Below are 144,179 nucleotides of genomic sequence, written 5' to 3' on the forward strand. Positions count from 1 at the left end.
AACGCTCCATACAGAATAATGGACCCCATATAACGCTCCATACAGAATACTGGTCCCCATAAAACGCTCCATACAGAATAATGAACCCCATAAAACGCTCCATACAGAATAATGAACCCCATATAACGCTCCATACAGAATAATGAACCCCATATAACGCTCCATACAGAATACTGGTCCCCATAAAACGCTCCATACAGAATAATGAACCCCATAAAACGCTCCATACAGAATAATGAACCCCATATAACGCTCCATACAGAATAATGAACCCCATATAACGCTCCATACAGAATACTGGTCCCCATAAAACGCTCCATACAGAATAATGAACCCCATAAAACGCTCCATACAGAATAATGAACCCCATATAACGCTCCATACAGAATACTAGTCCCCATATAACGCTCCATACAGAATAATGGACCCCATATAACGCTCCATACAGAATACTGGTCCCCATAAAACGCTCCATATAGAATAATGAACCCCATAAAACGCTCCATACAGAATAATGAACCCCATAAAACGCTCCATACAGAATAATGAACCCCATATAACGCTCCATACAGAATAATGAACCCCATATAACGCTCCATACAGAATAATGAACCCCATAAAACGCTCCATACAGAATAATGAACCCAATAAAACGCTCCATACAGAATAATGAACCCCATATAACGCTCCATACAGAATACTGGTCCCCATATAACGCTCCATACAGAATAATGGACCCCATATAACGCTCCATACAGAATACTGGTCCCCATAAAACGCTCCATACAGAATAATGAACCCCATAAAACGCTCCATACAGAATAATGAACCCCATATAACGCTCCATACAGAATAATGAACCCCATATAACGCTCCATACAGAATACTGGTCCCCATAAAACGCTCCATACAGAATAATGAACCCCATAAAACGCTCCATACAGAATAATGAACCCCATATAACGCTCCATACAGAATAATGAACCCCATATAACGCTCCATACAGAATACTGGTCCCCATATAACGCTCCATACAGAATAATGGACCCCATATAACGCTCCATACAGAATAATGAACCCCATAAAACGCTCCATACAGAATAATGGACCCCATATAACGCTCCATACAGAATAATGAACCCCATATAACGCTCCATACAGAATAATGAACCCCATAAAACGCTCCATACAGAATAATGAACCCCATAAAACGCTCCATACAGAATAATGAACCCCATATAACGCTCCATACAGAATAATGAACCCCATATAACGCTCCATACAGAATACTGGTCCCCATATAACGCTCCATACAGAATAATGGACCCCATATAACTCTCCATACAGAATACTGGTCCCCATAAAACGCTCCATACAGAATAATGAACCCCATAAAACGCTCCATACAGAATAATGAACCAAATATAACGCTCCATACAGAATAATGAACCCCATATAACGCTCCATACAGAATACTGGTCCCCATAAAACGCTCCATACAGAATAATGAACCCCATAAAACGCTCCATACAGAATAATGAACCCCATATAACGCTCCATACAGAATAATGAACCCCATATAACGCTCCATACAGAATACTGGTCCCCATATAACGCTCCATACAGAATAATGGACCCCATATAACGCTCCATACAGAATAATGAACCCCATAAAACGCTCCATACAGAATAATGGACCCCATATAACGCTCCATACAGAATAATGGACCCCATAAAACGCTCCATACAGAATAATGAACCCCATATAACGCTCCATACAGAATAATGAACCCCATAAAACGCTCCATACAGAATAATGGACCCCATATAACGCTCCATACAGAATAATGGACCCCATAAAACGCTCCATACAGAATAATGAACCCCATATAACGCTCCATACAGAATACTGGTCCCCATATAACGCTCCATACAGAATAATGAACCCCATAAAACGCTCCATACAGAATAATGGACCCCATATAACGCTCCATACAGAATAATGAACCCCATATAACGCTCCATACAGAATAATGAACCCCATAAAACGCTCCATACAGAATAATGAACCCCATATAACGCTCCATACAGAATAATGAACCCCATATAACGCTCCATACAGAATAATGAACCCCATATAACGCTCCATACAGAATAATGAACCCCATAAAACGCTCCATACAGAATAATGAACCCCATATAACGCTCCATACAGAATAATGAACCCCATATAACGCTCCATACAGAATACTGGTCCCCATATAACGCTCCATACAGAATAATGGACCCCATATAACGCTCCATACAGAATACTGGTCCCCATAAAACGCTCCATACAGAATAATGAACCCCATAAAACGCTCCATACAGAATAATGAACCCCATATAACGCTCCATACAGAATAATGGACCCCATATAACGCTCCATACAGAATACTGGTCCCCATATAACGCTCCATACAGAATAATGGACCCCATAAAACGCTCCATACAGAATAATGAACCCCATAAAACGCTCCATACAGAATAATGAACCCCATATAACGCTCCATACAGAATAATGAACCCCATATAACGCTCCATACAGAATACTGGTCCCCATAAAACGCTCCATACAGAATAATGAACCCCATAAAACGCTCCATACAGAATAATGAACCCCATATAACGCTCCATACAGAATAATGGACCCCATATAACGCTCCATACAGAATAATGAACCCCATATAACGCTCCATACAGAATAATGAACCCCATATAACGCTCCATACAGAATAATGAACCCCATATAACGCTCCGTACAGAATAATGAACCCCATATAACGCTCCATACAGAATACTGGTCCCCATATAACGCTCCATACAGAATAATGAACCCCATAAAACGCTCCATACAGAATAATGAACCCCATAAAACGCTCCATACAGAATAATGAACCCCATATAACGCTCCATACAGAATAATGAACCCCATAAAACGCTCCATACAGAATAATGAACCCCATAAAACGCTCCATACAGAATAATGAACCCCATAAAACGCTCCATACAGAATAATGAACCCCATATAACGCTCCATACAGAATAATGAACCCCATATAACGCTCCATACAGAATACTGGTCCCCATATAACGCTCCATACAGAATAATGGACCCCATATAACGCTCCATACAGAATACTGGTCCCCATAAAACGCTCCATACAGAATAATGAACCCCATAAAACGCTCCATACAGAATAATGAACCCCATATAACGCTCCATACAGAATAATGGACCCCATATAACGCTCCATACAGAATACTGGTCCCCATATAACGCTCCATACAGAATAATGGACCTCATAAAACGCTCCATACAGAATAATGAACCCCATAAAACGCTTCATACAGAATAATGAACCCCATATAACGCTCCATACAGAATAATGAACCCCATATAACGCTCCATTCAGAATACTGGTCCCCATATAACGCTCCATACAGAATAATGGACCCCATATAACGCTCCATACAGAATACTGGTCCCCATAAAACGCTCCATACAGAATAATGAAGCCCATAAAACGCTCCATACAGAATAATGAACCCCATATAACGCTCCATACAGAATAATGGACCCCATATAACGCTCCATACAGAATAATGAACCCCATATAACGCTCCATACAGAATAATGAACCCCATATAACGCTCCATACAGAATAATGAACCCCATATAACGCTCCATACAGAATAATGAACCCCATATAACGCTCCATACAGAATACTGGTCCCCATATAACGCTCCATACAGAATAATGAACCCCATAAAACGCTCCATACAGAATAATGAACCCCATAAAACGCTCCATACAGAATAATGAACCCCATATAACGCTCCATACAGAATAATGAACCCCATATAACGCTCCATACAGAATACTGGTCCCCATATAACGCTCCATACAGAATAATGGACCCCATATAACGCTCCATACAGAATACTGGTCCCCATAAAACGCTCCATACAGAATAATGAACCCCATAAAACGCTCCATACAGAATAATGAACCCCATATAACGCTCCATACAGAATAATGAACCCCATATAACGCTCCATACAGAATACTGGTCCCCATAAAAAGCTCCATACAGAATAATGAACCCCATAAAACGCTCCATACAGAATAATGAACCCCATATAACGCTCCATACAGAATAATGAACCCCATATAACGCTCCATACAGAATACTGGTCCCCATAAAACGCTCCATACAGAATAATGAACCCCATAAAACGCTCCATACAGAATAATGAACCCCATATAACGCTCCATACAGAATACTAGTCCCCATATAACGCTCCATACAGAATAATGGACCCCATATAACGCTCCATACAGAATACTGGTCCCCATAAAACGCTCCATATAGAATAATGAACCCCATAAAACGCTCCATACAGAATAATGAACCCCATAAAACGCTCCATACAGAATAATGAACCCCATATAACGCTCCATACAGAATAATGAACCCCATATAACGCTCCATACAGAATAATGAACCCCATAAAACGCTCCATACAGAATAATGAACCCAATAAAACGCTCCATACAGAATAATGAACCCCATATAACGCTCCATACAGAATACTGGTCCCCATATAACGCTCCATACAGAATAATGGACCCCATATAACGCTCCATACAGAATACTGGTCCCCATAAAACGCTCCATACAGAATAATGAACCCCATAAAACGCTCCATACAGAATAATGAACCCCATATAACGCTCCATACAGAATAATGAACCCCATATAACGCTCCATACAGAATACTGGTCCCCATAAAACGCTCCATACAGAATAATGAACCCCATAAAACGCTCCATACAGAATAATGAACCCCATATAACGCTCCATACAGAATAATGAACCCCATATAACGCTCCATACAGAATACTGGTCCCCATATAACGCTCCATACAGAATAATGGACCCCATATAACGCTCCATACAGAATAATGAACCCCATAAAACGCTCCATACAGAATAATGGACCCCATATAACGCTCCATACAGAATAATGAACCCCATATAACGCTCCATACAGAATAATGAACCCCATAAAACGCTCCATACAGAATAATGAACCCCATAAAACGCTCCATACAGAATAATGAACCCCATATAACGCTCCATACAGAATAATGAACCCCATATAACGCTCCATACAGAATACTGGTCCCCATATAACGCTCCATACAGAATAATGGACCCCATATAACTCTCCATACAGAATACTGGTCCCCATAAAACGCTCCATACAGAATAATGGACCCCATATAACGCTCCATACAGAATAATGAACCCCATAAAACGCTCCATACAGAATAATGAACCCCATATAACGCTCCATACAGAATAATGGACCCCATATAACGCTCCATACAGAATAATGAACCCCATAAAACGCTCCATACAGAATAATGAACCCCATATAACGCTCCATACAGAATACTGGTCCCCATATAACGCTCCATACAGAATAATGGACCCCATATAACTCTCCATACAGAATACTGGTCCCCATAAAACGCTCCATACAGAATAATGGACCCCATATAACGCTCCATACAGAATAATGAACCCCATAAAACGCTCCATACAGAATAATGAACCCCATATAACGCTCCATACAGAATAATGGACCCCATATAACGCTCCATACAGAATACTGGTCCCCATATAACGCTCCATACAGAATAATGGACCCCATATAACGCTCCATACAGAATACTGGTCCCCATAAAACGCTCCATACAGAATAATGAAGCCCATAAAACGCTCCATACAGAATAATGAACCCCATATAACGCTCCATACAGAATAATGGACCCCATATAACGCTCCATACAGAATAATGAACCCCATATAACGCTCCATACAGAATAATGAACCCCATATAACGCTCCATACAGAATAATGAACCCCATATAACGCTCCATACAGAATAATGAACCCCATATAACGCTCCATACAGAATACTGGTCCCCATATAACGCTCCATACAGAATAATGAACCCCATAAAACGCTCCATACAGAATAATGAACCCCATAAAACGCTCCATACAGAATAATGAACCCCATATAACGCTCCATACAGAATAATGAACCCCATATAACGCTCCATACAGAATACTGGTCCCCATATAACGCTCCATACAGAATAATGGACCCCATATAACGCTCCATACAGAATACTGGTCCCCATAAAACGCTCCATACAGAATAATGAACCCCATAAAACGCTCCATACAGAATAATGAACCCCATATAACGCTCCATACAGAATAATGAACCCCATATAACGCTCCATACAGAATACTGGTCCCCATAAAACGCTCCATACAGAATAATGAACCCCATAAAACGCTCCATACAGAATAATGAACCCCATATAACGCTCCATACAGAATAATGAACCCCATATAACGCTCCATACAGAATACTGGTCCCCATAAAACGCTCCATACAGAATAATGAACCCCATAAAACGCTCCATACAGAATAATGAACCCCATATAACGCTCCATACAGAATACTAGTCCCCATATAACGCTCCATACAGAATAATGGACCCCATATAACGCTCCATACAGAATACTGGTCCCCATAAAACGCTCCATATAGAATAATGAACCCCATAAAACGCTCCATACAGAATAATGAACCCCATAAAACGCTCCATACAGAATAATGAACCCCATATAACGCTCCATACAGAATAATGAACCCCATATAACGCTCCATACAGAATAATGAACCCCATAAAACGCTCCATACAGAATAATGAACCCAATAAAACGCTCCATACAGAATAATGAACCCCATATAACGCTCCATACAGAATACTGGTCCCCATATAACGCTCCATACAGAATAATGGACCCCATATAACGCTCCATACAGAATACTGGTCCCCATAAAACGCTCCATACAGAATAATGAACCCCATAAAACGCTCCATACAGAATAATGAACCCCATATAACGCTCCATACAGAATAATGAACCCCATATAACGCTCCATACAGAATACTGGTCCCCATAAAACGCTCCATACAGAATAATGAACCCCATAAAACGCTCCATACAGAATAATGAACCCCATATAACGCTCCATACAGAATAATGAACCCCATATAACGCTCCATACAGAATACTGGTCCCCATATAACGCTCCATACAGAATAATGGACCCCATATAACGCTCCATACAGAATAATGAACCCCATAAAACGCTCCATACAGAATAATGGACCCCATATAACGCTCCATACAGAATAATGAACCCCATATAACGCTCCATACAGAATAATGAACCCCATAAAACGCTCCATACAGAATAATGAACCCCATAAAACGCTCCATACAGAATAATGAACCCCATATAACGCTCCATACAGAATAATGAACCCCATATAACGCTCCATACAGAATACTGGTCCCCATATAACGCTCCATACAGAATAATGGACCCCATATAACTCTCCATACAGAATACTGGTCCCCATAAAACGCTCCATACAGAATAATGAACCCCATAAAACGCTCCATACAGAATAATGAACCAAATATAACGCTCCATACAGAATAATGAACCCCATATAACGCTCCATACAGAATACTGGTCCCCATAAAACGCTCCATACAGAATAATGAACCCCATAAAACGCTCCATACAGAATAATGAACCCCATATAACGCTCCATACAGAATAATGAACCCCATATAACGCTCCATACAGAATACTGGTCCCCATATAACGCTCCATACAGAATAATGGACCCCATATAACGCTCCATACAGAATAATGAACCCCATAAAACGCTCCATACAGAATAATGGACCCCATATAACGCTCCATACAGAATAATGAACCCCATAAAACGCTCCATACAGAATAATGGACCCCATATAACGCTCCATACAGAATAATGAACCCCATAAAACGCTCCATACAGAATAATGGACCCCATATAACGCTCCATACAGAATTATGAACCCCATATAAAGCTCCATACAGAATAATGGACCCCATATAACGCTCCATACAGAATAATGAACCCCATAAAACGCTCCATACAGAATAATGGACCCCATATAACGCTCCATACAGAATAATGAACCCCATATAAAGCTCCATACAGAATAATGGACCCCATATAACGCTCCATACAGAATAATGAACCCCATAAAACGCTCCATACAGAATAATGGACCCCATATAACGCTCCATACAGAATAATGAACCCCATATAAAGCTCCATACAGAATAATGGACCCCATATAACGCTCCATACAGAATAATGAACCCCATAAAACGCTCCATACAGAATAATGGACCCCATATAACGCTCCATACAGAATAATGAACCCCATATAACGCTCCATACAGAATAATGAACCCCATAAAACGCTCCATACAGAATAATGGACCCCATATAACGCTCCATACAGAATAATGGACCCCATATAAAGCTCCATACAGAATAATGGACCCCATATAACGCTCCATACAGAATAATGGACCCCATATAACGCTCCATACAGAATAATGGACCCCATAAAACGCTCCATACAGAATAATGGACCCCATATAACGCTCCATACAGAATAATGAACCCCATATAAAGCTCCATACAGAATAATGGACCCCATATAACGCTCCATACAGAATTATGAACCCCATAAAACGCTCCATACAGAATAATGGACCCCATATAACGCTCCATACAGAATAATGAACCCCATATAAAGCTCCATACAGAATAATGGACCCCATATAACGCTCCATACAGAATAATGAACCCCATAAAACGCTCCATACAGAATAATGGACCCCATATAACGCTCCATACAGAATAATGAACCCCATATAAAGCTCCATACAGAATAATGAACCCCATATAACGCTCCATACAGAATAATGAACCGCATAAAACGCTCCATACAGAATAATGGACCCCATATAACGCTCCATACAGAATAATGAACCCCATAAAATGCTCCATACAGAATAATGGACCCCATATAACGCTCCATACAGAATAATGGACCCCATATAACGCTCCATACAGAATAATGGACCCCATATAACGCTCCATACAGAATAATGAACCCCATATAACGCTCCATACAGAATAATGAACCCCATAAAACGCTCCATACAGAATAATGGACCCCATGTAACGCTCCATACAGAATAATGAACCCCATATAACACTCCATACAGAATAATGAACCCCATATAACGCTCCATACAGAATAATGAACCCCATAAAACGCTCCATACAGAATAATGGACCCCATATAACGCTCCATACAGAATAATGAACCCCATATAACGCTCCATACAGAATAATGAACCCCATATAACGCTCCATACAGGATACTGGTTCCCATATAACGCTTCATACAGTATACTGGCCCCCATATAACGCTCCATACAGGATACTGGTCCCCATATAACGCTCCATACAGGATACTGGTCCCCATATAATGCTCCATACAGGATACTGGTCCCCATATAACGCTCCATACAGGATACTGGCCCTCATAAAACGTTCCATACAGGATACTGGCCCCCATAAAATGCTTCATACAGGATACTAGTCCCCATATAACGCTCCATACAGGATACTGGTCCCCATATAAGGCTCCATACAGGATAATGGACCCCTTATAACGCTCCATACAGGATACTGGTCCCCATATAACGCTCCATGCAGGATACTGGTCCACATATAAGGCTCCATACAGGATATTGGTCCCCATATATCGCTCCATACTGGATACTGGCCCCCATATAAGGCTCCATATAGGATACTGGTCTCCATATAATGCTCCATACAGAATACTGGCCCCCATATAATGCTCCATACAGGATACTGGCCCCCATATAACGCTCCATACAGGATACTGGCCTCCATATAACGCTCCATACAGAATACTGGCCCCCACATAATGCCCTATGCAGGATGTCACTCCCCCCATATAATGCTCCATGCAGAATGTCACCTCTCCCCCCATATAATTCCCCATGCAGAATGTCACCTCTCCACCAATATAATGTCCTATGCAGGAGGTCACCTCTCCCCCTCCATATAATGCCCCATGCAGGATGTCACCTGTCCCCCCATATAATGTCCTATGCAGGAGGTGACCTATCCCCCCCATATAATGCACCATGCAGGATGTCACTTGTTCCCCCCCATATAATGCCCCATGCAGGATGTGACTTGTCCCCCCCATATAATGCCCCATGCCACCATACATATATATATAAAAAAAATCAAATACTCACCTCTCCTCACCTGCTGCCATTGCTCGAGACTCTTCAGCTCCGCCGGCGTCTTCCCGCTCTGCACTGTGATGGATCAGGAGAGAGCATGGTGTAAAGACGTCACCGCGCCCTCTGACCTGAGACGTCGCAGTGCAGCAGTCGGGGAAGAGACCAGAGCTGCTGCTGAAGCACGGGGAGAGGAAAGTATTGGGCCCTGAGCAAGTGGGGGTGAGTGGCGGGCGCTGGCACCGGCACTACACCGCTCACAGGTCCCATAGCGCACAGGGGTGCCCGACGGTGAGTGGGCCCCCCTGTCTGCTCAGGGCCCCAGCACTTGCCCGGGTGCGCTGGGTTCTGACGCCGGGCCTGCATATAGTTACTTTTCTCAAGCTCCACACAAGTGCACCGTGACTTTTATTATTCCCGCCTTCTTTGGCTTCTCTTATTGTACTCTAGTATTTATTTTTATTTATTTATTTATTTATTTTATTCACTTATATAGCACCATTAATTCCGCAGAGCTTTACAGACATTATCGACACTTTCCCCATCGGAGCTCACAATCTAAATTCCCTATCAGTATGTCTTTGGAGTATAGGAAGAAACCGGAGAATCCGGCGGAAACCCATGAGAATACGGGGAAAACATACAAACTCAGTATCACATACAGTATATGGATATATAAAATAGGATTCTGAGAAATGTATCTCTTTGTTTTGCAATTTTTCCTTAACGGGGCTCTCCGGGAATAGAAAAAAATAAATAAAGGGAATCTTAATAAATACATTTATAAATACCTTTAATTAGCAATTTTAGCTCATTTTTGTTTAGGGAGGTAAACATTAAAGAATTAATATGGTCACTGTCTTGTTACACAGAAAGAAACCTGTCCTAGAATATTAGCACAGAAACTTGTGAGCATGTGCCGTAAGAATATTCCTGATATGACTTAGAGATAACCTATAACAGTGTGAGCAGACTTTTCATACCTTAATAGCCCTGGTATCTCCAGCATTAGATCATATAGACAGGGTAGACATCAGTGTGAGCCGCCTCTTCTTATTTAAGCACTCCTTGTACCTCCAGCATAATATCAGATAGACATGGTGAACAGCAGTGTGAAGAGCCTCTTCTTACTTCAGCACTCCTGGCATCTCCAGTGTTAGATCAGATAGATAGAGTAGACAGCACTGTGAGCAGTCTCTTCTTACTTCAGCACTCCTAGTATCTCCAGTATTAGATCAGATACACAAGGTGGACAGCAGTGTGAGCAGCCTCTTCTTACCTCAGCACCCCTGGTATCTCTAGTATTAGATTAGTTAGACAGGTGTACAGCAGTGTGAGCAGCCTCTTCTTACCTCTGCACCCCTGGTATCTCTAGTATTAGATCAGATACACATAGTGGACTGCAGTGTGAGCAGCCTCTTCTTACCTCAGCACCCCTGGTATCTCCAGTATTAACTCAGAAAGACATGGTGAACAGCAGTGTGAGCAGCCTCTTCTTACCTCTGCACCCCTGGTTTCTCTAGTATTAGATCAATTAGACAGATGTACAGCAGTGTGAGCAGCCTCTTCTTACCTCAGCACCCATGGTATATCCAGTATTAGCTCAGAAACACATGGTGTACAGCAGTGTGAGCAGCTTCTTCTTACCTCAGGACCTCTGTTATCTCCAGTATTAGATCAATTAGACAGGTGGACAGCAGTGTGAGCAGCCTCATCTTACCACTGCACCCCTGGTATCTCCATTACTAGGGTGGACAGCAGTGTGAGCAGCTTCTTCTTACCCCAGAACCCCTGGCATCGCCAATATTAGATCATCGGATCAAACGGATACCTATGAAATATGTGCTCACTCATCACCTTTTTCCGATGTGGTTGAAACCTAGCCCACGTTAGTCAATGAAAAAACTGGGTAGGTGGGATTTCAAGTACATGAGTGAGTTTTGGTTGCATCCGCTGCCTAAAACGGTCAGTTTACCGCCAGTGAGAGCTATATAGTGACTATGTGGCTGTCACTGGGGTGTCTTTGGTTCGGGTTGGTTGGGTGGCTGCGTCATTATATAGCAATGTGCACTCACAAGCAGAAGATGAGTTTGCTATAAGAAATCCCAATATAAAAAACCGCTTTTATATTTTACGGACTCTAAAACTTTATTTATTTTCAGCCTTAGCTAATAACTGGAACTTTTTTTTTTTTTATAAAATAAGTATATAACACCAGAGCTGGAGAAAGGACTGCATAGAGGAATAATAAGTAATGGACCATTAATGATTAATAACATCAAATCTATAAATACACAAGTTTATAAAATTATAAAAAGAAGTCTACATGCCGCCCAGAGGATCGGGGAGCATCGTGCTTATTTATTTATTTTTTTTCAATAATTTATTTTCCGCTGTTACACTTGGCAATCAATAATTTCAGTAATAGCTGGTATGGGTCTACTGAATTGTGGTGAGGGGTGATGGAGAGCCGCTCCGAAGAAGGTGGCCAGCAAGTAACTAGGACCCAATGCAAACCCTGAAACAAGGCCTCCCAAAATAATAGTGCTGATGCCCTCATATGAAGCACAGACATTTCCCTGGGCATTTACACATGGGTCCCATCAGCCTCCTGCTTCTATATTGGTGCCACGAATGATTGACATGGTTATGACCATGACTCAGTCTAATTATTGTATTTTTAGTTAGCCATTGTATAGTGTGGCGCCCCTGAGGGTTCAGTCGCCACAGGGTTACTGCACCTCACCCAGAGGTGTGGTATCTCCTTCTCTCAGGTAAGGATGGAGTACTGCCCGGGACCACAACACCAGCACCCATCACTACACTACTCCAGGCCGGCTGGAAGGGCAAGATGCACTCTGATTTGCTGCCCCGTCCCTGGCTGGAGAAGGGAGAACCAAAGAGATTGGGTACCATGTAGTGCGTGTGGGTGGAGGACGTAGTTCAGGGGAGCACTTTAGAAAAACACATAAAAAGAGAAGCCATCTTAGATCAGTGAGTAGTCTTTTGTAAGTGGAAGAGGAGTAGGAGGGGAGCAGAGTCTCGTCAGGAGCTCTGCTCCAGAGTGGGGCCTAGCCAGGAAGGCCCAGGAGGGGAGCAGAGGAGAAGGCTTCATTAAGGAAAGGGATCCCAGGGGTATGGAAGGAGCAGGAAGCCACCCGTACGCCTGAATCTGCCAAGCGTCAGAGGGATCGGGCCGCAAGAGGGGAACCAGTCCCCGGACTGGCCGAGTACTTCACGTCTCAGCCAGAAAACCGGAGGCTTCTGCACTTCCAGGGTGCAGTCGCCGTACTCTCACACCTAAGTCACCGAAAAGGGCACCAAGTAGGTCCGGGAACTCCAAGTTGTCCAGAGGGATCACGGAGTACCCGTTCGAGACTTTACTGGAAGGAGCAGGGCAGGAGGGAGAAGACCCAGCGCGGGAAGTCGGTCTAGAGAGGAACACACAAAAGCGGGGTCCCGTCAAGCGCTCCTGATATACCTGAGGAAGTGCTGAACCCCTGTCTGGCATACGCAGTGTGACGCGAGAGGCTGACACCCGTACAGTGTACCTGAGGAACTTGAACAGAACTGTGAGTAAACTCGGATGACAGGACTCCACTGCCTCCGTCAGTTATTTCCTCTGCGCCATCTCTCCTGCACTACAAGCCCCATCATCACCACCTACCATTCTACACTGCCCTGGGGCCCGCTCCACCTGTGGGGAGCCACTCCAACCCAGCTGCCCTATCAAGCGCCCCAGAGGTCTGAAGCAGCGCTGGTACCTATTACCAGAATCCACAGGTGGCGTCACGAACTTTATAAAAACACTATAAATCCCCTATAAATAACCCCTTTTATTGACCGCCCTGGGTCACGGACCGGGTCATCGCCACTGTGACATCATCCCCCAGCATTTATTGTCCCGGCACCGGGTACCCCACGGCCCAGGGGGCGCGTCAATAGCACTGTTAGATTATGCATTGAGAACTGCATAGTGATAATATGTGAACAATGTCCGTTACTATTTATTTGTGCCTGTATTTTGATAATATGTGAGCACTGTATTGTAGTATTTATTTGAGCACTGTATGGTCATAACATGTGAGAACTGTAAAGTGGTAGTTATTTGGGCATTTCATAGTGATAATATGTGAGCACTGTATGACAGTATTTATTTGAGCAATCTATTGTGCTATCTTGAGAACACTATATAGCCGTATTTATTTTGGCTCTGAGTGGCACTGTTATTTTGTTGCTAAAGAATGGCACTCTTATGTGGGCACCATCCTTTATACCTTGTATAATGTAGCACTGTATAATATCTTATTTGTATATAAATTGTTGGCGGGGGAGCTAAGAGAATAAGCCTCACACGGTACCGTGCCTCCTTAGTCAGGTCGTGACCCAAGTGCAACCTTTTTCTCTGCACCCCATGTATTGCATGCCTGCTTATAGACCAACGTATTCTGCACCACGTATCACTCTCATCTTCCCTGCGGAGGTCACACTAGAATCTCAGATAATTGCACAGTGTGTGCCCTTATGGGCAGGGGCGTACTGGCCCACCGTATGATCTGGAAAACCCCCGGTGGGCTCCGATGGCCATGCCCCTAAGCCCCGCCCCCACACCCACTGGGCCCTGTACAGAGAACAGAGGACCCTCCGGTTCGCTAATCAGATAGGCAGCACTGCCGATATAATTAGTGATGGGCCCTCTGCAGCAGCACAGCAAGGAGACCGGTCTCCCTGCTCTGCCTGCTGCCACAGTGCCCCTCTGCCGCCTCTGCCGGCGCGTGCGCAGGAGGTCAGTCTCAGGGCGATGACGTCATCGGGCGATCACGTCATCGCCCTGGGACTGCTTCCTGTGCGCGCTGTGGAGGACGGATCCGCCGTTGCCCTAGGCAGCGGCTGCAGGCCTGCAGCTCATCTCGACGCGTGAGTATGAAAAGCAGGGGCCGGGAGGGGAGGAAGGGATAGGGGGGAGGGGTGACTGAGAGGACCCCTGGCCGAGGCTGGCAGTAAATGCTACTGGGCAATGGGCATGATTATCATCATGCCCATTGCCCAGCCTGTCCTGCTGCCAACCTCTCGTTACTGTTACTATGCCTAGCAGCATGTACTACCACCAGTGGTTGGCAGAACATGCTGGGTGGGCATGAAAGTACCAAGGAGGCTGGCAGGACATACTAAGCATGAATCGGGCTATGGGCGGAGGAGAGCGGTGCCAGCGCCCGCCCTTCTCCCCCGCTTGCTCAGGGCCCAGCAGCCGGATACTTACCTCTCCTCCTGCCTCCGCAGATCCGCTGTATTTCTGCTCTGCGCTCCCTGTGACATATCAGGTCAGAGGGTGCGGTGACGTCTTTCCACCGCGCCCTCCCCTGAGCCATCACAGGCAGCGCAGAGCGGGAAGACGCCGGCGACGCTGGAGTACGGACCTGAGCAGCGGCAGCAGGTAAGGAGGAGTGAGGTGAGTATTTGATTATTATTTTTTTTAATGTATGGAGGCATGGGGCATTATATGGGGGGGGGGGGGTGATATCCTGCATGGGGCATTATATGGGGGAGTGACATCCTGCATGGGGCATTATATGGGGGAGGGGTGACATCCAGCATGGGGCATTATATGGGGGGGGTGACATCCTGCATGTGGCATTATATGGGGGGTGACATCCTGCATGTGGCATTATATGGGGGGTGACATCCTGCATGGGGCATTTTAAAGAGGGGGGTGCCATCCTGCATTGGGCATTTTAAAGAGAGGGGGGTGATATCCTGCATGGGGCATTATAAAGAGGGGGGGTGACATCCTGCATGGGGCATTATATGGGGGTGACATCCTGCATGGGGCATTATATTGGGGAGGTGACATCCTGCATGGGGCATTATATGGAGGGGGTTGACATCCTGCGGCGCTGGAGTCCAGACCTGAGCAGCGGCAACAGGTGAGGAGGAGTGAGGTGAGTATTCGATTATTTATTTAATGTATGGAGGCATGGGGCATTATATGGGTGGGGTGGTGATATCCTGCATGGGGCATTATATGGGGGAGTGACATCCTGCATGGAGCATTATATGGGGGGTGACATCCAGCATGGGGCATTATATGGGGGGGTGACATCCTGCATGGGGCATTATATGGGGGCGGTGACATCCTGCATGGGGCATTTTAAAGAGAAGGGTGACATCCTGCATTGGGCATTATAAAAGGGGGGTGTGACAAACTGCATGGGGCATTTTAAAGAGAGGGGGGGTGATATCCTGCATGGGGCATTATATGGGGGGTGACATCCTGCATGGGGCATTATATGGGGGGTGACATCCTGCATGGGGCGTTATATGGGGAGGTGACATCCTGCATGGGGCATTATATGGAGGGGGGTGACATCCTGCATGGGGCATTATATGGGGGAGGTGACATCCTGCATGGGGCATTATATGGGGGAGGTGACATCCTGCATGGGGCATTATATGGAGGGTGGTGACATCCTGCATGGGGCATTATAAGGGGGGGAACAGCCTGCATAGGGCATTGTGTGGGGGGAACAGCCTGCATGGAGCTTTATATGGGGCCAGTATCCTGTACAGAGCATTTTATGGGGGCCAGTATTCTGTATGGAGCGTTATATGGGGTCAGTATTCTGTAAGGAGCATTATATGGGTCCAGTATTCTGTATGGAGCATTTTTTGGGGGCCAGTATACTGTGTGGAGCGTTATATGGGGACCAGTATCCTGTATGGAGCGTTATATGGGGGCCAGTATTCTGTACAGAGCATTTTATGGGGGCCAGTATTCTGTATGGAGCATTATATGGGGACCAATATCCTGTATGGAGCGTTATATGGGGACCAGTATTCTGTATGGAGCGCTATATGGGGACCAGTATCCTGTATGGAGCACTTTTTGGAGGCCAGTATACTGTGTGGAGCGATTCGCCGGTTTCTGAGCTATTATATAATTTACAATAGATATCACTCATGTAATATAAGAAGTGAAATCTTTGCATTGTACTATACTTATATTTCTCTGCGGTATCTGTGCATCATGAATCGTGGTATGTGTTAAAGGGGCCCACTGAGACTCTTTCTCCCAGGGCCCAGAAAAACCTGGAGCCGGCCCTTTGTGGTACTATCATGCTAGTACTACTACCACCAGTGGCTGGCTGGCAGGACATGCCATGTGAGCTTGAATGATAGTACCACAGAGGCTGGCAGTACATACTGGGCAATGGGCATAATAATACCACAAAGGCTGGGAGGACATACTGGGCAATGGGCATGATAGTACCACCAGTAGACTGACTTGGCGGTCTCCAGGGCTCCGTCTCCCCTTCTCGCTGCTGTTAGGCTGGGTTAACATTGCGTTTATACTGTGCGTTACAACGGATCCGTTGTAAATCAGTGCAGACGCAGTGTACTGTAGACTTGCATTGCAAAAATAGGCATGTGTTTGAAAGTATGCATTATTTGCAACGCACAGGAAAACATGGTCGGCGGCTGGAGGCCAGCTGAGCACTTCTCTGACAACTGTGTTCTAGTGTCATTCTGTGCCTGCTCATCTCTGTCAGCAGGGGTATTTGTCTGATGGCAAAGATGTAGCAGAGCTGGAGACAGAAGATCCGTGGATTACGTCAGAGCGAGGATTTTGTTTTTTATTAAAGATGGAGTCCCTACATGTGTTTTTTTCTGTTTACTAGAAATTCATGGTGGCCATGTCTAGTTTGGCGTGACGCCATGAATTTCAGGCTTAGTGCCAGCTGATAATACAAAGCTGGTACTAACCCCATTATTACCCAGCGTGCCACCCCCACCAGGGCCGCTGGAAGAGCCGGATAAAGCGCAGGGAAATGGTGCTATGATGAATGCGCCAATTCCAGGGGTGGCTGCGGGCTGCCGTCTTCAGCGTGGGGGGCCCAGAATGCTTGGGCCTTACCATGCTGAGAATCCCAGCCCCCAGCTGCCTGGTTTTTACCAGGCTGGCGATCAAAATATGGCGGGAACCCACGTATTTTTTTTTTAATTATTTTTTTAAATAATTTAAAAAAACATTGGGCTTTCCTGACTTTTGATCGCCAGGCAGCTGGAGATGGCAGCCCGTAGCTGTCTGCTTTATCTGCGCTGAGAATCAAAAATTCTGCGGAGCGCTGTCATTTTTGTTTTATTATTTATTTATTTTCACACTTCTATATGTGTGACAGTCCCAACAGCTAATCACAGACGCTGACACTGAGAATGGGCGTCTGTGATTGGCTGCTTGAGTAACCTGAAAGCAGCCCATACATAGTACCATACTAGAATGTATGGGCTGATTGTAGATTACTCAAACAGCCAATCACAGACGCCCATCCTCTTTGACAGCATCTGTGATTGGCTGTTGGGTCTGTGACATATAGAAGTGTGAAAAGAAATCATTTTTAAAAACGGTGTAGCGCTCTGCAGAATTTTTGATTCTCACCGCAGATAAAGCGGACAGCTACGTACTGCCACCCCCAGCTGCCTGGCTTTACCTTGGCTGCCGATCAAAAGACAGAGAAGCCGAATATTTGTTTTAAACTTATTTAAAATATTTTTTTTTTAGAAAAAGGTGTGTGCTCCTGCCATATGTTGATCGCCAGCCAGATAAAACAAAGGAGCTGGGGGCTGGGATTCTCAGCATGGTAAGGCCCAAGTGTTCTTGGCCCCCCACACTGAAAATCGCAGCCCGCAGCCACCCCTGAAAATTTCCAGGCGCTTTACCTGGCTCTTCCAGCGGCCCTGGTGGTGAGTGGCACCCTGGGTAATAATAGTGTTAGTACCAGGCCAGCTTTGTATTATCAGCCGGTACTAAGCCCGAAATTCATGTTGTCACGCCAAATTAGACATGGCCACCATGAATTTCTAGTAAATAGAAAAAAAACACAAATTTTTTTTTTAATTAAAAATAAAACACAAAACCCATTTAGGCTCCGTTCATACGCGGCGCAAAAAATCTCTACTGCATGCCGACGTTGCGCTTTTCTCAGCGCGCTTTTCCCGAGGCATGTTAACATGTAGCCTATGGGGAAAGCGCGCTGAAAAAAACGCCAAGAATTGGCATGTCAATTCTTTTTGCGCGGCCGCTTTTGCAGTGAAAGCGCCCACGCAAAAATACGTGGCAAAACGCGGCATCTGAACGCTTTTCAGCAAAATCCATAGCTTTTGCTGGAAGGCGTTTCCAGCTTTCTTTGGCACTTCTTTTACGCGAGCGGTCTAAAGCGCCGCATAAAAGCAGGAACGTACCTAAGGGACTCTATCTTTAATAAAAAAAAATCCTCGCTCCGACGTAATCCATGGGTCTTCTGTCTTCAGCTCTGCTACATCTTTGCCATCAGAGAAATATGTCTGCTGACAGATGAGCAGGCACAGAATGACACTGGAGCACTGTTACTGTGTAGTGCGGCACTATGTTGCTTTTTTGTCATTTCATGCAGTGTAGAAATCTTGGGAAAAGTGTGGATTGTGCTCTGGAAGTGATCAGTTATAGCTAACTATGTTATTTTCTGCAGAGATAAGTCCTGCATAGAAGATGGGATATATCGGTCTGCAGATAAAGAACTTCACCTAGAGACATCACTGGTGAGTATGTGTATTACCTATGTTGAGTATATGTATTACCTATACACACACACTGACACTATATACAGAGCTCCTGTGTATAATATTAATGGTGATCATTGCATTACCTGTACACTGACACTATATACAGAGCTTCTGTGTATAATGTCACTGGTGATGACTGATAACCGGTACACTATATACAGAGCTCCTGTGTATAATATCACTGGTGATCACTGTATAACCTGTACACTGACCCAATATACAGAGCTTTTTTACATTTTTATTATTTTAGCATTATTTGTCACTATGTTGTGGCATTATGTGCTTTGGTCATGACATGACGATATTTGTCCCTTGTATGTGGTATTATTCAGTCACTATGTGGTGGTAATATGTGGTCTCATGGTGTGTCAGTATTTATACCTTGTATCTGGTAGCATTTGATCGCTATGTGGTGGTATTATGTGCTTTGGTCATGGTGTGGCGGTATTTGTGCCTTGTATGTGGCATTATTTGGGTACTATGTGGTGGTAATATGTGATCTGGTCACGGTGTGGTGGTATTTATGCCTTCTATCTGGTAATATTGGTCTTGGTAGAGTGGATTGTGGTTGGTCATTTGTTTTATCTGATATCAATAAGGGGAAACCTCTTTATTTCCAATAGATATTAAATACTTGGATGTTTAACCCCTCCCTGCCCTGTGACTATTACACAGCAGCAGAGATGCAGTTGCAGAGGTTCACCAGAGAAAGCAAGTTGGCATTTGGTGAGATTTTCACCTCTGTATTTATAAGACAAAACCAGGAGTTGGTGAGAAATTCATAAAACATTACCTCACCAAATACTCAAAGTGCCACAATCTTCTGACAGTGCTGATTCCACCAATAAATAAGTGATCACCTTCCCAACCTGTGCATCGCTGAGAACTTGTTTTCACCAATAAAAACCCTTTAATGCAAACTACAGTAATTGTACATCGCATTTCTGGTGAGCGCACAGTGATGGGCAGAAGCGGCCAATATAATGGGTATAACGGCTAACAGGTATTTGCAAATAGCTGAAGGGTGGGTGGGCCCCTGGAGTCAATGTCCCTGGTGGGCCCCAGACACCCCAGTCCGGCGCTGTTGACAACAGTGACCTGGGGGTCTGAAATGCTTCCTGGGGCGATCCCCATGCTGTCCCCATGTCATTTGAGCACTGTCACTATTGTTTTGGGCACTTTTTAGGCTTTCTACAGACTGTAGGGGGTGCCGCCGCAAAAATGCTCGGGTCTCCCATAGACTAACATTGGGCTCGTTGCTCGGGTCGAGCACCCGAGTATCACGGTGAGCTCGGCCCGAGCTTCGAGCACCCGAGCATTTTAGTGCTCACTCAACACTAATTGCCACTCTTCGTAATGTGCAAACAATGTCTTCTTCAGGTGGATTCCACCTGGATCCCTCATGAAAAGCACTAGATAAAAATGTAAATGATTGAACATATGCACTGCAATATAAAAACAACTTGCTGTGCATTGTGTATTTTTCAGTCTTTTTCAGCTTCTTTTCTCCGCTTCCAGCTTTGAAAATTATGAAGTGGTTAAAGAAAGTGATCGGTTCATTCTGCTGGTGGCTTCTGTTTGGAAGCCGCTCACTATTTTATATGTAGTTAACAAAAACACTGATGTTTTCCTTAAGTGTCTTATAAAATAAAAAATCAGTGGGTATGCTGGCGTCTATAAGGTGCTGTGTGTACGTACCCTTAGGAATAACAGAATCTCTGGTCATCTCCTCCATTTTTGGCCAGAGTTTAGAGGATTAATGGGAGACATAGAACCGCTATTCTCCAGTTTGGGATCTAACCCTTCAGACATACTATATATGAGGTATAGTATTAATATACCATAAAAGTCAGTAATAATCAATTAAATGCGAAAAGACATTAAACAATTTTAATTTTTTATTTCTTTGAATTAAAATTGCATGGAAGGATGAAGACAAGTTCTTGGAGGAGCCTTCAACTTTTGCACGTGTCTCTTGCTGGTCAGGAGGCCACAGGTAGGTGGTACAACTCCTTCCATACAGGTACAGCATTAATGGTGGATGTGCTGTAGTTTCTTCAGAGCGCTAGATTTGGGGGGTTTCTGTCCTCGAGATGTCAATGGTGCGTTGGTGGCAGCAGCCAAAAATACAGCTTTCTCTGACAGCACGAGCAGCCCTGGATAATCCACGCCGGCAGGATGTTATCATCCGGCGGAAGAGAGAACCTAGGAGAAAAGATGTAAAACTGATGTAAGTAATGGGACTCCATATTAGAGGACACTACTGTGGTGTCACTGTAGCATGACATTAGAGGAATCTCATACAGAGGAGCAGAATCATTGTCAGCCATCATACATGTGACAATCCCACCACTGACGGATAACATCTGCTCCACATGACTTCTTCTCACTGACGTTATACAACATGGAGATTATCGTCACACTTACCTCGCCTAGTTTCCCCCTCTTCAACTTTCTCTGTTTTTAGTTGTTTTCTCAGTGTTCGAAAATATTTTCTTCTCTTCTGAACTGGAGATTCTAATCAAAAAGCCAGAAAAAAATGTTGATTATAAACTCCTAAAAGATGAGCTTTGTATCTTTATAGAGTTATGCACCTGATTAATATGAACCTGTAGCTTTTCTGGGTTCCGGTGGTGTCTCCCCAAAGAACCATGTCCCCATATTAATATGACATTACTTTCAGCAAGCCACAGTGTTATATAATCAGTTGGATAAAACTTCATTGTAACTTTAAAGAAGACCCATCACCAGGTCAAAAGTGTCCAAGATTCGCTCTTATTTTATGTCGGCTTCTCCCCTGAGTATTCTGATATTTGTTTTCCTAAAATCCACAGTACGGTTGTAGAGATATGGGACTTTTTATTTAGTGTTAATTATTATGGTCTTTATCATGTGGGCGTGGTAACCTAAGGGCACGCCCCAGAGGATCCTGTGAACACCGCCCCTTTGTAAAGAATAAAAATTACCACTAATAACAAAGGCCCATAACTCTGGAACCGTATGGGGGATTTTAACAAAACAAAAAATAGAATACTCAGGGGAGCAGAAAGAATAAAGGAAGTAATTTTAGAGCCTTAATATTTAAATTTTGGATCATAGGCTATAATTGGATGGCCTATAAACCTGTACATACCTGACAATGAGGGCGAGGATGACTCACTGTTTTTAGCAGTAAAACACTGATTGTCTCCAACAGTTTTGGAATGGGAAGATTCTTTCTGCCTGTTGGTAGAAAAAAGACACGTAAATTACAAGGAAAAAACAATAGAATAACGGAAGAACACCTGTCTGTAAGGTCAATTAGGACAACATAGAGGAGATATCCTGCTCAAGACCACATTTTACCAGCAAGAATGGAGTCTAATTAGTAATATTGGCCTGTAGTGAGTTGGAAATGAATGGTTGGTCGCAACAATCAGCTGTTATAGAAGTTATCACAAGTAAGACCCACAGAGATTGTGTAGTCATGGGGTGGTGGATGCTAGATTTAGATTTGTGTTACTCGTATCTTGTATTTGGATCCGACATATATCAGGACTAAATCTCATAATAATAATAATCTACTCACATTTCTGAGCGTTTTTCATTGATCTCTGGGGAACACCCTGGAGGTGACATAGGCTCTTCAGTGCCTCCATCACTGTTCTCTTGGGAACACTGTGGAGGTGACATAGGCTCTATATTGGTCATCATCCCAGTATTGGTGATATATAGCTAAAACAGATAAAGAAATATAAAATAGATATATTTAATTTTTTTTTGTAATTATAGGTTTCATACATTTTATTAGCCACATACTTACTTTAGAAGACCTTTGATAAGTTGATGCAAAGTTTTTGATTTCTGGCCAGTCATTGTCCTCACTTGTGTCCCCCTCATCTGAATTCATATGTTTGAAGCTGCTACTTCGAGCTAAAAAATACAAGTGTTATTAGAGATTATTAGTATAATACCCAGACAGTCACCATGTTATCACTAATAATGATGGGAACTGATTTTGACATAAAATGAAAGACAAGACACACGTCAGTTTTCTGCAGATGACGTCTCATTTTACTTACTGATAAAGTAGCGGGTGTCCTCATCTGACTTTAGGTCAGGAACGAACAGGGGCTTCTGACTTAAAAGGTTGTCAAAGTCTAAGTCACGCATAAATGGATGAATTTTGATCTCATTTGCGCCTCCTGGAAAAGGAAGACAAGAAAGAAAGTGATACAGTCATTGTCAGAGAAACTGCTCCATATCTGTAGAATTTATGTTAATCTGAACTGAAGATGTAACAGAGCCGACATAAAGGAAATATATTGAACATTATAGCATGAAGAATGGGTAATAGACAAGTAGGTAGAGTACAGAACCTCAGTGCTGATCCTCATGGAACCCATCATTTGTCTGGTCACGCTGTAATAATTCATTGATAATACTATTAATATTACCTGTTCCAAGTCTCAGTGCTGGAATTTTTCTGAGCAGTTGAGTGATGATGCCTCGAGCATTAGTTGGAGGAAAGTAATTACATCTCCAAGGTATATCATCTGTTATATAAAAAGCAAATATTATAAGAAATAAAACCTCTTCATTTATTTTCATAAAAAAAAAATTCCTTAACAAAGCTAGAAAAAACTACAGAACTATTCAAGTCAAATAACAGTGACATCACAAGCATTCAGATTATTTTACTTACCCTGGATGATACTGTGTAAAATATTCCTTCTGCAAGCCCCTGTAAATGGTGGATATCCAAATAGAAATTTATATAGGATGATCCCTATTGACCACCAGTCAACAGGCCTTCCATAGCCTATCTTTAGGATAACTTCTGGGGCCATGTAAGTAGGGGTGCCAGCAGTCTGGAAACCAACAGAAAAAGGAGATGATGATCAATAAATATAATTGCGACACATAACATCAGTGGAAATGTTTTTCTAGAGAAATTATAAATCAGAGAAGGAGAAAGATGAGATCTGTAAAGTACAAGACCCTGTAAGTAAAGCCTACCTCTTTATCAAGGAACTCTTTGGTGATGTCCTTAGTTGGAGTCTTGTAGAAGTCTGAGTTTGGTCTCATGAGGCCGAGTTTTGAAACCCCAAAATCAGTGACCTTAATATGTCCTGTTGATGTTATCAGGAGGCTGTGAAAGAAAAGATGGTGTCAGCACCAAGTAATAACCCACAGACTGTATAAGAAACTCTAACTTTCTTCCCCTCTAATATGCTAGAGGGGTCACTTACTTCTCAGGCTTCAGATCTCTGTGCACCACACCATAGCTGTGCAGGTATTCCACAGCAAGGACCGTTTCCGCAATGTACATACGGGCCAAGAGGACTGGTAAAGGACCCCTGTGCTTTAGAAGGGTACCACAGTCACCTCCTACAGGAGAAAGCAAATATGAGAACTGAGGGTTTGTTACAATGTAAATTACACATGATGAGTGGGAATGTGAAGAAGGCGGAGACATTGGGACAGGATGGTCTATATATACTGTATAATGTAGTGCGTATACTGTATACTGCAGATAGACCCTATACATAGAGACAGAGCCTCATCTACGAGCCTCTAATTTTTTTCTCTGTGAACGTTCTTATCTATAAAAACTCTTCAAAAAGACAAATCTTCCTTTTACCCATAGTGGAAATTGCTGCCGTGCTCAGCGAGGACATACTGGGGGACTTTCATAGAGATCAATGGTTTTTCAGGCATCTTGGTAACAGATGACTTATAATAATTGCAAAGAGGACATGTAACCGTCCATGTGGGCACATTGTGGTCATATATAGGTGCTAGGATTAAGCAGACGTGGGCTGGATATAGATACAATGGATGTGTCCTATCTGGTACATACTCCATGACCATACATAGATGAAGTTTAGTAGGAAAGGAGCAGAACGTGGAGACCACAAAGGGACAATCTGCAAATGCTGAGATGTCCCTCTCCAGAAAGGCCCATTCAAGCCTCTTTGGCTTTTTCAGGTTCTCCTTGTCCATTTTCTTCATAGCGCAGACTTGGTTTGTGTCTTTATGGCGAACTAAGTGGACGGCCCTGGAGAGGAGAAAAAAACATGATTTACTATAAATTCTTATTAACAATCTATCTATAGATCTCATCAAATGATCTCCTGTATTAATGATTAATGTGGGGCCATCACTAGAAAACCATGTCTATAAATACATAAAATAACACTCCACAGATGATCACCAATGGGGGGTCCTCATCCACGTCACATCCTAACTGACCTGAATAGTGACAGATAGATGTGGACCGTGATGTGAACTCATAATTTGTCCATGGGAACATAACATGGGAAGGACGCAGAGACATCGTCATAAGGAGCCCTGGGAAATATATATAATACCAAAGTAAAGCTCACCCAAAGGCTCCACTGCTGATCAGTTTGATCGGTTTATAGTCGCTCTTACAAGGATTTCTCCCCAGGTTCAATGATCCGATCGTGGCCTAAAAAGGAATAAGAAATGACATTAAGACATAGAAACTGCAGGGGAATAAAAGCTGAAGATGCAGGAACGTCTCTCTTCTATATTATGTCCATGATGATTACACTGCAGCAGATGTAGGGGACTTGATACAAGCCGGACCCTGCACAGACACTATTATATTATAGGAGATATCCCCCTTATACAAAGACACAGGCGGAAATACAAACTCCGCACCACTGAGTACAGACTGTCCTCACAGATGATGAAGCCACAGGGACAGGTGGCCATAAAATACCCTGTGTCTGCCTGGAGTGGACATGGAGGCCTCCACCATCATAAATCCGACCTTCTGCTAAATGGCTGGTAATCTAGAGAAGATCAGACAACAAGGACATGAGATGTAGACCTGTGTCTGCCTGGAGAGGACAGGGAGGCCAACATCATGAAACTGACTTTCTGCTATATGATTGGTAATCTGGAGAAGATGAGACAAGGACATGAGATGTAGACCTGTGTCTGCCTGGAGCGGACATGGAGGCCTCCACCATCATAAATCTGAGCTTCTGCTATATGGCTGGTGATCTGGAGAAGATCAGAGAACAATGACATGAGATGGAAACCTGTGTCTGCCTGGAGAGGACAGGGAGGCCTCCACCATCATGAACCTGAGCTTCTGCTATATGGCTGGTGATCTGGAGAAGATCAGACAACAAGGACATGAGATGTAGAAGATGATAGATCCTTACCAGGCGCTCCACTGAGTAGGCCGGATACTCCAGTACAAGCAGGACATTTTGGGCCAGTTGTTTAATAAAGGCCAATTCTCCACTTTGGGATTTTTCTTCAGCCTATAGAGATGAAAACAAAGAAGAAAGGAAAATCATGAGAGGAAAAGCAAAACGGAGGAGGCCATTTATATCACCATGTTACTTATGCTATCTACACTACAAGTACTACATGACAACTGACGAGGGATCCGGTCGCTTGTAAACCTTTAAATCCCCACGTCCTCCCTCCATACCCAATGTATGTATATAAGACACATGGCTGCTTGTGACCTGTGTAAAATGGCCACAGCAGACTCCAACTCAAAACGCGGGGTGACTGCAACAATGATAGCCCCACAATTATATACAGTAGATATCTAATAGGCTTTAAACCAGAAGAAAAACAACACCTAATTAAGAGTTAGACCCTAGCCGCACCACACCGACACCACACCGACACAAGGGTTAAGGCATTAATATCCCACATTAATACCACTATCCTCACAGGACCGAAGTCCACTAGTTATATTGAGATGTAACCAAAGTCACTATTCCCCCAACAGTAACCTCCGTCCAAAGGACATCACATTTATCAAGACTCTGACCCAAACCTATCCCCCACCGCTGTGACCGTCCCAAAACCTCTACTTATCAAGTGCCAGCCTTCAAACTTTCCTCCCATCTCTTTATAAGGGCTGGTTGGATGCTGGAACGTGAAACTCCTACCTTCTTCCTTTTATTGTCCCCCTGTAACCCAGCTCCTCAACTCCTTCCCGCAAATGTACGGGTTATTAACATCCTGGAAGGATCCTCACATGTGGAGGGGGCTCAGGAGCTGAGCTCCCCAAACATGCGTATATGAAATAGCCAGCATCTGTCCCTAAAAACCGTGGACAACGCAGAATTCTTCTGTTAACCATTTAAATAAAGCTGTCAGTCTGTGACAGTATCATTTCAATTGTGCATGCACCGATGCCTGAGCACTCTTGCTTTCATCGGCCCTCCACAAGGCGATCACAGGGGTCTAATGCATTTCTAGGACAACCAGGGGTCTGCTGAAGACCTCCGTTGCTGAAACCACGGTCCTCCTTGTGAAGCTTAGCTATAGGCTGAGCTCCAGAGGAGATCAAGATTTTCACTATATAGCGCAATACTGTAGTATTGCAATATATAGTATGAGCGATTTGCAGGATTAAGTCCCCTAAGGGAACGAAAAAAAAAATTTAAAAATAAAGAAGAAAAGATTTAAAAAAATGTTAAAAATATAAAAGTTCAAATCACTCCTCTTTTCACCATTTAAAATAAAGAAAGGAAAAAATGAATGATCATATTTGATATTGATGCGGTTGTTAAAGTCTGATCTTTTAAGATAGGGAATTAATTAATACGATCAATAAACACCGAAAAGAGGAAAAAAAATTGGATTTGTGTTTTTTTTTTGTCTTCTCATTTCAGTTAAAAACATTAATAATAAACAATCAAAACACCCATAGAATCTATGATTCTATGACACTCTATGTACACAAAGTTCACTGCAAAACTCAAATCTTCACTCATCCCAATCGACAGAAAACTAAAATGTTATGGGTCCCTGAATATAGCGACACAAAGAACCATTGCATCTCACTTGGAATTTTTTTCCCTTGTTTCAGTACAATGTATGGTAAATAGAATGGAGCCACTGAAAGCTACAACTTGTCCTGCAAAAGAATCAAGCCCTCACATGTCTATGTCAATGGAAAAATAACAAATTTATGGCTCTTGAAAGAAAGTGAGGAAAAAATGAAGGCATAACAACTGAAAACTCTGTGGTCCATAATTGGTTAACCAATCCAATTCCCCCCTACCTCCACAACCCTCCCAATAACCCTGTAGATATCACCCTCTCCCTTGTCATGTAGCCTGTATGCCCTATTACTGCTCCCCGGCTATTCTTATCTGGGTATTTGGTACAGGTTAAACTTATATTCCATTATTATTTTCCATTATTACTATATGATTTGTGCAGATTGTCTGCTATTTACCTGTTGTACTAATGTCCATATGTTCTTCTGTAAATGCTCAAGATATTCTGAGCTTATATGACCTCGTTTGTATTTGGTCAGGCAATCTCTCACAAGCTCCATTACCAGCCGGTAAGTGAAGCTGAGGACGCCATCGGGTAGTGGTAGCACAAAGTCAGGGTCATAGGTGGTAAGAATCCCCTGGAGTAGTGCTAACACCTGAAGTCTGTCTGGAGGAATTCCAGACATTTCCAGTAAATCCAAGCGCAGTCTGTATATGACTAGCTATATGGCTTATCACACCGACAACAATGACACCGGAAAGTCAAAGTGACAACTAGAGTGTAATGACTTGTAGAAGTAGTGATGGTTAATTGTGATGTCATAATGGAATCTTGTGTTCTACTCTTAAAGGGGCAGCTTACCTTATAAGGAAGTTGCCTAGCATCCCTTAAGGAGGCAACAATATAGGCTGAGCATCGGTACCATATGCAGACATGGATGATAGAGCTATGGACGCTTTACTCTTCTGAGCAGTTAGAGTATTATTATGTTGTTACATAAATTATTTATATCTGTTCCACACAATAAAAATTAGTGTTTTGTATCAATAAGAAAGTCAGATTCCGGGGCTAAAAGACAATGTATATCTTTGTACCGTGTTAGGGGCTAAAATAAGTATCTTTACTGAGGGAAAAGGGCCGGACTAGGGGCTGCTCCCAGCTCTGGCATAGGACACACACAGGCCCATGTTACTCTCCCACACCCACTTTCAAAGATGAGGGTCTCTATTACAAATATGACCCTGCCTACCATTGGAGAAAATCTAAATTTACTACTCCCCATGATACCAATTTATTAGGATGATCATTTAGGTCTCTTTATCACATTAATAGTTCCCCTTGGGCATCCTTATAATAATATTAGTGCCCCTCTGGGTCTCCTTATAATAATATTAGTGCCCCTCTGGGTCTCCTTATAATAATAATAGTGCCCCTCTGGGTCTCCTTATAATAATATTAGTGCCCCTCTGGGTCTCCTTATAATAATAATAGTGCCCCTCTGGGTCTCCCTATAATAATAATAGTGCCCCTCTGGGTCTCCCTATAATAATAATAGTGCCCCTCTGGGTCTCCTTATAATAATAATAGTGCCCCTCTGGGTCTCCCTATAATAATAATAGTGCCCCTCTGGGTCTCCCTATAATAATAATAGTGCCCCTCTGGGTCTCCTTATTATAATAATAGTGCCCCTCTGGGTCTCCTTATAATAATAATAGTGCCCCTCTGGGTCTCCCTATAATAATAATAGTGCCCCTCTGGGTCTCCTTATAATAATAATAGTGCCCCTCTGGGTCTCCCTATAATAATAATAGTGCCCCTCTGGGACTCCTTATAATAATAATAGTGCCCCTCTGGGTCTCCTTATAATAATAATAGTGCCCCTCTGCGTCTCCTTATAAGATTAAAGGGAATCTGTCAGAAGGATCAGCCCTCCCTCCCAAGCCGTCTATATGGGCATACGTTATACACGTGGTCCCTTTACCAGCGAGGTTGGTCGACTGGGATAAGAAAATCATTCAACGAGAGACTAGATGGATTTTATTATCTAATGGCCTATTGTTATAGTGTGATCACTATTCAGTATGGCCCTATTACATAGACTATCACCATACAGTGTGTAGGCCAATTGTGGCTGCGCTCTTCTATACGGCATAGTCGGCCATTTGGACGGACTTCTTTTCTTTATCTATACTTTTAATCTTGGCTGCACTGAATATTGATTCAGGGTTAAATGATTCTCCTTTGTGTGTGCATCGATTATATCTGGTACATTTACACTATATTAATACATCCTCTATATTTATAATATATCTATACACCTATATTCCCTGTTGTCTTGTTGCCTAGCCATTATGGGAACCAATCTGGACCTACAGTGCTGGCCAAAAGTATTGGCACCCCTGCAATTCTGTCAGATAATACTCAGTTTCTTCCTGAAAATGATTGCAATCACAAATTCTTTGGTATTATTCTCTTCATTTAATTTGCTTGCAAGGAAAAAACACAAAAGATAATGAAGCAAAAACCAAATCATTTATCATTTCACACAAAACTCCAAAAAAGGGCCGGACAAAAGTATTGGCACCCTCAGCCTAATACTTGGTTGAAGAACCTTTAGCCAAAATAACTACGAACAACCGCTTACGGTAACCATCAATGAGTTTCTTACAATGCTCTGCTGGAATTGTAGACCATTCTTCTTTGGCAAACTGCTCCAGGTCCCTGATATTTGAAGGGTGCCTTCTCCAAACTGCCATTTTGAGATCTCTCCACATGTGTTCTATGGGATTTAGGTCTGGACTCATTGCTGGCCACCTTAGAAGTCTCCAGTGCTTTCTCTCAAACCATGTTATATTGCTTTTGGAAGTGTGTTTTGGTCATTGTCCTGCTGGAAGACCCATGACCTCTGAGGGAGACCCAGCTCACACTGGGCCCTACATTATGCTGCAAAATTTGTTGGTAGTCTTCAGACTTCATAATGCCATGCACAAGGTCAAGCAGTCCAGTGCCAGAGGCAGCAAAGCAACCTCAAAACATCAGGGAACCTCCGCCATGTTTGACTGTAGGGACCGTGTTCTTTTCTTTGAATGCCTCTTTTATTTTCCTGTACACTCCATGTTGATACTTTTTCCCAAAAAGCTCTACTTTTGTCTCATCTGACCAGAGAACATTCTTCCAAAATGTTTTAGGCTTTCCCAGGTAAGTTTTGGCAAACTCCAGCCTGGTTTTTTCATGTCTCGGGGTAAGAAGTGGAGTCTTCCTGGGTATCCTACCATGCAGTCCCTTTTCATTCAGACGTCGACGGATAGTACGGGTTGACACTGTTGTACCCTTGGACTGCAGGGCAGCTTGAACTTGTTTGGATGTTAGTCGAGGTTCTTTATCCACCATCTGCACAATCTTGCATTGAAATCTCTCGTCAATTTTTCTTTTCCGTCCACATCTAGGGAGGTTAGCCACAGTGCCATGGGCTTTAAACTTCTTGATGACACTGCGCACGGAAGACACAGGAACATTCAGGTCTTTGGAGATGGACTTGTAGCCTTGAGATTGCTCATGCTTCCTCACAATTTGGTTTCTCAAGTCCTCAGACAGTTCTTTGGTCTTCTTTCTTTTCTCCATGCTCAATGTGGTACACACAAGGACACAGGACAGAGGTTGAGTCAACTTTAATCCATGTTAACTGGCTGCAAGTGTGATTTAGTTATTGCCAACACCTGTTAGGTGCCACAGGTAATTTACAGGTGCTGTTAATTACATGAATTAGAGAAGCATCACATGATTTTTCAAAGGGTGCCAATACTTTTGTCCACCCCCTTTTTTAGGTTTGGTGTGGAATTATATTCAATTTGGCTTTAGGACAATTCCTTTTGTGTTTTTTTCATTGAAGACAAATTAAATGAAGAGAATAATACCAAAGAATTTGTGATTGCAATCATTTTCTGGAAGAAACTGAGTATTATCTGAATTGCAGGGGTGCCAATACTTTTGGCCAGCACTGTATGATGTGATAAATACTTGATGAGATCCATAAAACAGCGCCCCCTATTGGAGCCCACTGTTCGTTTCAAGCATGGAACTTCTGGTATCTGTATGGGGAGGAAACCTCTCGCTGGAGCGCCGCGTGCCTCCCAGTGCGCACTGACGCCCCCTCCGGTCTCATCGCTGGAACACATTTTTATGTAAAGTGTCATTGAATGCAGCAGCCGGGTCTAAGCTCCTAATAAACACAACCCTCCGCCTGCCCCGCTGTGTTATTACAGGCTCTATTCCCCTTCATGCCTAAGCGTCAGAATGCCTGCTCCTCCTCTTACCTCCCCCTTTCACCTGCTGTTATAGTACAGCCTGTCTGGGCTCTGTATTAAAGCCTCTTATTAACCCTCTCTCCCTATGTATCTACTGGTAGACCCCATATTAATATAAGCCCCTTGCATACCATGAGCTGCAATATTATTATTGTAAGAAACCCCATGTGCACTATTATTATCAGGCATAGATGGGGGCATTATTATTCAGTATCGGCACACAGGGGGCATTATTACTATCTAAGGCAAGGGTGGGCAATTAATTTTCCAAAGAGATCACATGAGAGACCATGACTGTTGCGGAGAACGAACCAATAGACAGATATGAATTCTGCTCAATATTCATATCAACATATTAATTACATTTATTATAATATATTAATATTATCACTAGAGATGAGCGGTGTTCGACTCGAACTGTTCGCCAATCTCAAATTCGAGCTGTTTTGGGCAGTGTTCGAGCCGTTCGGCGAACACGAACAATTTGAAAAAAATCCGGCTGTTCGAGGTTATCTTCCATAACTGTTCGTGCACCAAAATCATAACTGGATTTTTTCTCAGTAATGCTGAAAATTAATGTTAATACGCAGTTTGAGTGTACAGCGGGGCGGGGGGAGGGGCAGGGGATGGATCTCTGCAGAAATAATGAAGATCTCCATTTTTTTTTCTCTTTCCCCCATTTACAGTGGGGAGATGCAATCTGTCAGCCTATCAGCAGCGCACACACGGAGCGAACTGCTTTTTTCACACAAGCAAAGGCATGTGTCATTGGCAGTGTATGTCACATGTCCTTGCCCTATAAGACCCAGCCATTTTCCACGTAGCCACCATTTTCTCACTGCTGCAGCTGCGTGTTAGACGGCACCGCTGTTGCTGTGTGCGCTATACTTTGAGTGTTCATTTCAAGCCAATTTTCGCACAAATCTACAGATAGCTTGGGAGTAGGGGATAGTTGTGATTGCAGTCCTTTTGAGGACTAGGTTACATCATTTCCTACGACTTTTATCAGGCAGGTCTGTGCTCTTAAATAGATAGGTTGGGAGTAGGGTCTACTTGTAATTGCAGTCCTTTTGTGGACTAGGTTACAGCATTTCCTAGGACTTTTTGCTAGGCAGGTCTGTGCCAGTGCTGTGCAAGTTTTTTTCACAGCATTTGGCTAAATCTAGCTAAGCAAATCCTTTTTGGCCTCTTGCAGTGTGTGTTAGTCAGTGGAGTAGCCTATCTGTGTTGCAAGCTATACCACCTGTGTATAGAATACAAATTTTTTTACTGCACCTAGCCAAGTAAAACCTTTTGGGCATAGCATCATTCTATTAGTCCATCTATACTAACCTCCACCAGGTTGCAAATTAAAAATAATTTTTATCTGCATCTAGCTCTGAAAAAAATGTGGTCTTGTAGCAGTGTGTGGGACTTGTTCTATAAGTCCATCTATACTAACCTCCACCAGGTTGCAAATTAAAAATAATTTTTAGCTGCATCTAGCTCTGAAAAAAAATTTGGGCTTGTAGCAGTGTGTGGGACTTGTTCTATTAGTCCATCTATACTAAGCTCCACCAGGTTGCAAATTAAAAATAATTTTTATCTGCATCTAGCTCTGAAAAAAAATTTGGGCTTGTAGCAGTGTGTGGGACTTGTTCTATTAGTCCATCTATACTAACCTCCACCAGGTTGCAAATTAAAAATAATTTTTAGCTGCATCTAGCTCTGAAAAAAAATTTGAGCTTGTAGCAGTGTGTGGGACTTGTTCTATTAGTCCATCTATACTAAGCTCCACCAGGTTGCAAATTAAAAATAATTTTTATTTGCATCTAACTCTGAAAAAAAATTTGGGCTTGTAGCAGTGTGTGGGACTTGTTCTATTAGTCCATCTATACTAAGCTCCACCACCTATGTATGTAATAAAATTGTTTTACTGCATCTAACCCAGCCAATGCTTTTGGGCTAATACAACAGTTTGGCCACTCAGCTCTGCTCGGTTCCCATCCATTGTTTTTTGTGCAAACAACTCCAGAGTTGTCAATTAGTTAACCACCAAAATGAGTGGAAAAAGGCCTGCTGATGGTGGAAAGGGGAATAGGTGTGTTGGGAAGGGAAAAAAAGGTTGTGTCCGTGGGTTAGGTGTTAAAGCAACAGTAACATCTGCAGAAGAAAGACCATCTTCCAGCCAAACTAAGATGTCTACTTCTTTTAGTGGACAATGTGATAAGATCCCTTTCTTACGGCCACGCCAATCGCTACAAATTCCAGATGAGGCACAAAAACAGCAGGTGCTTCAACGGATATCAAGTGCTCCTTCAAGTGGGCTCTCCTCCACCTCAACCATAATGTAGACCCTCGTTCCCAAACTGTATCTCCTGTTGGTGGAGAGAATGAGGAAGGCGATGATGAGACTCAAATACCTGATTGGAACGACAGCTTGAGATTTTTGTCAGGGCAGGAAGAGGTTGACTCTGAGGACGACTGGTGTGATAACACACAGGGTGATGATGACGAGGTTGGAGATCCCACTTACTGTCAACCCACAGTCAGCCAGTCGATGAGGTCAGCAGAGGAGGTGGAGGAGGATGCTAGTGACGACGAGGTCAGGTTGCGCCTTCCTGGACAGAGACGTAGTACTGGAAGCACGTCAACAACTGCATCCTCAAACACAACTCTGCCTCTGACCACAAGTCGTAGTGGCTCTTCAGGTCGCATGGGTGCTAAGCCTTGCATAGCTTGGGCATTTTTTCAGATCGATAAGAATGACCCAACTCGTGTTATCTGTAACATTTGTCAGAAAAAGCTAAGTAGAGGGCAAAAAATACATAGTTTGAGTACTTCATACATGAACCGGCACATGGATATGAAGCATAAGTTGCAGTGGGAAGCTCACTGTGCTACAATGCGGCCTAGCCGGCTGGGCCAACCACCATCAGCCACATCTTGTGCATCCGCAGCCTCTTCATCCTCTGTGACTGGGGGGATAGCAGTCACACCTGTTTTGGGACGCAGACCGGCCACCTCTTTACCCGCAACAGCCAGTGTGATTGTCAGGTCATCATTTTATTTGGAGGTGGAAACACCAGCTGGTGTTGAGCGCTCTCCGACATCGATAGCACCACCTTTGGATCAAGGCAACCTAACATGTCCGCCTGCATCTTCCTCACAGACCCGCAGTTTGCCGGGGACACCCTTCTCAACCCCGTCTAAGCACAACAGCCAGCCCTCGGTCCCTCAGATGTGGATGTGGCACCCAGGGGAATGGGGATAACTCGGTACCCGGGCCTTTGGCCTGGCCTTTAGGGATGTCGCGGTGGTCGGCTCCCGGGCCCGTACCCTGGGGTCTCTCCTAAAAAGGGGTTGATATTTGTAAAGTTTATAAAAGAAAGAGTTCGTGACGCCACCTGTGGTTTCTGGTGAGGATCACCAGCGCTGCGCAGTCTACTGAGGCTGATGATAAGGCAGCTTGATGGTATAGCTCTCCACAGTTAGAGCTGGGCCTCAGGGCAGTATAGGAACGGGGATGCAGGATATAGAGACTATTCTGGTCCAGAGCAAGAACAGGGACGGACACGATAGCCACTTCAGTACCTTTTACTGGTGGAATTTCAGGCACTCCCCGGAGCACTGTAGGATGAAGGGTGTATGTCCAGATCCTCCCCAATGAGCAGGTTTTGGGCCTCCTGGTTCTGGCTTCTGCATAATAAGTTTCTGACCTGCCTGGAGCTAGGCCTAACTTTGTCTCTGTCCTGCGCTGGCTGACCTTGTGGTAGGGCCTTCTCTTGGAGTGCACGCTCCCGACCTACGGGGCCTATGTGTCTCCTGGCTCTGGTACGTATCAGCACTTTAGCGATCCTGGGACCTGTAGTTCTCCAGGGATTCCGGTTTATCTTGCTGGGTCGTGGAGTTCCCGGCAAGCTTCGGACCCGGTGTCCGGTAAATTCTTCTTCTCGGGGTGAGCCAGCTAAGCTCCTCTGCTCCCCTATGAACTAACTCTCTACTCCTTTGCCTTCGGCCTACTCGAGCCCTCGATAGGCTACTCACACAAACGGCAGCGTGCCGCGGTTCACCGATCTTATGGCGCCGGCACACCTACAGCTCACCTCACTGAGCTACACCGAGTCTTGATCTGGATAAGCTCCACTGCAGGGTAGAATGCAGGAGCTGGAACAGGCTTTTGTCCTCTGAGGTAACACGTCTCAGCCTGCACTGGACTCACTGCTAAACCAGACTCTGACAGACTAACGGCTGCCTGGCCCCACCTTCCCTTATATATCTCCCTAAGGAGCCCCCTCTGGTGGTCTGAGGTGGAAGGTGCAGATGTGTGAATGGTTATGGGGGCCTCTTGTGGAGGAGTCCTTCAATACACCCTTCTGGGTCTGTGATGCCAAGCACAGCTGGGCTTCACATGGACAAGTAAAAGACCATTTCCTCCTAGCCATGAGAAAGCTAAGAGGTTGAATTTCACCATCTGCAAGCTCTTGGCTACATAAATGCTGCCTTTCCGCCTGGTGGACACAGAGGATTTTCGAGACCTTATGTCCCGTCACAGTGCCCCAGTACCAGATGTCCAGTCGGCACTACTTCTCAAAGAAAGGTGTGCCTGCACTCCACCAGCATGTCGCACACAACATCACCGCTTCTTTGAGAAACTCTGTGTGTGACAGGGTGCATTTCACCACAGACACTTGGACGAGTAAGCATGGACAGGGGCGTTACATGTCGCTGACTGGGTACTGGGTAACTATGGTGACAGGACAAGGGGCTGCTGTCCAAGTCTTGCCGTCCCCACGAGTTGTGCGTCAATCCTCTTTATCTCGAAGTTCCTCCACTGCTTCTGCCTCCTCAACCTCCTCTCGGTCCTCCACCTGCACCCAAAGCCTGTCTGGTCATGCCACAAGCTTTCTAACTGCGCAGAAGGGATCCTGCACAGCTCCTTACTATGCTGGCAGCAGGGCTCAACGTCATCAGGCGGTTTTTACTTTGAAATGTCTGGGAAATGTGAGTCACACAGCTGAGGAGTTGTGGTCAGCTCTGGAGAACCAGTTTCATGAATGGTTGTCTCCACTGGACCTGAAACCAGGGAAGGCCGTGTGCGACAATGCTGCAAACCTCAGTGCGGCCCTTCGCCGGGGCAATGTCACACACGTGCCTTGTATGGCTCACGTGTTGAACCTGGTGTCCAGCAATTTTTAGGCCACTATCCTGGACTAGATAGCCTTCTGCAGAGGGCACGGTCGCTGTGTGCTCACTTCCGCCATTCGCATCCCGCAGCTCAGCGACTTACATCTCTACAGAAGTCGTTGAGCCTGCCACTTCACAGGCTAAAACGCGATGTGCCTACCCGGTGGAATTCAACTCTGCACATGTTGCAGTGACTGTGGCAGCACCGACAAGCCCTGGTGCAATATGTTCTGACGTATAGCCTGGGCCAACGAGATCCAGAGGTGGGACAAATCACGCTGGAGGAGTGGTCTCAGATCAGGGACCTATGCATCCTTCTGCACAGTTTTGAAATGGCGACGAAGATGTTTAGTGCTGACGATGCCATTATCAGCATGACTATTCCGGTGATTTACATGCTGGAGCACATGTTAAACAGAATTCGGAGTCAGGTGGTGGCACAAGAGGAGGTGGAGGAAGTAGAGGAGGAGGAGTTGTATGCGGAAGGGCTAACATCTGCAAAGTCCAGACGGTCGGCAGCACCAAGGCGGCAGGCATGTGAGGGTGGGGGAGATGGTTTTAGCAGGGCGCATGGTAGCAGCCAAACTAGTGAGAAATGTGCAGGAGCCCAGGAAGAAGTGGAGGACGAACTGATGGAAGACTCATCAGATGAGGGAGACCTTGATCACATTTCTGTTGTGCGAGGTTGGGGAGAGAGGGCAGAGGAAGGAAGCATGATTGTTACCTCGCCACCAACACAACAGGGACTTGGTGCTCCTGGATGCGCAAGACACATGAGTGCCTTCTTGCTGCACTACCTGCAACATGACCCTCGAATTGTGAGAATTAGAAATAATCCTGACTACTGGGTTGCCACACTATTAGATCCCCGGTACAAAAGTAAATTTGCAGAAATTATTCCTGCCATAGAAAGGGATGCACGCATGCAGGAGTATCAGCAGAGACTGTTGCAGAATCTTACATGTGCTTTTCCACAAAACACCAGTGGTGCACGTAGTGAATCTCACAGTTCCAACTAGCCAACTGTGGGACCGTCGAGTGTTCAGCACTCAAAATGTAACAGAAACACAGTATCTGCTGGTAACATCAATTTTGCGGAATCATTTCACCACTTTTTTAGCCCATCCTTTGCATGGCCACAGGAGACAAGAAGTCTGACACATAGTCAACGCCTAGAGACGATGGTACAGGAGTATCTCCAAGTAAACATTAAGCCATGACTGTGTCACTGGACTCTTGCTCTTTTTGGGCTTCCAATCTGGTTAAATGGCCTGAGCTCGCCACTTATGCCTTGGAGATCTTGTCATGCCCCGCAGCCAGCATTCTGTCTGAACGTGTGTTCAGCGCTGCTGGTGGTGTGCTGACAGATAAGCGCACGCGGCTCTCCACTGATAATGTAGACAGATTCACGTTCATAAAGATGTACAAATCATGGATCCGAAAGGACTTTTCTACCCCTGTGTCATCCTGGGGAGAGTAAAAGCTTGATGATTTGTTAATATCACCTCACCAACCGTTTTAAGCTTTCAAATTACTAATCATGTTTATCTGTATCTTGCCTGTATAATAATTTTGGCCTTGTAGCACTGTGCAGTACTGATTCTATTAGGCCATCTATACTAAGCTCCACCAGATTTCAAATTACTAATCATGTTTATCTGTATCTTGCCTGTATAATAATTTTGGCCTTGTAGCACTGTGCAGTACTGATTCTATTAGGCCATCTATACTAAGCTCCACCAGATTTAAAATTACACTGGTCAATGCAGTTTTTCTGTCAAAAGGTTTTAAAACATATTTTAAGTCAATTTTGGCTGCTGATTACTAATACGAACTCCGTTTTTGGCTATCACATCAGGATTTCGAGATATTTTTGATGGAAATTAATCCTATCGAATGTTTTTTGATAAAAACCTCATGATTTTCGTTACTACATTTTGTATATTTTTAATCAAGGAATAACAAATTACAAAGTCTGTGTACAGCAAATCAAATATACTTACAAAATTAAACTACAAAATATAAAAACACATATATATGGCACACAGATGAATGGCAAATGGCAGTTATTTGAACTTTCTTTTCTTGGCTGATCTGTGATGTACAGCTTCTGGGTTGTCTCTCATCAAGCTCCAGCAATAGTCAGCCATCATATGTGAGTCCCACCGGCCTTGATACCGTTCTTCCATTGTTTTAATGTCCTGATGAAAACGCTCCCCTTGTTCCTCGCTCACATCCCCAAGATTCTCTGGAAAAAAGTCCAAATGGCTGTTTAAATAGTGAATCTTGGTACTCATTCTACATCCAAGATTTTGCAGACTCATTAGTAGCTCTTCCACAATCTCTTCATAGTTGTCTGCTTTCTTATTCCCTAGAAAATTCTGCACCACATTACAAAATGCATTCCGAGCTCTTTCTTCTGTCTCATTCATTGATGTGATAAAGTTTGGGTCTCTCATAAGTGTTCTTATTTGAGGTACATCCAATATTCCAGCCTTTTTCTTCTCTTCACTAAGACGTGGAAAAGTTGAACATATATAGTTAAAGCATTCTCCACTGTGATTGAGAGCTTTGACGAACTGCTTCATCAATCCAAGTTTTATGTGCAAGGAAGGAAAGACAATGTTCTTCCTATCCACTACTGAATCATGGATGACATTCTTATCGGCAGGTGCCAAACTCTGTCGGTGAGGCCATTCAGTTTTCACCCAATGCTCTGCTGTAGCTCTACTGTCCCAGTAGCACAGAAAACAAGGGTGTTTGAAAACTGTTTTTTTACTTTATTATCATAACAAATGGGAATTATGCATGTTCAAAGAAAACAAAGATATTCTCACATTTTTTGGGAGACTAAATGAAAACTAAATTTACCTTAGTGAACCGTATAAAACGGCACTTTTCATACACTACTTATATTTTTCTTGGAATTATTGAAAATGGGCTATATACCTATAGCGCAAAAACGTGATGTGATAGAGAAATTATAAGATCAGATTTGAATTCAGCACCCTCAAATTAGTCTAAAACTGTTCTTAAAGTCCATGCCAGAATTTTTTTTTTTTTGTACACCAGTGTTATTAATAATCATGTTTATCTGCATCTTGCCTGTAAAATAATTTTGGCCTTGTAGCAGTTTGCAGTACTGATTCTATTAGGCCATCTATACTAAGCTCCACCAGATTTCAAATTATTACTAATCATGTTTATCTGTATCTTGCCTGTAAAATAATTTTGGCCTTGTAGCAGTTTGAAGTACTGATTCTATTAGGCCATCAATACTAAGCTCCACCAGATTTCAAATTAATAATAATTTTTGTTCTCTCTGAACGTGTGTTCAGCGCTGCTGGTGTTGTGCTGACAGATAAGCGCACGTGGCTGTCCGCTGACAATGTAGACAGACTCAGGTTCATAAAGATGAACACATCATGCATAAGCAAGGACTTTTCTAGCCCTGTGTCATCCTGGGGAGAGTAAAAGTTTGAGGATTTTGGTAAAATCACCTCACCAACCATTTTAAGCTTTCAAATTAATTATCATTTTTATCTGTATCTTGCCTGGAAAATAATTTTGGGCATAGTAGCAGTGTGGAGTACTGATTCTATTAGGCCATCTATACTAAGCTCCACCAGATTTCAAATTATTACTAATCATGTTTATCTCTATCTTCCCTGTAAAATAATTTTGGCCTTATAGCAGTTTGCAGTACTGATTCTATTAGGCCATCTATACTAAGCTCCACCAGCTTTCAAATTAATAATAATTTTTCGCTGCATCTATCCCGGAAAATAATTTTGGGGCTCCTAGATGCGCAAGACGCATGGGTGCCTTCTTGCTGCACTACCTGCAACATGACCCTCAGATTGTCAGAATTCGAAATAATCCTGACTACTGGGTTGCCACACTCTTAGATCCCCCACACTCTTCGATCAACCTTTTCATTTTAATAAAGAACAAAAAAATGGTCATTTTTGAAATTATAAGCATTAGCAGGTTATTAGAAACTTAAATCAAACAGTTTTCAACTCAAAGCTTTATTCTAGGTGATGTTACATTTGCACATAGGACCCCTTGTTCGAAAGGAGCTTCTGAACTCTCTCGTCCATTGAATTTGTCAGGTTTTGGATGGTTTCTGCTTCAATTGTTTTGCATGAGAACAGAATACCCTCTCAGAGCTGTTGCTTAGATGTGAACTGCCTCCCGCCATCATAGACACTCCTTTTGATGATGCTCCAGAGGTTCTCAATGGGTTTGAGGTCAGGGGAGCATGGAGGTCACACCATAAGTTTGTCCCCTTTTATGCCCATATCAGCCAGAGATGCAGATGTGTTATGTGCATCATGAGACGGTGCATTATCATGCATGAAAATGATCTTGCTGTGGAATACATGGTTCTTCTTCTTGAACCATGGCAGGAAGTGCTGTTTGAGAAACTCCACATACATCATGGAGTTCATCTTTACCCCTTCAGGGATCCTAAAGGGGCCGACAATCTCTCTCCTCATGATTCCAGCCCAAAACATTACTCCACCTCCTCCTTGTTGGCGCCGTAGCCATGTTTGCATGGGGTGTCCATCAACCAGCCATCCTCCACTCCATCCATCTGGACTATCGAGCGTTGCACAGCACTCATCGGTGAATAAAACAGTTTTGAAGTCAGTCTTCATGTATTGTTTGGCCCACTGGAGCTGTTTCTGCTTGTGTACAGTGGATAGAGGAGGTCAACAGGATGGCTTATGCACAGCTGCAAACCTCTGAAGGGCCCTGCATCTTGTTGTTCGGGGGACGTTGGAGGCACCAGCAGCTTCAAAAACTTGTCTGCTGCTATGACAAGGCTTTTTTGCCGCTGCTCTTTTAACCTGACGTAATTGCCTGTAGGAAAGAGTCCTCAATTTTCCCTTATCAGCACGCACACGTGTGTACTGTGAATCAGCTACATACTTCTTGATTGTGCAATGATCACGATGAAGTGTCTTGGCAATGTTGAATGTAGTCATGCCTTGACCTAAACACTCCACAATTTGTTGCTTCTCAGCAGCCGACACATCCTTTTTCTTTCCCATTTTGGCAGAAAATGTAGGCTGCTTAATAATGTGGGACAGCCTTCTTAAGTAGTCTTGCCTTTCATTGGACACACCTGCCAAACTAATTAGCACAGGTGTCTGCAATTGCATACAGTGATATAAAGAGCCCTGACACACATCACCATCAATGAGTTTAACTGACAAACAAAAAAATTCTTACCTTATCACTCCTAAACACTTTTTGCATAATAATTTGGAACACAGTGTACATGTGCTTTTCCACAAAGCTCCAGTGGTTCACGTAGTGAATCTTACAGTTCTAACTTGCCAACCGTGGTCTGTATGGAGTTGTTCAATAAAGCGCCCAAAATTAAGATAACATAGACGGGAGAGGTCTCTATGAATAGGAATTCCTAAGTATTTGATACCCTGTGAGGGCCAGGCATGCCAGGAGACTCTATGGAATGCTTTCTCAGCATCTAACGAGAGTATCTAATTACAAAATTTTAACTGCATCTAGCCCAGGAAATACTTTGTGCCTAGTAGCAGTGTCTGCTAGTCAGCGGATTATCCCGGCTGTTAAGCAAGCTACACCACCTGTAGTTTGGACACTTTAATTTTTTCAAAGGAAATGCTTCGGGCCCCCGGGACACTCAGTGAAGAGCATCGGGAGGCACCCCAAGCCACAGGGGCTGGGACTGGCGGTAGGACGCCTTGAAGTGGACCGCCAAGCTCGATCCTTATAAAAGCTTTTTAACTGCAGCAGCTTTAGTGGACGCTACTGGAGCTGTAATTCCCGCGGCTGCTGGCATCAGACTTGCCTTCCAATAGATCCTTGTAAAAGGATTTAAAGTGTACTCATTCAAATTAGAGAGACAATTTAAATTAAAAAGCTTAGACCTGCCTCCACCGCAGGGGGGCTCGCTCGACCCACCAGCGGACAGGCACCAGTATTGGGAGAAGGGGGCTGGCCATCAGGGTCCACCGCAGCTCTGGCACAAACCCGGCGACACGGAGGTCGCATGGGCAAGAACGGACTGGCCGTGTCAGCTTCGCACTTTTTTGGTTTTAGAAGGGCATTACATGCCTATATCTGTGTCTCCCCCTCCTTTTACTCCTCAACCTCTTTTCTTTTTGCATGACTATATGTACTTGTCACTTTTCCATGTGTTAGTTGTGTCTTCTGAGCAGTTTGTCAGCTTTTGGACACCTTTGAAGTGTTTTCTATGTGTTTTCTATGTGTTTTCTATGTGTTTCTATGTGTTTTTGTTTGCCTGCCATTGGTTTTAACGGTGTTCGACGGTGTTCCATGAACAGTTCGACGAACAGTTCGGCGAACATACGGGCGTTCGACGAACCGAACTCGAACCTTACGGGGGTGGCTCAACTCTAATTTTCACTTAATATTTAAGTTTGCTGACATTCCCCTATTTACCGTATAAGCCTGAAAACTACCCCTATATACAGTATGAGCCCACACACAGCCCCCTACATATAATATAAGACCAACATAGCCCCTCTATATACAGTGTGAGTCCCCATATAGTCCCCTATATACAGTATGAGCCTCCACATAGACTTTCTACATACAATATGAGCCCTCATATAGCCTCCTATTTACATGATGAGCCCCCACATAGCCCCCTATAAACAGTATGAGCCCCCATATAGCCTCTCTATATAGAGTGTGAGCTCTCACATATTCTCCTATAAACAGTATGAGCCTGAACAATTCCTCCTATAAACAGTATGAGCCCCCACATGGACCCTATAAACAGTATGACCCTCACATAGCTTCCTATATCCAGTATGAGCCCCCATATGGCCCCCTATAAACAGTGTGAGCCCCCACATAGCCTCTCTATATAGAGGTTGAGCCTCACATATCCTCCTATAACAGTATGAGCCCTCACTTAGCCACTCTATATACAGTATGAACCCCACATAACCCCATATACTGTATACAGTATGTGCCCACACATAGCCTCCCTATATACAGTATGAGCCCTAGGTAACCTCCTATATACAGTATGAACCCCCACGCAGCCCTACATAAACAGTATGAGCCCCACATAGTCCCTTTATACAGTATGAGCCCCCACATAGCCTCCTAAATACAGTATAAGCCCCCATATAGCCTCCTATATGCAGTATAAGCCCCCACATATTTTCCCATATACAGCATAAGCCCCCCACATAGTCTCCTATATGCATTGTGAGCCCCATCATAGCCTCCTACATATACTGTGAGCACCCTCATAGCCTCCTATATACAGTATGAGGCCGCACATAGCCTCCTGTATACAGTGTGAGCTCCACATAGCCTCCTAAATACAGTTTGAGCCACCACGTAGCCTTTGTATATACAGTGCGAGCCCCCACATAGACTCATATATACATGCAGAAAAAACATACTCATCTCGCTCCTGTTCCCCGGGTGTGCTGCTCCGGTCTCCAACACCCTGACTCTACATACAGCAGACGCGATGAGGTGACGTGAATTACAAGTCATGGATGGAAGAAGTGGTTATGGTGGTGTGGGCTGAATGAAAAAGAAAAGGGAAAGTGAACAATTATGATCAGAGAGATGGTAGATGACTTAATATACATATATTTGTACAATTACCAGCACACTATGCACATACAGTACAGACCAAAAGTTTGGACACACCTTCTCATTTAAAGATTTTTCTGTACTGTATATAGTATGCAGAGCACTGGAATTGATATATGCAATTATACCACTACATGGTTGCTGCACAGTGATAATATCAGTGTTTATACTGTTAATAATCAGTATGGTATATTATCACTACAGTACATGTTGGTGATATGTTGTTATGATCTGGCTGTATTTATTGATTATTGTCTCATATTGTGGTATTGATTGTAATATTGGTCTTAGTACAGTCATGATGGTAATGATCAGTATGGTGGCATTATTTTAGCATTATGTGGTGGCATTATGTGGTCATAACTTGGTAGGATTATTTACTAGTGATGGGCGGACCCGTGGATATCCGAATATCTATTAAAAGTTTGGTTCGGTTTCCAGAACAGTACTTGACCCGGAACACGGACCCCATTCATATGAATGGGGCCCCCGAACATCCATGGTTTCCCACGCAGATGACAGCGTGGGAAAAAGGGGCTCTGATCGGTTAGAACTACGGGCTCACTCTGTCAGATGACAGTGTGAGCCCGCAGCTGTGACTGTGACCAGTCGTAAAAAGCTTACCACAGGTCACAGGCATCAGCTGATGAGAGTACTACTCCCATCAGCCTATGCCTGCTGTTACAGAGCAGACGCCGCTGTGTAATCACTCCTGCAGTGTATAGCGCTGAGCTGCCGTGAAAGAGTTCACAGGAGTTCATCAGCTGATGAGCTCCAGTGATCTCACTTACGGCACCGCTACGGCGTGAGACAGTTCTCACACAGCGGCGGTGCCGTAAGTGAGGTTACCGGGTTTCATCAGCTGATGAACTCCTGTGAACTCTCTCACGGCAGCTGATTGCTACACATTACTTGTGTCAGTGTGAGCCTGTTGTCATGTACAATATATTGTATGTCTATATACTGTTGACACATATATATACTGTTGTTATACACATGTAAATATATATATATGGTGGCTCATTATACCCGTAATATTATTTTGAGGAATGTATTAACATTGTCTGTTTCTCTGACCTAACAAACTTTGACTATATGAGCCTTTTTACTAATCGGGTCACATTGGCCTGTGTATAAATACTATGCTACTTGGATGATCACTTAATATCTACTAGGCTGTACAATTTGGGTCCTGCGTGTCCCATATAGCGGCAGAATTTTTTTACACACTGTATGTTGTTTTGCACCATTTTTTGCACCAATTATCTGCATGTGATAATTTTTAACAAAATTGAATATTTAATAAAACAATTTTTTATGATGTAGATCGGCCTTTGATCGTGGTTGCTTCGGTTGTTTATGTTTATCTTGCGATTTTGCCATTATACGGTCAATAGTTGCCACTCTTCACATTGTAGTATGTGTACATTATGGAGTGGCACCGTTTGAAAATTATACTAGTATAAGTCATCTAGATCATCGTAGGACACTACGGATTATTTCATCACTTTGGATAGGTGAGGGATATGGTTGTTTTTTATTTTTGCTGTTTTACAGTTGACAGCGGCTTCTGGGATTAGGTGTTAGGGGAGTATAAATTAGCTTATTTATTTTCTGTTTTTTACAGGGAACAATGGTGTGAAGATATTCAAGGTAAACCCCTGTCGATCACTGTGCACTGGCAGGCGGGTTTTACGAAGCTCCACATATGAAAATTTGACACTGCAGCTTGCAAAGGAAGGAGCTGAAGAAGCGAAGAGTGAGAATTCTCACAGCAGCTGCAAGCTACACAGGATGTCCCTTCCCCTGACGCCATGTGCCTATTCAAGAAACATAATTCAACAGCGAGTTATGGGGAAAAGATTCATCTCAGTGATACACAAAATAGACCTGAGGGGATGCGGATTGTAACCCTAGTTTTAAACATAGTCCAGCGTAAGGAAAGGAGATACCCAGCACAGCCTTGCAGGGGCCCCTAGGACTCTGATGTTTAGCATCCATGCGTAGCAGGGGCCCGGCTGGGTCCAATGACACCAGAACGGGCTCCCTAGGACTGTCCAGTAAGAACATATGGCCCATTTTAGTTTTGGGAGCTCTTAGCTGGAAATAACAGGGATGGAGACTTGGGCTCCACCAGGGGTGCAGTAGGGGGAGTGACACAGAGAGTTTGAAGGTCTCTGTAGCTAGAGCCTATTGTCTTTTTCCTGGGGAGGTCGTGATATCAAGTCATCCACCTGATTGTCACAGCTGACACCCGGTGCTATGTGCAAGGAACGGTCCCGCACCGCTCCCTGCACATTAACCCCAGAAATGCTGTGATTGAAATCGATCGCAGCATTCTGGTGGCAAGAGGAGGTTAGCGTGATACTTACCTTCTCTGCCGGCATCCCGCAGCGTCTGAGTCCGGTCCCAGATGTTGTCATGGTGACCCGATGTCATCATGACAACATCCGGGTCATCAGAAGGCAGGAAGTTGCTTTGGTCATGCGCCACGCGTGACCAAAGTAACTTTTCCCTGTGCAGCGCTGACAGGCTGCATAGCACAGGGATGGTGATGAAGTTAACCCCTTTAGTGAACAGGGTAAAAAAATAAAATAAAAAACAAAACATAAAACGATGCTTTATCATCATACCACCAAACAAAAAATGGAATAAAACGAGATCAAAAAGACAAATGTAAATAAAAATGGTACCGCTGAAAACGTCATCTTATCCCGCAAAAAACAAGCCACCATACAGCTCCAACGGCAGAAAAATAAAACATTTATAGCTCTCTAGCGATGCATAAACAATTCTTTTTTCTATAAAATAGTTTTCATTGAGTAAAAGTGCCATAACGTGAAAAAAAATATAACTGTGGTACCGCTGTAAACGTACTGACCCGAAGAATAAAGCTTCCTTATCAATTTGACGACACATAGAACGGCATAAAAAAACACCAAAAAACAATTCGTGAATTGTTGGTTTTTGTTTATTCTGCCTTCCAAAAATCGAAATAGAAAGCAATCAAAAAATGTAATGTGCCCAAAAATGGTACCAATAAAAACATCAACTTGTCCCACAAAAAAAAAAAAAAAAATCACATGACTCTGTCGGCCGAAATATGGAAAAATTATAGCTCTCAAAAAATTGCGATGCAAAAACTAGTCTTTGCAAAAAAAAAGGGTTTTTTAGTGTGTGACAGCTCTCAATCATAAAAACCTGATATGAATCTAGTATCCCTGTAATTGCACCGACCCGAAAAATAAAGTTGTCTAATCACTTATACCGCACGAGGAATGGCGTAAAAAATAAACTTTAGGGTTAGGGATAGGGTTGTGCTAGGGTTAGGGTTAGTGTTGTGCTAGGGTTAGGGTTGGGCTAGGGTTAGGGTTGTGCTAGGGTTTGGGTTGGGCTAGGGTTAGGGTTGGGCTAGGGTTAGGGTTGAGCTAGGGTGGGGCTAGGGGTAGTGTTGGGGTAGGGTGGAGCTACGGTTAGGGTTGGGCTAGGGGTAACATTGAGCTATGGGTAGGGTTGTGCTAGGGTTAGGGTTGTACTAGGGCTAGGGTTAGGGTTGTGCTATGGTTAGGCTAGGATTGGGTTAGGGTTGGGCAAGGGTTAGGGTTGCGTTAGGGTTGAGCTAGGGTTAGGGTTGAGCTAGGGTTAGGGTTGGGCTAGGGTTAGGGTTGAGCTAAGGTTGAGTTTGGGCTAGGGTTGTGGTTGTATTAGGGTTGGGGTTGGGATTTTTTCAGAAGTAAAGAAAAAAATACTGTCTATATGGCGACTAATGTTGCGCACAAGAGCTCGCTACTTGAGTTTGCATCGGGTGCTCGGGTATGCACCGAGTATAGCGGGTGCTCGAGTGACATGCTCAAGTCTCCGCCTCAAATGTTTTGCAGCTGTTATATAGCCAAAAAAACCTTGCTGGGACTGCCTGTCATGCACAAGCGATCCCCACATGTTTTTATTTGGGTGACTAACAACCATGAAACATGCGGGCGGGGACTCGAGCATGTCACTTGAGCACCCGCCATACATGGTCCATACCTGAGTACCCGATGCAAACTCAAGTAGCGAGCACTTGCACTCAAGACTAATGACAACTTATTCAATATGATGACCTAATGTTTTCAAATTCTGTGTCGTACCTCTGGGTTCAAAATGTTCACTATACCCCTTGATAAAATCCTTCAGGGGTGTAGTTTCCTAAATGGAGTCACTTGGGGGGGGGGGTTCCACTATTTAGGCACATCAGGGGCTCCCCAAACGAAACATGGCGTCCACTAATTCAAGCAAATTTTACATTCAAAAAGTCAAATGGCGTTCCTTCTCTTCCGAACTCTGCCGTGTGCCCAAACAGTGTTTTTTCCCCACATATGGGGTATCGGCTTACTCAGGAAAAATTGCACAACAAATCGCGTGGTGCAATTTCTCCTGTTACCCTTATGAAAATGCAAAATTGGGGTCTGCAAAACATTTTTGTTGGAAAAATGTGAAAATGTTATTTTTACAGCTCCATGATATAAACTTCTGTGAAGCACCTGGGGGTTCAAGGTGCTCACCACACACCTAGATAAGTTCCCTGAGGGGTCTAGTTTCCAAAATGGTGTCACTTGTGGGGGGTTTCCACTGTTTAGGCACATCGGGGGCTCCCCAAACGCAACATGGTGTCCGCTAATTTTTCAAGCAAATTTTACATTCAAAAAGTCTAAAATAAAAAAAATTGCGGTCTAAAGTAACATTTTTGTGAAAAAAGTTAAATGTTCATTTTTTTCTTCCACATTCCAAAAATTACTGTGAAGCACCTGAAGGGTTAATAAACTTCTTGAATGTGGTTTTGAGCACCTTGGGGGGTGCAGTTTTTACAATGGTGTCACTTTTGGGTATTTTCTATCATAAAGGCCCCTCAAAGTCACGCCAGATGTGATGGGGTCTTTAAAAAAGTGTTTTTGTAAATTTAATTGTAAAAATGAGAAATCGCTGGTCAACTTTTAACCCTTATAGCTCCCTAAAAAAAAAAAATGTGGTTCCAAAATTGTGCTGATGTAAAGTAGACATGTGGGAAATGTTATTTATTAACTATTTAGTGTAACATATCTCTATTTAAGGGCATAAAATTTAAAATTTTGAAAATTGCAAAACTTTCTACATTTTTACGAAATTTCTTATTTTTTCACAAATAAACGCAAGTGATGTCAAAGAAATTTTACCACAATCATGAAGTACAATATGTCACGAAAAAACAGTCTCAGAATCAGCGGGATCCATTTGAAGCGTTCCAGAGTAATTACCTCATAAAGTGACAGTGGTCAGAATTGTAAAAATTGGCCTGGTCATTAACGTGCAAACCACCCTGGGGGTAAAGGGGTTAATACTAGACCTCTGAGCATAAGACGGAAAAGTCGTGGAACTATGGAAATCACAGGTCGGAGAGACGTGTTAGTGATCTGCAAATGATAAAATAATGGATACAACATTTTCAAAACATCTCAATTTATCCAGTATCGAGTATGATCCCCAAGCACAGAAATCCCCGCACTTACAGCCTCGGCTCCTGTTTTTACTTTATTGTATGGTTCGTTTATCCGCATTATCCACATTGTGGTTTTTACAGGTTTTATCTATATATTTTGTCTATGCACATTTTAACCTGAGTGTTACGAATCTGCGAACTCAGATATCCTGTGTTAAGTATTGTGGAATTTTTCAGGCTCAAACTAAGAAACGTAGAGCTCAGAAACGCGTTGCCGTCTGGTTGAAGTACGTTTTGCTGATGGCATTTGTACATTTTTCATGTGCTATTTTTGTACGAAGCCACTTAAATTTGGTTGTGTTTATATGGATTAAATAAAGTGCTGACTTTTATGGAAAAAGGGAGTGTTGGCCTGAATTTCACATTGCTATATCACTTTTCATACTTTTGCATAGACCTGGTCAGAGAGTCTGGACATGTACAGTAACTCTGCTCTACAGACTCCGGCCACAAGGTAAGTTTAGTCTTACAGAGCCGCTATCTATCACCATGCACACTCAGCTTTTATCAGCTCAAATGTCTCCCGTACCCCTAGACTGTACCTGTTATATTTCGCCATCAACTACATGATGACAATTAGCAGCCATAAACTTAATGCATTGTAGGGGTTTTCCAGGTTTACTATATTGACCTCTTCACCGGTGGGGTTCAACATCAACTGACATCCAACAATCGGAATTATTATAAAGACATTTGTAACTGTGGACCATAGCACAGTATTGGAACTCAGTGGTTGCAAAACCACAGATTGATATGGGGGATGGGGGAGGCATTCACAAAACCTAGGTGCCATAGACATTGACTGAAAATAAGTCCCCTTAAGAAATGGAAGTCTGCACATGTGTAGGAGAACAGTGGTAGGCAGGACAAAGATACCAGTCTCCTCCTGGAGGGCAATTTTACAGACTGTGTAAACTAATGGGACGTAGATTGAGAACTGGATCACTAATGATCGACTATTATTGTGATTGTGACAGGTAATCAAATTTTTCACTAGTGGCTACTAGAGGTGAAATGTAGTATTGCATCCCAACCAGTTAAAGGATTAGGAACTAGGGATGTCACGGGTGTGTCAGGCTTGACATACAGTCATTCTGGATCCGGCTGTAGAAGGTCGCTGCACTTGGCCTTGCAGACACCTTCTTGATCCTTTCATCATCCCTCCCACTCTAGCACCCAGCGGTGATCTCCACGATCGCCTGCTAATTAACACACCCTTTCTGGATCTTTAAATATACTCAGTTTCTCAAGAGAGTTGCTGGTGATAGAGTAAATTCCTCTGTTCAGGTCTGGAGTTCTAGCAGTCAGCGATATTCTTCTTGGAGTTCCTTTATGGATTGTAGTTGTGTTCTCTCTGGTGTCTCCTCAAAGCTAAGTGTATCTCCTTGTCTGTTTCCCTTGTTTGTCTTTAGTTGCAGTGGGGCCGACTAGTGCTAACTCCTCCCCCTCCCTACCTAGGGCCTAGCTCTAGGGTCAGCCAGGGCTAAGGTATCCTGCTTGGCGATAGGTGTGGAACCTATTTAAGAACGATAAGGGAGTCATGGTGTTGTTAGATCTGCTTAGGGGTCTCCACTCCCCCTTTCCCTAGTTTCTGGGCTTTCCCCCTTTTCCCGTTGTCGTACGCTGTTTTCTTCCCATACCTAGCATGACAAGGGATGAGCAGACCCGTGGAAGTTCAGGTTTTGGTACCCAACTGAACTTTAGTCCAAAGTTTGGTTCGGGTACCAAAACTGTACCCGAACTTGATCCAGTACATGGACCCCATTGAAATCATTGTGAAATCCAACTTTTGAGATGGAAAAATCTCACTCTCCCTCCGCCCTCCTTCTCTTTTCTCTATCTCTCTCCTCCCGCCTCTCTCCTCCCTCTCTCTCTTTCCTCCCTCTCTCTCTCCTCCCTCTCTCTCTCTCCTTCATCTCTCTCTCCTCCATCTCTCTCTCCTTCATCTCTCTCTCCTCTATCTCTCTCCTCCATCTCTCTCCCTCGCACTCTTCTCCATTTCTGTCACTCTCTCCTCTCTCTTCTCAATCTCTCTCTCCCTTGCTCTTTGTCCTCCATCTCTTTCTCTCTCCTCCCTCTATCTCTCTCCTCCCTCTCTCTCTCTCCTCCCTCTCTCTCTCTCCTCCTTTGCTCTGTCTCCTCCATCTGTCTCTCCTCCATATCTCTCTCTCATCCATCTCTCTCCCTTACCCTTTCCTCCATCTCTCTCACTCTCTCCTCTCTCTCACTTGCTCTTTCTCCTCCATCTCTTCCTCTCCCCCCCATATAATGCCCCATGCAGGATTTAACGTCTCACCCCCATATAATGCCCCATACAAGATGTCACCTCTCCCCCCATATAATGCCACATGTAGGATGTCACCTCTCCCCCCATATAATGCCCCATGCAGGATGTCACCTCTCCCCCATATAATGTCCTATGCAGGAGGTCACCTCCCCCCCATATAATGCCCCATGCAGGATGTCACCTGTCCCCCCATATAATGTCCTATGCAGGAGGTCACCTATCCCCCCCCATATAATGCCCCATGCGAGATGTCACTTGTTCCCCCCATATAATGCCCCATGCAGAATGTCACTTGTCCCCCCCCCATATAATTCCCCATGACTCCATACATATAAAAAAAATAATCAAGTACTCACCTCTCCTCACTTGCTGCCGTTGCTCCAGACTCTTCAGCATCGCCGGCGTCTTCCCGCTCTGCGCTGTCATGGATCTGGAGCGAGCATGGTGTAAAGACATCACCGCATCCTCTGGCCTGAGACGTCACAGTGCAGCAGCCGCGGAAGAGACCAGAGATGGTGCGGAGGCACGGGGAGAGGGGCCCTGAACAAGCGGGGGTGGGTGGCGGGCGCTGGCACCGCACCGCTCACGGGTCCCATAGCGCGCAGGGGTGCCCGACGGTAAGTGGGCCCATCCATCTCCTTAGGGCCCCAGCACTTGCCCGGGTGCGCTGGGTTCTGACGCCAGGCCTGCATATAGGTACTTTACTCAAGCTCTACACAAGTGCACCGTCACTTTTATTATCCCCGCCTTCTTTGGCTTCTCTTATTTTACTCTAGTATTTATTTTGATTTATTTTATTCACTTATATAGCACCATTAATTCCGCAGCGCTTTACAGACATTATCGACACTTTCCCCATCGGGGCTCACAATCTAAATTCCCTATCAGTATGTCTTTGGAGTGTAGGAAGAAACCGGAGAACCCAGCGGAAACCCCCAAGAATACGGGGAAAACATACAAACTCAGTATCACATACAGTATATGGATATATAAAATAGGACTCTGAGAAATGTATCTCATTGTTTTGCAATTTTTCCTTAACGGGGCTCTCTGGGAATAGAAAAAAATAAATAACTAAATGGAATCTTAATGAATACATTTATAAATACCTTTAATTAGCAATTTTAGATTTTTTGTTTAGGGAGGTAAACACTACACAATTAATATGGTCAGTGTCTTGTTACACAGAAACCTGTCCTAGAATATTAGCACAGAAACTTGTGAGCATGTGCCATAGGAATATTCCTGATATGACTTAGAGATAACCTATAACAGTGTGAGCAGACTTTTCGTACCTTAATAGCCCTGGTATCTCCAGTATTAGATCATATAGACAGGGTAGACATCAGTGTGAGCCGCCTCTTCTTATTTAAGCACTGCTTGTATCTCCAGCATAATATCAGATAGACATGGTTTACAGCAGTGTGAAGAGCCTCTTCTTACTTCAGCACTCCTGGTATCTCCAGTATTAGAGTAGACAGCACTGTGAGCAGTCTCTTCTTACCTCAGCATTCCTAGTATCTCCAGTATTAGATCAGATACACATGGTGGACAGCAGTGTGAGCAGCCTCTTCTTACCTCTGCACCCCTGGTATCTCTAGTATAAGCTCAGAAAGACATGGTGGACAGCAGTGTGAGCAGCCTCTTCTTACCTCTGCACCCCTGGTATCTCTAGTATTAGATCAGTTAGACAGGTGTACAGCAGTGTGAGCAACCTCTTCTTACCTCTGCACCCCTGGTATCTCTAGTATTAGATCAGATACACATAGTGGACTGCAGTGTGAGCAGCCTCTTCTTACCTCAGGATCTCTGGTATCTCCAGTATTAGATCAATTAGACAGGTGGACAGCAGTGTGAGCAGCCTCTTCTTACCGCTGCACCCCTGGTATCTTCATTATTAGATCAGATAGGGTGGACAGCAGTGTGAGCAGCCTCTTCTTACCGCTGCACCCCTGGTATCTTCATTATTAGATCAGACAGGGTGGACAGCAGTGTGAGCAGCCTCTCCTTCCCCTAGAACCCCTGGCATCGCCAATATTAGATCATGGGATCAAACGGATACCTATTATATATGTGCTCACTCATCACCTTTTTCTGATGTGGTTGAAACCTAGCCCACGTTAGTCAATGAAAAAACTGGGTAGGTGGGATTTCAAGTACATGAGTGAGTTTTGGTTGCATCCGCTGCCTAAAACGGTCAGTTTACCGCCAGTGAGAGCTATATAGTGACTATGTGGCTGTCACTGGGGTGTCTTTGGTTCGGGTTGGTTGGGTGGCTGCGTCCTTATATTGCAACGTGCACTCACAAGCAGAAGATGAGTTTGCTATAAGAAATCCCAATATAAAATACCGCTTTTATATTTTACTGACTCTAAAACTTTATTTATTTTCAGCCTTAGCTAATAACTGGAACTTTTTTTATATAAAATAAGTATATAACACCGGAGCTGGAGAAAGGACTACATAGAGGAATAATAAGTAATGGACCATTAATGATTAATGACATCAAATCTATAAATACACAAGTTTATAAAATTATAAAAAGAAGTCTACATGCCGCCCAGAGGATCGGGGAGCATCGTGCTTATTTATTTATTTTTTTTCAATAATTTATTTTCCGCTGTTACACTTGGCAATCAATAATTTCAGTAATAGCTGGTATGGGTCTACTGAATTGTGGTGAGGGGTGATGGAGAGCCGTTCCGAAGAAGGTGGCCAGCAAGTAACTGGGCCCAATCTAAACCCTGAAACAAGGCCTCCCAAAATAATAGTGCTGATGCCCTCATATGAAGCACAGACATTTCCCAGGGCATTTACACATGGGTCCCATCAGCCTCCCGCTTCTATATTGGTGCCAGGAATGATTGACAAGGTTATGACCATGACTCAGTCTAAATATTGTATTTTTAGTTAGCCATTGTATAGCACTGTTAGATTATGTATTGGGAACTGTATAGTGATAATATGTGAACAATGTCCGGTACTATTTATTTGTGCCTTGTATTTTGATAATATGTGAGCACTGTATTGTAGTATTTATTTGGGCACTGTATGGTCATAACATGTGAGAACTGTAAAGTGGTATTTATTTGGGCATTTCATAGTGTTAATATGTGAGCACTGTATGACAGTATTTATTTGAGCACTGTATGGTCATAACATGTGAGAACTGTAAAGTGGTGTTTATTTGGGCATTTCATAGTGTTAATATGTGAGCACTGTAATGTAGTATTTATTTGGGCACTGTATGGTCATAACATGTGAGAACTGTAAAGTGGTGTTTATTTGGGCATTTCATAGTGTTAATATGTGAGCACTGTATGACAGTATTTATTTGAGCAATCTATTGTGCTATCTTGAGAACACTATATAGCCGTATTTATTTTGGCTCTGAGTGGCACTGTTATTTTGTTGCTAAAGAATGGCACTCTTATGTGGGCACCATCCTTTATACCTTGTATAATGTAGCACTGTATAATATCTTATTTGTATATAAATTGTTGGCGGGGGAGCTAAGAGAATAAGCCTCACACGGTACCGTGCCTCCTTAGTCAGGTCGTGACCCAAGTGCAACCTTTTTCTCTGCACCCCATGTATTGCATGCCTGCTTATAGACCAACGTATTCTGCACCACGTATCACTCTCATCCTCCCTGCGGAGGTCACGCTAGAATCTCAGATAATTGCACAGTGTGTGCCCTTATGAGCAGGGGCGTACTGGCCCACCGTATGATCAGGAAAACCCCCGGTGCGCTCCGGGTTCCGATGGCCATGCCCCTAAGCCCCGCCCTCACACCCACTGGGCCCTGTACAGAGAACAGAGGACCCCCCGGTTCGCTAATCAGATAGGCAGCACTGCCAATATGATTAGTGATGGGCCCTCTGCAGCAGCACAGCAAGGAGACCGGTCTCCCTGCTCTGCCTGCTGCCGCAGTGCCCCTCTGCCGCCTCTGCAGGCGCGTGCCCAGGAGGTCAGTCTCAGGGCGATGACATCATCGCCCTGGGACTGCTTCCTGTGCGCGCTGTGGAGGACGGAATCGCCGTCGCCCTAGGCAGCGGCTGCAGGCCTGCAGCTCATCTCGACGCATGAGTATGAAAAGCAGGGGCCGGGAGGGGAGGAAGGGATAGGGGGGAGGGGTGACTGAGAGGACCCCTGGCCGAGGCTGTCAGTAAATGCTACTGGGCAATGGGCATGATTATCATCATGCCCATTGCCCAGCCTGTCCTGCTGCCAACCTCTCGTTACTGTTACTATGCCTAGCAGCATGTACTACCACCAGTGGCTGGCAGGACATGCTGGGTGGGCATGAAAGTACCAAGGAGGCTGGCAGGACATACTAAGCATGAATCGGGCTATGGGTGGAGGAGAGCGGTGCCAGCGCCCGCCCTTCTCCCCCGCTTGCTCAGGGCCCAGCAGCCGGATACTTACCTCTCCTCCTGCCTCCGCAGATCCGCTGTATTTCTGCTCTGCGCTCCCTGTGACATATCAGGTCAGAGGGTGCGGTGACGTCTTTCCACCGCGCCCTCCCCTGAGCCATCACAGGCAGCGCAGAGCGGGAAGACGCCGGCGACGCTGGAGTACGGACCTGAGCAGCGGCAGCAGGTAAGGAGGAGTGAGGTGAGTATTTGATTATTATTTTTTTTAATGTATGGAGGCATGGGGCATTATATGGGGGGGTGATATCCTGCATGGGGCATTATATGGGGGAGTGACATCCTGCATGGGGCATTATATGGGGGGGTGACATCCAGCATGGGGCATTATATGGGGGGGTGACATCCTGCATGGGGCATTATATGGGGGGTGACATCCTGCATGGGGCATTTTAAAGAGGGGGGTGACATCCAGCATTGGGAATTTTAAAGAGAGGGGGGTGATATCCTGCATGGGGCATTATAAAGAGGGGGGTTGACATCCTGCATGGGGCATTATATGGGGGGTGACATCCTGCATGGGGCATTATATTGGGGAGGTGACATCCTGCATGGGGCATTATATGGAGGGGGGTGACATCCTGCGGCGCTGGAGTCCAGACCTGAGCAGCGGCAACAGGTGAGGAGGAGTGAGGTGAGTATTCGATTATTTATTTAATGTATGGAGGCATGGGGCATTATATGGGTGGGGTGGTGATATCCTGCATGGGTCATTATATGGGGGAGTGACATCCTGCATGGGGCATTATATGGGGGGTGACATCCAGCATGGGGCATTATATGTGGGGGTGACATCCTGCATGGGGCATTATATGGGGGCGGTGACATCCTGCATGGGGCATTTTAAAGAGAAGGGTGACATCCTGCATTGGGCATTATAAAAGGGGGGTGTGACATCCTGCATGGGGCATTTTAAAGAGAGGGGGGGTGATATCCTGCATGGGGCATTATATGGTGGGTGACATCCTGCATGGGGCATTATATGGGGGGGTGACATCCTGCATGGGGCGTTATATGGGGGAGGTGACATCCTGCATGGGGCATTATATGGAGGGAGGTGACATCCTGCATGGGGCATTATATGGGGTGGGTGACATCCTGCATGGGGCATTATATGGGGGAGGTGACATCCTGCATGGGGCATTATATGGGGGAGGTGACATCCTGCATGGGGCATTATATGGAGGGGGGTGACATCCTGCATGGGGCATTATAAGGGGGGGAACAGCCTGCATAGGGCATTATGTGGGGGGAACAGCCTGCATGGAGCTTTATATGGGGCCAGTATCCTGTACAGAGCATTTTATGGGGGCCAGTATTCTGTATGGAGCGTTATATGGGGTCAGTATTCTGTATGGAGCATTATATGGGGGCCAGTATTCTGTATGGAGCATTTTTTGGGGGCCAGTATACTGTGTGGAGCGTTATATGGGGACCAGTATCCTGTATGGAGCGTTATATGGGGGCCAGTATTCTGTACGGAGCATTTTATGGGGGCCAGTATTCTGTTTGGAGCATTATATGGGGACCAATATCCTTTATGGAGCGTTATATGGGGACCAGTATTCTGTATGGAGCGTTATATGGGGACCAGTATTCTGTATGGAGCACTTTTTGGAGGCCAGTATACTGTGTGGAGCGATTCGCCGGTTTCTGAGCTATTATAGAATTTACAATAGATATCACTCATGTAATATAAGAAGTGAAATCTTTGCATTGTACTATACTTATATTTCTCTGCGGTATCTGTGCATCATGAATCGTGGTATGTGTTAAAGGGGCCCACTGAGACTCTTTCTCCCAGGGCCCAGAAAAACCTGGAGCCGGCCCTTTGTGGTACTATCATGCTAGTACTACTACCACCAGTGGCTGGCTGGCAGGACATGCCATGTGAGCTTGAATGATAGTACCACAGAGGCTGGCAGTACATACTGGGCAATGGGCATAATAATACCACAAAGGCTGGGAGGACATACTGGGCAATGGGCATGATAGTACCACCAGTAGACTGACTTGGCGGTCTCCAGGGCTCCGTCTCCCCTTCTCGCTGCTGTTAGGCTGGGTTAACATTGCGTTTATACTGTGCGTTACAACGGATCCGTTGTAAATCAGCGCAGACGCAATGTACTGTAGACTTGCATTGCAAAAATAGGCATGTGTTTGAAAGTATGCATTATTTGCAACGCACAGGAAAACATGGTCGGCGGCTGGAGGCCAGCTGAGCACTTCTCTGACAACTGTGTTCTAGTGTCATTCTGTGCCTGCTCATCTCTGTCAGCAGGGGTATTTGTCTGATGGCAAAGATGTAGCAGAGCTGGAGACAGAAGATCCGTGGATTACGTCAGAGCGAGGATTTTGTTTTTTTATTAAAGATGGAGTCCCTACATGTGTTTTTTTCTGTTTACTAGAAATTCATGGTGGCCATGTCTAGTTTGGCGTGACGCCATGAATTTCAGGCTTACTGCCAGCTGATAATACAAAGCTGGTACTAACCCCATTATTACCCAGCGTGCCACCCCCACCAGGGCCGCTGGAAGAGCCGGATAAAGCGCCTGGAAATGGTGCTATGATGAATGCGCCAATTCCAGGGGTGGCTGCGGGCTGCCGTCTTCAGCGTGGGGGGCCCAGAATGCTTGGGCCTTACCATGCTGAGAATCCCAGCCCCCAGCTGCCTGGTTTTTACCAGGCTGGCGATCAAAATATGGCGGGAACCCACGTATTTTTTTTTTAATTATTTTTTTAAATAATTTAAAAAAACATTGGGCTTTCCTGACTTTTGATCGCCAGGCAGCTGGAGGTGGCAGCCCGTAGCTGTCTGCTTTATCTGCGCTGAGAATCAAAAATTCTGCGGAGCGCTGTATTTTTGTTTTATTATTTATTTATTTTCACACTTCTATATGAGTGACAGTCCCAACAGCCAATCACAGCCGCTGACACAGAGAACGGGCTTCTGTGATTTGCTGCTTGAGTAACCTGAAAGCAGCCCATACATAGTACCATACTAGAATGTATGGGCTGATTGTAGATTACTCAAACAGCCAATCACAGACGCCCATCCTCTTTGACAGCATCTGTGATTGGCTGTTGGGTCTGTGACATATAGAAGTGTGAAAAGAAATCATTTTTAAAAACGGTGTAGCGCTCTGCAGAATTTTTGATTCTCACCGCAGATAAAGCGGACAGCTACGTACTGCCACCCCCAGCTGCCTGGCTTTACCTTGGCTGCCGATCAAAAGACAGAGAAGCCGAATATTTGTTTTAAACTTATTTAAAATATTTTTTTTTTTAGGAAAAGGTGTGTGCTCCTGCCATATGTTGATTGCCAGCCAGATAAAACAAATGAGCTGGGGGCTGGGATTCTCAGCATGGTAAGGCCCAAGTGTTCTTGGCCCCCCACACTGAAAATCGCAGCCCGCAGCCACCCCTGAAAATTTCCAGGCGCTTTACCTGGCTCTTCCAGCGGCCCTGGTGGTGAGTGGCACCCTGGGTAATAATAGTGTTAGTACCAGGCCAGCTTTGTATTATCAGCCGGTACTAAGCCCGAAATTCATGTTGTCACGCCAAATTAGACATGGCCACCATGAATTTCTAGTAAATAGAAAAAAAACACAGAAATTTTTTTTTAATTAAAAATAAAACACAAAACCCATTTAGGCTCCGTTCATACGCGGCGCAAAAAATCTCTACTGCATGCCGACGTTGCGCTTTTCTCAGCGCGCTTTTCCCGAGGCATGTTAACATGTAGCCTATGGGGAAAGCGCGCCGAAAAAAACGCCAAGAATTGGCATGTCAATTCTTTTTGCGCGGCCGCTTTTGCAGTAAAAGCGCCCGCGCAAAAATACGTGGCAAAACGCGGCATCTGAACGCTTTTCAGCAAAATCCATAGCTTTTGCTGGAAGGCGTTTCCAGCTTTCTTTGGCACTTCTTTTACGCGAGCGGTCTAAAGCGCCGCATAAAAGCAGGAACGTAGCCTAAGGGACTCTATCTTTAATAAAAAAAAATCCTCGCTCCGACGTAATCCATGGGTCTTCTGTCTTCAGCTCTGCTACATCTTTGCCATCAGAGAAATATGTCTGCTGACAGATGAGCAGGCACAGAATGACACTGGAGCACTGTTACTGTGTAGTGCGGCGCTATGTTTCTTTTTTTGTCATTTCATGCAGTGTAGAAATCTTGGGAAAAGTGTGGATTGTGCTCTGGAAGTGATCAGTTATAGCTAACTATGTTATTTTCTGCAGAGATAAGTCCTGCATAGAAGATGGGATATATCGGTCTGCAGATGAAGAACTTCACCTAGAGACATCACTGGTGAGTATGTGTATTACCTATGTTGAGTATATGTATTACCTATACACACACACTGACACTATATACAGAGCTCCTGTGTATAATATTAATGGTGATCATTGCATTACCTGTACACTGACACTATATACAGAGCTTCTGTGTATAATGTCACTGGTGATGACTGATAACCTGTACACTATATACAGAGCTCCTGTGTATAATATCACTGGTGATCACTGTATAACCTGTACACTGACCCAATATACAGAGCTTTTTTACATTTTTATTATTTTAGCATTATTTGTCACTATGTTGTGGCATTATGTGCTTTGGTCATGACATGACGATATTTGTCCCTTGTATGTGGTATTATTCAGTCACTATGTGGTGGTAATATGTGGTCTCATGGTGTGTCAGTATTTATACCTTGTATCTGGTAGCATTTGATCACTATGTGGTGGTATTATGTGCTTTGGTCATGGTGTGGCGGTATTTGTGCCTTGTATGTGGCATTATTTGGGCACTATGTGGTGGTAATATGTGATCTGGTCACGGTGTGGTGGTATTTCTGCCTTCTATCTGGTAATATTGGTCTTGGTAGAGTGGATTGTGGTTGGTCATTTGTTTTATCTGATATCAATAAGGGGAAACCTCTTTATTTCCAATAGATATTAAATACTTGGATGTTTAACCCCTCCCTGCCCTGTGACTATTACACAGCAGCAGAGATGCAGTTGCAGAGGTTCACCAGAGAAAGCAAGTTGGCATTTGGTGAGATTTTCACCTCTGTATTTATAAGACAAAACCAGGAGTGGGTGAGAAATTCATAAAACATTACCTCGGATTGCTCCACTCCTGGTTTTGTCTTATAAATACAGAGGTAAAAATCTCACCAAATACTCAAAGTGCCACAATCTTCTGACAGTGCTGATTCCACCAATAAATAAGTGATCACCTTCCCAACCTGTGCATCGCTGAGAACTTGTTTTCACCAATAAAAACCCTTTAATGCAAATTACAGTAATTGTACATCGCATTTCTGGTGAGCGCACAGTGATGGGCAGAAGCGGCCAATATAATGGGTATAACGGCTAACAGGTATTTGTAAATAGCTGAAGGGTGGGTGGGCCCCTGGAGTCAATGTCCCTGGTGGACCCCAGACACCCCAGTCCGGCGCTGTTGACAGCAGTGACCTGGGGGTCTGAAATGCTTCCTGGGGCGATCCCCATGCTGTCCCCATGTCATTTGAGCACTGTCACTATCGTTTTGGGCACTTTTTAGGCTTTCTACAGACTGTCGGGGGTGCCGCCGCAAAAATGCTCGGGTCTCCCATAGACTAACATTGAGCTCGTTGCTCGGTTCGAGCACCCGAGTATCACGGTGAGCTCGGCCCGAGCTTCGAGCACCCGAGCATTTTAGTGCTCACTCAACACTAATTGCCACTCTTCGTAATGTGCAAACAATGTCTTCTTCAGGTGGATTCCACCTGGATCCCTCATGAAAAGCACTAGATAAAAATGTAAATGATTGAACATATGCACTGCAATATAAAAACAACTTGCTGTGCATTGTGTATTTTTCAGTCTTTTTCAGCTTCTTTTCTCCGCTTCCAGCTTTGAAAATTATGAAGTGGTTAAAGAAAGTGATCGGTTCATTCTGCTGGTGGCTTCTGTTTGGAAGCCGCTCACTATTTTATATGTAGTTAACAAAAACACTGATGTTTTCCTTAAGTGTCTTCTTATAAAATAAAAAATCAGTGGGTATGCTGGTGTCTATAAGGTGCTGTGTGTACGTACCCTTAGGAATAACAGAATCTCTGGTCATCTCCTCCATTTTTGGCCAGAGTTTAGAGGATTAATGGGAGACATAGAACCGCTATTCTCCAGTTTGGGATCTAACCCTTCAGACATACTATATATGAGGTATAGTATTAATATACCATAAAAGTCAGTAATAATCAATTAAATGCGAAAAGACATTAAACAATTTTAATTTTTTATTTCTTTGAATTAAAATTGCATGGAAGGATGAAGACAAGTTCTTGGAGGAGCCTTCAACTTTTGCACGTGTCTCTTGCTGGTCAGGAGGCCACAGGTAGGTGGTACAACTCCTTCCATACAGGTACAGCATTAATGGTGGATGTGCTGTAGTTTCTTCAGAGCGCTAGATTTGGGGGTTTTCTGTCCTCGAGATGTCAATGGTGCGTTGGTGGCAGCAGCCAAAAATGCAGCTTTCTCTGACAGCACGAGCAGCCCTGGATAATCCACGCCGGCAGGATGTTATCATCCGGCGGAAGAGAGAACCTAGGAGAAAAGATGTAAAACTGATGTAAGTAATGGGACTCCATATTAGAGGATACTACTGTGGTGTCACTGTAACATGACGTTAGAGGAATCTCATCATACAGAGGAGCAGAATCATTGTCAGCCATCATACATGTGACAATCCCACCACTGACGGATAACATCTGCTCCACATGACTTCTTCTCACTGACGTTATACAACATGGAGATTATCGTCACACTTACCTCTCCTAGTTTCCCCCTCTTCAACTTTCTCTGTTTTTAGTTGTTTTCTCAGTGTTCGAAAATATTTTCTTCTCTTCTGAACTGGAGATTCTAATCAAAAAGCCAGAAAAAAATGTTGATTATAAACTCCTAAAAGATGAGCTTTGTATCTTTATAGAGTTATGCAACTGATTAATATGAACCTGTAGCTTTTCTGGGTTCCGGTGGTGTCTCCCCAAAGAACCATGTCCCCATATTAATATGACATTACTTTCAGCAAGCCACGGTGTTATATAATCAGTTGGATAAAACTTCATTGTAACTTTAAAGAAGACCCATCACCAGGTCAAAAGTGTCCAAGATTCGCTCTTATTTTATGTCGGCTTCTCCCCTGAGTATTCTGATATTTGTTTTCCTAAAATCCACAGTACGGTTGTAGAGATATGGGACTTTTTATTTAGTGTTAATTATTATGGTCTTTATCATGTGGGCGTGGTAACCTAAGGGCACGCCCCAGAGGATCCTGTGAACACCGCCCCTTTGTAAAGAATAAAAATTACCACTAATTACAAAGGCCCATAACTCTGGAACCGTATGGGGTATTTTAACAAAACAAAAATAGAATACTCAGGGGAGCAGAAAGAATAAAGGAAGTAATTTTAGAGCCTTAATATTTAAATTTTGGATCATAGGCTATAATTGGATGGCCTATAAACCTGTACATACCTGACAATGAGGGCGAGGATGACTCACTGTTTTTAGCAGTAAAACACTGATTGTCTCCAACAGTTTTGGAAGGGGAAGATTCTTTCTGCCTGTTGGTAGAAAAAAGACACGTAAATTACAAGGAAAAAACAATAGAATAACGGAAGAACACCTGTCTGTAAGGTCAATTAGGACAACATAGAGGAGATATCCTGCTCAAGACCACATTTTACCAGCAAGAATGGAGTCTAATTAGTAATATTGGCCTGTAGTGAGTTGGAAATGAATGGTTGGTCGCAACAATCAGCTGTTATTGAAGTTATCACAAGTAAGACCCACAGAGATTGTGTAGTCATGGGGTGGTGGATGCTAGATTTAGATTTGTGTTACTCGTATCTTGTATTTGGATCCGACATATATCAGGACTAAATCTCATAATAATAATAATCTACTCACATTTCTGAGCGTTTTTCATTGATCTCTGGGGAACACCCTGGAGGTGACATAGGCACTTCATTGCCTTCATCACTGTTCTCTTGGGAACACTGTGGAGGTGACATAGGCTCTTCATTGCCTCCATCACTGTTCTCTTGGGAACACTGTGGAGGTGACATAGGCTCTATATTGGTCATCAACCCAGTATTGGTGATATATAGCTAAAACAGATAAAGAAATATAAAATAGATATATTTAATTTTTTTTGTAATTATAGGTTTCATACATTTTATTAGCCACATACTTACTTTAGAAGACCTTTGATAAGTTGATGCAAAGTTTTTGATTTCTGGCCAGTCATTGTCCTCACTTGTGTCCCCCTCATCTGAATTCATATGTTTGAAGCTGCTACTTCGAGCTAAAAAATACAAGTGTTATTAGAGATTATTAGTATAATACCCAGACAGTCACCATGTTATCACTAATAATGATGGGAACTGATTTTGACATAAAATGAAAGACAAGACACACGTCAGTTTTCTGCAGATGACGTCTCATTTTACTTACTGATAAAGTAGCGGGTGTCCTCATCTGACTTTAGGTCAGGAACGAACAGGGGCTTCTGACTTAAAAGGTTGTCAAAGTCTAAGTCACGCATAAATGGATGAATTTTGATCTCATTTGCGCCTCCTGGAAAAGGAAGACAAGAAAGAAAGTGATACAGTCATTGTCAGAGAAACTGCTCCATATCTGTAGAATTTATGTTAATCTGAACTGAAGATGTAACAGAGCCGACATAAAGGAAATATATTGAACATTATAGCATGAAGAATGGGTAATAGAAAAGTAGGTAGAGTACAGAACCTCAGTGCTGATCCTCATGGAACCCATCATTTGTCTGGTCACGCTGTAATAATTCATTGATAATACTATTAATATTACCTGTTCCAAGTCTCAGTGCTGGAATTTTTCTGAGCAGTTGAGTGATGATGCCTCGAGCATTAGTTGGAGGAAAGTAATTACATCTCCAAGGTATATCATCTGTTATATAAAAAGCAAATATTATAAGAAATAAAACCTCTTCATTTATTTTCATAAAAAAAAAATTCCTTAACAAAGCTAGAAAAAACTACAGAACTATTCAAGTCAAATAACAGTGACATCACAAGCATTCAGATTATTTTACTTACCCTGGATGATACTGTGTAAAATATTCCTTCTGCAAGCCCCTGTAAATGGTGGATATCCAAATAGAAATTTATATAGGATGATCCCTATTGACCACCAGTCAACAGGCCTTCCATAGCCTATCTTTAGGATAACTTCTGGGGCCATGTAAGTAGGGGTGCCAGCAGTCTGGAAACCAACAGAAAAAGGAGATGATGATCAATAAATATAATTGCGACACATAACATCAGTGGAAATGTTTTTCTAGAGAAATTATAAATCAGAGAAGGAGAAAGATGAGATCTGTAAAGTACAAGACCCTGTAAGTAAAGCCTACCTCTTTATCAAGGAACTCTTTGGTGATGTCCTTAGTTGGAGTCTTGTAGAAGTCTGAGTTTGGTCTCATGAGGCCGAGTTTTGAAACCCCAAAATCAGTGACCTTAATATGTCCTGTTGATGTTATCAGGAGGCTGTGAAAGAAAAGATGGTGTCAGCACCAAGTAATAACCCACAGACTGTATAAGAAACTCTAACTTTCTTCCCCTCTAATATGCTAGAGGGGTCACTTACTTCTCAGGCTTCAGATCTCTGTGCACCACACCATAGCTGTGCAGGTATTCCACAGCAAGGACCGTTTCCGCAATGTACATACGGGCCAAGAGGACTGGTAAAGGACCCCTGTGCTTTAGAAGGGTACCACAGTCACCTCCTACAGGAGAAAGCAAATATGAGAACTGAGGGTTTGTTACAATGTAAATTACACATGATGAGTGGGAATGTGAAGAAGGCGGAGACATTGGGACAGGATGGTCTATATATACTGTATAATGTAGTGCGTATACTGTATACTGCAGATAGACCCTATACATAGAGACAGAGCCTCATCTACGAGCCTCTAATTTTTTTCTCTGTGAACGTTCTTATCTATAAAAACTCTTCAAAAAGACAAATCTTCCTTTTACCCATAGTGGAAATTGCTGCCGTGCTCAGCGAGGACATACTGGGGGACTTTCATAGAGATCAATGGTTTTTCAGGCATCTTGATAACAGATGACTTATAATAATTGCAAAGAGGACATGTAACCGTCCATGTGGGCACATTGTGGTCATATATAGATGCTAGGATTAAGCAGACGTGGGCTGGATATAGATACAATGGATGTGTCCTACCTGGTACATACTCCATGACCATACATAGATGAAGTTTAGTAGGAAAGGAGCAGAACGTGGAGACCACAAAGGGACAATCTGCGAATGCTGAGATGTCCCTCTCCAGAAAGGCCCATTCAAGCCTCTTTGGCTTTTTCAGGTTCTCCTTGTCCATTTTCTTCATAGCGCAGACTTGGTTTGTGTCTTTATGGCGAACTAAGTGGACGGCCCTGGAGAGGAGAAAAAAACATTATTTACTATAAATTCTTATTATCAATCTATCTATAGATCTCATCAAATGATCTCCTGTATTAATGATTAATGTGGGGCCATCACTAGAAAACCATGTCTATAAATACATAAAATAACACTCCACAAATGATCACCAATGGGGGGTCCTCATCCACGTCACATCCTAACTGACCTGAATAGTGACAGATAGATGTGGACCGTGATGTGAACTCATTATTTGTCCATGGGAACATAACATGGGAAGGACGCAGAGACATCGTCATAAGGAGCCCTGGGAAATATATATAATACCAAAGTAAAGCTCACCCAAAGGCTCCACTGCTGATCAGTTTGATCGGTTTATAGTCGCTCTTACAAGGATTTCTCCCCAGGTTCAATGATCCGATCGCGGCCTAAAAAGGAATAAGAAATGACATTAAGACATAGAAACTGCAGGGGAATAAAAGCTGAAGATGCAGGAACGTCTCTCTTCTATATTATGTCCATGATGATTACACTGCAGCAGATGTAGGGGACGTGATACAAGCCGGACCCTGCACAGACACTATTATATTATAGGAGATATCCCCCTTATACAAAGACACAGGCGGAAATACAAACTCCGCACCACTGAGTACAGACTGTCCTCACAGATGATGAAGCCACAGGGACAGGTGGCCATAAAATACCCTGTGTCTGCCTGGAGTGGACATGGAGGCCTCCACCATCATAAATCTGACCTTCTGCTAAATGGCTGGTAATCTGGAGAAGATCAGACAACAAGGACATGAGATGTAGACCTGTGTCTGCCTGGAGAGGACAGGGAGGCCTCCACCATCATGAAACTGACCTTCTGCTATATGATTGGTAATCTGGAGAAGATGAGACAAGGACATGAGATGTAGACCTGTGTCTGCCTGGAGCGGACATGGAGGCCTCCACCATCATAAATCTGAGCTTCTGCTATATGGCTGGTGATCTGGAGAAGATCAGAGAACAATGACATGAGATGGAAACCTGTGTCTGCCTGGAGAGGACAGGGAGGCCTCCACCATCATGAACCTGAGCTTCTGCTATATGGCTGGTGATCTGGAGAAGATCAGACAACAAGGACATGAGATGTAGAAGATGATAGATCCTTACCAGGCGCTCCACTGAGTAGGACGGATACTCCAGTACAAGCAGGACATTTTGGGCCAGTTGTTTAATAAAGGCCAATTCTCCACTTTGGGATTTTTCTTCAGCCTATAGAGATGAAAACAAAGAAGAAAGGAAAATCATGAGAGAAAAAGCAAAACGGAGGAGGCCATTTATATCACCATGTTACTTATGCTATCTACACTACAAGTACTACATGACAACTGACGAGGGATCCGGTCGCTTGTAAACCTTTAAATCCCCACGTCCTCCCTCCATACCCAATGTATGTATATAAGACACATGGCTGCTTGTGACCTGTGTAAAATGGCCACAGCAGACTCCAACTCAAAACGCGGGGTGACTGCAACAATGATAGCCCCACAATTATATACAGTAGATATCTAATAGGCTTTAAACCAGAAGAAAAACAACACCTAATTAAGAGTTAGACCCTAGCCGCACCACACCGACACCACACCGACACAAGGGTTAAGGCATTAATATCCCACATTAATACCACTATCCTCACAGGACCGAAGTCCACTAGTTATATTGAGATGTAACCAAAGTCACTATTCCCCCAACAGTAACCTCCGTCCAAAGGACATCACATTTATCAAGACTCTGACCCAAACCTATCCCCCACCGCTGTGACCGTCCCAAAACCTCTACTTATCAAGTGCCAGCCTTCAAACTTTCCTCCCATCTCTTTATAAGGGCTGGTTGGATGCTGGAACGTGAAACTCCTACCTTCTTCCTTTTATTGTCCCCCTGTAACCCAGCTCCTCAACTCCTTCCCGCAAATGTACGGGTTATTAACATCCTGGAAGGGTCCTCACATGTGGAGGGGGCTCAGGAGCTGAGCTCCCCAAACATGCGTATATGAAATAGCCAGCATCTGTCCCTAAAAACCGTGGACAACGCAGAATTCTTCTGTTAACCATTTAAATAAAGCTGTCAGTCTGTGACAGTATCATTTCAATTGTGCATGCACCAATGCCTGAGCACTCTTGCTTTCATCGGCCCTCCACAAGGCGATCACAAGGGTCTAATGCATTTCTAGGACAACCAGGGGTCTGCTGAAGACCTCCGTTGCTGAAACCATGGTCCTCCTTGTGAAGCTTAGCTATAGGCTGAGCTCCAGAGGAGATCAAGATTTTCACTATATAGCGCAATACTGTAGTATTGCAATATATAGTATGAGCGATTTGCAGGATTAAGTCCCCTAAGGGAACGAAAAAAAAAATGTAAAAATAAAGAAGAAAATATTTAAAAAAATGTTAAAAATTTAAAAGTTAAAATCACTCCTCTTTTCACCATTTAAAATAAAGAAAGGAAAAAATTAATGATCATATTTGATATTGATGCGGTTGTTAAAGTCTGATCTTTTAAGATAGGGAATTAATTAATACGATCAATAAACACCGAAAAGAGGAAAAAAAATTGGATTTGTGGGTTTTTTTGTCTTCTCATTTCACTTAAAAACATTAATAATAAACAATCAAAACACCCATAGAATCTATGATTCTATGACACTCTATGTACACAAAGTTCACTGCAAAACTCAAATCTTCACTCATCCCAATCGACAGAAAACTAAAATGTTATGGGTCCCTGAATATAGCGACACAAAGAACCATTGCATCTCACTTGGAATTTTTTTCCCTTGTTTCAGTACAATGTATGGTAAATAGAATGGAGCCACTGAAAGCTACAACTTGTCCTGCAAAAGAATCAAGCCCTCACATGTCTATGGCAATGGAAAAATAACAAATTTATGGCTCTTGAAAGAAAGTGAGGAAAAAATGAAGGCATAACAACTGAAAACTCTGTGGTCCATAATTGGTTAACCAATCCAATTCCCCCCTACCTCCACAACCCTCCCAATAACCCTGTAGATATCACCCTCTCCCTTGTCATGTAGCCTGTATGCCCTATTACTGCTCCCCGGCTATTCTTATCTGGGTATTTGGTACAGGTTAAACTTATATTCCATTATTATTTTCCATTATTACTTTATGATTTGTGCAGATTGTCTGCTATTTACCTGTTGTACTAATGTCCATATGTTCTTCTGTAAATGCTCAAGATATTCTGAGCTTATATGACCTCGTTTGTATTTGGTCAGGCAATCTCTCACAAGCTCCATTACCAGCCGGTAAGTGAAGCTGAGGACGCCATCGGGTAGTGGTAGCACAAAGTCAGGGTCATAGGTGGCAAGAATCCCCTGGAGTAGTGCTAACACCTGAAGTCTGTCTGGAGGAATTCCAGACATTTCCAGTAAATCCAAGCGCAGTCTGTATATGACTAGCTATATGGCTTATCACACCGACAACAATGACACCGGAAAGTCAAAGTGACAACTAGAGTGTAATCACTTGTAGAAGTAGTGATGGTTAATTGTGATGTCATAATGGAATCTTGTGTTCTACTCTTAAAGGGGCAGCTTACCTTATAAGGAAGTTGCCTAGCATCCCTTAAGGAGGCAACAATATAGGCTGAGCATCGGTACCATATGCAGACATGGATGATAGAGCTATGGACACTTTACTCTTCTGAGCAGTTAGAGTATTATTATGTTGTTACATAAATTATTTATATCTGTTCCACACAATAAAAATTAGTGTTTTGTATCAATAAGAAAGTCAGATTCCGGGGCTAAAAGACAATGTATATCTTTGTACCGTGTTAGGGGCTAAAAGAAGTATCTTTACTGAGGGAACAGGGCCGGACTAGGGGCTGCGCCCAGCTCTGGCATAGGACGCACACAGGCCCATGTTACTCTCCCACACCCACTTTCAAAGATGAGGTTCTCTATTACAAATATGACCCTGCCTACCATTGGAGAAAATCTAAATTTACTACTCCCCGTGATACCAATTTATTAGGATGATCATTTAGGTCTCTTTATCACATTAATAGTTCCCCTTGGGCATCCTTATAATAATAATAGTGCCCATCTGGGTCTCCCTATAATAATAATAGTGCCCCTCTGGGTCTCCTTATAATAATAATAGTGCCCCTCTGGGTCTCCCTATAATAATAATAGTGCCCCTCTGGGTCTCCCTATAATAATAATAGTGCCCCTCTGGGTCTCCTTATAATAATAATAGTGCCCCTCTGGGTCTCCTTATAATAATAATAGTGCCCCTCTGGGTCTCCCTATAATAATAATAGTGCCCCTCTGGGTCTCCTTATAATAATAATAGTGCCCCTCTGGGTCTCCCTATAATAATAATAGTGCCCCTCTGGGTCTCCTTATAATAATAATAGTGCCCCTCTGGGTCTCCTTATAATAATAATAGTGCCCCTCTGGGTCTCCTTATAATAATAATAGTGCCCCTCTGGGTCTCCTTATAATAATAATAGTGCCCCTCTGGGTCTCCTTATAATAATAATAGTGCCCCTCTGGGTCTCCCTATAATAATAATAGTGCCCCTCTGGGTCTCCCTATAATAATAATAGTGCCCCTCTGGGTCTCCTTATAATAATAATAGTGCCCCTCTGGGTCTCCTTATAAGATTAAAGGGAATCTGTCAGAAGGATCAGCTCTCCCTCCCAAGCCGTCTATATGGGCATACGTTATACACGTGGTCCCTTTACCAGCGAGGTTGGTCGACTGGGATAAGAAAATCATTCAACGAGAGACTAGATGGATTTTATTATCTAATGGCCTATTGTTATAGTGTGATCACTATTCAGTATGGCCCTATTACATAGACTATCACCATACAGTTTGTAGGCCAATTGTGGCTGCGCTCTTCTATACGGCATAGTCGGCCATTTGGACGGACTTCTTTTCTTTATCTATACTTTTAATCTTGGCTGCACTGAATATTGATTCAGGGTTAAATGATTCTCCTTTGTGTGTGCATCGATTATATCTGGTACATTTACACTATATTAATACATCCTCTATATTTATAATATATCTATACACCTATATTCCCTGTTGTCTTGTTGCCTAGCCATTATGGGAACCAATCTGGACCTATGATGTGATAAATACTTGATGAGATCCATAAAACAGCGCCCCCTATTGGAGCCCACTGTTCGTTTCAAGCATGGACCTTCTGGTATCTGTATGGGGAGGAAACCTCTCGCTGGAGCGCCGCGTGCCTCCCAATGCGCACTGACGCCCCCTCCGGTCTCATCGCTGGAACACATTTTTATGTAAAGTGTCATTGAATGCAGCAGCCGGGTCTAAGCTCCTAATAAACACAACCCTCCGCCTGCCCCGCTGTGTTATTACAGGCTCTATTCCCCTTCAAGCCTAAGCGTCAGAATGCCTGCTCCTCCTCTTACCTCCCCCTTTCACCTGCTGTTATAGTACAGCCTGTCTGGGCTCTGTATTAAAGCCTCTTATTAACCCTCTCCCCCTATGTATCTACTGGTAGACCCCATATTAATATAAGCCCCTTGCATACCATGAGCTGCAATATTATTATTGTAAGAAACCCCATGTGCACTATTATTATCAGGCATAGATGGGGGCATTATTATTCAGTATCGGCACACAGGGGGCATTATTACTATCTAAGGCAAGGGTGGGCAATTAATTTTCCAAAGAGATCACATGAGAGACCATGACTGTTGCGGAGAACGAACCAATAGACAGATATGAATTCTGCTCAATATTCATATCAACATATTAATTACATTTATTATAATATATTAATATTATCACTAGAGATGAGCGGTGTTCGACTCGAACTGTTCGCCAATCTCAAATTCGAGCTGTTTTGGGCAGTGTTCGAGCCGTTCGGCGAACACGAACAATTTGAAAAAAATCCGGCTGTTCGAGGTTATGTTCCATAAATGTTCGTGCACCAAAATCATAACTGGATTTTTTCTCAGTAATGCTGAAAATTAATGTTAATACGCAGTTTGAGTGTACAGTGGGGCGGGGGGAGGGGCAGGGGATGGATCTCTGCAGAAATAATGAAGATCTCCATTTTTTTTTCTCTTTCCCCCATTTACAGAGGCTGACAGATTGCATCTCCCCAATCAGCAGCGCACACACGGAGCGAACTGCTTTTTTCACACAAGCAAAGGCATGTGTCATTGGCAGTGTATGTCACATGTCCTTGCCCTATAAGACCCAGCCATTTCCACGTAGCCACCATTTTCTCACTGCTGCAGCTGCGTGTTAGACGGCACCGCTGTTGCTGTGTGCGCTATACTTTGAGTGTTCATTTCAAGCCAATTTTCGTACAAATCTACAGATAGCTTGGGAGTAGGGGATAGTTGTGATTGCAGTCCTTTTGAGGACTAGATTACATCATTTCCTACGACTTTTATCAGGCAGGTCTGTGCTCTTAAATAGATAGGTTGGGAGTAGGGTCTACTTGTAATTGCAGTCCTTTTCTGGACTAGGTTACAGCATTTCCTAGGACTTTTTGCTAGGCAGGTCTGTGCCAGTGCTGTGCAAGTTTTTTTCACAGCATTTGGCTAAATCTAGCTAAGCAAATCCTTTTTAGCCTCTTGCAGTGTGTGTTAGTCAGTGGAGTAGCCTATCTGTGTTGCAAGCTATGCCACCTGTGTATAGAATACAAATTTTTTTACTGCACCTAGCCAAGTAAAACCTTTTGGGCATAGCATCATTCTATTAGTCCATCTATACTAAACTCCACCAGGTTGCAAATTAAAAATAATTTTTATCTGCATCTAGCTCTGAAAAAAAATGTGGTCTTGTAGCAGTGTGTGGGACTTGTTCTATTAGTCCATCTATACTAACCTCCACCAGGTTGCAAATTAAAAATAATTTTTATCTGCATCTAGCTCTGAAAAAAAAAATTGGGCTTGTAGCAGTGTGTGGGACTTGTTCTATTAGTCCATGTATACTAACCACCACCAGGTTGCAAATTAAAAATAATTTTTATCTGCATCTAGCTCTGAAAAAAAATTTGGGCTTGTAGCAGTGTGTGGGACTTGTTCTATTAGTCCATCTATACTAAGCTCCACCAGGTTGCAAATTAAAAATAATTTTTATCTGCATCTAGCTCTGAAAAAAAATTTGGGCTTGTAGCAGTGTGTGGGACTTGTTCTATTAGTCCATCTATACTAACCTCCACCAGGTTGCAAATTAAAAATAATTTTTATCTGCATCTAGCTCTGAAAAAAAATTTGGGCTTGTAACAGTGTGTGGGACTTGTTCTATTAGTCCATCTATACTAACCTCCACCAGGTTGCAAATTAAAAATAATTTTTATCTGCATCTAGCTCTGAAAAAAAATTTGGGCTTGTAGCAGTGTGTGGGACTTGTTCTATTAGTCCATCTATACTAAGCTCCACCAGGTTGCAAATTAAAAATAATTTTTATTTGCATCTAGCTCTGAAAAAAAATGTGGGCTTGTATCAGTGTGTGGGACTTGTTCTATTAGTCCATCTATACTAAGCTCCACCACCTGTGTATGTAATAAAATTGTTTTACTGCATCTAACCCAGCCAATACTTTTGGGCTAATACAACAGTTTGGCCACTCAGCTCTGCTCGGTTCCCATCCATTGTTTTTTGTGCAAACAACTCCAGAGTTGTCAATTAGTTAACCACCAAAATGAGTGGAAAAAGGCCTGCTGATGGTGGAAAGGGGAATAGGTGTGTTGGGAAGGGAAAAAAAGGTTGTGTCCGTGGGGTAGGTGTTAAAGCAACAGTAACATCTGCAGAAGAAAGACCATCTTCCAGCCAAACTAAGATGTCTACTTCTTTTAGTGGACAATGTGATAAGATCCCTTTCTTACGGCCACGCCAATCGCTACAAATTCCAGATGAGGCACAAAAACAGCAGGTGCTTCAACGGATATCCAGTGCTCCTTCAAGTGGGCTCTCCTCCACCTCAACCATAATGTAGACCCTCGTTCCCAAACTGTATCTCCTGTTGGTGGAGAGAATGAGGAAGGCGATGATGAGACTCAAATACCTGATTGGAACGACAACTTGAGATTTTTGCCAGGGCAGGAAGAGGTTGACTCTGAGGACGACTGGTGTGAGAACACACAGGGTGATGATGACGAGGTTGGAGATCCCACTTACTGTCAACCCACAGTCAGCCAGTCGATGAGGTCAGCAGAGGAGGTGGAGGAGGATGCTAGTGACGACGAGGTCAGGTTGCGCCTTCCTGGACAGAGACGTAGTACTGGAAGCACGTCAACAACTGCATCCTCAAACACAACTCTGCCTCTGACCACAAGTCGTAGTGGCTCTTCAGGTCGCATGGGTGCTAAGCCTTGCATAGCTTGGGCATTTTTTCAGATCGATAAGAATGACCCAACTCGTGTTATCTGTAACATTTGTCAGAAAAAGCTAAGTAGAGGCCAAAAAATACATAGTTTGAGTACTTCATACATGAACCGGCACATGGATATGAAGCATAAGTTGCAGTGGGAAGCTCACTGTGCTACAATGCGGCCTAGCCGGCTGGGCCAACCACCATCAGCCACATCTTGTGCATCCGCAGCCTCTTCATCCTCTGTGACTGGGGGGACAGCAGTCACACCTGTTTTGGGACGCAGACCGGCCACCTCTTTACCCGCAACAGCCAGTGTGATTGTCAGGTCATCATTTTATTTGGAGGTGGAAACACCAGCTGGTGTTGAGCGCTCTCCGACATCGATAGCACCACCTTTGGATCAAGGCAACCTAACATGTCTGCCTGCATCTTCCTCACAGACCGGCAGTTTGCCGGGGACACCCTTCTCAACCCCGTCTAAGCACAACAGCCAGCCCTCGGTCCCTCAGATGTGGATGTGGCACCCAGGGGACTGGGGATAACTCGGTACCCGGGCCTTTGGCCTGGCCTTTAGGGATGTCGCGGTGGTCGGCTCCCGGGCCCGTACCCTGGGGTCTCTCCTAAAAAGGGGTTGATATTTGTAAAGTTTATAAAAGAAAGAGTTTGTGACGCCACCTGTGGTTTCTGGTGAGGATCACCAGCGCTGCGCAGTCTACTGAGGCTGATGATAAGGCAGCTTGATGGTATAGCTCTCCACAGTTAGAGCTGGGCCTCAGGGCAGTATAGGAACGGGGATGCAGGATAGAGAGACTACTCTGGGCCAGAGCAAGAACAGGGACGGACACGATAGTCACTTCAGTACCTTTTACTGGTGGAATTTCAGGCACTCCCCGGAGCACTGTAGGGTGAAGGGTGTATGTCCAGATCCTCCCCAATGAGCAGGTTTTGGGCCTCCTGGTTCTGGCTTCTGCATAATAAGTTTCTGACCTGCCTGGAGCTAGGCCTAACTTTGTCTCTGTCCTGCGCTGGCTGACCTTGTGGTAGGGCCTTCTCTTGGAGTGCACGCTCCCAACCTACGGGGCCTATGTGTCTCCTGACTCTGGTACGTATCAGCACTTTAGCTATCCTGGGACCTGTAGTTCTCCAGAGATTCCGGTTTATCTTGCTGGGTCGTGGAGTTCTCGGCAAGCTTCGGACCCGGTGTCCGGTAAATTCTTCTTCTCGGGGTGAGCCAGCTAAGCTCCTCTGCTCCCCTATGAACTAACTCTCTACTCCTTTGCCTTCGGCCTACTCGAGCCCTCGATAGGCTACTCACACAAACGGCAGCGTGCCGCGGTTCACCGATCTTATGGCGCCGGCACACCTACAGCTCACCTCACTGAGCTACACCGAGTCTTGATCTGGATAAGCTCCACTGCAGGGTAGAATGCAGGAGCTGGAACAGGCTTTTGTCCTCTGAGGTAACACGTCTCAGACTGCACTGGACTCACTGCTAAACCAGACTCTGACAGACTAACGGCTGCCTGGCCCCACCTTCCCTTATATATCTCCCTAAGGAGCTCCCTCTGGTGGTCTGAGGTGGAAGGTGCAGATGTGTGAATGGTTATGGGGGCCTCTTGTGGAGGAGTCCTTCAATACACCCTTCTGGGTCTGTGATGCCAAGCACAGCTGTGCTTCACATGGACAAGTAAAAGACCATTTCCTCCTAGCCATGAGAAAGCTAAGAGGTTGAATTTCACCATCTGCAAGCTCTTGGCTACATAAATGCTGCCTTTCCGCCTGGTGGACACAGAGGATTTTCGAGACCTTATGTCCCATCACAGTGCCCCAGTACCAGATGCCCAGTCGGCACTACTTCTCAAAGAAAGGTGTGCCTGCACTCCACCAGCATGTCGCACACAACATCACCGCTTCTTTGAGAAACTCTGTGTGTGACAGGGTGCATTTCACCACAGACACTTGGACGAGTAGGCATGGACAGGGGCGTTACATGTCGCTGACTGGGTACTGGGTAACTATGGTGACAGCAGGACAAGGGGCTGCTGTCCAAGTCTTGCCGTCCCCACGAGTTGTGCGTCAATCCTCTTTATCTCGAAGTTCCTCCACTGCTTCTGCCTCCTCAGCCTCCTCTCGGTCCTCCACCTGCACCCAAAGCCTGTCTGGTCATGCCACAAGCTTTCTAACTGCGCAGAAGGGATCCTGCACAGCTCCTTACTATGCTGGCAGCAGGGCTCAACGTCATCAGGCGGTTTTTACTTTGAAATGTCTGGGAAATGTGAGTCACACAGCTGAGGAGTTGTGGTCAGCTCTGGAGAACCAGTTTCATGAATGGTTGTCTCCACTGGACCTGAAACCAGGGAAGGCCGTGTGCGACAATGCTGCAATCCTCAGTGCGGCCCTTCGCCGGGGCAATGTCACACACGTGCCTTGTATGGCTCACGTGTTGAACCTGGTGTCCAGCAATTTTTAGGCCACTATCCCGGACTAGATAGCCTTCTGCAGAGGGCACGGTCGCTGTGTGCTCACTTCCGCCGTTCGCATCCCGCAGCTCAGCGACTTACATCTCTACAGAAGTCGTTGAGCCTGCCACTTCACAGGCTAAAATGCGATGTGCCTACCCGGTGGAATTCAACTCTGCACATGTTGCAGCGACTGTGGCAGCACCGACATGCCCTGGTGCAATATGTTCTGACGTATAGCCTGGGCCAACGAGATCCAGAGGTGGGGCAAATCACGCTGGAGGAGTGGTCTCAGATCAGGGACCTATGCATCCTTCTGCACAGTTTTGAAATGGCGACGAAGATGTTTAGTGCTGACGATGCCATTATCAGCATGACTATTCCGGTGATTTACATGCTGGAGCACATGTTAAACAGAATTCGGAGTCAGGTGGTGGCTCAAGAGGAGGTGGAGGAAGTAGAGGAGGAGGAGTTGTATGCGGAAGGGCTAACATCTGCAAAGTCCAGACGGTCGGCAGCACCAAGGCGGCAGGCATGTGAGGGTGGGGGAGATGGTTTTAGCAGGGCGCATGGTAGCAGCCAAACTAGTGAGAAATGTGCAGGAGCCCAGGAAGAAGTGGAGGACGAACTGATGGAAGACTCATCAGATGAGGGAGACCTTGATCACATTTCTGTTGTGCGAGGTTGGGGAGAGAGGGCAGAGGAAGGAAGCATGATTGTTACCTCGCCACCAACACAACAGGGACTTGGTGCTCCTGGATGCGCAAGACACATGAGTGCCTTCTTGCTGCACTACCTGCAACATGACCCTCGAATTGTGAGAATTAGAAATAATCCTGACTACTGGGTTGCCACACTGTTAGATCCCCGGTACAAAAGTAAATTTGCAGAAATTATTCCTGCCATAGAAAGGGATGCACGCATGCAGGAGTATCAGCAGAGACTGTTGCAGAATCTTACATGTGCTTTTCCACAAAACACCAGTGGTGCACGTAGTGAATCTCACAGTTCCAACTTGCCAACTGTGGGACCGTCGAGTGTTCAGCACTCAAAATGTAACAGAAACACAGTATCTGCTGGTAACATCAATTTTGCGGAATCATTTCACCACTTTTTTAGCCCATCCTTTGCAAGGCCACAGGAGACAAGAAGTCTGACACATAGTCAACTCCTAGAGACGATGGTACAGGAGTATCTCCAAGTAAACATTGAAGCCATGACTGTGTCACTGGACCCTTGCTCTTTTTGGGCTTCCAATCTGGATAAATGGCCGGAGCTCGCCACTTATGCCTTGGAGATCTTGTCATGCCCCGCAGCCAGCGTTCTGTCTGAACGTGTGTTCAGCGCTGCTGGTGGTGTGCTGACAGATAAGCGCACGCGGCTCTCCACTGATAATGTAGACAGATTCACGTTCATAAAGATGTACAAATCATGGATCCGAAAGGACTTTTCTACCCCTGTGTCATCCTGGGGAGAGTAAAAGCTTGATGATTTGTTAATATCACCTCACCAACTGTTTTAAGATTTCAAATTACTAATCATGTTTATCTGTATCTTGCCTGTATAATAATTTTGGCCTTGTAGCACTGTGCAGTACTGATTCTATTAGGCCATCTATACTAAACTCCACCAGATTTCAAATTACTAATCATGTTTATCTGTATCTTGCCTGTATAATAATTTTGGCCTTGTAGCACTGTGCAGTACTGATTCTATTAGGCCATCTATACTAAGCTCCACCAGATTTAAAATTACACTGGTCAATGCAGTTTTTCTGTCAAAAGGTTTTAAAACATATTTTAAGTCAATTTTGGCTGCTGATTACTAATACGAACTCCGTTTTTGGCTATCACATCAGGATTTCGAGATATTTTTGATGGAAATTAATCCTATCGAATGTTTCTTGATAAAAACCTCATGATTTTCGTTACTACATTTTGTATATTTTTAATCAAGGAATAACAAATTACAAAGTCTGTGTACAGCAAATCAAATATACTTACAAAATTAAATTACAAAATATAAAAACACATATATATGGCACACAGATGAATGGCAAATGGCAGTTATTTGAACTTTCTTTTCTTGGCTGATCTGTGATGTACAGCTTCTGGGTTGTCTCTCATCAAGCTCCAGCAATAGTCAGCCATCATATGTGAGTCCCACCGGCCTTGATACCGTTCTTCCATTGTTTTAATGTCCTGATGAAAACGCTCCCCTTGTTCCTCGCTCACATCCCCAAGGTTCTCTGGAAAAAAGTCCAAATGGCTGTTTAAATAGTGAATCTTGGTACTCATTCTACATCCAAGATTTTGCAGACTCATTAGTAGCTCTTCCACAATCTCTTCATAGTTGTCTGCTTTCTTATTCCCTAGAAAATTCTGCACCACATTACAAAATGCATTCCGAGCTCTTTCTTCTGTCTCATTCATTGATGTGATAAAGTTTGGGTCTCTCATAAGTGTTCTTATTATACAATATTCCAGCCTTTTTCTTCTCTTCACTAAGACCTGGAAAAGTTGAACATATATAGTTAAAGCATTCTCCACTGTGATTGAGAGCTTTGACGAACTGCTTCATCAATCCAAGTTTTATGTGCAAGGGAGGAAAGACAATGTTCTTCCTATCCACTAGTGAATCATGGATGACATTCTTATCGCCAGGTGCCAAACTCTGTCGGTGAGGCCATTCAGTTTTCACCCAATGCTCTGCTGTAGCTCTACTGTCCCAGTAGCACAGAAAACAAGGGTGTTTGAAAACTGTTTTTTTACTTTATTATCATAACAAATGGGAATTATGCATGTTCAAAGAAAACAAAGATATTCTCACATTTATTGGGAGACTAAATGAAAACTAAATTTACCTTAGTGAACCGTATAAAACGGCACTTTTCATACACTACTTATATTTTTCTTGGAATTATTGAAAATGGGCTATATACCTATAGCGCAAAAACGTGATGTGATAGAGAAATTATAAGATCAGATTTGAATTCAGCACCCTCAAATTAGTCTAAAACTGTTCTTAAAGTCCATGCCAGAATTTTTTTTTTTTGTACACCAGTGTTATTAATAATCATGTTTATCTGCATCTTGCCTGTAAAATAATTTTGGCCTTGTAGCAGTTTGCAGTACTGATTCTATTAGGCCATCTATACTAAGCTCCACCAGATTTCAAATAAATAATAATTTTTGTTCTCTCTGAACATGTGTTCAGCGCTGCTGGTGTTGTGCTGACAGATAAGCGCACACTGCTGTCCGCTGACAATGTAGACAGACTCAGGTTCATAAAGATGAACACATCATGCATCAGCAAGGACTTTTCTAGCCCTGTGTCATCCTGGGGAGAGTAAAAGCTTGAGGATTTGGTAAAATCACCTCACCAACCGTTTTAAGCTTTCAAATTAATTATCATTTTTATCTGTATCTTGCCTGGAAAATAATTTTGGGCATAGTAGCAGTGTGGAGTACTGATTCTATTAGGCCATCTATACTAAGCTCCACCAGATTTCAAATTATTACTAATCATGTTTATCTCTATCTTCACTGTAAAATTATTTTTGCCTTATAGCAGTTTGCAGTACTGATTCTATTAGGCCATCTATACTAAGCTCCACCAGCTTTCAAATTAATAATAATTTTTAGCTGCATCTAGCCCGGAAAATAATTTTGGGGCTCCTAGATGCGCAAGACACATGGGTGCCTTCTTGCTGCACTACCTGCAACATGACCCTCAGATTGTCAGAATTCGAAATAATCCTGACTACTGGGTTGCCACACTCTTAGATCCCCCACACTCTTCGATCAACCTTTTCATTTTAATAAAGAACAAAAAAATGGTCATTTTTGAAATTATAAGCATTAGCAGGTTATTAGAAACTTAAATCAAACAGTTTTCAACTCAAAGCTTTATTCTAGGTGATGTTACATTTGCACATAGGACCCCTTGTTCGAAAGGAGCTTCTGAACTCTCTCGTCCATTGAATTTGTCAGGTTTTGGATGGTTTCTGCTTCAATTGTTTTGCATGAGAACAGAATACCCTCCCAGAGCTGTTGCTTAGATGTGAACTGCCTCCCGCCATCATAGACACTCCTTTTGAAGATGCTCCAGAGGTTCTCAATGGGTTTGAGGTCAGGGGAGCATGGAGGTCACACCTTAAGTTTGTCCCCTTTTATGCCCATATCAGCCAGAGATGCAGATGTGTTATGTGCATTATGAGACGGTGCATTATCATGCATGAAAATGATCTTGCTGTGGAATACATGGTTTTTCTTCTTGAACCATGGCAGGAAGTGCTATTTGAGAAACTCCACATACATCATGGAGTTCATCTTTACCCCTTCAGGGATCCTAAAGGGGCCGACAATCTCTCTCCCCATGATTCCAGCCCAAAACATTACTCCACCTCCTCCTTGTTGGCGCCGTAGCCATGTTTGCATGGGGTGTCCATCAACCAGCCATCCTCCACTCCATCCATCTGGACTATCGAGCATTGCACAGCACTCATCGGTGAATAAAACAGTTTTGAAGTCAATCTTCATGTATTGTTTGGCCCACTGGAGCTGTTTCTGCTTGTGTACAGTGGATAGAGGAGGTCAACAGGATGGCTTATGCACAGCTGCAAACCTCTGAAGGGCCCTGCATCTTGTTGTTCGGGGGACGTTGGAGGCACCAGCAGCTTCAAAAACTTGTCTGCTGCTATGACAAGGCTTTTTTGCCGCTGCTCTTTTAACCTGACGTAATTGCCTGTAGGAAAGAGTCCTCAATTTTCCCTTATCAGCACGCACACGTGTGTACTGTGAATCAGCTACATACTTCTTGATTGTGCAATGATCACGATGAAGTGTCTTGGCAATGTTGAATGTAGTCATGCCTTGACCTAAACACTCCACAATTTGTTGCTTCTCAGCAGCCGACACATCCTTTTTCTTTCCCATTTTGGCAGAAAATGTAGGCTGCTTAATAATGTGGGACAGCCTTCTTAAGTAGTCTTGCCTTTCATTGGACACACCTGCCAAACTAATTAGCACAGGTGTCTGCAATTGCTTACAGTGATATAAAGAGTCCTGACACACATCACCATCAATGAGTTTAACTGACAAACAAAAAAATTCTTACCTTATCACTCCTAAACACTTTTTGCATAATAATTTGGAACACAGTGTACATGTGCTTTTCCACAAAGCTCCAGTGGTTCACGTAGTGAATCTTACAGTTTTAACTTGCCAACCGTGGTCTGTATGGAGTTGTTCAATAAAGGGCCCAAAATTAAGATAACATAGATGGGAGAGGTCTCTATGAATAGGAATTCCTAAGTATTTGATACCCTGTGAGGGCCAGGCATGCCAGGAGACTCTATGGAATGCTTTCTCAGCATCTAACGAGAGTATCTAATTACAAAATTTTAACTGCATCTAGCCCAGGAAATACTTTGTGCCTAGTAGCAGTGTCTGCTAGTCAGCGGATTATCCCAGCTGTTAAGCAAGCTACACCACCTGTAGTTTGGACACTTAATTTTTTCAAAGGAAATGCTTCGGGCCCCCGGGACACTCAGTGAAGAGCATCGGGAGGCACCCCAAGTCACAGGGGCTGGGACTGGCGATAGGACGCCTTGAAGTGGACCGCCAAGCTCGATCCTTATAAAAGCTTTTTAACTGCAGCAGCTTTAGTGGACGCTACTGGAGCTGTAATTCCCGCGGCTGCTGGCATCAGACTTGCCCTCCAATAGATCCTTGTAAAAGGATTTAAAGTGTACTCATTCAAATTAGAGAGACAATATAAATTAAAAAGCTTAGACCTGCCTCCACCGCAGGGGGGCTCGCTCGACCCACCAGCGGACAGGCACCAGTATTGGGAGAAGGGGGCTGGCCATCAGGGTCCACCGCAGCTCTGGCACAAACCCGGCGACACGGAGGTCGCATGGGCAAGAACGGACTGGCCGTGTCAGCTTCGCACTTTTTTGGTTTTAGAAGGGCATTACATGCCTATATCTGTGTCTCCCCCTCCTTTTACTCCTCAACCTCTTTTCTTTTTGCATGACTATATGTACTTGTCACTTTTCCATGTGTTAGTTGTGTCTTCTGAGCAGTTTGTCAGCTTTTGGACACCTTTGAAGTGTTTTCTATGTGTTTCTATGTGTTTTTGTTTGCCTGCCATTGGTTTTAACGGTGTTCGACGGTGTTCCATGAACAGTTCGACGAACAGTTCGGCGAACATACGGGCGTTCGACGAACCGAACTCGAACCTTACGGGGGTGGCTCAACTCTAATTATCACTTAATATTTAAGTATGCTGACATTCCCCTATTTACTGTATAAGCCTGAAAACTGCCCCTATATACAGTATGAGCCCCACACAGCCCCCTACATATAATATAAGACCAACATAGCCCCTCTATATACAGTGTGAGTCCCCATATAGTCCCCTATATACAGTATGAGCCTCCACATAGACTTTCTACATACAATATGTGTAAAGGGTCTGGGAGGCGGAACCTCTGAGCTACTATAGAAGGTGGCGGTCCTTGTAAGGGAGCGGGTGGCGACCAGGGTAGACGGGCAGGCAGTCACAGCAAGTGACCGGGGCAGTCTCTGGATGAACGGGCAGGAGGTCACGGCAAGTGACCGGGGCAGTCTCTGGATGAACGGGCAGGAGGTCACGGCAAGTGACCGGGGCAGTCTCTGGGTAAAGGATTGGTACGACCTGTGGCGGCAGATGATAGACGTGAGCTCCCAGGTGAGCAGGCGAGAGTCTCTGGATAAACGGGTGGTCACAGCATGTGACGGCGGAGCCTCCAGGAAGACCAACAGACAGGTAGCAGATGAGCGCTCCCAGGTGAGCGGGCAGGAGTCTCTGGACAGGCGGGTGGTTACAGCACGTGACGACAGAGCCTCCTGGTAGGCTAGCAGACAGGCAGCAGATGAGCGCTCCCAGGTGAGCGGACAAGCTGCTCCTTAGACAGACTGACAGGAGTTGGAAGGCAGACCGTCGGACCTCAGGTAAGCAGGCAGGTAGAAGATGTGCGCTCCCAGGTGAGCGGGCAAGCTGGTCCTTAGACAGACTGACAGGAGTTGGAAGGCAGACCGTCGGACCTCAGGCTAGCAGGCAGGTAGCAGGATATCAGGCAGGAATTAGACAGCAGACTGGCAGGAATCTGGCAGGTATCTGGCAGGTAACTGGCAACGGGACCTGAGGGCTGAAGCAGAGTAGTGAACAGTGCTACAACATTGCTCGGGCACCTCCATTTTGGAGGAGGTGCCTTTTATATGGGAGGTCCTCCGGCAATTGGCCGGGGACTCCTTAGGACGGCGCGCGCGGTCCCTTTAAGAGAGGGGGAGCGCGCGCGCGCGCGCGCACCCTAAGCACATTGCCGGGGAAGGAGCGCGTGCCGGAAGCAGCGGGGAGAGAAGCGCTGGAGGACGCCGCGCCAGGAGCGGGGAGGTGAGAGGGACGGCGTCTCTGCCTAGAATGGGGCAGAGACGCCGATGCTACAATATGAGCCCTCATATAGCCTCCTATTTACATGATGAGCCCCCACATAGCCCCCTATAAACAGTATGAGCCCCCATATAGCCTCTCTATATAGAGTGTGAGCTCTCACATATTCTCCTATAAACAGTATGAGCCTGAACAATTCCTCCTATAAACAGTATGAGCCCCCACATGGACCCTATAAACAGTATGACCCTCACATAGCTTCCTATATCCAGTATGAGCCCCCATATGGCCCCCTATAAACAGTGTGAGCCCCCACATAGCCTCTCTATATAGAGGTTGAGCCTCACATATCCTCCTATAACAGTATGAGCCCTCACTTAGCCACTCTATATACAGTATGAACCCCACATAACCCCATATACTGTATACAGTATGTGCCCACACATAGCCTCCCTATATACAGTATGAGCCCTAGGTAACCTCCTATATACAGTATGAACCCCCACGCAGCCCTATATAAACAGTATGAGCCCCACATAGTCCCTTTATACAGTATGAGCCCCCACATAGCCTCCTAAATACAGTATAAGCCCCCATATAGCCTCCTATATGCAGTATAAGCCCCCACATATTTTCCCATATACAGCATAAGCCCCCCACATAGTCTCCTATATACATTGTGAGCCCCATCATAGCCTCCTATATATACTGTGAGCACCCTCATAGCCTCCTATATACAGTATGAGGCCGCACATAGCCTCCTGTATACAGTGTGAGCTCCACATAGCCTCCTAAATACAGTTTGAGCCACCACGTAGCCTTTGTATATACAGTGTGAGCCCCCACATAGACTCATATATACATGCAGAAAAAACATACTCATCTCGCTCCTGTTCCCCGGGTGTGCTGCTCCGGTCTCCAACACCCTGACTCTCCATGCAGCAGACGCGATGAGGTGACGTGAATTACATTTTGCAGAGACTAGTGTTGAGCCACCCCCGTAGTGTTCGGGTTCGGTTCGTCGAACACCGGGATGTTCGAGGAACTGTTCGTCGAACTGTTCGTCGAACACCTTAGAACACTGTCGAACACCGTTAAAACCAATGGCAGGCAAACAAAAACACATAGAAACACATAGAAAACACCTTCAAAGGTGTCCAAAAGCTGACAAACTGCTCAGAAGACGCTCTCTTTAAAAAAGCCGGCCGGCAATTCAGCAGCGGCATACACCGGTACCCGACAATTTAGACAAGAAGGAATAGAGCCTCACACATAGATTAGATAGATAGAAACATGTCAGTCACACATATATGAAGTACAGTGACAGTGTTGCTTACTGTACTTGTCATTTAGTGTAAAGGATTTATTTAAAAAAATAATAGTGTTTTCATGCACCGTCTCTTTAAAAAAGCCGGCCGGCAATTCAGCAGCTGTACCCGACAATTTATAACAGAAAGAATAGAGCATCACACATAGATAGATATAAACATGCCAATCACATATATAATAAGTACAGTGATAGTGTTGGTTACTGTACTTGTCATTTAGTGTAAAGGATTTATTTAAAAAAATAATAGTGTTTTCGTGCACCGTCTCTTTAAAAAAGCCGGCCGGCAATTCAACAGCGGTACCCGACAATTTAGAACAGAAAGAATAGAGCATCACACATAGATTAGATAGATAGAAACATGTCAGTCATATATATATGAAGTACAGTGACAGTGTTGATTACTGTACTTGTCATTTAGTGTTAAAATAAAGGATTTATTAAAAAAAAAATTGGCGTGGGGTTCCCCGTAATTTTAGGCTCTAGCGGAGGTTAAGCAGACGGCTGGGGCAGATGTTTGAAGCCTGGGAAGGGGGTAATACCCACGGAGCTTCCCTGGCTACTAATATCAGCCCCCAGCTGAATACCTAGCCTTTACTAGCTATTAAAATGGGGGACCCCCCCAAAAAAATGACGTGGGGTCCCCCCTATTTTAATAGCTAGCAAAGGCTAGGCAGACAGCTGGGGGCTGATATTAATAGCCCAGAAAGGGTACCATGAATATTGGCCCCCTCCCAGGCTAGAAACACCAGCCGTCAGCCGCCCCAGAAATGGCGCATCCATAGGATGCGCCAACTCTGGCACTTAGCCTCGCTCTTCCACGCTGCCCTGGTGCGGTGGCAGGGGGTAATAGGGCTGGGGTTCATGTCAGCTTATAATGCCAGCTGACATCAAGCCCAGGTTAGTAATGGAGAGGCGTCTATAAGACACCCCCATTACTAACCCCATAGTCAAAGTTAAAAAAAAAAAACACAAACACCCAGAATAAAGTCCTTTAATTGAAATAAACACACAATCCTTTATTGTTCTAAATTAAACCATACTTACCACCACGCCCATTCCAGCTGAAGCCAACGATCTCCTGCAATAAAAGAAAAATAATAAAGCAACCTCATCCTTACCTTTCCATGGTTCCCATGACAGCTTCAGCTCTGCTACATCGAGATGACAGGCTGGACCGCAGCAGAACGCTGCCATCCAGCCTGTCATCCCGCGGACACTGAGAAGAGCAGGCATGCTTCCGCTCCTCAGTGTCTCTCTGTGACGGCATCCAGATGAGCCGAGGTCATGTCCAATGAACTCAGCTCACCTCATGTACGTCACTGACAGCGTGGGAGAATTCTCACGCTGAAGCGCTGAGTGCAGGAGAATTTTCCCAGGCTGTCAGTGACGTGCATGAGGCTGATATTTAAATTTGGCGCACAAATCGGTGATTGGTCGTGGGCAGCGTCCGCGACCAATCAGCACGGTAGTGTTTAACTTTGGCGGCAAGATCAGTGATTGGTCGCGCGCCAAGACCGCGACCAATCACCGATTTGGGCGCCACATTTAAATATCGGCTGCGACCAATCAGCACAGCGTTGTTTAAATGTGGATCCAAGATCGGTGATTGGTCGCGGCCGATATTTAAATTTGACGCACAAATCTGTGATTGGTCGCGGGCAGCGTCCGCGACCAATCAGCACAGTAGTGTTTAACTTTGGCGGCAAGATCAGTGATTGGTCGCGGTCAAGACGGCCGCGACCAATTGGATGTCAGCGCCGCTCCCCGGTCCTCCCTTCACGCCCTAGCCGCATGGATGTCAGCGGCGCTGCCTGTGCGGATACTTCCGCTGCGAGAACCCGGGATATGAGCGGGCGCTCGCAGCAGAAGTATCCCGACCCGCAGCGCCGCTCCCCGGTCCTCCCTTCACACCCTAGCCGCTGATGTCCCCACAGTATCCGCATGGTGTTACAAAGGTCCGGACATTTGTGTTAAAAATCGCTGATTGGTCGCTGGCGCTGCCCGCGACCAATCACCGATTTGGGCGCCAAATTTAAATATCAGCCGCGACCAATCACCGATTTGGGCGCCAAATTTAAATATCCTCCGCGACCAATCACCCATCTTGGCTCCACATTTAAACACCGCTGTACTGATTGGTCGCGGACGCTATTTAAATGTGGCGCCAAAATCGGTGATTGGTCGCGCCCAGCGTCGGCGACCAATCAGCACAGCGGTGTTTAAATGTGGAGCCAAGATTGGTGATTGCTTGCGGCCGATATTTAAATTTGGCGCCCAAATCGGTGATTGGTCGCGGGCAGCGCTCGCGACCAATCAGCGATTTTTAACACAAATGTCCGGATCTTTGTAACACCATGCGGATACTGTGGGGACATCAGCAGCTAGGGTGTCAAGGGAGGACCGGGGAGCGGCGCTGCGGGTCGGGATACTTCTGCTGCGAGCAGTCGCTCATCTCCCGGCTTCTCGCAACGGAAGTATCCGACCAGGCAGCGGCGCTCCCCGGTCCTCACCAATACGATTAGCTGATTGGTCGCGCTCTCCGCACCCGACCAATCAGTGATCTTGGCGCCACATTTAAATAGCGGCCGCGACCAATCAGCGAGCTTGGCGCCAAATTTAAACAACGCTCTGCTGATTGGTCGCGGACGCCAGACGCGTCCAATCAGTGAGATTGGCGCCAAATTTAAACAACGCTCTGCTGATTGGTCGCGGACTCCAGCCGCGACCAATCAGCGAGATTGGCGCCAAATTTAAACCCCGCTCTGCTAATTGGTCGCGGATGCCGGCCGCGACTAATCAGTATTCTTGGCGCCAAATTTAAACACCGTTCTGCTGATTGATCGCGGTCGCCGTCCGCGACCAATCAGTAGTATTGGCGCCAAATTTAAACCCTGCTCGGCTGATTGGTCACTGTTGCCGGCCGCGACCAATCAGCAGTATCGGCGCCAAATTTAAACACCGCTCTGCTGATTGGTCACAGTTGCCTTCCGCGACCAATCAGCGATTTTGACGCCAAATTTAAACACCGCTCTGCTGATTGGTCGCGGCCGGCGGTTGCGACCAATCAGCATTATTGGCGCCAAATTTAAACCCCGCTCTGCTGATTGGTCGTGACCGCCGGCCGCGACTAATCAACATTGTTGCCGCCAAATTTAAACACCGCTCTGCTGAATTGTCGAGGTCGTGACCAATCACCATTATTGGCGCCAAATTTAAACACCGCTTTGCTGATTGGTCGCGACCACAACCTATCAGCATTATTGGCGCAAAATTTAAACCCCGCTCTGCTGATTAGTCGCGACCGCCGGCCGTGACCAATCAGTGATATAGTCGCCAAATTTCAACACCACTTTGCTGATTGGTCGCGGTTGCTGGCCGCAACCAGTCAGCGATTTTGGCGCCAAATTTAAACACCGCTCTGCTGATTGCGCCGGGTCTGCCGCATACATATTCTAGAATACACGATGCGTTAGAATCGGGCCACCATCTAGTTTCATGAAATAATTTTAAAAAAAATTGACGTAGGGCTTCGCACTATATTTGTGTCCAGCCAGGTACAGCAGGCAGGAACGGGCTGCCCCCAACCACCAGCTGCCTATTTGTACCTGGCCGGACACAACAATATAGGGAAGCCCTTTTTTTCTTAATTATTTCATGAATTTCATGAAATAATTAAAAAAAAAAAATACGTGGGGCTTCGCCCTATTTTTGTGTCCAGCCAGGTACAACTAGGCAGCTGGGGGCTGGAATCCGCAGCGCAGGGAGGCCCAAGCTTTCTGGGTCCCCCCAGCTGCAAATTGCAGTCCGCAGCCACCCCGGAAAATGGCGCGTTCATAGAAGCGCCATCTTCTGGCGCTGTACCCAACTCATCCAGGGCCCTGGTGCGGTGGCTCACTGGGTAATAAAGGGGTTAGGGCCAGCTTGGCATTATCAGCAGGCCCTAAGCCCGAAATTCATGGGGTCACGCCAATATTAGACATGACCACCATGAATTTCTAGTAAAGTATTTAAAAAAAACACAACACCCAGAAAAAAGTCCTTTAATTGAAATAAACACACAATTCTTTATTGTTCTAAATTAAACCATACTTACCACCACGCCCATTCCAGCTGAAGCCAATGATCTCCTGCAATTAAAGTAAAATAATAAAGCAACCTCATCCTTACCTTTCCATGGTTCCCAGACAGCTTCAGCTCTGCTACATCGAGATGACAGGCTGGACCGCAGCAGAACGCTGCCATCCAGCCTGTCATCCCGCAGACACTGAGAAGCGCAGGCATGCTTGCGCTCCTCAGTGTCTCGCTGTGACGGCATCCAGATGAGCCGAGGTCATGTCCAATGAACTCAGCTCACCTCATGTACGTCACTGACAGCGTGGAAGAATTCTCCTGCACTCAGCGCTTCAGCGTGAGAATTCTCCCACGCTGTCAGTGACGTACATGAGGTCAGCTGAGTTCAATGGACATGAATGAGCTCACCTCATGCACGTCACTGACAGCGTGGGAAAATTCTCCTGCACTCAGCGCTTCAGCGTGAGAATTTTCCCAGCGCCCGCGACCAATCAGCGATTTTTAACACAAATGTCCGGACCTTTGTAACACCATGCGGATACTGTGGGGACATCAGCGGCTAGGGTGTGAAGGGAGGACCGGGGAGCGGCGCTGCGGGTCGGGATACTTCTGCTGCGAGCGGCCGCTCATGTCCCGGGTTCTCGCAGCGGAAGTAGCCGCACAGGCAGCGCCGCTGAAATCCATGCGGCTAGGGTGTAAAGGGAGGACCGGGGAGCGGCGCTGACATCCAATTGGTCGCGGCCGCTATTTAAATGTGCCGCACAAATCGGTGATTGGTCGCCGTCTTGACCGCGACCAATCACTGATCTTGCCGCCAAAGTTAAACACTACTGTGCTGATTGTTCGCGGACGCTGCCCGCGACCAATCACCGATTTGTGCGCCAAATTTAAATATCAGCCTCATGCACGTCACTGACAGCGTGGGAAAATTCTCCTGCACTCAGCGCTTCAGCGTGAGAATTCTCCCACGCTGTCAGTGACGTACATGAGGTGAGATGAGTTCATTGGACATGAGCTCACCTCATGCACGTCACTGACAGCGTGGGAAAATTCTCCTGCACTCAGCGCTTCAGCGTGAGAATTTTCCCACGCTGTCAGTGACGTGCATGAGGTGAGCTCATTCATGTCCAATGAACTCGGCTCACCTCATGCACGTCACTGACAGCGTGGGAAAATTCTCACGCTGAAGCGCTGAGTGCAGGAGAATTCTCCCACGCTGTCAGTGACGTGCATGAGGTGAGCCGAGTTCATTGTCGGCTCATCTTTATGCCATCACAGCGAGACACTGAGGAGCGCAAGCATGCCTGCGCTTCTCAGTGTCTGCGGGATGACAGGCTGGATGGCAGCGTTCTGCTGCGGTCCAGCCTGTCATCTCGATGTAGCAGACTTGAAGCTGTCTGGGAACCATGGAAAGGTAAGGATGAGGTTGCTTTATTATTTTACTTTTATTGCAGGAGATCGTTGGCTTCAGCTGGAATGGGCGTGGTGGTAAGTATGGTTTAATTTAGAACAATAAAGGATTGTGTCTTTATTTCAATTAAAGGACTTTATTCTGGGTGTTTGTGTTTTCTTTTAACTTTGACTATGGGGTTAGTAATGGGGGTGTCTTATAGACGCCTCTCCATTACTAACCTGGGCTTGATGTCAGCTGGCATTATAAGCTGACATCAACCCCAGCCCTATTACCCCACTGCCACCGCTACAGGGCAGTGGGAAGAGCGAGGCTAAGTGCCAGAATTGGCGCATCCTATGGATGCGCCATTTCTGGGGCGGCTGACGGCTGGTGTTTCTAGCCTGGGAGGGGGCCAATATTCATGGCACCCTTCCTGGGCTATTAATATCAGCCCCCAGCTGTCTGCCTAGCCTTTGCTAGCTATTAAAATAGGGGGGACCCCACGTCATTTTTTTGTGGGGTCCCCCATTTTAATAGCTAGTAAAGGCTAGGTATTCCGCTGGGGGCTGATATTAGTAGCCTGGGAAGCTCCGTGGGTATTACCCCCTTCCCAGGCTTCAAACATCTGCCCCAGCCGTCTGCTTAACCTCCGCTAGAGCCTAAAATTAGGGGGAACCCCACGCCAATTTTTTTTTAAATAAATCCTTTATTTTAACACTAAATGACAAGTACAGTAATCAACACTATCACTGTACTTCTTATATATGTGACTGACATGTTTCTATCTATCTAATCTATGTGTGATTCTCTATTCCTTCTGTTATAAATTGTCGGGTACAGATGCTGAATTGCCAGTCGGCTTTTTTAAAGAGACAGTGCATGAAAACACTATTATTTTTTTTAATAAATCCTTTACACTAAATGACAAGTACAGTAAGCAACACTGTCACTGTACTTCATATATATGTGACTGACATGTTTCTATCTATCTAATCTATGTGTGATTCTCTATTCTTTCTATTCCAAATTGTCGGGTACCGCTGCTGAATTGCCGGCCGGCTTTTTTAAAGAGACGGTGCATGAAAACACTATTATTTTTTTTGATAAATCCTTTACACTAAATGACAAGTACAATAAGCAACACTGTCACTGTACTTCATATATATGTGGCTGACATGTTTCTATCTATCTAATCTATGTGTGAAGCTCTATTCTTTCGATTCTAAATTGTCGGGTACCGGTATATGCTGCTGCTGAATTGCCGGCTTTTCATGTTTCACTGTTGGCACTGTTCCCATCGATTTGGGCAATCAGTGTAATGCCACAACCACCATGGCTGTGGCATTACAGTGAGTGGCAGACAATCCCTGCATGATTGGTGCTCTAAATAGCGCCAGACATGCAGGACACGCTTTTGGTGCACGAACAGTTATCGAACATAACCTCGAACAGCCGAATTTTTTGCAAATCGTTCGGGTTCGTCGAACAACTCGAACACCGCCCAAAACAGCTCGAATTTGAGATTGGCGAACAGTTCTAGTTGAACACCGCTCATCTCTAGCAGATACAAGTCATGGATGGAAGAAGTGGTTATGGTGGTGTGGGCTGAATGAAAAAGAAAAGGGAAAGTGAACAACTATGATCAGAGAGATGGTAGATGACTTAATATACATATATTTGTACAATTACCAGCACACTATGCACATACAGTACAGACCAAAAGTTTGGACACACCTTCTCATTTAAAGATTTTTCGGTGTTTTCATGACTTTGAAAATTGTGCATTCACACTGAAGACATCAAAGCTATGAATTAACACAGTTGTTGTAGAGATGTGTTTGCTTCTAGAACTCTGTGTGGCATTGACCTGGTCTCTAATCTGAGCTGCTGTTAACCTGCGATTTCTGAGGCTGGTGACTCGGATAAACTTATCCTCAGAAGCAAAGGTGACTCTTGGTCTTCCTTTCCTGGGGTGGTACTTTTGGTGAGCCAGTTACTTTGTAACGCTTGATGGTTTTTACAACTGTACTTGGGGACACTTTCAAAGTTTGCCCAATTTTTCGGACTGACAGACCTTCCTTTCTTAAAGTAATGATGGCCACTCGTTTTTCTTTACTTAGCTACTTTTTTCTTGCCATAATACAAATTCTAACAGTCTATTCAGTAAGACTATCATCTGTGTATCCAGCAGACTTCTGCACAACACAACTGATAGTCCCAACCCCATTTATAAGGCAAGAAATCCCACTTATTAAACCTGACAGGGCACACCTGTGAAGTGAAAACCATTTCCGGTGACTACCTCTTGAAGCTCATCAAGAGAATGACAAGTGTGCAAAGCAGTCATCAAAGCAAAAGGTGGCTACTTTGAAGAAAGTAAAATATAAGACATATTTTCAGTTGTTTCACACCTTTTTGTTAAGTATATAATTTCACATGTGTTAATTCATAGTTTTGATGCCTTCAGTGTGAATGTACAATTTTCATAGTCATGAAAATACAGAAAAATCTTTTAATGAGAAGGTGTGTCCAAACTTTTGGTCTGTACTGTATATAGTATGCAGAGCACTGGAATTGATATATACAATTATACCACTACATGGTTGCTGCGCAGTGATAATATCAGTGTTTATACTGTTAGTAATCAGTATGGTGGTCATAACTTGAAGCCCACTTGAAGGAGCACTTGATATCCGTTGAAGCACCTGCTGTTTTTGTGCCTCATCTGGAATTTGTAGCGATTGGCGTGGCCGTAAGAAAGGGATCTTATCACATTGTCCACTAAAAGAAGTAGACATCTTAGTTTGGCTGGAAGATGGTCTTTCTTCTGCAGATGTTACTGTTGCTTTAACACCTACCCCACGGACACAACCTTTTTTTCCCTTCCCAACACACCTATTCCCCTTTCCACCATCAGCAGGCCTTTTTCCACTCATTTTGGTGGTTAACTAATTGACAACTCTGGAGTTGTTTGCACAAAAAAACAATGGATGGGAACCGAGCAGAGCTGAGTGGCCAAACTGTTGTATTAGCCCAAAAGTATTGGCTGGGTTAGATGCAGTAAAACAATTTTATTACATACACAGGTGGTGGAGCTTAGTATAGATGGACTAATAGAACAAGTCCCACACACTGCTATAAGCCCAAATTTTTTTTCAGAGCTAGATGCAAATAAAAATTATTTTTAATTTGCAACCTGGTGGAACTTAGTATAGATGGACTAATAGAACAAGTCCCACACACTGCTACAAGCCGAAATTTTTTTTCAGAGCTAGATGCAGATAAAAATTATTTTTAATTTGCAACCTGGTGGAGGTTAGTATAGATGGACTAATAGAACAAGTCCCACACACTGCTACAAGCCCAAATTTTTTTTCAGAGCTAGATGCAGATAAAAATTATTTTTAATTTGCAACCTGGTGGAGGTTAGTATAGATGGACTAATAGAACAAGTCCCACACACTGCTACAAGACCACATTTTTTTTCAGAGCTAGATGCAGATAAAAATTATTTTTAATTTGCAACCTGGTGGAGGTTAGTATAGATGGACTAATAGAATGATGCTATACCCAAAAGGTTTTACTTGGCTAGGTGCAGTAAAAAAATTTGTATTCTATACACAGGTGGTATAGCTTGCAACACAGATAGGCTACTCCACTGACTAACACACACTGCAAGAGGCCAAAAAGGATTTGCTTAGCTAGATTTAGCCAAATGCTGTGAAAAAAACTTGCACAGCACTGGCACAGACCTGCCTAGCAAAAAGTCCTAGGAAATGCTGTAACCTAGTCCAGAAAAGGACTGCAATTACAAGTAGACCCTACTCCCAACCTATCTATTTAAGAGCACAGACCTGCCTGATAAAAGTCGTAGGAAATGATGTAACCTAGTCCTCAAAAGGACTGCAATCACAACTATCCCCTACTCCCAAGCTATCTGTAGATTTGTGCGAAAATTGGCTTGAAATGAACACTCAAAGTATAGCGCACACAGCAACAGCGGTGCCGTCTAACACGCAGCTGCAGCAGTGAGAAAATGGTGGCTACGTGGAAAATGGCTGGGTCTTATAGGGCAAGGACATGTGACATACACTGCCAATGACACATGCCTTTGCTTGTGTGAAAAAAGCAGTTCGCTCCGTGTGTGCGCTGCTGATAGGCTGACAGATTGCATCTCCCCACTGTAAATGGGGGAAAGAGAAAAAAAAATGGAGATCTTCATTATTTCTGCAGAGATCCATCCCCTGCCCCTCCCCCCGCCCCGCTGTACACTCAAACTGCGTATTAACATTAATTTTCAGCATTACTGAGAAAAAATCCAGTTATGATTTTGGTGCACGAACAGTTATGGAACATAACCTCGAACAGCCGGATTTTTTTCAAATTGTTCGTGTTCGCCGAACGGCTCGAACACCGCCCAAAACAGCTCGAATTTGAGATTGGCGAACAGTTTGAGTCGAACACCGCTCATCTCTAGTGATAATATTAATATATTATAATAAATGTAATTAATATGTTGATATGAATATTGAGCAGAATTCATATCTGTCTATTGGTTCGTTCTCCGCAACAGTCATGGTCTCTCATGTGATCTCTTTGGAAAATTAATTGCCCACCCTTGCCTTAGATAGTAATAATGCCCCCTGTGTGCGGATACTGAATAATAATGCCCCCATCTATGCCTGATAATAATAGTGCACATGGGGTTTCTTACAATAATAATATTGCAACTCATGGTATGCAAGGGGCTTATATTAATATGGGGTCTACCAGTAGATACATAGGGGGAGAGGGTTAATAAGAGGCTTTAATACAGAGCCCAGACAGGCTGTACTATAACAGCAGGTGAAAGGGGGAGGTAAGAGGAGGAGCAGGCATTCTGACGCTTAGGCTTGAAGGGGAATAGAGCCTGTAATAACACAGCGGGGCAGGCGGAGGGTTGTGTTTATTAGGAGCTTAGACCCGGCTGCTGCATTCAATGACACTTTACATAAAAATGTGTTCCAGCGATGAGACCGGAGGGGGCGTCAGTGCGCATTGGGAGGCACGCGGCGCTCCAGCGAGAGGTTTCCTCCCCATACAGATACCAGAAGGTCCATGCTTGAAACGCACAGTGGGCTCCAATAGGGGGCGCTGTTTTATGGATCTCATCAAGTATTTATCACATCATAGGTCCAGATTGGTTCCCATAATGGCTAGGCAACAAGACAACAGGGAATATAGGTGTATAGATATTTTATAAATATAGAGGATGTATTAATATAGTGTAAATGTACCAGATATAATCGATGCACACACAAAGGAGAATCATTTAACCCTGAATCAATATTCAGTGCAGCCAAGATTAAAAGTATAGATAAAGAAAAGAAGTCCGTCCAAATGGCCGACTATGCCGTATAGAAGAGCGCAGCCACAATTGGCCTACACACTGTATGGTGATAGTCTATGTAATAGGGCCATACTGAATAGTGATCACACTATAACAATAGGCCATTCGTTAATAAAATCCATCTAGTCTCTCGTTGAATGATTTTCTTATCCCAGTCGACCAACCTCGCTGGTAAAGGGACCACGTGTATAACGTATGCCCATATAGACGGCTTGGGAGGGAGGGCTGATCCTTCTGACAGATTCCCTTTAATCTTATAAGGAGACGCAGAGGGGCACTATTATTATTATAAGGAGACCCAGAGGGGCACTATTATTATTATAAGGAGACCCAGAGGGGCACTATTATTATTATAAGGAGACCCAGAGGGGCACTATTATTATTATAAGGAGACCCAGAGGGGCACTATTATTATTATAGGGAGACCCAGAGGGGCACTATTATTATTATAGGGAGACCCAGAGGGGCACTATTATTATTATAAGGAGACCCAGAGGGGCACTATTATTATTATAGGGAGACCCAGAGGGGCACTATTATTATTATAAGGAGACCCAGAGAGGCACTATTATTATTATTATAAGGAGACCCAGAGGGGCACTATTATTATTATAGGGAGACCCAGAGGGGCACTATTATTATTATAAGGAGACCCAGAGGGGCACTAATATTATTATAAGGAAACCCAGAGGGGCACTCTTATTATTATAAGGATGCCCAAGGGGAACTATTAATGTGATAAAGAGACCTAAATGATCATCCTAATAAATTGGTATCACGGGGAGTAGTAAATTTAGATTTTCTCCAATGGTAGGCAGGGTCATATTTGTAATAGAGACCCTCATCTTTGAAAGTGGGTGTGGGAGAGTAACATGGGCCTGTGTGCGTCCTATGCCAGAGCTGGGCGCAGCCCCTAGTCCGGCCCTGTTCCCTCAGTAAAGATACTTCTTTTAGCCCCTAACACGGTACAAAGATATACATTGTCTTTTAGCCCCGGAATATGACTTTCTTATTGATACAAAACACTGTAATTTTTATTGTGTGGAACAGATATAAATAATTTATGTAACAACATAATAATACTCTAACTGCTCAGAAGAGTAAAGCGTCCATAGTTCTATCATCCATGTCTGCATATGGTACCGATGCTCAGCCTATATTGTTGCCTCCTTAAGGGATGCTAGGCAACTTCCTTATAAGGTAAGCTGCCCCTTTAAGAGTAGAACACAAAATTCCATTATGACATCACAATTAACCATCACTATTTCTACAAGTGATTACACTCTAGTTGTCACTTTGACTTTCCGGTGTCATTGTTGTCGGTGTGATAAGCCATATAGCTAGTCATATACAGACTGCGCTTGGATTTACTGGAAATGTCTGGAATTCCTCCAGACAGACTTCAGGTGTTAGCACTACTCCAGGGGATTCTTACCACCTATGACCCTGACTTTGTGCTACCACTACCCGATGGCGTCCTCAGCTTCATTTACCGGCTGGTAATGGAGCTTGTGAGAGATTGCCTGACCAAATACAAACGAGGTCATATAAGCTCAGAATATCTTGAGCATTTACAGAAGAACATATGGACATTAGTACAACAGGTAAATAGCAGACAATCTGCACAAATCATATAGTAATAATGGAAAATAATAATGGAATATAAGTTTAACCTGTACCAAATACCCAGATAAGAATAGCCGGGGAGCAGTAATAGGGCATACAGGCTACATGACAAGGGAGAGGGTGATATCTACAGGGTTATTGGGAGGGTTGTGGAGGTAGGGGGGAATTGGATTGGTTAACCAATTATGGACCACAGAGTTTTCAGTTGTTATGCCTTCATTTTTTCCTCACTTTCTTTCAAGAGCCATAAATTTGTTATTTTTCCATTGACATAGACATGTGAGGGCTTGATTCTTTTGCAGGACAAGTTGTAGCTTTCAGTGGCTCCATTCTATTTACCATACATTGTACTGAAACAAGGGAAAAAAACTCCAAGTGAGATGCAATAGTTCTTTGTGTCGCTATATTCAGGGACCCATAACATTTTAGTTTTCTGTCGATTGGGATGAGTGAAGATTTGAGTTTTGCAGTGAACTTTGTGTACATAGAGTGTCATAGAGTCATAGATTCTATGGGTGTTTTGATTGTTTATTATTAATGTTTTTAAGTGAAATGAGAAGACAAAAAAACCCCACAAATCCAATTTTTTTTCCTCTTTTCGGTGTTTATTGATCGTATTAATTAATTCCCTATCTTAAAAGATCAGACTTTAACAACCGCATCAATATCAAATATGATCATTCATTTTTTCCTTTCTTTATTTTAAATGGTGAAAAGAGGAGTGATTTGAACTTTTATATTTTTAACATTTTTTTTAAATCTTTTCTTCTTTATTTTTAATTTTTTTTTTTCGTTCCCTTAGGGGACTTAATCCTGCAAATCGCTCATACTATATATTGCAATACTACAGTATTGCGCTATATAGTGAAAATCTGGATCTCCTCTGGAGCTCAGCCTATAGCTAAGCTTCACAAGGAGGACCGTGGTTTCAGCAACGGAGGTCTTCAGCAGACCCCTGGTTGTCCTAGAAATGCATTAGACCCCTGTGATCGCCTTGTAGAGGGCCGATGAAAGCAAGAGTGCTCAGGCATCGGTGCATGCACAATTGAAATGATACTGTCACAGACTGACAGCTTTATTTAAATGGTTAACAGAAGAATTCTGCGTTGTCCACGGTTTTTAGGGACAGATGCTGGCTATTTCATATACGCATGTTTGGGGAGCTCAGCTCCTGAGCCCCCTCCACATGTGAGGACCCTTCCAGGATGTTAATAACCCGTACATTTGCGGGAAGGAGTTGAGGAGCTGGGTTACAGGGGGACAATAAAAGGAAGAAGGTAGGAGTTTCACGTTCCAGCATCCAACCAGCCCTTATAAAGAGATGGGAGGAAAGTTTGAAGGCTGGCACTTGATAAGTAGAGGTTTTGGGACGGTCACAGCGGTGGGGGATAGGTTTGGGTCAGAGTCTTGATAAATGTGATGTCCTTTGGACGGAGGTTACTGTTGGGGGAATAGTGACTTTGGTTACATCTCAATATAACTAGTGGACTTCGGTCCTGTGAGGATAGTGGTATTAATGTGGGATATTAATGCCTTAACCCTTGTGTCGGTGTGGTGTCGGTGTGGTGCGGCTAGGGTCTAACTCTTAATTAGGTGTTGTTTTTCTTCTGGTTTAAAGCCTATTAGATATCTACTGTATATAATTGTGGGGCTATCATTGTTGCAGTCACCCCGCGTTTTGAGTTGGAGTCTGCTGTGGCCATTTTACACAGGTCACAAGCAGCCATGTGTCTTATATACATACATTGGGTATGGAGGGAGGACGTGGGGATTTAAAGGTTTACAAGCGACCGGATCCCTCGTCAGTTGTCATGTAGTACTTGTAGTGTAGATAGCATAAGTAACATGGTGATATAAATGGCCTCCTCCGTTTTGCTTTTTCTCTCATGATTTTCCTTTCTTCTTTGTTTTCATCTCTATAGGCTGAAGAAAAATCCCAAAGTGGAGAATTGGCCTTTATTAAACAACTGGCCCAAAATGTCCTGCTTGTACTGGAGTATCCGGCCTACTCAGTGGAGCGCCTGGTAAGGATCTATCATCTTCTACATCTCATGTCCTTGTTGTCTGATCTTCTCCAGATCACCAGCCATATAGCAGAAGCTCAGGTTCATGATGGTGGAGGCCTCCCTGTCCTCTCCAGGCAGACACAGGTTTCCATCTCATGTCATTGTTCTCTGATCTTCTCCAGATCACCAGCCATATAGCAGAAGCTCAGATTTATGATGGTGGAGGCCTCCATGTCCGCTCCAGGCAGACACAGGTCTACATCTCATGTCCTTGTCTCATCTTCTCCAGATTACCAATCATATAGCAGAAGGTCAGTTTCATGATGGTGGAGGCCTCCCTGTCCTCTCCAGGCAGACACAGGTCTACATCTCATGTCCTTGTTGTCTGATCTTCTCCAGATTACCAGCCATTTAGCAGAAGGTCAGATTTATGATGGTGGAGGCCTCCATGTCCACTCCAGGCAGACACAGGGTATTGTATGGCCACCTGTCCCTGTGGCTTCATCATCTGTGAGGACAGTCTGTACTCAGTGGTGCGGAGTTTGTATTTCCGCCTGTGTCTTTGTATAAGGGGGATATCTCCTATAATATAATAGTGTCTGTGCAGGGTCCGGCTTGTATCACGTCCCCTACATCTGCTGCAGTGTAATCATCATGGACATAATATAGAAGAGAGACGTTCCTGCATCTTCAGCTTTTATTCCCCTGCAGTTTCTATGTCTTAATGTCATTTCTTATTCCTTTTTAGGCCGCGATCGGATCATTGAACCTGGGGAGAAATCCTTGTAAGAGCGACTATAAACCGATCAAACTGATCAGCAGTGGAGCCTTTGGGTGAGCTTTACTTTGGTATTATATATATTTCCCAGGGCTCCTTATGACGATGTCTCTGCGCCCTTCCCATGTTATGTTCCCATGGACAAATTATGAGTTCACATCACGGTCCACATCTATCTGTCACTATTCAGGTCAGTTAGGATGTGACGTGGATGAGGACCCCCCATTGGTGATCATTTGTGGAGTGTTATTTTATGTATTTATAGACATGGTTTTCTAGTGATGGCCCCACATTAATCATTAATACAGGAGATCATTTGATGAGATCTATAGATAGATTGTTATTAAGAATTTATAGTAAATCATGTTTTTTTCTCCTCTCCAGGGCCGTCCACTTAGTTCGCCATAAAGATACAAACCAAGTCTGCGCTATGAAGAAAATGGACAAGGAGAACCTGAAAAAGCCAAAGAGGCTTGAATGGGCCTTTCTGGAGAGGGACATCTCAGCATTCGCAGATTGTCCCTTTGTGGTCTCCACGTTCTGCTCCTTTCCTACTAAACTTCATCTATGTATGGTCATGGAGTATGTACCAGGTAGGACACATCCATTGTATCTATATCCAGCCCACGTCTGCTTAATCCTAGCACCTATATATGACCACAATGTGCCCACATGGACGGTTACATGTCCTCTTTGCAATTATTATAAGTCATCTGTTACCAAGATGCCTGAAAAACCATTGATCTCTATGAAAGTCCCCCAGTATGTCCTCGCTGAGCACGGCAGCAATTTCCACTATGGGTAAAAGGAAGATTTGTCTTTTTGAAGAGTTTTTATAGATAAGAACGTTCACAGAGAAAAAAATAAGAGGCTCGTAGATGAGGCTCTGTCTCTATGTATAGGGTCTATCTGCAGTATACAGTATACGCACTACATTATACAGTATATATAGACCATCCTGTCCCAATGTCTCCGCCTTCTTCACATTCCCACTCATCATGTGTAATTTACATTGTAACAAACCCTCAGTTCTCATATTTGCTTTCTCCTGTAGGAGGTGACTGTGGTACCCTTCTAAAGCACAGGGGTCCTTTACCGGTCCTCTTGGCCCGTATGTACATTGCGGAAACGGTCCTTGCTGTGGAATACCTGCACAGCTATGGTGTGGTGCACAGAGATCTGAAGCCTGAGAAGTAAGTGACCCCTCTAGCATATTAGAGGGGAAGAAAGTTAGAGTTTCTTATACAGTCTGTGGGTTATTACTTGGTGCTGATGGTGCTGACACCATCTTTTCTTTCACAGCCTCCTGATAACATCAACAGGACATATTAAGGTCACTGATTTTGGGGTTTCAAAACTCGGCCTCATGAGACCAAACTCAGACGTCTACAAGACTCCAACTAAGGACATCACCAAAGAGTTCCTTGATAAAGAGGTAGGCTTTACTTACAGGGTCTTGTACTTTACAGATCTCATCTCTTTCTCCTTCTCTGATTTATAATTTCTCTAGAAAAACATTTCCACTGATGTTATGTGTCGCAATTATATTTATTGATCATCATCTCCTTTTTCTGTTGGTTTCCAGACTGCTGGCACCCCTACTTACATGGCCCCAGAAGTTATCCTAAAGATAGGCTATGGAAGGCCTGTTGACTGGTGGTCAATAGGGATCATCCTATATAAATTTCTATTTGGATATCCACCATTTACAGGGGCTTGCAGAAGGAATATTTTACACAGTATCATCCAGGGTAAGTAAAATAATCTGAATGCTTGTGATGTCACTGTTATTTGACTTGAATAGTTCTGTAGTTTTTTCTAGCTTTGTTAAGGAATTTTTTTTTCTGAAAATAAATGAAGAGGTTTTATTTCTTATAATATTTGCTTTTTATATAACAGATGATATACCTTGGAGATGTAATTACTTTCCTCCAACTAATGCTCGAGGCATCATCACTCAACTGCTCAGAAAAATTCCAGCACTGAGACTTGGAACAGGTAATATTAATAGTATTATCAATGAATTATTACAGCGTGACCAGACAAATGATGGGTTCCATGAGGATCAGCACTGAGGTTCTGTACTCTACCTACTTGTCTATTACCCATTCTTCATGCTATAATGTTCAATATATTTCCTTTATGTCGGCTCTGTTACATCTTCAGTTCAGATTAACATAAATTCTACAGATATGGAGCAGTTTCTCTGACAATGACTGTATCACTTTCTTTCTTGTCTTCCTTTTCCAGGAGGCGCAAATGAGATCAAAATTCATCCATTTATGCGTGACTTAGACTTTGACAACCTTTTAAGTCAGAAGCCCCTGTTCGTTCCTGACCTAAAGTCAGATGAGGACACCCGCTACTTTATCAGTAAGTAAAATGAGACGTCATCTGCAGAAAACTGACGTGTGTCTTGTCTTTCATTTTATGTCAAAATCAGTTCTCATCATTATTAGTGATAACATGGTGACTGTCTGGGTATTATACTAATAATCTCTAATAACACTTGTATTTTTTAGCTCGAAGTAGCAGCTTCAAACATATGAATTCAGATGAGGGGGACACAAGTGAGGACAATGACTGGCCAGAAATCAAAAACTTTGCATCAACTTATCAAAGGTCTTCTAAAGTAAGTATGTGGCTAATAAAATGTATGAAACCTATAATTACAAAAAAAAATTAAATATATCTATTTTATATTTCTTTATCTGTTTTAGCTATATATCACCAATACTGGGATGATGACCAATATAGAGCCTATGTCACCTCCACAGTGTTCCCAAGAGAACAGTGATGGAGGCAATGAAGAGCCTATGTCACCTCCACAGTGTTCCCAAGAGAACAGTGATGAAGGCAATGAAGTGCCTATGTCACCTCCAGGGTGTTCCCCAGAGATCAATGAAAAAGGCTCAGAAATGTGAGTAGATTATTATTATTATGAGATTTAGTCCTGATATATGTCGGATCCAAATACAAGATACGAGTAACACAAATCTAAATCTAGCATCCACCACCCCATGACTACACAATCTCTGTGGGTCTTACTTGTGATAACTTCAATAACAGCTGATTGTTGCGACCAACCATTCATTTCCAACTCACTACAGGCCAATATTACTAATTAGACTCCATTCTTGCTGGTAAAATGTGGTCTTGAGCAGGCTATCTCCTCTATGTTGTCCTAATTGACCTTACAGACAGGTGTTCTTCCGTTATTCTATTGTTTATTCCTTGTAATTTACGTGTCTTTTTTCTACCAACAGGCAGAAAGAATCTTCCCCTTCCAAAACTGTTGGAGACAATCAGTGTTTTACTGCTAAAAACAGTGAGTCATCCTCGCCCTCATTGTCAGGTATGTACAGGTTTATAGGCCATCCAATTATAGCCTATGATCCAAAATTTAAATATTAAGGCTCTAAAATTACTTCCTTTATTCTTTCTGCTCCCCTGAGTATTCTATTTTTTGTTTTGTTAAAATCCCCCATAAGGTTCCAGAGTTATGGGCCTTTGTAATTAGTGGTAATTTTTATTCTTTACAAAGGGGCGGTGCTCACAGGATCCTCTGGGGCGTGCCCTTAGGTTACCACGCCCACATGATAAAGACCATAATAATTAACACTAAATAAAAAGTCCCATATCTCTACAACCGTACTGTGGATTTTAGGAAAACAAATATCAGAATACTCAGGGGAGAAGCCGACATAAAATAAGAGCGAATCTTGGACACTTTTGACCTGGTGATGGGTCTTCTTTAAAGTTACAATGAAGTTTTATCCAACTGATTATATAACACCGTGGCTTGCTGAAAGTAATGTCATATTAATATGGGGACATGGTTCTTTGGGGAGACACCACCGGAACCCAGAAAAGCTACAGGTTCATATTAATCAGGTGCATAACTCTATAAAGATACAAAGCTCATCTTTTAGGAGTTTATAATCAACATTTTTTTCTGGCTTTTTGATTAGAATCTCCAGTTCAGAAGAGAAGAAAATATTTTCGAACACTGAGAAAACAACTAAAAACAGAGAAAGTTGAAGAGGGGGAAACTAGGCGAGGTAAGTGTGACGATAATCTCCATGTTGTATGACGTCAGTGAGAAGAAGTCATGTGGAGCAGATGTTATCCGTCAGTGGTGGGATTGTCACATGTATGATGGCTGACAATGATTCTGCTCCTCTGTATGGATGATTCCTCTAACGTCATGCTACAGTGACACCACAGTAGTGTCCTCTAATATGGAGTCCCATTACTTACATCAGTTTTACATCTTTTCTCCTAGGTTCTCTCTTCCACCGGATGATAACATCCTGCCGGCGTGGATTATCCAGGGCTGCTCGTGCTGTCAGAGAAAGCTGCATTTTTGGCTGCTGCCACCAACGCACCATTGACATCTCGAGGACAGAAAACCCCCAAATCTAGCGCTCTGAAGAAACTACAGCACATCCACCATTAATGCTGTACCTGTATGGAAGGAGTTGTACCACCTACCTGTGGCCTCCTGACCAGCAAGAGACACGTGCAAAAGTTGAAGGCTCCTCCAAGAACTTGTCTTCATCCTTCCATGCAATTTTAATTCAAAGAAATAAAAAATTAAAATTGTTTAATGTCTTTTCGCATTTAATTGATTATTACTGACTTTTATGGTATATTAATACTATACCTCATATATAGTATGTCTGAAGGGTTAGATCCCAAACTGGAGAATAGCGGTTCTATGTCTCCCATTAATCCTCTAAACTCTGGCCAAAAATGGAGGAGATGACCAGAGATTCTGTTATTCCTAAGGGTACGTACACACAGCACCTTATAGACGCCAGCATACCCACTGATTTTTTATTTTATAAGAAGACACTTAAGGAAAACATCAGTGTTTTTGTTAACTACATATAAAATAGTGAGCGGCTTCCAAACAGAAGCCACCAGCAGAATGAACCGATCACTTTCTTTAACCACTTCATAATTTTCAAAGCTGGAAGCGGAGAAAAGAAGCTGAAAAAGACTGAAAAATACACAATGCACAGCAAGTTGTTTTTATATTGCAGTGCATATGTTCAATCATTTACATTTTTATCTAGTGCTTTTCATGAGGGATCCAGGTGGAATCCACCTGATGAAGACATTGTTTGCACATTACGAAGAGTGGCAATTAGTGTTGAGTGAGCACTAAAATGCTCGGGTGCTCGAAGCTCGGGCCGAGCTCACCGTGATACTCGGGTGCTCGAATCGAGCAACGAGCCCAATGTTAGTCTATGGGAGACCCGAGCATTTTTGCGGCGGCACCCCCGACAGTCTGTAGAAAGCCTAAAAAGTGCCCAAAACGATAGTGACAGTGCTCAAATGACATGGGGACAGCATGGGGATCGCCCCAGGAAGCATTTCAGACCCCCAGGTCACTGCTGTCAACAGCGCCGGACTGGGGTGTCTGGGGCCCACCAGGGACATTGACTCCAGGGGCCCACCCACCCTTCAGCTATTTGCAAATAGCTGTTAGCCGTTATACCCATTATATTGGCCGCTTCTGCCCATCACTGTGCGCTCACCAGAAATGCGATGTACAATTACTGTAGTTTGCATTAAAGGGTTTTTATTGGTGAAAACAAGTCATCAGCGATGCACAGGTTGGGAAGGTGATCACTTATTTATTGGTGGAATCAGCACTGTCAGAAGATTGTGGCACTTTGAGTATTTGGTGAGATTTTTACCTCTGTATTTATAAGACAAAACCAGGAGTGGAGCAATCCGAGGTAATGTTTTATGAATTTCTCACCCACTCCTGGTTTTGTCTTATAAATACAGAGGTGAAAATCTCACCAAATGCCAACTTGCTTTCTCTGGTGAACCTTTGCAACTGCATCTCTGCTGCTGTGTAATAGTCACAGGGCAGGGAGGGGTTAAACATCCAAGTATTTAATATATATTGGAAATAAAGAGGTTTCCCCTTATTGATATCAGATAAAACAAATGACCAACCACAATCCACTCTACCAAGACCAATATTACCAGATAGAAGGCAGAAATACCACCACACCGTGACCAGATCACATATTACCACCACATAGTGCCCAAATAATGCCACATACAAGGCACAAATACCGCCACACCATGACCAAAGCACATAATACCACCACATAGTGATCAAATGCTACCAGATACAAGGTATAAATACTGACACACCATGAGACCACATATTACCACCACATAGTGACTGAATAATACCACATACAAGGGACAAATATCGTCATCTCATGACCAAAGCACATAATGCCACAACATAGTGACAAATAATGCTAAAATAATAAAAATGTAAAAAAGCTCTGTATATTGGGTCAGTGTACAGGTTATACAGTGATCACCAGTGATATTATACACAGGAGCTCTGTATATAGTGTACAGGTTATCAGTCATCACCAGTGACATTATACACAGAAGCTCTGTATATAGTGTCAGTGTACAGGTAATGCAATGATCACCATTAATATTATACACAGGAGCTCTGTATATAGTGTCAGTGTGTGTGTATAGGTAATACATATACTCAACATAGGTAATACACATACTCACCAGTGATGTCTCTAGGTGAAGTTCTTTATCTGCAGACCGATATATCCCATCTTCTATGCAGGACTTATCTCTGCAGAAAATAACATAGTTAGCTATAACTGATCACTTCCAGAGCACAATCCACACTTTTCCCAAGATTTCTACACAGCATGAAATGACAAAAAAGCAACATAGTGCCGCACTACACAGTAACAGTGCTCCAGTGTCATTCTGTGCCTGCTCATCTGTCAGCAGACATATTTCTCTGATGGCAAATATGTAGCAGAGCTGAAGACAGAAGACCCATGGATTACGTCGGAACGAGGATTTTTTTTTTTTTATTAAAGATGGAGTCCCTACATGTGTTTTTTTCTGTTTACTAGAAATTCATGGTGGCCATGTCTAGTTTGGGCCTTACCATGCTTCGAATCCCAGCCCCCAGCTGGGATTATGGGCAGGGGCGTACTGGCCCACCGTATGATCGGGAAAACCCCCGGTGGGCTCCGGGTTCCGATGGCCATGCCCCTAAGTCCCGCCCTCACACCCACTGGGCCCTGTACAGAGAACAGAGGACCCCCCGGTTCGCTAATCAGATAGGCAGCACTGGGGAGCCCCTGATGTGCCTAAATAGTGGAAACCCCCCCCCCCAAGTGACGCCATTTTGGAAACTACACCCCTGAAGGATTTTATCAAGGGGTATAGTGAACATTTTGAACCCAGAGGTACGACACAGAATTTGATAACATTAGGTCATCATATTGAATAAGTTGTCATTAGTCTTGAGTGCAAGTGCTCGCTACTTGAGTTTGCATCGGGTACTCAGGTATGGACCATGTATGGCAGGTGCTCAAGTGACATGCTCGAGTCCCCGCCCGCATGTTTCATGGTTGTTAGTCACCCAAATAAAAACATGTGGGGATCGCTTGTGCATGACAAGAAGTCCCAGCAAGGTTTTTTTGGCTGTATAACAGCTGCAAAACATTTGAGGCGGAGACTTGAGCATGTCACTCGAGCACCCGCTATACTCGGTGCATACCTGAGCACCCGATGCAAACTCAAGTAGCGAGCTCTTGTGCTCAACATTAGTTGCCATATAGACGGTATTTTTTTCTTTACTTCTGAAAAAATCCAAACCCCAACCCTAATACAACCACAACCCTAGCCCAAACGCAACCTTAGCTCAACCCTAACCCTAGCCCAACCCTAACCCTAGCTCAACCCTAACGCAACCCTAACCCTTGCCCAACCCTAACCCAATCCTAGCCTAACCATAGCACAACCCTAACCCTAGCCCTAGTACAACCCTAACCCTAGCACAACCCTACCCATAGCTCAATGCTACCCCTAGCCCAACCCTAACCCTAGCTCCACCCTACCCCAACCCTACCCCTAGCCCCACCCTAGCTCAACCCTCACCCTAGCCCAACCCTAACCCTAGCCCAACCCAAACCCTAGCACAACCCTAACCCTAGCCCAACCCTAACCCTAGCAAAACACTAACCCTAACCCTAGCACAACCCTATCCCTAACGCTAAAGTTTATTTTTTACGCCATTCCTCGTGCGGTATAAGTGATTAGACAACTTTATTTTTCGGGTCGGTGCAATTACAGGGATACTAGATTCATATCAGGTTTTTATGATTGAGAGCTGTCACACACTAAAAAACCCTTTTTATTGCAAAGACTAGTTTTTGCATCGCAATTTTTTGAGAGCTATAATTTTTCCATATTTCGGCCGACAGAGTCATGTGATTTTTTTTTTTTTTTGTGGGACAAGTTGATGTTTTTATTGGTACCATTTTTGGGCACATTACATTTTTTGATTGCTTTCTATTCCGATTTTTGGAAGGCAGAATAAACAAAAAACAACAATTCACGAATTGTTTTTTGGTGGTTTTTTTATGCCGTTCTATGTGTCGTCAAATTGATAAGGAAGCTTTATTCTTCGGGTCAGTACGTTTACAGCGGTACCACAGTTATATTTTTTTTCACGTTATGGCACTTTTACTCAATGAAAACTATTTTATAGAAAAAAGAATTGTTTATGCATCGCTAGAGAGCTATAAATGTTTTATTTTTCTGCCGTTGGAGCTGTATGGTGGCTTGTTTTTTGCGGGATAGATGACGTTTTCAGCGGTACCATTTTTATTTACATTTGTCTTTTTGATCTTGTTTTATTCCATTTTTTGTTTGGTGGTATGATGATAAAGCATCGTTTTATGTTTTGTTTTTTATTTTATTTTTTTACCCTGTTCACTAAAGGGGTTAACTTCATCACCATCCCTGTGCTATGCAGCCTGTCAGCGCTGCACAGGGAAAAGTTACTTTGGTCACGCGTGGCGCATGACCAAAGCAACTTCCTGCCTTCTGATGACCCGGATGTTGTCATGATGACATCGGGTCACCATGACAACATCTGGGACCGGACTCAGACGCTGCGGGATGCCGGCAGAGAAGGTAAGTATCGCGCTAACCTCCTCTTGCCACCAGAATGCTGCGATCGATTTCAATCACAGCATTTCGGGGGTTAATGTGCAGGGAGCGGTGCGGGACCGTTCCTTGCACATAGCACCGGGTGTCAGCTGTGACAATCAGGTGGATGACTTGATATCACGACCTCCCCAGGAAAAAGACAATAGGCTCTAGCTACAGAGACCATCAAACTCTCTGTGTCACTCCCCCTACTGCACCCCTGGTGGAGCCCAAGTCTCCATCCCTGTTATTTCCCAGCTAAGAGCTCCCAAAACTAAAATGGGCCATATGTTCTTACTGGACAGTCCTAGGGAGCCCGTTCTGGTGTCATTGGACCCAGCCGGGCCCCTGCTACGCATGGATGCTAAACATCAGAGTCCTAGGGGCCCCTGCAAGGCTGTGCTGGGTATCTCCTTTCCTTACGCTGGACTATGTTTAAAACTAGGGTTACAATCCGCATCCCCTCAGGTCTATTTTGTGTATCACTGAGATTAATCTTTTCCCCATAACTCGCTGTTGAATTATGTTTCTTGAATAGGCACATGGCGTCAGGGGAAGGGACATCCTGTGTAGCTTGCAGCTGCTGTGAGAATTCTCACTCTTCGCTTCTTCAGCTCCTTCCTTTGCAAGCTGCAGTGTCAAATTTTCATATGTAGAGCTTCGTAAAACCCGCCTGCCAGTGCACAGTGATCGACAGGGGATTACCTTGAATATCTTCACACCATTGTTCCCTGTAAAAAACAGAAAATAAATAAGCTAATTTATACTCACCTAACACCTAATCCCAGAAGCCACTGTCAACTGTAAAACAGCAAAAATAAAAAACAACCATATCCCTCACCTATCCAAAGTGATGAAATAATCCATAGTGTCCTACGATGATCTAGATGACTTATACTAGTATAATTTTCAAACGGTGCCACTCCATAATCTACACATACTACAATGTGAAGAGTGGCAACTATTGACCGTATAATGGCAAAATCGCAAGATAAACATAAACAACCGAAGCAACATAGTTACATAGTTTATAAGGCCGAAAAAAGACAAGCGTCCATCCAGTTCAGCCTATTTCTTGTGCACTGCAGCTATTCCGCAGCGCTGATCCAGGGGAAGGCAACAAAAAACCATGAGGTATAGGCCAATTTACATCATTGAGGAAAAATTCACTTCCCGACACCAATCTGGCAGTAAGATTAAATCCCTGGATTAATTAACTAAGCATAAGATGTAATTTTATTGTTCTCAAGAAAGGCGTCCAGGCCTCTCTTGAACTCATTAAGTGAGTTGGACATCACCACTTCCTCTCCCAGAGAGTTCCAGAGTCTCACGGCTCTGACCGTAAAGAATCCCCTTCTATGCTGGTGCAGGAACCTCCTTTCCTCCAGACGCATAGTGTGCCCCCTCGTCTTTGTCACCATCCTTGGTATAAACAGGTCATGGGAGAGATCTCTGTACTGCCCCCTGATGTATTTATACATGTTTATGAGGTCTCCCCTAAGCCTTCTCTTTTCCAATGTAAATAGGCCTAATTTTGACAACCTCTCTGGGTATTCTAGTCCCTCCATTCCCTTTATTACCTTAGTCGCCCTCCTTTGTACCCTCTCTAGCTCCAATATGTCTTTCCTGAGCACCGGAGCCCAGAACTGTGCACAATATTCTAAGTGCGGCCTTACCAGCGCTTTATACAGAGGAAGAACAATCTTCTCATCATATGCCCCTATTCCTCTTCTGATGCATGCCATGACTCTATTTGCCTTCGCAGCTGCTGCCTGACACTGGGCACTCCAATTTAATTTGCTATTAACCAAGACGCCCAGGTCCTTCTCCATGTCAGATTTCCCCAACGGTTTCCCATTTAATATGTATGGGTGACTGCTGTTTTTCTTTCCCATGTGCATGACCTTACATTTATCGGCATTGAACCCCATTTGCCATTTTTTGGCCCAACTCCCCAATTTATCTAAATCCTCCTGTAGCTGTGCCCTGTCCTCATCTGTATTAACTACTTTACAAAGTTTAGTATCATCTGCAAATATTGCTATTTTACTATGCAACCCTTCCACTAGATCATTAATAAATATATTAAATAATATAGGGCCCAAGACATACCCTTGAGGCACCCCGCTAGTAACCCTGACACACCCTGAGCTTACTCCATTGATAACCACCCTCTGCTTTCTATCACTCAGCCAGCTATTTACCCACTTGCACACATTATCCCCCAGACCAAGCATTCTCATTTTATATACCAACCTTTTGTGTGGCACGGTATCAAACGCTTTGGAGAAGTCAAGGTATACAACATCCACTGACTCTCCCCGGTCCAGCTGTGAGCTCACCTCCTCGTAGAAGGCGATCAGGTTTGTTTGGCAGGAGCGATCTCTCATGAATCCATGTTGATATGGAGTTAGACAGTTATTATCATTAAGATATTCTACAATAGCATCTCTAAGAAATCCTTCAAACAATTTACCCACAACAGACGTTAAGCTGACTGACGTTTATGATGACGATCAAAGGCCGATCTACATCATAAAAAATTGTTTTATTAAATATTCAATTTTGTTAAAAATTATCACATGCAGATAATTGGTGCAAAAAATGGTGCAAAACAACATACAGTGTGTAAAAAAATTCTACCGCTATATGGGACAATCAGGACCCAAATTGTACAGCCTAGTAGATATTAAGTGATCATCCAAGTAGCATAGTATTTATACACAGGCCAATGTGACCCGATTAGTAAAAAGGCTCATATAGTCAAAGGTTGTTAGGTCAGAGAAACAGACAATGTTAATACATTCCTCAAAATAATATTACGGGTATAATGAGCCACCATATATATATTTACATGTGTATAACAACAGTATATATATGTGTCAACAGTATATAGACATACAATATATTGTACATGACAACAGGCTCACACTGACACAAGTAATGTGTAGCGATCAGCTGCCGTGAGAGAGTTCACAGGAGTTCATCAGCTGATGAAACCCGGTAACCTCACTTACGGCACCGCCGCTGCGTGAGAACTGTCTCACGCCGTAGCGGTGCCGTAAGTGAGATCACTGGAGCTCATCAGCTGATGAACTCCTGTGAACTCTTTCACGGCAGCTCAGCGCTATACACTGCAGGAGTGATTACACAGCGGCGTCTGCTCTGTAACAGCAGGCATAGGCTGATGGGAGTAGTACTCTCATCAGCTGATGCCTGTGACCTGTGGTAAGCTTTTTACGACTGGTCACAGTCACAGCTGCGGGCTCACACTGTCATCTGACAGAGTGAGCCCGTAGTTCTAACCGATCAGAGCCCCTTTTTCCCACGCTGTCATCTGCGTGGGAAATCATGGATGTTCGGGGGCCCCATTCATATGAATGGGGTCCGTGTTCCGGGTCAGGTACTGTTCTGGTAACCGAACCAAACTTTTAATAGATATTCGGATATCCACGGGTCCGCCCATCACTAGTAAATAATCCTACCAAGTTATGACCACATAATGCCACCACATAATGCTAAAATAATGCCACCATACTGATCATTACCATCATGACTGTACTAAGACCAATATTACAATCAATACCACAATATGAGACAATAATCAATAAATACAGCCAGATCATAACAACATATCACCAACATGTACTGTAGTGATAATATACCATACTGATTATTAACAGTATAAACACTGATATTATCACTGTGCAGCAACCATGTAGTGGTATAATTGTATATATCAATTCCAGTGCTCTACATACTATATACAGTACAGACCAAAAGTTTGGACACACCTTCTCATTTAAAGATTTTTCTGTATTTTCATGACTATGAAAATTGTACATTCACACTGAAGGCATCAAAACTATGAATTAACACATGTGAAATTATATACTTAACAAAAAGGTGTGAAACAACTGAAAATATGTCTTATATTTTACGTTCTTCAAAGTAGCCACCTTTTGCTTTGATGACTGCTTTGCACACTTGTCATTCTCTTGATGAGCTTCAAGAGGTAGTCACCGGAAATGGTTTTCACTTCACAGGTGTGCCCTGTCAGGTTTAATAAGTGGGATTTCTTGCCTTATAAATGGGGTTGGGACTATCAGTTGTGTTGTGCAGAAGTCTGCTGGATACACAGATGATAGTGTTACTGAATAGACTGTTAGAATTTGTATTATGGCAAGAAAAAAGTAGCTAAGTAAAGAAAAACGAGTGGCCATCATTACTTTAAGAAATTAAGGTCTGTCAGTCCGAAAAATTGGGCAAACTTTGAAAGTGTCCCCAAGTACAGTTGTAAAAACCATCAAGCGCTACAAAGTAACTGGCTCACCAAAAGTACCACCCCAGGAAAGGAAGACCAAGAGTCACCTCTGCTTCTGAGGATAAGTTTATCTGAGTCACCAGCCTCAGAAATCGCAGGTTAACAGCAGCTCAGATTAGAGACCAGGTCAATGCCACACAGAGTTCTAGAAGCAAACACATCTCTACAACAACTGTGTTAATTCATAGCTTTGATGTCTTCAGTGTGAATGCACAATTTTCAAAGTCATGAAAATACCGAAAAATCTTTAAATGAGAAGGTGTGTCCAAACTTTTGGTCTGTACTGTATGTGCATAGTGTGCTGGTAATTGTACAAATATATGTATATTAAGTCATCTACCATCTCTCTGATCATAGTTGTTCACTTTCCCTTTTCTTTTTCATTCAGCCCACACCACCATAACCACTTCTTCCATCCATGACTTGTCTCTGCAAAATGTAATTCACGTCACTTCATCGCGTCTGCTGCATGGAGAGTCAGGGTGTTGGAGACCGGAGCAGCACACCTGGGGAACAGGAGCGAGATGAGTATGTTTTTTCTGCATGTATATATGAGTCTATGTGGGGGCTCACACTGTATATACAAAGGCTACGTGGTGGCTCAAACTGTATTTAGGAGGCTATGTGGAGCTCACACTGTATACAGGAGGCTATGTGCGGCCTCATACTGTATATAGGAGGCTATGAGGGTGCTCACAGTATATATAGGAGGCTATGATGGGGCTCACAATGTATATAGGAGACTATGTGGGGGGCTTATGCTGTATATGGGAAAATATGTGGGGGCTTATACTGCATATAGGAGGCTATATGGGGGCTTATACTGTATTTAGGAGGCTATGTGGGGGCTCATACTGTATAAAGGGACTATGTGGGGCTCATACTTTTTATGTAGGGCTGCGTGGGGGTTCATACTGTATATAGGAGGTTACCTAGGGCTCATACTGTATATAGGGAGGCTATGTGTGGGCACATACTGTATACAGTATATGGGGTTATGTGGGGTTCATACTGTATATAGAGTGGCTAAGTGAGGGCTCATACTGTTATAGGAGGATATGTGAGGCTCAACCTCTATATAGAGAGGCTATGTGGGGGCTCACACTGTTTATAGGGGGCCATATGGGGGCTCATACTGGATATAGGAAGCTATGTGAGGGTCATACTGTTTATAGGGTCCATGTGGGGGCTCATACTGTTTATAGGAGGAATTGTTCAGGCTCATACTGTTTATAGGAGGATATGTGAGAGCTCACACTTTATATAGAGAGGCTATATGGGGGCTCATACTGTTTATAGGGGGCTATGTGGGGGCTCATCATGTAAATAGGAGGCTATATGAGGGCTCATATTGTAGCATCGGCGTCTCTGCCCCATTCTAGGCAGAGACGCCGTCCCTCTCACCTCCCCGCTCCTGGCGCGGCGTCCTCCAGCGCTTCTCTCCCCGCTGCTTCCGGCACGCGCTCCTTCCCCGGCAATGTGCTTAGGGTGCGCGCGCGCGCGCTCCCCCTCTCTTAAAGGGACCGCGCGCGCCGTCCTAAGGAGTCCCCGGCCAATTGCCGGAGGACCTCCCATATAAAAGGCACCTCCTCCAAAATGGAGGTGCCCGAGCAATGTTGTAGCACTGTTCACTACTCTGCTTCAGCCCTCAGGTCCCGTTGCCAGATACCTGCCAGATTCCTGCCAGTCTGCTGTCTAATTCCTGCCTGATATCCTGCTACCTGCCTGCTAGCCTGAGGTCCGACGGTCTGCCTTCCAACTCCTGTCAGTCTGTCTAAGGACCAGCTTGCCCGCTCACCTGGGAGCGCACATCTTCTACCTGCCTGCTTGCCTGAGGTCCGACGGTCTGCCTTCCAACTCCTGTCAGTCTGTCTAAGGAGCAGCTTGTCCGCTCACCTGGGAGTTCTCATCTGCTGCCTGTCTGCTAGCCTACCAGGAGGCTCTGTCGTCACGTGCTGTAACCACCCGCCTGTCCAGAGACTCCTGCCCGCTCACCTGGGAGCGCTCATCTGCTACCTGTCTGTTGGTCTTCCTGGAGGCTCCGCCGTCACATGCTGTGACCACCCGTTTATCCAGAGACTCTCGCCTGCTCACCTGGGAGCTCACGTCTATCATCTGCCGCCACAGGTCGTACCAATCCTTTACCCAGAGACTGCCCCGGTCACTTGCCGTGACCTCCTGCCCGTTCATCCAGAGACTGCCCCGGTCACTTGCCGTGACCTCCTGCCCGTTCATCCAGAGACTGTCCCGGTCACTTGCTGTGACTGCCTGCCCGTCTACCCTGGTCGCCACCCGCTCCCTTACAAGGACCGCCACCTTCTATAGTAGCTCAGAGGTTCCGCCTCCCAGACCCTTTACACATATTGTATGTAGAAAGTCTATGTGGAGGCTCATACTGTATATAGGGGACTATATGGGGACTCACACTGTATATAGAGGGGCTATGTTGGTCTTATATTATATGAAGGGGGCTGTGTGGGGCTCATACTGTATATAGGTGCAGTTTTCAGGCTTATACAGTAAATAGGGGAATGTCAGCATACTTAAATATTAAGTGATAATTAGAGTTGAGCCACCCCCGTAAGGTTCGAGTTCGGTTCGTCGAACGCCCGTATGTTCGCCGAACTGTTCGTCGAACTGTTCATGGAACACCGTCGAGCACCGTTAAAACCAATGGCAGGCAAACAAAAACACATAGAAACACATAGAAAACACTTCAAAGGTGTCCAAAAGCTGACAAACTGCTCAGAAGACACAACTAACACATGGAAAAGTGACAAGTACATATAGTCATGCAAAAAGAAAAGAGGTTGAGGAGTAAAAGGAGGGGGAGACACAGATATAGGCATGTAATGCCCTTCTAAAACCAAAAAAGTGCGAAGCTGACACGGCCAGTCCGTTCTTGCCCATGCGACCTCCGTGTCGCCGGGTTTGTGCCAGAGCTGCGGTGGACCCTGATGGCCAGCCCCCTTCTCCCAATACTGGTGCCTGTCCGCTGGTGGGTCGAGCGAGCCCCCCTGCGGTGGAGGCAGGTCTAAGCTTTTTAATTTATATTGTCTCTCTAATTTGAATGAGTACACTTTAAATCCTTTTACAAGGATCTATTGGAGGGCAAGTCTGATGCCAGCAGCCGCGGGAATTACAGCTCCAGTAGCGTCCACTAAAGCTGCTGCAGTTAAAAAGCTTTTATAAGGATCGAGCTTGGCGGTCCACTTCAAGGCGTCCTATCGCCAGTCCCAGCCCCTGTGGCTTGGGGTGCCTCCCGATGCTCTTCACTGAGTGTCCCGGGGGCCCGAAGCATTTCCTTTGAAAAAATTAAGTGTCCAAACTACAGGTGGTGTAGCTTGCTTAACAGCTGGGATAATCCTCTGACTAGCAGACACTGCTACTAGGCACAAAGTATTTCCTGGGCTAGATGCAGTTAAAATTTTGTAATTAGATACTCTCGTTAGATGCTGAGAAAGCATTCCATAGAGTCTCCTGGCATGCCTGGCCCTCACAGGGTATCAAATACTTAGGAATTCCTATTCATAGAGACCTCTCCCATCTATGTTATCTTAATTTTGGGCCCTTTATTGAACAACTCCATACAGACCACGGTTGGCAAGTTAAAACTGTAAGATTCACTACGTGAACCACTGGAGCTTTGTGGAAAAGCACATGTACACTGTGTTCCAAATTATTATGCAAAAAGTGTTTAGGAGTGATAAGGTAAGAATTTTTTTGTTTGTCAGTTAAACTCATTGATGGTGATGTGTGTCAGGACTCTTTATATCACTGTAAGCAATTGCAGACACCTGTGCTAATTAGTTTGGCAGGTGTGTCCAATGAAAGGCAAGACTACTTAAGAAGGCTGTCCCACATTATTAAGCAGCCTACATTTTCTGCCAAAATGGGAAAGAAAAAGGGTGTGTCGGCTGCTGAGAAGCAACAAATTGTGGAGTGTTTAGGTCAAGGCATGACTACATTCAACATTGCCAAGACACTTCATCGTGATCATTGCACAATCAAGAAGTATGTAGCTGATTCACAGTACACACGTGTGCGTGCTAAGGGAAAATTGAGGACTCTTTCCTACAGGCAATTACGTCAGGTTAAAAGAGCAGCGGCAAAAAAGCCTTGTCATAGCAGCAGACAAGTTTTTGAAGCTGCTGGTGCCTCCAACGTCCCCCGAACAACAAGATGCAGGGCCCTTCAGAGGTTTGCAGCTGTGCATAAGCCATCCTGTTGACCTCCTCTATCCACTGTACACAAGCAGAAACAGCTCCAGTGGGCCAAACAATACATGAAGACTGACTTCAAAACTGTTTTATTCACCGATGAGTGCTGTGCAATGCTCGATAGTCCAGATGGATGGAGTGGAGGATGGCTGGTTGATGGACACCCCATGCAAACATGGCTACGGCGCCAACAAGGAGGAGGTGGAGTAATGTTTTGGGCTGGAATCATGGGGAGAGAGATTGTCGGCCCCTTTAGGATCCCTGAAGGGGTAAAGATGAACTCCATGATGTATGTGGAGTTTCTCAAATAGCACTTCCTGCCATGGTTCAAGAAGAAAAACCATGTATTCCACAGCAAGATCATTTTCATGCATGATAATGCACCGTCTCATGATGCACATAACACATCTGCATCTCTGGCTGATATGGGCATAAAAGGGGACAAACTTATGGTGTGACCTCCATGCTCCCCTGACCTCAAACCCATTGAGAACCTCTGGAGCATCATCAAAAGGAGTGTCTATGATGGCGGGAGGCAGTTCACATCTAAGCAACAGCTCTGGGAGGGTATTCTGTTCTCATGCAAAACAATTGAAGCAGAAACCATCCAAAACCTGACAAATTCAATGGACGAGAGAGTTCAGAAGCTCCTTTCGAACAAGGGGTCCTATGTGCAAATGTAACATCACCTAGAATAAAGCTTTGAGTTGAAAACTGTTTGATTTAAGTTTCTAATAACCTGCTAATGCTTATAATTTCAAAAATGACCATTTTTTTGTTCTTTATTAAAATGAAAAGGTTGATCGAAGAGTGTGGGGGATCTAAGAGTGTGGCAACCCAGTAGTCAGGATTATTTCGAATTCTGACAATCTGAGGGTCATGTTGCAGGTAGTGCAGCAAGAAGGCACCCATGTGTCTTGCGCATCTAGGAGCCCCAAAATTATTTTCCGGGCTAGATGCAGCTAAAAATTATTATTAATTTGAAAGCTGGTGGAGCTTAGTATAGATGGCCTAATAGAATCAGTACTGCAAACTGCTATAAGGCCAAAATTATTTTACAGGGAAGATAGAGATAAACATGATTAGTAATAATTTGAAATCTGGTGGAGCTTAGTATAGATGGCCTAATAGAATCAGTACTCCACACTGCTACTATGCCCAAAATTATTTTCCAGGCAAGATACAGATAAAAATGATAATTAATTTGAAAGCTTAAAACGGTTGGTGAGGTGATTTTACCAAATCCTCAAGCTTTTACTCTCCCCAGGATGACACAGGGCTAGAAAAGTCCTTGCTGATGCATGATGTGTTCATCTTTATGAACCTGAGTCTGTCTACATTGTCAGCGGACAGCCGTGTGCGCTTATCTGTCAGCACAACACCAGCAGCGCTGAACACATGTTCAGAGAGAACAAAAATTATTATTTATTTGAAATCTGGTGGAGCTTAGTATAGATGGCCTAATAGAATCAGTACTGCAAACTGCTACAAGGCCAAAATTATTTTACAGGCAAGATGCAGATAAACATGATTATTAATAACACTGGTGTACAAAAAAAAAAAAATTCTGGCATGGACTTTAAGAACAGTTTTAGACTAATTTGAGGGTGCTGAATTCAAATCTGATCTTATAATTTCTCTATCACATCACGTTTTTGCGCTATAGGTATATAGCCCATTTTCAATAATTCCAAGAAAAATATAAGTAGTGTATGAAAAGTGCCGTTTTATACGGTTCACTAAGGTAAATTTAGTTTTCATTTAGTCTCCCAATAAATGTGAGAATATCTTTGTTTTCTTTGAACATGCATAATTCCCATTTGTTATGATAATAAAGTGAAAAAAACAGTTTTCAAACACCCTTGTTTTCTGTGCTACTGGGACAGTAGAGCTACAGCAGAGCATTGGGTGAAAACTGAATGGCCTCAGCGACAGAGTTTGGCACCTGGCGATAAGAATGTCATCCATGATTCACTAGTGGATAGGAAGAACATTGTCTTTCCTCCCTTGCACATAAAACTTGGATTGATGAAGCAGTTCGTCAAAGCTCTCAATCACAGTGGAGAATGCTTTAACTATATATGTTCAACTTTTCCAGGTCTTAGTGAAGAGAAGAAAAAGGCTGGTATATTGTATAATAAGAACACTTATGAGAGACCCAAACTTTATCACATCAATGAATGAGACAGAAGAAAGAGCTCGGAATGCATTTTGTAATGTGGTGCAGAATTTTCTAGGGAATAAGAAAGCAGACAACTATGAAGAGATTGTGGAAGAGCTACTAATGAGTCTGCAAAATCTTGGATGTAGAATGAGTACCAAGATTCACTATTTAAACAGCCATTTGGACTTTTTTCCAGAGAACCTTGGGGATGTGAGCGAGGAACAAGGGGAGCGTTTTCATCAGGACATTAAAACAATGGAAGAACGGTATCAAGGCCGGTGGGACTCACATATGATGGCTGACTATTGCTGGAGCTTGATGAGAGACAACCCAGAAGCTGTACATCACAGATCAGCCAAGAAAAGAAAGTTCAAATAACTGCCATTTGCCATTCATCTGTGTGCCATATATATGTGTTTTTATATTTTGTAATTTAATTTTGTAAGTATATTTGATTTGCTGTACACAGACTTTGTAATTTGTTATTCCTTGATTAAAAATATACAAAATGTAGTAACGAAAATCATGAGGTTTTTATCAAGAAACATTCGATAGGATTAATTTCCATCAAAAATATCTCGAAATCCTGATGTGATAGCCAAAAACGGAGTTCGTATTAGTAATCAGCAGCCAAAATTGACTTAAAATATGTTTTAAAACCTTTTGACAGAAAAACTGCATTGACCAGTGTAATTTTAAATCTGGTGGAGCTTAGTATAGATGGCCTAATAGAATCAGTACTGCACAGTGCTACAAGGCCAAAATTATTATACAGGCAAGATACAGATAAACATGATTAGTAATTTGAAATCTGGTGGAGTTTAGTATAGATGGCCTAATAGAATCAGTACTGCACAGTGCTACAAGGCCAAAATTATTATACAGGCAAGATACAGATAAACATGATTAGTAATTTGAAATCTTAAAACGGTTGGTGAGGTGATATTAACAAATCATCAAGCTTTTACTCTCCCCAGGATGACACAGGGGTAGAAAAGTCCTTTCGGATCCATGATTTGTACATCTTTATGAACGTGAATCTGTCTACATTATCAGTGGAGAGCCGCGTGCGCTTATCTGTCAGCACACCACCAGCAGCGCTGAACACACGTTCAGACAGAACGCTGGCTGCGGGGCATGACAAGATCTCCAAGGCATAAGTGGCGAGCTCCGGCCATTTATCCAGATTGGAAGCCCAAAAAGAGCAAGGGTCCAGTGACACAGTCATGGCTTCAATGTTTACTTGGAGATACTCCTGTACCATCGTCTCTAGGAGTTGACTATGTGTCAGACTTCTTGTCTCCTGTGGCCTTGCAAAGGATGGGCTAAAAAAGTGGTGAAATGATTCCGCAAAATTGATGTTACCAGCAGATACTGTGTTTCTGTTACATTTTGAGTGCTGAACACTCGACGGTCCCACAGTTGGCAAGTTGGAACTGTGAGATTCACTACGTGCACCACTGGTGTTTTGTGGAAAAGCACATGTAAGATTCTGCAACAGTCTCTGCTGATACTCCTGCATGCGTGCATCCCTTTCTATGGCAGGAATAATTTCTGCAAATTTACTTTTGTACCGGGGATCTAATAGTGTGGCAACCCAGTAGTCAGGATTATTTCTAATTCTCACAATTCGAGGGTCATGTTGCAGGTAGTGCAGCAAGAAGGCACTCATGTGTCTTGCGCATCCAGGAGCACCAAGTCCCTGTTGTGTTGGTGGCGAGGTAACAATCATGCTTCCTTCCTCTGCCCTCTCTCCCCAACCTCGCACAACAGAAATGTGATCAAGGTCTCCCTCATCTGATGAGTCTTCCATCAGTTCGTCCTCCACTTCTTCCTGGGCTCCTGCACATTTCTCACTAGTTTGGCTGCTACCATGCGCCCTGCTAAAACCATCTCCCCCACCCTCACATGCCTGCCGCCTTGGTGCTGCCGACCGTCTGGACTTTGCAGATGTTAGCCCTTCCGCATACAACTCCTCCTCCTCTACTTCCTCCACCTCCTCTTGAGCCACCACCTGACTCCGAATTCTGTTTAACATGTGCTCCAGCATGTAAATCACCGGAATAGTCATGCTGATAATGGCATCGTCAGCACTAAACATCTTCGTCGCCATTTCAAAACTGTGCAGAAGGATGCATAGGTCCCTGATCTGAGACCACTCCTCCAGCGTGATTTGCCCCACCTCTGGATCTCGTTGGCCCAGGCTATACGTCAGAACATATTGCACCAGGGCATGTCGGTGCTGCCACAGTCGCTGCAACATGTGCAGAGTTGAATTCCACCGGGTAGGCACATCGCATTTTAGCCTGTGAAGTGGCAGGCTCAACGACTTCTCAACCATTCACACATCTGCACCTTCCACCTCAGACCATTTATCACATCATAGGTCCAGATTGGTTCCCATAATGGCTAGGCAACAAGACAACAGGGAATATAGGTGTATAGATATATTATAAATATAGAGGATGTATTCGCACAAATCTACAGATAGCTTGGGAGTAGGGGATAGTTGTGATTTCAGTCCTTTTGAGGACTAGGTTACATCATTTCCTACGACTTTTATCAGGCAGGTCTGTGCTCTTAAATAGATAGGTTGGGAGTAGGGTCTACTTGTAATTGCAGTCCTTTTCTGGACTAGGTTACAGCATTTCCTAGGACTTTCTGCTAGGCAGGTCTGTGCCAGTGCTGTGCAAGTTTTTTTCACAGCATTTGGCTAAATCTAGCTAAGCAAATCCTTTTTGGCCTCTTGCAGTGTGTGTTAGTCAGTGGAGTAGCCTATCTGTGTTGCAAGCTATACCACCTGTGTATAGAATACAAATTTTTTTACTGCACCTAGCCAAGTAAAACCTTTTGGGCATAGCATCATTCTATTAGTCCATCTATACTAACCTCCACCAGGTTGCAAATTAAAAATAATTTTTATCTGCATCTAGCTCTGAAAAAAAATGTGGTCTTGTAGCAGTGTGTGGGACTTGTTCTATTAGTCCATCTATTCTAACCTCCACCAGGTTGCAAATTAAAAATAATTTTTATCTGCATCTAGCTCTGAAAAAAAATTTGGGCTTGTAGCAGTGTATGGGACTTGTTCTATTAGTCCATCTATACTAAGCTCCACCAGGTTGCAAATTAAAAATAATTTTTATTTGCATCTAGCTCTGAAAAAAAATTTGGGCTTGTAGCAGTGTGTGGGACTTGTTCTATTAGTCCATCTATACTAAGCTCCACCACCTGTGTATGTAATAAAATTGTTTTACTGCATCTAACCCAGCCAATACTTTTGGGCTAATACAACAGTTTGGCCACTCAGCTCTGCTCGGTTCCCATACATTGTTTTTTGTGCAAACAACTCCAGAGTTGTCAATTAGTTAACCACCAAAATGAGTGGAAAAAGGCCTGCTGATGGTGGAAAGGGGAATAGGTGTGTTGGGAAGGGAAAAAAAGGTTGTGTCCGTGGGGTAGGTGTTAAAGCAACAGTAACATCTGCAGAAGAAAGACCATCTTCCAGCCAAACTAAGATGTCTACTTCTTTTAGTGGACAATGTGATAAGATCCCTTTCTTACGGCCACGCCAATCGCTACAAATTCCAGATGAGGCACAAAAACAGCAGGTGCTTCAACAGATATCAAGTGCTCCTTCAAGTGGGCTCTCCTCCACCTCAACCATAATGTAGACCCTCGTTCCCAAACTGTATCTCCTGTTGGTGGAGAGAATGAGGAAGGCGATGATGAGACTCAAATACCTGATTGGAACGACAACTTGAGATTTTTGTCAGGGCAGGAAGAGGTTGACTCTGAGGACGACTGGTGTGATAACACACAGGGTGATGATGACGAGGTTGGAGATCCCACTTACTGTCAACCCACAGTCAGCCAGTCGATGAGGTCAGCAGAGGAGGTGGAGGAGGATGCTAGTGACGACGAGGTCAGGTTGCGCCTTCCTGGACAGAGACGTAGTACTGGAAGCACGTCAACAACTGCATCCTCAAACACAACTCTGCCTCTGACCACAAGTCGTAGTGGCTCTTCAGGTCGCATGGGTGCTAAGCCTTGCATAGCTTGGGCATTTTTTCAGATCGATAAGAATGACCCAACTCGTGTTATCTGTAACATTTGTCAGAAAAAGCTCAGTAGAGGCCAAAAAATACATAGTTTGAGTACTTCATACATGAACCGGCACATAGATATGAAGCATAAGTTGCAGTGGGAAGCTCACTGTGCTACAATGCGGCCTAGCCGGCTGGGCCAACCACCATCAGCCACATCTTGTGCATCCGCAGCCTCTTCATCCTCTGTGACTGGGGGGACAGCAGTCACACCTGTTTTGGGACGCAGACCGGCCACCTCTTTACCCGCAACAGCCAGTGTGATTGTCAGGTCATCATTTTATTTGGAGGTGGAAACACCAGCTGGTGTTGAGCGCTCTCCGACATCGATAGCACCACCTTTGGATCAAGGCAACCTAACATGTCCGCCTGCATCTTCCTCACAGACCGGCAGTTTGCCGGGGACACCCTTCTCAACCCCGTCTAAGCACAACAGCCAGCCCTCGGTCCCTCAGATGTGGATGTGGCACCCAGGGGAATGGGGATAACTCGGTACCCGGGCCTTTGGCCTGGCCTTTAGGGATGTCGCGGTGGTCGGCTCCCGGGCCCGTACCCTGGGGTCTCTCCTAAAAAGGGGTTGATATTTGTAAAGTTTATAAAAGAAAGAGTTTGTGACGCCACCTGTGGTTTCTGGTGAGGATCACCAGCGCTGCGCAGTCTACTGAGGCTGATGATAAGGCAGCTTGATGGTATAGCTCTCCACAGTTAGAGCTGGGCCTCAGGGCAGTATAGGAACGGGGATGCAGGATATAGAGACTACTCTGGGCCAGAGCAAGAACAGGGACGGACACGATAGTCACTTCAGTACCTTTTACTGGTGGAATTTCAGGCACTCCCCGGAGCACTGTAGGGTGATGGGTGTATGTCCAGATCCTCCCCAATGAGCAGGTTTTGGGCCTCCTGGTTCTGGCTTCTGCATAATAAGTTTCTGACCTGCCTGGAGCTAGGCCTAACTTTGTCTCTGTCCTGCGCTGGCTGACCTTGTGGTAGGGCCTTCTCTTGGAGTGCACGCTCCCGACCTACGGGGCCTATGTGTCTCCTGGCTCTGGTACGTATCAGCACTTTAGCGATCCTGGGACCTGTAGTTCTCCAGGGATTCCGGTTTATCTTGCTGGGTCGTGGAGTTCCCGGCAAGCTTCGGACCCGGTGTCCGGTAAATTCTTCTTCTCGGGGTGAGCCAGCTAAGCTCCTCTGCTCCCCTATGAACTAACTCTCTACTCCTTTGCCTTCGGCCTACTCGAGCCCTCGATAGGCTACTCACACAAACGGCAGCGTGCCGCGGTTCACCGATCTTATGGCGCCGGCACACCTACAGCTCACCTCACTGAGCTACACCGAGTCTTGATCTGGATAAGCTCCACTGCAGGGTAGAATGCAGGAGCTGGAACAGGCTTTTGTCCTCTGAGGTAACACGTCTCAGACTGCACTGGACTCACTGCTAAACCAGACTCTGACAGACTAACGGCTGCCTGGCCCCACCTTCCCTTATATATCTCCCTAAGGAGCTCCCTCTGGTGGTCTGAGGTGGAAGGTGCAGATGTGTGAATGGTTATGGGGGCCTCTTGTGGAGGAGTCCTTCAATACACCCTTCTGGGTCTGTGATGCCAAGCACAGCTGTGCTTCACATGGACAAGTAAAAGACCATTTCCTCCTAGCCATGAGAAAGCTAAGAGGTTGAATTTCACCATCTGCAAGCTCTTGGCTACATAAATGCTGCCTTTCCACCTGGTGGACACAGAGGATTTTCGAGACCTTATGTCCCGTCACAGTGCCACAGTACCAGATGCCCAGTCGGCACTACTTCTCAAAGAAAGGTGTGCCTGCACTCCACCAGCATGTCGCACACAACATCACCGCTTCTTTGAGAAACTCTGTGTGTGACAGGGTGCATTTCACCACAGACACTTGGACGAGTAGGCATGGACAGGGGCGTTACATGTCGCTGACTGGGTACTGGGTAACTATGGTGACAGCAGGACAAGGGGCTGCTGTCCAAGTCTTGCCGTCCCCACGAGTTGTGCGTCAATCCTCTTTATCTCGAAGTTCCTCCACTGCTTCTGCCTCCTCAACCTCCTCTCGGTCCTCCACCTGCACCCAAAGCCTGTCTGGTCATGCCACAAGCTTTCTAACTGCGCAGAAGGGATCCTGCACAGCTCCTTACTATGCTGGCAGCAGGGCTCAACGTCATCAGGCGGTTTTTACTTTGAAATGTCTGGGAAATGTGAGTCACACAGCTGAGGAGTTGTGGTCAGCTCTGGAGAACCAGTTTCATGAATGGTTGTCTCCACTGGACCTGAAACCAGGGAAGGCCGTGTGCGACAATGCTGCAAACCTCAGTGCGGCCCTTCGCCGGGGCAATGTCACACACGTGCCTTGTATGGCTCACGTGTTGAACCTGGTGTCCAGCAATTTTTAGGCCACTATCCTGGACTAGATAGCCTTCTGCAGAGGGCACGGTCGCTGTGTGCTCACTTCCGCCGTTCGCATCCCGCAGCTCAGCGACTTACATCTCTACAGAAGTCGTTGAGCCTGCCACTTCACAGGCTAAAACGCGATGTGCCTACCCGGTGGAATTCAACTCTGCACATGTTGCAGCGACTGTGGTAGCACCGACAAGCCCTGGTGCAATATGTTCTGACGTATAGCCTGGGCCAACGAGATCCAGAGGTGGGGCAAATCACGCTGGAGAAGTGGTCTCAGATCAGGGACCTATGCATCCTTCTGCACAGTTTTGAAATGGCGACGAAGATGTTTAGTGCTGACGATGCCATTATCAGCATGACTATTCCGGTGATTTACATGCTGGAGCACATGTTAAACAGAATTCGGAGTCAGGTGGTGGCACAAGAGGAGGTGGAGAAAGTAGAGGAGGAGGAGTTGTATGCGGAAGGGCTAACATCTGCAAAGTCCAGACGGTCGGCAGCACCAAGGCGGCAGGCATGTGAGGGTGGGGGAGATGGTTTTAGCAGGGTGCATGGTAGCAGCCAAACTAGTGAGAAATGTGCAGGAGCCCAGGAAGAAGTGGAGGACGAACTGATGGAAGACTCATCAGATGAGGGAGACCTTGATCACATTTCTGTTGTGCGAGGTTGGGGAGAGAGGGCAGAGGAAGGAAGCATGATTGTTACCTCGCCACCAACACAACAGGGACTTGGTGCTCCTGGATGCGCAAGACACATGAGTGCCTTCTTGCTGCACTACCTGCAACATGACCCTCGAATTGTGAGAATTAGAAATAATCCTGACTACTGGGTTGCCACACTGTTAGATCCCCGGTACAAAAAGTAAATTTGCAGAAATTATTCCTGCCATAGAAAGGGATGCACGCATGCAGGAGTATCAGCAGAGACTGTTGCAGAATCTTACATGTGCTTTTCCACAAAACACCAGTGGTGCACGTAGTGAATCTCACAGTTCCAACTTGCCAACTGTGGGACCGTCGAGTGTTCAGCACTCAAAATGTAACAGAAACACAGTATCTGCTGGTAACATCAATTTTGCGGAATCATTTCACCACTTTTTTAGCCCATCCTTTGCAAGGCCACAGGAGACAAGAAGTCTGACACATAGTCAACTCCTAGAGACGATGGTACAGGAGTATCTCCAAGTAAACATTGAAGCCATGACTGTGTCACTGGACCCTTGCTCTTTTTGGGCTTCCAATCTGGATAAATGGCCTGAGCTCGCCACTTATGCCTTGGAGATCTTGTCATGCCCCGCAGCCAGCGTTCTGTCTGAACGTGTGTTCAGCGCTGCTGGTGGTGTGCTGACAGATAAGCGCACGCGGCTCTCCACTGATAATGTAGACAGATTCACGTTCATAAAGATGTACAAATCATGGATCCGAAAGGACTTTTCTACCCCTGTGTCATCCTGGGGAGAGTAAAAGCTTGATGATTTGTTAATATCACCTCACCAACCGTTTTAAGCTTCCAAATTACTAATCATGTTTATCTGTATCTTGCCTGTATAATAATTTTGGCCTTGTAGCACTGTGCAGTACTGACTCTATTAGGCCATCTATACTAAACTCCACCAGATTTCAAATTACTAATCATGTTTATCTGTATCTTGCCTGTATAATAATTTTGGCCTTGTAGCACTGTGCAGTACTGATTCTATTAGGCCATCTATACTAAGCTCCACCAGATTTAAAATTACACTGGTCAATGCAGTTTTTCTGTCAAAAGGTTTTAAAACATATTTTAAGTCAATTTTGGCTGCTGATTACTAATACGAACTCCATTTTTGGCTATCACATCAGGATTTCGAGATATTTTTGATGGAAAGTAATCCTATCGAATGTTTTTTGATAAAAACCTCATGATTTTCGTTACTACATTTTGTATATTTTTAATCAAGGAATAACAAATTACAAAGTCTGTGTACAGCAAATCAAATATACTTACAAAATTAAACTACAAAATATAAAAACACATATATATGGCACACAGATGAATGGCAAATGGCAGTTATTTGAACTTTCTTTTCTTGGCTGATCTGTGATGTACAGCTTCTGGGTTGTCTCTCATCAAGCTCCAGCAATAGTTAGCCATCATATGTGAGTCCCACCGGCCTTGATACCGTTCTTCCATTGTTTTAATGTCCTGATGAAAACGCTCCCCTTGTTCCTCGCTCACATCCCCAAGGTTCTCTGGAAAAAAGTCCAAATGGCTGTTTAAATAGTGAATCTTGGTACTCATTCTACATCCAAGATTTTGCAGACTCATTAGTAGCTCTTCCACAATCTCTTCATAGTTGTCTGCTTTCTTATTCCCTAGAAAATTCTGCACCACATTACAAAATGCATTCCGAGCTCTTTCTTCTGTCTCATTCATTGATGTGATAAAGTTTGGGTCTCTCATAAGTGTTCTTATTTGAGGTACATCCAATATTCCAGCCTTTTTCTTCTCTTCACTAAGACCTGGAAAAGTTGAACATATATAGTTAAAGCATTCTCCACTGTGATTGAGAGCTTTGACGAACTGCTTCATCAATCCAAGTTTTATGTGCAAGGGAGGAAAGACAATGTTCTTCCTATCCACTAGTGAATCATGGATGACATTCTTATCGCCAGGTGCCAAACTCTGTCGCTGAGGCCATTCAGTTTTCACCCAATGCTCTGCTGTAGCTCTACTGTCCCAGTAGCACAGAAAACAAGGGTGTTTGAAAACTGTTTTTTTACTTTATTATCATAACAAATGGGAATTATGCATGTTCAAAGAAAACAAAGATATTCTCACATTTATTGGGAGACTAAATGAAAACTAAATTTACCTTAGTGAACCGTATAAAACGGCACTTTTCATACACTACTTATATTTTTCTTGGAATTATTGAAAATGGGCTATATACCTATAGCGCAAAAACGTGATGTGATAGAGAAATTATAAGATCAGATTTGAATTCAGCACCCACAAATTAGTCTAAAACTGTTCTTAAAGTCCATGCCAGAATTTTTTTTTTTTTTGTACACCAGTGTTATTAATAATCATGTTTATCTGCATCTTGCCTGTAAAATAATTTTGGCCTTGTAGCAGTTTGCAGTACTGATTCTATTAGGCCATCTATACTAAGCTCCGCCAGATTTCAAATTATTACTAATCATGTTTATCTGTATCTTGCCTGTAAAATAATTTTGGCCTTGTAGCAGTTTGCAGTACTGATTCTATTAGGCCATCTATACTAAGCTCCACCAGATTTCAAATTAATAATAATTTTTGTTCTCTCTGAACGTGTGTTCAGCGCTGCTGGTGTTGTGCTGACAGATAAGCGCACGCGGCTGTCCGCTGACAATGTAGACAGACTCAGGTTCATAAAGATGAACACATCATGCATCAGCAAGGACTTTTCTAGCCCTGTGTCATCCTGGGGAGAGTAAAAGCTTGAGGATTTGGTAAAATCACCTCACCAACCGTTTTAAGCTTTCAAATTAATTATCATTTTTATCTGTATCTTGCCTGGAAAATAATTTTGGGCATAGTAGCAGTGTGGAGTACTGATTCTATTAGGCCATCTATACTAAGCTCCACCAGATTTCAAATTATTACTAATCATGTTTATCTCTATCTTCCCTGTAAAATAATTTTGGCCTTATAGCAGTTTGCAGTACTGATTCTATTAGGCCATCTATACTAAGCTCCACCAGCTTTCAAATTAATAATAATTTTTAGCTGCATGTAGCCCGGAAAATAATTTTGGGGCTCCTAGATGCGCAAGACACATGGGTGCCTTCTTGCTGCACTACCTGCAACATGACCCTCAGATTGTCAGAATTCGAAATATTCCTGACTACTGGGTTGCCACACTCTTAGATCCCCCACACTCTTCGATCAACCTTTTCATTTTAATAAAGAACAAAAAAATGGTCATTTTTGAAATTATAAGCATTAGCAGGTTATTAGAAACTTAAATCAAACAGTTTTCAACTCAAAGCTTTATTCTAGGTGATGTTACATTTGCACATAGGACCCCTTGTTCGAAAGGAGCTTCTGAACTCTCTCGTCCATTGAATTTGTCAGGTTTTGGATGGTTTCTGCTTCAATTGTTTTGCATGAGAACAGAATACCCTCCCAGAGCTGTTGCTTAGATGTGAACTGCCTCCCGCCATCATAGACACTCCTTTTGATGATGCTCCAGAGGTTCTCAATGGGTTTGAGGTCAGGGGAGCATGGAGGTCACACCATAAGTTTGTCCCCTTTTATGCCCATATCAGCCAGAGATGCAGATGTGTTATGTGCATCATGAGACGGTGCATTATCATGCATGAAAATGATCTTGCTGTGGAATACATGGTTCTTCTTCTTGAACCATGGCAGGAAGTGCTGTTTGAGAAACTCCACATACATCATGGAGTTCATCTTTACCCCTTCAGGGATCCTAAAGGGGCCGACAATCTCTCTCCTCATGATTCCAGCCCAAAACATTACTCCACCTCCTCCTTGTTGGCGCCGTAGCCATGTTTGCATGGGGTGTCCATCAACCAGCCATCCTCCACTCCATCCATCTGGACTATCGAGCGTTGCACAGCACTCATCGGTGAATAAAACAGTTTTGAAGTCAGTCTTCATGTATTGTTTGGCCCACTGGAGCTGTTTCTGCTTGTGTACAGTGGATAGAGGAGGTCAACAGGATGGCTTATGCACAGCTGCAAACCTCTGAAGGGCCCTGCATCTTGTTGTTCGGGGGACGTTGGAGCAGCTTCAAAAACTTGTCTGCTGCTATGACAAGGCTTTTTTGCCGCTGCTCTTTTAACCTGACGTAATTGCCTGTAGGAAAGAGTCCTCAATTTTCCCTTATCAGCACGCACACGTGTGTACTGTGAATCAGCTACATACTTCTTGATTGTGCAATGATCACGATGAAGTGTCTTGGCAATGTTGAATGTAGTCATGCCTTGACCTAAACACTCCACAATTTGTTGCTTCTCAGCAGCCGACACATCCTTTTTCTTTCCCATTTTGGCAGAAAATGTAGGCTGCTTAATAATGTGGGACAGCCTTCTTAAGTAGTCTTGCCTTTCATTGGACACACCTGCCAAACTAATTAGCACAGGTGTCTGCAATTGCTTAGAGTGATATAAAGAGCCCTGACACACATCACCATCAATGAGTTTAACTGACAAACAAAAAAATTCTTACCTTATCACTCCTAAACACTTTTTGCATAATAATTTGGAACACAGTGTACATGTGCTTTTCCACAAAGCTCCAGTGGTTCACGTAGTGAATCTTACAGTTCTAACTTGCCAACCGTGGTCTGTATGGAGTTGTTCAATAAAGGGCCCAAAATTAAGATAACATAGACGGGAGAGGTCTCTATGAATAGGAATTCCTAAGTATTTGATACCCTTTGAGGGCCAGGCATGCCAGGAGACTCTATGGAATGCTTTCTCAACATCTAACGAGAGTATCTAATTACAAAATTTTAACTGCATCTAGCCCAGGAAATACTTTGTTCCTAGTAGCAGTGTCTGCTAGTCAGCGGATTATCCCGGCTGTTAAGCAAGCTACACCACCTGTAGTTTGGACACTTAATTTTTTCTAAGGAAATGCTTCGGGCCCCCGGGACACTCAGTGAAGAGCATCGGGAGGCACCCCAAGCCACAGGGGCTGGGACTGGCGGTAGGACGCCTTGAAGTGGACCGCCAAGCTCGATCCTTATAAAAGCTTTTTAACTGCAGCAGCTTTAGTGGACGCTACTGGAGCTGTAATTCCCGCGGCTGCTGGCATCAGACTTGCCCTCCAATAGATCCTTGTAAAAGGATTTAAAGTGTACTCATTCAAATTAGAGAGACAATTTAAATTAAAAAGCTTAGACCTGCCTCCACCGCAGGGGGGCTCGCTCGACCCACCAGCGGACAGGCCCCAGTATTGGGAGAAGGGGGCTGGCCATCAGGGTCCACCGCAGCTCTGGCCCAAACCCGGCGACACGGAGGTCGCATGGGCAAGAACGGACTGGCCGTGTCAGCTTCGCACTTTTTGGTTTTAGAAGGGCATTACATGCCTATATCTGTGTCTCCCCCTCATTTTACTCCTCAACCTCTTTTCTTTTTGCATGACTATATGTACTTGTCACTTTTCCATGTGTTAGTTGTGTCTTCTGAGCAGTTTGTCAGCTTTTGGACACCTTTGAAGTGTTTTCTATGTGTTTTCTATGTGTTTCTATGTGTTTTTGTTTGCCTGCCATTGGTTTTAACGGTGTTCGACGGTGTTCCATGAACAGTTCGGCGAACATACGGGCGTTCGACGAACCGAACTCGAACCTTACGGGGGTGGCTCAACTCTAATTATCACTTAATATTTAAGTATGCTGACATTCCCCTATTTACCGTATAAGCCTGAAAACTGCCCCTATATACAGTATGAGCCCCCACACAGCCCCCTACATATAATATAAGACCAACATAGCCCCTCTATATACAGTGTGAGTCCCCATATAGTCCCCTATATACAGTATGAGCCTCCACATAGACTTTCTACATACAATATGAGCCCTCATATAGCCTCCTATTTACATGATGAGCCCCCACATAGCCCCCTATAAACAGTATGAACCCCCATATAGCCTCTCTATATAGAGTGTGAGCTCTCACATATCCTCCTATAAACAGTATGAGCCTGAACAATTCCTCCTATAAACAGTATGAGCCCCCACATGGACCCTATAAACAGTATGACCCTCACATAGCTTCCTATATCCAGTATGAGCCCCCATATGGCCCCCTATAAACAGTGTGAGCCCCCACATAGCCTCTCTATATAGAGGTTGAGCCTCACATATCCTCCTATAACAGTATGAGCCCTCACTTAGCCACTCTATATACAGTATGAACCCCACATAACCCCATATACTGTATACAGTATGTGCCCACACATAGCCTCCCTATATACAGTATGAGCCCTAGGTAACCTCCTATATACAGTATGAACCCCCACGCAGCCCTATATAAACAGTATGAGCCCCACATAGTCCCTTTATACAGTATGAGCCCCCACATAGCCTCCTAAATACAGTATAAGCCCCCATATAGCCTCCTATATGCAGTATAAGCCCCCACATATTTTCCCATATACAGCATAAGCCCCCCACATAGTCTCCTATATACATTGTGAGCCCCATCATAGCCTCCTACATATACTGTGAGCACCCTCATAGCCTCCTATATACAGTATGAGGCCGCACATAGCCTCCTGTATACAGTGTGAGCTCCACATAGCCTCCTAAATACAGTTTGAGCCACCACGTAGCCTTTGTATATACAGTGTGAGCCCCCACATAGACTCATATATACATGCAGAAAAAACATACTCATCTCGCTCCTGTTCCCCGGGTGTGCTGCTCCGGTCTCCAACACCCTGACTCTCCATACAGCAGACGCGATGAGGTGACGTGAATTACATTTTGCAGAGACTAGTGTTGAGCCACCCCCGTAGTGTTCGGGTTCGGTTCGTCGAACACCGGGATGTTCGAGGAACTGTTCGTCGAACTGTTCGTCGAACACCTTAGAACACTGTCGAACACCGTTAAAACCAATGGCAGGCAAACAAAAACACATAGAAACACATAGAAAACACCTTCAAAGGTGTCCAAAAGCTGACAAACTGCTCAGAAGACGCTCTCTTTAAAAAAGCCGGCCGGCAATTCAGCAGCGGCATACACCGGTACCCGACAATTTAGACAAGAAGGAATAGAGCCTCACACATAGATTAGATAGATAGAAACATGTCAGTCACACATATATGAAGTACAGTGACAGTGTTGCTTACTGTACTTGTCATTTAGTGTAAAGGATTTATTTAAAAAAATAATAGTGTTTTCATGCACCGTCTCTTTAAAAAAGCCGGCCGGCAATTCAGCAGCTGTACCCGACAATTTATAACAGAAAGAATAGAGCATCACACATAGATAGATATAAACATGCCAATCACATATATAATAAGTACAGTGATAGTGTTGGTTACTGTACTTGTCATTTAGTGTAAAGGATTTATTTAAAAAAATAATAGTGTTTTCGTGCACCGTCTCTTTAAAAAAGCCGGCCGGCAATTCAACAGCGGTACCCGACAATTTAGAACAGAAAGAATAGAGCATCACACATAGATTAGATAGATAGAAACATGTCAGTCATATATATATGAAGTACAGTGACAGTGTTGATTACTGTACTTGTCATTTAGTGTTAAAATAAAGGATTTATTAAAAAAAAAATTGGCGTGGGGTTCCCCGTAATTTTAGGCTCTAGCGGAGGTTAAGCAGACGGCTGGGGCAGATGTTTGAAGCCTGGGAAGGGGGTAATACCCACGGAGCTTCCCTGGCTACTAATATCAGCCCCCAGCTGAATACCTAGCCTTTACTAGCTATTAAAATGGGGGACCCCCCCAAAAAAATGACGTGGGGTCCCCCCTATTTTAATAGCTAGCAAAGGCTAGGCAGACAGCTGGGGGCTGATATTAATAGCCCAGGAAGGGTACCATGAATATTGGCCCCCTCCCAGGCTAGAAACACCAGCCGTCAGCCGCCCCAGAAATGGCGCATCCATAGGATGCGCCAACTCTGGCACTTAGCCTCGCTCTTCCACGCTGCCCTGGTGCGGTGGCAGGGGGTAATAGGGCTGGGGTTCATGTCAGCTTATAATGCCAGCTGACATCAAGCCCAGGTTAGTAATGGAGAGGCGTCTATAAGACACCCCCATTACTAACCCCATAGTCAAAGTTAAAAAAAAAAAACACAAACACCCAGAATAAAGTCCTTTAATTGAAATAAACACACAATTCTTTATTGTTCTAAATTAAACCATACTTACCACCACGCCCATTCCAGCTGAAGCCAACGATCTCCTGCAACAAAAGAAAAATAATAAAGCAACCTCATCCTTACCTTTCCATGGTTCCCATGACAGCTTCAGCTCTGCTACATCGAGATGACAGGCTGGACCGCAGCAGAACGCTGCCATCCAGCCTGTCATCCCGCGGACACTGAGAAGAGCAGGCATGCTTCCGCTCCTCAGTGTCTCTCTGTGACGGCATCCAGATGAGCCGAGGTCATGTCCAATGAACTCAGCTCACCTCATGTACGTCACTGACAGTGTGGGAGAATTCTCACGCTGAAGCGCTGAGTGCAGGAGAATTTTCCCAGGCTGTCAGTGACGTGCATGAGGCTGATATTTAAATTTGGCGCACAAATCGGTGATTGGTCGTGGGCAGCGTCCGCGACCAATCAGCACGGTAGTGTTTAACTTTGGCGGCAAGATCAGTGATTGGTCGCGCGCCAAGGCCGCGACCAATCACCGATTTGGGCGCCACATTTAAATATCGGCTGCGACCAATCAGCACAGCGTTGTTTAAATGTGGATCCAAGATCGGTGATTGGTCGCGGCCGATATTTAAATTTGACGCACAAATCTGTGATTGGTCGCGGTCAAGACGGCCGCGACCAATTGGATGTCAGCGCCGCTCCCCGGTCCTCCCTTCACGCCCTAGCCGCATGGATGTCAGCGGCGCTGCCTGTGCGGATACTTCCGCTGCGAGAACCCGGGACATGAGCGGGCGCTCGCAGCAGAAGTATCCCGACCCGCAGCGCCGCTCCCCGGTCCTCCCTTCACACCCTAGCCGCTGATGTCCCCACAGTATCCGCATGGTGTTACAAAGGTCCGGACATTTGTGATAAAAATCGCTGATTGGTCGCTGGCGCTGCCCGCGACCAATCACCGATTTGGGCGCCAAATTTAAATATCAGCCGCGACCAATCACCGATTTGGGCGCCAAATTTAAATATCCTCCGCGACCAATCACCCATCTTGGCTCCACATTTAAACACCGCTGTACTGATTGGTCGCGGACGCTATTTAAATGTGGCGCCAAAATCGGTGATTGGTCGCGCCCAGCGTCGGCGACCAATCAGCACAGCGGTGTTTAAATGTGGAGCCAAGATTGGTGATTGCTTGCGGCCGATATTTAAATTTGGCGCCCAAATCGGTGATTGGTCGCGGGCAGCGCCCGCGACCAATCAGCGATTTTTAACACAAATGTCCGGATCTTTGTAACACCATGCGGATACTGTGGGGACATCAGCGGCTAGGGTGTCAAGGGAGGACCGGGGAGCGGCGCTGCGGGTCGGGATACTTCTGCTGCGAGCAGTCGCTCATCTCCCGGCTTCTCGCAACGGAAGTATCCGACCAGGCAGCGGCGCTCCCCGGTCCTCACCAATACGATTAGCTGATTGGTCGCGCTCTCCGCACCCGACCAATCAGTGATCTTGGCGCCACATTTAAATAGCGGCCGCGACCAATCAGCGAGCTTGGCGCCAAATTTAAACAACGCTCTGCTGATTGGTCGCGGACGCCAGACGCGTCCAATCAGTGAGATTGGCGCCAAATTTAAACAACACTCTGCTGATTGGTCGCGGACTCCAGCCGCGACCAATCAGCGAGATTGGCGCCAAATTTAAACCCCGCTCTGCTAATTGGTCGTGGATGCCGGCCGCGACTAATCAGTATTCTTGGCGCCAAATTTAAACACCGCTCTGCTGATTGATCGCGGTCGCCGTCCGCGACCAATCAGTAGTATTGGCGCCAAATTTAAACCCTGCTCGGCTGATTGGTCACTGTTGCCGGCCGCGACCAATCAGCAGTATCGGCGCCAAATTTAAACACCGCTCTGCTGATTGGTCACAGTTGCCTTCCGCGACCAATCAGCGATTTTGACGCCAAATTTAAACACCGCTCTGCTGATTGGTCGCGGCCGGCGGTTGCGACCAATCAGCATTATTGGCGCCAAATTTAAACCCCGCTCTGCTGATTGGTCGTGACCGCCGGCCGCGACTAATCAACATTGTTGCCGCCAAATTTAAACACCGCTCTGCTGAATTGTCGAGGTCGTGACCAATCACCATTATTGGCGCCAAATTTAAACACCGCTTTGCTGATTGGTCGCGACCACAACCTATCAGCATTATTGGCGCAAAATTTAAACCCCGCTCTGCTGATTAGTCGCGACCGCCGGCCGTGACCAATCAGTGATATAGTCGCCAAATTTCAACACCGCTTTGCTGATTGGTCGCGGTTGCTGTCCGCAACCAGTCAGCGATTTTGGCGCCAAATTTAAACACCGCTCTGCTGATTGCGCCGGGTCTGCCGCATACATATTCTAGAATACACGATGCGTTAGAATCGGGCCACCATCTAGTTTCATGAAATAATTAAAAAAAAAATTGACGTAGGGCTTCGCACTATATTTGTGTCCAGCCAGGTACAGCAGGCAGGAACGGGCTGCCCCCAACCACCAGCTGCCTATTTGTACCTGGCCGGACACAACAATATAGGGAAGCCCTTTTTTTCTTAATTATTTCATGAATTTCATGAAATAATTAAAAAAAAAAAATACGTGGGGCTTCGCCCTATTTTTGTGTCCAGCCAGGTACAACTAGGCAGCTGGGGGCTGGAATCCGCAGCGCAGGGAGGCCCAAGCTTTCTGGGTCCCCCCAGCTGCAAATTGCAGTCCGCAGCCACCCCGGAAAATGGCGCGTTCATAGAAGCGCCATCTTCTGGCGCTGTACCCAACTCATCCAGGGCCCTGGTGCGGTGGCTCACTGGGTAATAAAGGGGTTAGGGCCAGCTTGGCATTATCAGCAGGCCCTAAGCCCGAAATTCATGGGGTCACGCCAATATTAGACATGACCACCATGAATTTCTAGTAAAGTATTTAAAAAAAACACAACACCCAGAAAAAAGTCCTTTAATTGAAATAAACACACAATTCTTTATTGTTCTAAATTAAACCATACTTACCACCACGCCCATTCCAGCTGAAGCCAATGATCTCCTGCAATAAAAGTAAAATAATAAAGCAACCTCATCCTTACCTTTCCATGGTTCCCAGACAGCTTCAGCTCTGCTACATCGAGATGACAGGCTGGACCGCAGCAGAACGCTGCCATCCAGCCTGTCATCCCGCAGACACTGAGAAGCGCAGGCATGCTTGCGCTCCTCAGTGTCTCGCTGTGACGGCATCCAGATGAGCCGAGGTCATGTCCAATGAACTCAGCTCACCTCATGTACGTCACTGACAGCGTTGAAGAATTCTCCTGCACTCAGCGCTTCAGCGTGAGAATTCTCCCACGCTGTCAGTGACGTACATGAGGTCAGCTGAGTTCAATGGACATGAATGAGCTCACCTCATGCACGTCACTGACAGCGTGGGAAAATTCTCCTGCACTCAGCGCTTCAGCGTGAGAATTTTCCCAGCGCCCGCGACCAATCAGCGATTTTTAATACAAATGTCCGGACCTTTGTAACACCATGCGGATACTGTGGGGACATCAGCGGCTAGGGTGTGAAGGGAGGACCGGGGAGCGGCGCTGCGGGTCGGGATACTTCTGCTGCGAGCGGCCGCTCATGTCCCGGGTTCTCGCAGCGGAAGTAGCCGCACAGGCAGCGCCGCTGAAATCCATGCGGCTAGGGTGTAAAGGGAGGACCGGGGAGCGGCGCTGACATCCAATTGGTCGCGGCCGCTATTTAAATGTGCCGCACAAATCGGTGATTGGTCGCCGTCTTGACCGCGACCAATCACTGATCTTGCCGCCAAAGTTAAACACTACTGTGCTGATTGGTCGCGGACGCTGCCCGCGACCAATCACCGATTTGTGCGCCAAATTTAAATATCAGCCTCATGCACGTCACTGACAGCGTGGGAAAATTCTCCTGCACTCAGCGCTTCAGCGTGAGAATTCTCCCACGCTGTCAGTGACGTACATGAGGTGAGATGAGTTCATTGGACATGAGCTCACCTCATGCACGTCACTGACAGCGTGGGAAAATTCTCCTGCACTCAGCGCTTCAGCGTGAGAATTTTCCCACGCTGTCAGTGACGTGCATGAGGTGAGCTCATTCATGTCCAATGAACTCGGCTCACCTCATGCACGTCACTGACAGCGTGGGAAAATTCTCACGCTGAAGCGCTGAGTGCAGGAGAATTCTCCCACGCTGTCAGTGACGTGCATGAGGTGAGCCGAGTTCATTGTCGGCTCATCTTTATGCCATCACAGCGAGACACTGAGGAGCGCAAGCATGCCTGCGCTTCTCAGTGTCTGCGGGATGACAGGCTGGATGGCAGCGTTCTGCTGCGGTCCAGCCTGTCATCTCGATGTAGCAGAGCTGAAGCTGTCTGGGAACCATGGAAAGGTAAGGATGAGGTTGCTTTATTATTTTACTTTTATTGCAGGAGATCGTTGGCTTCAGCTGGAATGGGCGTGGTGGTAAGTATGGTTTAATTTAGAACAATAAAGGATTGTGTCTTTATTTCAATTAAAGGACTTTATTCTGGGTGTTTGTGTTTTCTTTTAACTTTGACTATGGGGTTAGTAATGGGGTGTCTTATAGACGCCTCTCCATTACTAACCTGGGCTTGATGACAGCTGGCATTATAAGCTGACATCAACCCCAGCCCTATTACCCCACTGCCACCGCTACAGGGCAGTGGGAAGAGCGAGGCTAAGTGCCAGAATTGGCGCATCCTATGGATGCGCCATTTCTGGGGCGGCTGACGGCTGGTGTTTCTAGCCTGGGAGGGGGCCAATATTCATGGCACCCTTCCTGGGCTATTAATATCAGCCCCCAGCTGTCTGCCTAGCCTTTGCTAGCTATTAAAATAGGGGGGACCCCACGTCATTTTTTTGTGGGGTCCCCCATTTTAATAGCTAGTAAAGGCTAGGTATTCCGCTGGGGGCTGATATTAGTAGCCTGGGAAGCTCCGTGGGTATTACCCCCTTCCCAGGCTTCAAACATCTGCCCCAGCCGTCTGCTTAACCTCCGCTAGAGCCTAAAATTAGGGGGAACCCCACGCCAATTTTTTTTTAAATAAATCCTTTATTTTAACACTAAATGACAAGTACAGTAATCAACACTATCACTGTACTTCTTATATATGTGACTGACATGTTTCTATCTATCTAATCTATGTGTGATTCTCTATTCCTTCTGTTATAAATTGTCGGGTACAGATGCTGAATTGCCAGTCGGCTTTTTTAAAGAGACAGTGCATGAAAACACTATTATTTTTTTTAATAAATCCTTTACACTAAATGACAAGTACAGTAAGCAACACTGTCACTGTACTTCATATATATGTGACTGACATGTTTCTATCTATCTAATCTATGTGTGATTCTCTATTCTTTCTATTCCAAATTGTCGGGTACCGCTGCTGAATTGCCGGCCGGCTTTTTTAAAGAGACGGTGCATGAAAACACTATTATTTTTTTTGATAAATCCTTTACACTAAATGACAAGTACAATAAGCAACACTGTCACTGTACTTCATATATATGTGGCTGACATGTTTCTATCTATCTAATCTATGTGTGAAGCTCTATTCTTTCGATTCTAAATTGTCGGGAACCGGTATATGCCGCTGCTGAATTGCCGGCTTTTCATGTTTCACTGTTGGCACTGTTCCCATCGATTTGGGCAATCA

The 144,179-nt window shown here is 44.4% G+C and overlaps 1 protein-coding gene across 1 annotated transcript; it reads left to right on the plus strand.

The window, feature by feature from the left end:
- The first annotated feature begins 12,801 nt into the window (after positions 1–12,801).
- On the plus strand, positions 12,802–107,473 carry LOC141198547 (microtubule-associated serine/threonine-protein kinase 3-like). The gene is made up of 12 exons (XM_073662981.1): positions 12,802–12,834; positions 103,351–103,436; positions 103,765–103,973; positions 104,435–104,573; positions 104,683–104,815; positions 104,966–105,131; positions 105,280–105,378; positions 105,631–105,753; positions 105,903–106,012; positions 106,101–106,300; positions 106,647–106,735; positions 107,352–107,473. Exons 1-12 carry the CDS (start codon positions 12,802–12,804, stop codon positions 107,471–107,473), a joined length of 1,509 nt encoding a protein of 502 aa, XP_073519082.1.
- The last annotated feature ends 36,706 nt before the right edge of the window (positions 107,474–144,179 follow it).

The sequence above is a fragment of the Phyllobates terribilis genome, unplaced genomic scaffold (assembly GCF_046119375.1).
Source record: "Phyllobates terribilis strain yellow unplaced genomic scaffold, ASM4611937v1 Scaffold_97__1_contigs__length_5976380, whole genome shotgun sequence".
Taxonomy (NCBI): domain Eukaryota; kingdom Metazoa; phylum Chordata; class Amphibia; order Anura; family Dendrobatidae; genus Phyllobates; species Phyllobates terribilis.

Excerpts from the sequence above, each read along its gene's own strand:
- LOC141198547 (XM_073662981.1), top strand. The coding sequence starts at position 12,802 with ATGGAGAGCCGCTCCGAAGAAGGTGGCCAGCAA. Across the intron at positions 105,754-105,902 it reads GGACACCCGCTACTTTATCA|CTCGAAGTAGCAGCTTCAAA; the intron begins GTAAGTAAAATG and ends TGTATTTTTTAG. Across the intron at positions 106,013-106,100 it reads CTTATCAAAGGTCTTCTAAA|CTATATATCACCAATACTGG; the intron begins GTAAGTATGTGG and ends TATCTGTTTTAG.